The 144,179-nt window shown below is 40.8% G+C and overlaps 2 protein-coding genes across 9 annotated transcripts; both read left to right on the forward strand.

The window, feature by feature from the left end:
* The first annotated feature begins 40,487 nt into the window (after window positions 1–40,487).
* CPT1A (carnitine palmitoyltransferase 1A) lies at window positions 40,488–90,119 on the forward strand. 8 transcript variants are annotated; one of them, XM_052810744.1, is made up of 22 exons: window positions 40,488–40,627; window positions 44,532–44,718; window positions 50,236–50,415; window positions 54,069–54,160; window positions 54,286–54,440; window positions 55,546–55,685; window positions 56,089–56,260; window positions 59,550–59,651; window positions 60,357–60,494; window positions 61,346–61,423; window positions 62,093–62,200; window positions 63,228–63,315; window positions 67,468–67,678; window positions 69,579–69,767; window positions 70,812–70,917; window positions 72,755–72,871; window positions 73,743–73,907; window positions 75,189–75,323; window positions 81,186–81,338; window positions 82,443–82,547; window positions 85,343–85,435; window positions 86,969–90,119. In XM_052810744.1, exons 5-22 carry the CDS (start codon window positions 54,300–54,302, stop codon window positions 87,053–87,055), a joined length of 2,328 nt encoding a protein of 775 aa, XP_052666704.1. In that variant the 5' UTR covers window positions 40,488–40,627; window positions 44,532–44,718; window positions 50,236–50,415; window positions 54,069–54,160; window positions 54,286–54,299; the 3' UTR covers window positions 87,056–90,119. The 8 variants fall into 8 exon arrangements, with proteins under 8 accessions (XP_052666704.1, XP_052666702.1, XP_052666701.1 ...); XM_052810742.1 differs by lacking the exon at window positions 50,236–50,415 and adding an exon at window positions 53,078–53,155; XM_052810741.1 differs by lacking the exon at window positions 50,236–50,415.
* Window positions 90,120–94,431: 4,312 nt separating this feature from the next.
* Window positions 94,432–109,718, forward strand: TESMIN (testis expressed metallothionein like protein). Its single transcript, XM_052810625.1, is given in 11 exon segments — window positions 94,432–94,908; window positions 96,913–96,943; window positions 97,770–97,828; window positions 99,913–100,033; window positions 101,791–101,867; window positions 103,306–103,397; window positions 104,063–104,134; window positions 104,724–104,826; window positions 106,323–106,460; window positions 106,960–107,135; window positions 108,577–109,718. Coding segments are annotated over 11 exon segments (1,539 nt in total). The 3' UTR covers window positions 108,770–109,718.
* Window positions 109,719–144,179: the final 34,461 nt, after the last annotated feature.

The following is a 144,179-nucleotide window of genomic DNA, read 5'->3' on the forward strand; positions in this document are numbered from 1 at the left end:
CTGTTCCCGGTGGTGTGGGCAAGTCAGGGCTGCCGTTTGCCCCAGCTGCCCCCAGTTTGTGCCAGTGTGCCTGAGCCAGTGCAGGTCCTGTGCAAAGTACTGCAGCTTCTTCCTCCTGAAGCAGCCGATCTCCTAGGCAGAGGGCAGGCACCACGCTTCCCAGCCCAGCTCCAGCTCCACTCCAGCCAGCCCAGACTGTGCGATAATCCAGAGAAGGTGATACAAACTATATGTGGCATCTTGCGTGTTTATAACCCTATGTGGGCTGATATGCAGCAAGTGTTTGAGATGGTCTTTACTCCTGAGGAAAGAATAAAAATCTGGGAAACAAATCATAGATCAGCTGGGGAAGCATAGGGCAGAACCCCATGGCCAGCCAATGACCTAGGTCGGTCCCCCAAACTTACCAGCCGATAGAGGTACACTGCAGCGTGTGAGAGGGGATCGTTAGAGTCCTTAGAACTGGCAGGATGGAAGACTGTAAATTGGGCTAAGGTCCAAAGATGTCAGCAAGGAAGTGCTCAACATCCTTCTGAATATTATGCCCTATTGCTTAAAAAAGTGAGCACGGTTGGAGGGGTCAGCCCTGAAAACAAGGAAAATCAGACTCTAATGGACTGTCTTTGCAGATCAGTCAGCCCCAGCTATTAAGAAACACTTTTCTAAACATATGCCAGGATCGCAGGGCAAAGGATTGGATGAAATAGTCAGCATTGCTACATTCATCCTTAATGGAAAACATGAAAGACAGCTCAAGCAAAAAAAAAAACAAAGGAAAAGAAAGGAACAGCAAGCTAGTCTATTGGCAGTGGTGTTGAATGATAATCCTAGATTGAGGGGACGAAGAGGTGGAGATTTCCAAGGTAGGGGTAGAGAAGAAAATTTTAGAAGCAATGGATCTCAAGGAACAGGAGACTGTTGTAAACTGTTGTAATTATCGTAGACAACAAGTCCAATGGAAATGGGAGTGCCCAGTATGACAAAACAAATCAAAACAGCAAACACACCAAACACCAGCCTCCTAAAAGGATCTCTCAATCCTATGCTGCAGTCTTTCCCTGCTCTGTGCAACAGGGGCAGCTAGATTTCACCCAGGATTGAAAGTTAGCAGGGACCTATGGTGCAGTCACTATAGGAGCCTCTGAATATGAAATATTTTCCCCTTCTGATAAGAATCCAGTCTTCAACCTTTCTATTGATGAACATGATTACTCCTGTCTATTAGGTAGAGGGGTAACTTTTTCTCCCTTAAATCAGCATCTATTCATCCAGACTCTCAATACCTTTTTGCATTTACCTGGGGAAAGACACAGCTCCCATGGACAAGGCTCCCTCAGGGCTTTGCTGGGATGTCCACTATTTTTTCTATGAATTTCAGTAAAAGATTTGCAGAATGCTGTGTTTAAAAATGGATACATTTGGGTACCATCTGTTGATGATTTATTTGTAGCCAAGGCCTCTTACACAGCTGACACCTGTAACTTCCTTCTTGCCTTTGCTGGGAAGGGCCGTTGGGCTTCTCCATGTAAGTTACCATTTTGGTAATAGAGGTATAAAATACCTGGGTTACATTCTCCAACAAGGGGAGTGTTGTTTATCCAAGGACTATATTAAAGCCATTCAAAATCTTCCCTGACCAGTTACTAAAAGCAAATGCAAGCCTTGTCAGGAGCTGTAGGATTCTGCTGCCCCTGGATAGCTGCTTCTGGGGAAATGGCAACCCCCCCGAGACTGACTACTGCTCCAGATGCTGGAGAACCCCTTCACTGGATAACATACGAGGTAAAGCCATTTGAGATTTTTGAAGCAAGCATTAGTGACTGCACCTGCTCTGGGATTGCCAAACTACGGGAAGCCATTGACCTTGTTTGTACATAAAGAAATGTAACTATCCTGTCCAAAACCAGTACAGTCCGGTAGCTCAAGGATCCTTTGCTTGTGTCCCTAGGACAGCTGCTGCAGCACTCCTAGTTGAACAGAGTAAAAATATGGTGCTTGGATCCTCTCTAGTGGTACAAATACCACATGAAATTGAAATGCTGCTGTCACAGCACCTTACCCAGGCACTGTCACTGCAGCAAATACATCGCGGTGAGCTGATCTCTTACAGGTGGAAGAAGTGAGACTTGAGCGATATAATATGCTGAATCCTGCTAGTCTACTCCCTCTACCTGGGGAAGAAACTCTGCATCATGATTGCGTGGTAACAACCCACGAAGCCGAAAAGACTAGAAAATATTTAACAGATGTGCCATTTCCAGAGCCTTATCTTGAACTATGTGTAGATGGGTCCTCATATTATCTGAAGAGTAACCGCATTACAGGTTATTCAGTAAGTATTGAAAATAAAGTCTCTGGAGGTCTCTGCCAGGGCCTTCAGGTGGCCCCAGATCTCGGACATCACAGCTTTGGAGTGGGAGTGGGACAGAGCCACCAGGACATCACCAGCATCCATCTTCACATCATGCATCAAGCCCTGAAAAAGTGCTTGTGTTAAACACTCCTGGGAGAAAGGCACTCAGAGATTTTGAACTGGCCAGCCATGACCACAGGGCTTCAGCTCATCCTTTCTGTGTCAGAGCCACCAGGCAGGTGACCGTGTCCTCCCTGAGACACCCCTCGGGGCAGCTGTATTCAGAGCCAGGTGGCTGGGTATGGGCAGTGGGGCCCAGCAGGGTGCAGCACCCACAGAAATGCCCGGCTTGTTGAGCCTTGGCCCTGGGACTGCAGCGCTGGGCTGGCGCCTGGGGCTTCACTGGGAAGAAACAGGCAGGGATGAACCTGACATCCCACACACGTACCTGGCCCTGGGGTGTGATCACCTGTCCTTCTGCCCATCACTGCTGGCCCTGGCATGCTCCTGAGCCACTGCTTGACAGCTGCCAGACATGTAGCAGTCCTGGGACCCACGCCTGTTCTCAACAGGCCTAAAAAGAGGAAAAACTGCCCAGAATTAAGCTCTGCTCAAGTTATTGCCGGCACCATGTTTTTTGTGGTGCTGCTCCTGGGGAGCACTCAAGAAGCACGGCAGCTGCCTGTACCTGCAGGCAGGCGGAGTGTGCGCAGTGGGAGTGAGTGGTGGTTTGTGCAGCTCTTGAGCGGATTTCGGCTTTAAATCTGTCCAGCCCGGTACGGCTGGTTCCTTTTTACTTGCAGGTGGTATTTAGAGTTCAGATTGTTGGGTTTTTTTAAAAGTGAGTGTGAGGGTGTCTCTAGCCTGCTGGTCACCTGGGGGTGGCAGGGAGGAGCTCCAAGCTGGAGCTGGGCGAGGTGGGGGTAGCCCTGGGTGACCTGAGAGCTGGGGAGGGGAAGGCGATGGAGACAGACCCTCCCTGGGCACAGGCACCTCCCAGAGCCCTGCTGAGCCACTCCAGCATTTTTAGTTACTGCAATAATAGGAGTAGTGTTTTTCTGTTAACTGTTACAGGGCTTTCACTACACCTGCCCTGTTCAGGGACTGGGAATATTCAGCTGCCTTGGAAAATCGCCAGCTGGATTATGATTGTTCGAGCATTGTTTCCCTTTCTAGAAAACACTTCATTGTTAAATACATCGTTGCAGCCGCAAGATCCATGCAGTCGGGATCGTTTCCTCTAGGGAGCAGCCTGATGAATGCAGGCTGCTGCCATTCAGTGGTAGAGCTGAACACTTCTCCCTGCAAGTGCTCGGCCAGTGGTTTCGCAGGTACAGCCAGCCCAACCAGGAGATTTCTATCCTTGCTATGCCGCTGCTTTGGCAGCCACCTCGGGGTAGGAGGGGACAAATGTTCTGGCTTCCCAGCTGGAGTCTGGCAAGTTCACTGGGTGAGGTATGGACCATAACCACTAATGCGAACCTGGCGTCCTTCAGGAGTGAAAAATGGAGTGTAGTATTTTATGAGGATTTGTTGTTGTTGTTGTTAGATCTCTGGGATTCATGTGACCTTTAATAGCCAGTTGGTGGGATTTAAGCATACACTGATAGCATATGTCCATACATTCTGTATGGTTTGCTTAAATATTTTTTATGGTTTTAATATTTTGTACCTGCTATGAAAATTGGTTTGCTGCTAGATAACTGTAAAAGTGAGATTTGATAAATGATTATAAGAAATCATATACTAACATTATGATTGAAACAATAGACAAAAGTGTAGCCACGGGATTAGCTAGTAGAGGTAATTACAAAAGTGTAGTCAAATGATTAACTAGTAATGTGACTCATAAGTTTTGCAGTTCTTTGCTCGTATGACTAGATGTTCCTGTACACTAGATGAGAACAGTGTTGAAACTGACCACAAGTGATTGAAACTGCATTAAGCTTCAAGATCAAAGAACAAGGACAAGAACAAAGACTTCAAGGACAGCCAACAGAATTTCAGATGCGTTGGTGGTCGCAAAAGCAGCTCTTCGACTCAAATTCAGAACCATTGTGCAAGATTGGATATAGGCAGTACTATGATAATCAATTACAATAATTTTTATGTATATGTATACTGATCTGATTAATATGTAATTAGTTACTCTATATAACCTCTTTGTGCTGAAGCTGTGACATGCACGCTAGGTGGAATTATCCCCCATGCATCCAGCGCTGCAAATAAAGAATGCCTGCTTTCTAAAACCAAAACGAGTCTTAGAGAGTTTCTTTGACTGGCTTTTCAGTATCAACACTTAATATGAAGTACATGCTAACTACTACCCTAAGGTGTGGCTGGAATCCACTTGTGAGCTCCTGTTTCTACCATACTAGACAAAACAGATCTTGTTTTATTTGGTGATGAAAGCAACTCAGGGAGTTGCACTAAAGCGCAGCACCTTTTTTAACCTCAGCTCTAAAGTGGCACCAGTCCTACCACATAACCCATCCTTCCCCAGGCTTTCACAAAATGGAAAGGATACATCAAACCAACCCCACAAACATATATATATATATATATAAAAAATATATTTTTTTTCTCATTACAAATACTCAAATTATTGCAGTGTGAGAGACTGAAAGAGTTAATGTGTCAAACATTGTGGTGAGGCAAGTTCTGCTTAAAGGCAAACTCTGCATACCAACGAACCCTGCACAGCAAGGAACCACAGGTGAAAAGCCCATCAGCACAGACGTCAGCAACAAGGTGGGGAGAGCGTGCTGGAGGGTGCACAGCTCCCTGTTCTGATGTGCTGTTCTGATATAAAGATCAAACAATGGTCACATCTGCAGGGAAGGAGAAGTTACTCCCCAAATGCCCCCCAAGCCCACCGCCCGAAGGTTTCACCTAATTGGCCCAATAAGTTTGAGTGCCTGCCCAAAGGAGGGGCAAGGATGATAAAATGACACAAACTGAAGCCCCAGGTGCACAAGCCCACCGGACTGGACCCCTCAGCTGACTGAACCAACGCTGGACCCAGGACCAGTGAAATCTTCCTCTCTTCCTTTTTCTCTCTCTGTCTTGTTCTCTCTTTCCTCTTCCTTTTCCACAATCCATACACCTCATCCCTTTAAGACGTAAAACCATTGACCAAGTCTGGGACTAAGGGTGGATCCAGCCACCCCTAGGCCCTTTTCTGAGGAGAAGTCTAGAAAGCAAGGGGGTCTGCTCTGAACCTCGTGACTCAACGGGAGGGCTCGCCTCATTCCCTAAATTGATGTATATGGTTACCCTGGGTTACACGGGTCACCGAGGTAGTCTCATGCCAATTCCTGTTGTGAGAAACCCTGCCACCTACCGTTATGCCTCCCAAGTCCAGTTTGCTTCTGCTATGAATAAAATGTTGAACTGATCGTTTGGTGTCATTTCACCTTAATTTAGCCCGAGGGAATTCCAAATTCACCACAACCCCTCCCTGGTCTGTCCAGCCCAGGTCGTGACATTCAGTTAGGAGAGCCAGACACCTCTTGATAGTAATAGGTCGGAGTCATAAAGGCTAGGGGCTGTCTGGAGATAAAGGAAGTAACAGCTAGTCTGTTTTATTTTTATTTTTTGAAAAGAAAGATCGATTACTGCCTTAATCCAAAGGTCATTTTCTACCTTCTGCCTTAGTCAAAAGGGAAGTAAGCTTTTCTTATTCCAGTTTTTGTTATCATGTGTTGTGTCAATTTGATTAACCAACATCTAAATGCCACAGCTTCAAAAATTCAAAGAAGTATATACATTTTAACATCTAACTTTTCTTCTACCTTGATGCTGCCCCCCAGCCAGTTGTGGACCTTCTAGGAATATGCTCCCAAATAGACTCAGGAGTATTAAACCTTGTGGTTGTAATGAGAACCTTTGAATGCAGGGATGAGAAAAGGAAAGGAACACTTAAAAATTATTTTCTGATGTTCTTTTTGTAATGATTTTTGGATTGACTAAGTATTAATTCTTCCCAAGCTGAATTCTTCTATGCATTTCTCCATCAGCTTCATTCTTCAAAGCATAATTAGCATATGAATATTTAGTAATTTCTTTCCTTTTAGGAAGTAGTTCAAAACAATGAATTAACGCTTGTGAGCACCTTTTCCAAACCAATAAAACACAGAATGAACATATGGTGCCTGGCAACAGGTCTGTCCCTAACTTGCTGCTTTCACAGCCTGTGGAAGTTTTCTCTGTATGCTTAGTGATCCAGCATATGTGCACACAACAGTGTTTCTGTTAATGATACCCTGACAAATACAGCAGTTTTGAATGTCCTGATGCATGTGTACAAAAATAACTTCTACTGAGCCACCGAATGCTGCTATAGGAGTGCAGAGAAAGGTGAGGCAGTAAGGTTCTAATGCTGGCACAATTTGGCACCATGAGGACAATTTTTGTTCCAAGTGTTCTGTTGGGATGGCCGTCCGTTTCATTTAACATGTTATATGTAGTATCTCTATAAAACCGTTGTCACATTAGAAAAGTTTCAGTGATGCTCTTAGTGAGGTGCAACATTTTAGCAGTCCTTTTTGTACAGCAGGGTGTCTTGGTACATGCCTTGCATGTGTGTGCATGTGTTTTCTTCTGAGCAGAAGAAAAAGGTCTGACCTTGCTTACCAGGGCAGGGGACCAGTGAAGGGATCAATGACTTTGAGAGAGAGAGAAGGTGCTGGGAGGTTGGTAAGCTCGAGTGCTGGCCAAAATCAGAACACCAAGATGTATGCAGGGGTATGTGCTAGAGGTGGGTCAAGGTAAGGGAGTGGAGCACTGGGTAGGCCCCCAGGGGATCGGGATGAGAATAAGACCCCTGTGCAGTTAAGGATGAGTAATGCAGACAGACCTGGTGGGAAAGGGAGCCCAGGACCTTGCAGCGGGTGTCAGCCATGCCTCAGTACTGAATTAGTGATGTAGCTTTGGATCCGTAGATGGATTCTAACCAATGTGCTTTCAACTGTGTTAAAAACTGAAGGTTCAGGATTTTTCAGTTACAGTTTATAGTTTGGAGTTTGTTCTTGAGTGTTTCTCACTGAGGAGCTGTGGTTTATTACTTGATTTTGTGGGGCTCATTATTTACCAGTCAGGGCTTGCAGTTTCCTCATTTACTGATCTGATGGGATTTCAAATCTAACCTCATCCATAAACTTCAAATCCCCAATGACCATTTGGGTTCCAAGGTTTACAGTTTACCACTTTGGGGCTCAGGGTTGATGACTTACTGTTAAATGGAAAGGTCTAAATCCTTAGATAATAAACTCTAAGCCCTAAACAGTACACTGGGAACCCTTCTTTGGGATTTGAAACCATAGTTCACTGGACATAGTTTTCTTTGTGATCCCTGTAAGAAAGGCCCTCAGACTATGTAATGTTTGATTAGAATTCCATTTATTGAAGCTAACACCAGAAGGAAGAAGAGGATGGTATAGATAATCTTATGTCCTTCAGATGCTGGGAACCCTGAGTGGTATGTCCAGAGGGACCTCTGATCTTGCCACAGCACGTGGTGCAGTTCCCACCTGTGGAGAGGTTCCACTGACAACTTGGATCTTTTGAGCTCTTCTAGTATCAATTTTGGAAACAGGCTGTGCAGACAATGAGAACGATGAGATGTTAGGTCACTGGAATACCACAGATCCCCAGTGCTGTTTTGCCTGTGAATAGGCTGCAAAGGGAAGGTGAAGACCAGCAACAGCTTTCAGGCCTGGCACCTTCCTTGTGGTAGAACTACCTGGACGTTTTCAGTTAGGAAACAGGCTGTACAGAGAATGACAGAGAGTGACGAGATGTTTAGGTGTGAGGAAAGAAAGGAGGCCCAAACTGAAAATGTCCAGGGAGTTTGAAGTAAATACCTCTAAGTCAAGGTGAGTGAATGCAAGGTTGTAAACACGCTGTTGAATAACCAATCGCTCAAATACTGCCCCCCCATCATGTCACATGTACTTCCATGTCACTGTTCTATCATTCCAATCAAATTGGGAGGGTTGCTGTAGCTACAATGCCCCCCACAACCACTCCCAAAGAGAATAAATCACATTTCTATTTGCCTGTGCCCCTTTTAAGCATTGAGTCACCATTGGATATTGGGAAATTGCTCCAAGATGCATCAGTGGTACCCTGTCCCCTCCTTGGTCGCACCCTTGCAGTAGCCATTCTCCTAATTTTTCTCCAGGCTTAGTATGGGATCACAGAATGGTTTGTGTTGGGAGGAACCTTCAAAGATCATCTAGTCCAAACCTCCCTCCTTTCCTTCCCTGCCATGGGAAGGGACATCTTTCACTAGATCAGGTTGCTCAAAGCCCTGACCTTGAACACTTCCAATGATGGGGCATCCACAACTTCTCTAGGAAACCTGTCCCAGTGTCTCATCACCCTCATCATAAAAAGTTTTTTCCTTATGTCTAATCTAAATCTACCCTCTTTCAATTCATAACCATTGCCCCTTGTCCTGTCACAATGGGCCATGGTAAAAAGTCTTTCTCAGTTTTTCTTATAAGCCCTCTTTCTTTATATATTGAAAGGCTGCAAGAAGGTGTCCCAGAGCCTTCGCTTCTCTGGATAGAACAATGCCAGCTCTCAGCCTATCTTCATGGGAGAGGTGTTCCAGCCCTCTGATTGTTTTCATGGCCCTCCTCTGGACCCGCTCTAAAAGGTCCATGTCTTCCTTGTTATGGGGACCCCAGAGCTGGATGCAGCACTCCAGGTGGGGTCTCGTGAGAGTGGAATAGAGGGAGAGAATCACCTCCCTTGACCTGCTGGCCACACTTCTTTTTATGCAGCCCAGGACATGACTGGCTTTCTGGGCTGCAAGCGCACATTGCCAGCTCATGTCCAACTTTTCACCCACCAGTATACCCAGGTCCTTCTCTGCAGGGCTGCTCTCAATCCATTCATCCCCCAGTCTGTATTGATACTGGGCATTGCCCTGACCTAGTATTCTGATTTTGGCTGGGATAGAGTTAATTTTCTTTCTAGTAGCTGGTATAGTGTTATGTTTTGGATTTAGTATGAGAATAATGTTGATATAACACACTGATGTGTTCAGTTGTTGCTAAGTAGTGTTTATACTAAGTCAAGGACATTTCAGCTTCTCATGCCCAGCCAGCAAGAAGGCTGGAGGGGCACAAGTAGTTGGGAGGGGACACAGCCAGGACAGCTAACCCCAACTGGCCAAAGGAATATTCCATAGCATGTGATGTCATGCCCACTGTCCTGGGTTCAGCTGGGATAGAGTTAATTTTTACAGGAACCTGGGAGGTGGGGGGGGGCATAGCCGGGGCAGCCGACCTGAACTAGCCAAGGAGCTATTCCATACCATGTGACATCATGCTCAGTATATAAATGGGGAGCGGGCCGGGGGGAGGTCTCTCGATTTTCGGTGGCGGAGCGTCGGGTTCTGGGTGGTGAGCAGTTGCACTGTGCATCACTTTTTTTTTTGTATATTCTTTCATTAGTACCGTTGTTGTTGTTGTTGTAACCTTTTTTTTTGTGTTGTCCCAGTAAACTGCCCTTATCTCAACCCTCGAGGTTCCAGTTTTTTCTCTTTTCTCTCCTCCGTCTCCTCCCTATCCCACCGGAGGGGGGCGGGCGGAGTGAGCGAGCGGCTGCGTGGTCCTTTGTTACCGGCTGGGCTGAAACCACGACAGTCCTTTTTGGCGCCCAACGTGGGGCACGAAGGGTTGAGATAACGACAGATCTGGCCAGAGCGTGTTGAAACAAATTTGTCATACGCATTTCTTATATTAGATAAATAGATGTTAGTCACAATGTTGATTCATTTGTTTACATGGTGGCGTTTTGTAAGTTCTTATGTGCTCCATGTATTGCCTGTAGTTACGTTTCTCACCTCTGGGAGAGTGATTGGGATTATCATTTTGCTGTACTGGGCAATGTCGACTTGTGAAATGATTACATCACTGGTCATGAGGTTAAGCTGGTATCTGTATGAGGCAGTGATATCATTTCCATACTTCGGGCACCTTCTGTCAGATTTTATTGGTAATTACACTCAGTCCATGGGGAAGTTAGGGGGGGATGCTTCCCCCCATCCGTTTGCCTCCCTTCTCTCCTTCCGACTAATTACAACAGCCTTTGAGAATTTTGAATATCCTTGGGATGCTCAAGCCAGTGTGCTGTTAGTGCTATGCCTCCTGAATATGTTTCAGGTCTTGTTTAGGGCTACAAAAAGGCTCTTTAAGAGTACCACCCAGAGATCTGCCCCAAAGCTGGATATTCATGGGTGGCACGGCATGTGGGAGGACATGGGCAGGTATCTAGAGAACTTCTCACCTCCAGTGGCTTGGAAGTTCACACCCGAACAACTACAGAACCCTCATGAAGTAGTAGAATATTTGAAAGAAAAATGCTGTGGCTATTCCAAAGACGTACAAGTCACTGCACTGTGCTGGGCCCTGGCCAGTATCTACCAAACACTGCTTGATATTAGGCAGCACCCTCAGGGGGAAAAGGGGGAAAAGATGGAAAACAGGACAACAGGCACCGTGGCAACCCAAACCCCGACAACAGGCACCGTGGCTACCCCAACCCCGGAGACAGATACTGCAGCTAAACCAGAGAACCAACCTGTGCCAGTATCAGTTGCCCCTGTACAGAAAAAGAAACACACAAAGAAATCAGTTCGCTTAGTGAGAGATGAAGATGAACCAGGGTCATCGCGAGAACAGGAGGAAGAGGCAGAACCTGAAATAATTACCTGATCTCTATCCCTGAGTGAGTTGCGTGACATGCGAAAAGATTTTAGCCGCCACCCAGGTGAGCACATTGTTACCTGGCTGCTCCGATGCTGGGATAATGGGGCTAGTAGTGTGGAATTAGGGGGTAAGGAAGCCAAGCAGTTGGGATCTCTGTCTAGGGAAGGGGGCATCGACAAGGCAATTGGGAGAAAAACACAAGTCCTCAGCCTCTGGAGGCGACTTCTGTTAGGTGTAAAGGAAAGATACCCCTTCAAGGATGAAGTTACATGTCACCAAGGCAAGTGGACCACCATGGAGAGAGGTATCCAGTACCTGAGGGAATTAGCCGTGCTGGAGGTGATTTATAATGATCCAGAAAATGCGCAGTCACCCACAGATCCAGATGAAGTCCAGTGCACACAACCCATGTGGCGGAAGTTTCTACGAAGTGCACCACCAACCTATGCCAACTCATTGGCAGTAATGTCCTGGAAAGAAGGCAATGGACAAACGGTGGATGAATTGGCTGTCCAACTCCGGCAATACGAAGGAAGTCTCTCTTCCTCCCTACGGGCCTGTGTCTCGGCTGTAGAGGAATTGTCCCGAGAGTTCCAGCAATTCAAAGTGGATATGTCCTCCTCCCCACCTGTACAGGCCCGCATCGCAGCTATTGGGAGTAAGCACTCCTCTGCCCAAGAGAGAGGAGAGAGAAAGTACACACGACGGGCTAACCTGTGGTTTTACCTGCGTGACCATGGAGAGGACATGAGGAAGTGGGATGGAAAACCTACCTCAGTCCTGGATGCACGGGTACGGGAGTTGCGAGAAAAAGCAACCAGAAAAGAGGATTCTTCTTGGAAAGCTGCTGCTCCAGTTTCCCGTGAGCAGTCCCCCAGATGCAGTAGATGGGCTGATCCCATTTCTGATCCTCTTGAAGGGACTTCTGATTCACGTGTGCGAAAAGTGAGTAACGGATATTCTGACCAGGATTAAAGGGGCCCTGCCTCCAGCCAGGTGGAGGAGAGGGACAACCGAGTCTACTGGACAGTGTGGATTCGATGTCCTGGCACGTCAGACCCACAGGAATATAAGGCTCTAGTAGACACTGGTGCACAATGCACCCTAATGCCATCAAGTTATAAGGGGGCAGAACCCATCTGTATCTCTGGTGTGACAGGGGGATCCCAAGAGCTAACTGTATTGGAAGCTGAAATGAGTCTAACCGGGAATGAATGGCATAAACACCCCATTGCGACTGGCCCAGAGGCCCTGTGCATCCTTGGTATAGATTATCTCAGGAGGGGGTATTTCAAGGACCCAAAAGGGTACCGGTGGGCCTTTGGTATAGCTGCATTGGAGACGGAGGAGATTGAACAGCTGTCTACCCTGCCTGGTCTCTCTCAAGACCCTTTGGTTGTGGGGTTGCTGAAGGTTGAAGAACAACAGGTGCCAATTGCTACCACGACGGTGCACCGGCGGCAATATCGCACCAACCGAGACTCCCTGATCCCCATCCATAAGCTGATTTGCCAATTGGAGAGCCAAGGAGTGATCAGCAAGACTCACTCACCCTTTGATAGTCCCATATGGCCCGTGCAGAAATCTAATGGGGAATGGAGACTAACAGTAGATTATCGTGGGCTGAATGAAGTCACGCCACCACTGAGCGCTGCTGTGCCAGATATGTTAGAGCTTCAATATGAACTGGAATCAAAGGCAGCTAAGTGGTATGCCACAATTGACATTGCTAATGCATTTTTCTCCATCCCTTTGGCAGCGGAGTGCAGGCCACAGTTTGCTTTCCCTTGGAGGGGCGTCCAGTACACCTGGAATCGACTGCCCCAGGGGTGGAAACACAGCCCCACTATTTGCCATGGACTGATCCAGGCTGCACTGGAAAAAGGTGAAGCTCCAGAACACCTGCAATACATTGATGACATCATTGTATGGGGCAACACGGCAGAAGAAGTTTTTGAGAAAGGGAAGAAAATAATCCAAATCCTTTTGAAGGCTGGTTTTGCCATAAAAGAAAGTAAGGTCAAGGGACCTGCACAGGAGATCCAGTTCTTAGGAGTAAAATGGCAAGACGGGCGTCATCAGATCCCTATGGATGTGATCAACAAAATAGCAGCTATGTCCCCACCGACTAATAAAAAGGAAACACAGGCTTTCTTAGGTGTTGTGGGCTTTTGGAGAATGCATATTCCAAATTACAGTCAAATTTTAAGTCCTCTCTACCAAGTTACCCAGAAGAAGAATGATTTTAAATGGGGGCCTGAGACATGACAAGCCTTTGAACAAATTAAGCGGGAGATTGTTCATGCAGTAGCTCTTGGGCCAGTCCGGGCAGGACAAGATGTTAAAAATGTGCTCTATACTGCAGCTGGGGAGAATGGCCCTACCTGGAGCCTCTGGCAGAAAGCACCTGGGGAGACCCGAGGCCGACCCCTGGGGTTTTGGAGTCGGGGATACAGAGGATCTGAGGCCCGCTATACTCCAACTGAAAAAGAGATATTGGCAGCATACGAAGGAGTTCGAGCTGCCTCAGAAGTGGTTGGTACTGAAACACAGCTCCTCTTAGCACCCCAACTGCCAGTGCTGGGCTGGATGTTCAAAGGGAAAGTCTCCTCTACACATCATGCAACTGATGCCACATGGAGTAAGTGGGCCGCACTGATCACACAACGAGCTCGCATAGGAAACCCCAGTCGCCCAGGAATTGTGGAAGTGATCACGGACTGGCCAGAAGGCAAAGATTTTGGAATGTCACCAGAGGAGGAGGTGACATGGGCTGAAGAGGCCCCGCTGTATAATAAACTGCCAGAAAATGAGAGGCAATATGCCCTGTTCACTGATGGGTCCTGCCGCATTGTGGGAAAACATCGGAGGTGGAAGGCTGCTGTATGGAGTCCTACACTACTAGTCACAGAAACTGCTGAAGGAGAAGGTGAATCGAGTCAGTTTGCAGAAGTGAAAGCCATCCAGCTAGCGTTAGACATTGCCGAAAGAGAGAAGTGGCCAGTGCTCTATCTCTATACTGACTCATGGATGGTGGCGAATGCCCTGTGGGGGTGGCTACAGCAATGGAAGAAGAGCAACTGGCAGCGCAGAGGTAAACCCATCTGGGCGGCCGCACTGTGGCAAGATATTGCTGTTCGGATAGAAAAGCTAGTGGTAAAAGTACGCCACATAGATGCTCATGTACCCAAGAGTCGGGCCACTGAAGAACATCAAAACAACCAGCAGGCAGATCAGGCTGCCAAGATTGAAGTGGCTCAGGTGGACCTGGACTGGCAACATAAGGGTGAGCTATTTATGGCTCAGTGGGCCCATGATACCTCGGGCCATCAGGGAAGAGATGCAACATATAGATGGGCTCGTGATCGAGGGTTGGACTTGACCATGGACACTATCGCACAGGTTATCCATGAATGTGAAACATGTGCTGCAATTAAGCAAGCCAAGCGGCTAAAACCCCTGTCGCATGGAGGGCGATGGCTGAAATATAAACAGTGGGAGGCCTGGCAGATTGACTATATCACACTCCCACGAACCCGCCAAGGCAAGTGCCATGTGCTTACAATGGTGGAAGCAACCACTGGATGGCTGGAAACATATCCTGTGTCCCACGCCACTGCCCAGAACACTATCCTGGGCCTTGAAGAGAAAGTTTTATGGTGACACGGCACCCCAGAAAGAATCGAGTCAGACAACGGGACTCACTTCCGAAACAACCTCATAGACACCTGGGCCATAGAACATGGCATTGAGTGGGTATATCACATCCCTTATCACGCACCAGCCTCCAGAAAAATCGAACGATACACCGGACTGCTGAAAACTACATTGAGAGCAATGGGGGGTGGAACTTTCAAACATTGGGATACACATTTAACAAAAGCCACCTGGTTAGTTAATACTAGAGGATCCGCCAATCTGGCTGGCCCTGCCCAACCAAGACTTCCACATACTGTAGAAGGGGATAAAGTCCCTGTAGTGTGCATGAGAAGTATGTTAGGAAAGACAGTCTGGGTTAGTCCCCCCTCAAGCAGAGACAAACCCATCCAAGGGGTTGTTTTTGCTCAGGGACCTGGGTACACCTGGTGGGTGATGCAGAAGGATGGGGAAGTTCGATGTGTACCTCAGGGAGATTTGATTTTGGGAGAGAATAGCCAGTGAATTAGGCTGTATGATCTTTAACTGCTAAATAACCTGCCAATGTATGTCATTGTATCTATAGTGTCTATATGCCATATCAAGGGTATTACTGTAAGAATTACCCAAATGACTGAAGGATGGACTTTGAAACTGAGCCAAGTACAACAGTGATAGAACTTGAACTGGTGCCCAGCAATTTCCTCAAGATCAGCCTCTTCGACCTGCAGGCCAAGGGTGTGGGTTGCACCAAATGTACCGGCCACAAGTTCCAGAGGCAGCATACAACAACCTAACACCTCACACCATCTCTCTTATCCTGAAGAACTGTTACAACAGATGGAGCCCCAAAGTCATGGACTAAATAAAACTGATGAACACATTGGAGGGATAGCCAATCGACTAAGGGAATATTATTTGGGGGGGGGGATGTCCATATACATATATATATGACAAGGAAAGTGGTAGTAGTTGATTGGAAAAATGTAAGATCTGGGCATGATGTAGATGGTATAGAATAAGGGGTGGATAATGTCCTGGGTTCAGCTGGGATAGAGTTAATTTTTACAGGAACCTGGGAGGTGGGGGGGGGCATAGCCGGGGCAGCCGACCTGAACTAGCCAAGGAGCTATTCCATACCATGTGACATCATGCTCAGTATATAAATGGGGAGCGGGCCGGGGGGAGGTCTCTCGATTTTCGGTGGCGGAGCGTCGGGTTCCAGGTGGTGAGCAGTTGCACTGTGCGTCACTTTTTTTTTTGTATATTCTTTCATTAGTACCGTTGTTGTTGTTGTAACCTTTTTTTTTGTGTTGTCCCAGTAAACTGCCCTTATCTCAACCCTCGAGGTTCCAGTTTTTTCTCTTTTCTCTCCTCCGTCTCCTCCCTATCCCACCGGAGGGGGGCGGGAGGAGTGAGCGAGCGGCTGTGTGGTCCTTTGTTACCGGCTGGGCTGAAACCACGACACCCATCCAGTACATAAACTGGGAGGATTTGGCCAGGGGACCAGATCGCTGCTCAGGAACTAACCGGCATTGGTCAGCGAGTGGTGAGCCCTTGCACTGTGCATCACTTGATTTGTATATTCCAACTCGTTTATTATTATTATTGTCTTTTTATTATTATTATTATTTTATTTTCTGTCCTATTAAACTGTCTTTATCTCATCCCACGAGTTTTACTTTTTTCTGATTCACTCCCCCATCCCACTGGGGGGGGGCGGGGAGTGAGCGAGTGGCTGCGTGGTGCTTAGTTGCTGGCTGGGGTTAAACCATGACTCCTAGGTGCGGGACCTTGCACTTGGCCTTGTTGAACTTCATGAACTGTGCGTGGGGCCACTTCTCAAGCCTGCCAAAATGCCTCTGGATGGCATCCCATCCTGCTAATATATCAGCTGCACCACTCAGCTTGGTGTCATTGCAAATTTGCTGAGGCTGCACTCAATCCCACCATATATGTCACTGATGAAGATATTAAATAGTGTGGTCCCAGTACAGACTCTTGAGGGACACCCCTCTTTTTACCAGTTTCCACTTGGACATTGAGGCATTGACTGTAACTCTTTGGATGCAGCCAACCAGTCAATTCCTTATCCATCTAACAGTCCATCCATCAAACCCATCTCCCTGCAATTTAGAGGAAAGAATTTTGTCAGGGGGCTGTATCAAAGGTCTTACATAAGTCCAGGTAGATGACATCCGTAGTTCTTTCTGTGTTCACTGATACAGTCACTCCATCGTCGAAGGCCACTATGTTAGTCAGACATGATTTGCCCTTGGTGAAACCATATTGTCTCTCTCTAATCACCTCCCTGTCTTCCATATGTTTTGACATGTCTTCCAAGAGGATCTGTTCCATGAGCTTACTGGGCAGGGAGATGAGGCTGACTGTTTAGTAGTTCCCAGGGTCCTTCTTATTACTCTTTCTAAAAATGGGTGTGATGTTTCCCTTTTTCCAGTCACTGGGGCCTTCACCTGACTACCATGGCTTTTCAAATATGTTTGAGAGTGGCTTGGCAACTACATCAGCCAATTCCCTCAGAACCTTGGGATACATCTCTGTGGGTCCCACAGACTTACGCATGTTCAAGTTCCTCAGGTGGTCTCAAATCTCATCTTCTCCTATAATGGGAGGGACTTCATTTCCTCCAGTCCCTGCCTTGAGGCACAGGGCCTTGAGAGGGATGGGAAGAGAGGTTACCATTGAAAACTGAAGCAAAAAAATTGTTGAGTACCTCAGCCTTCTCCATGTTAGTTCTGACCAGTTCTCCTGTCCTCTTTGTCTTATTTATTTACTTTCTTTGATCTTCCTTCTCTGGCCAATGTACCTGTAGAAGCCTTGTTATTCTTTACACCGCTTGCCAAATGCTACTTCAGCTGTGCCTTGGCTTTCCTGATCCCATGCCTACACACCCAGGCAGCATCCCAGGATACACATCCCTGGTTCCACTGCTTGTGCATTTCCCTTTTAAATTTTAGTTGTGCACTTGTGACCAGGAGGTCCTTCCCAAGCCACGCCAGTCTCCTGCCTTCCTTGCCTGATTTCTTACATGTCAGAATTGAGAGCTCTTGTGCTCCAAGAAACATGTCCTTAAAGAGCTGCCAGCTCTGTTCAGCACTTTTATCCCTGAGGGCAGTTTCCCAGGCAGACCCATCCACTAATTCCTTAAACAACTGAAAGTTTGCTCTCCTACAATTCAGGGTCCTGACTCTACTCTTCACCTGGCCCATATCCCTGAAGATTGTGAATTCCACCATGGCATGATCACTGCAGCCCAGGCTGCCACCAGTCTTGACATCTCTAACTAGTTCATCTACGTGGGGAAGCAGCAGGTCTAGCAGCGCTTCTCCTCTGGTTGGGCTGTCTATCACCTGGATGAGGAATTATCCTCAACGCACTCCAGTAGCCTTCTGGACTGCTTACAGTTTGCTGTGCTGCTTTTCCAGCAGATGTCAGGGTGACTGAAGTCCCTCAGCAGGATCAGAGCCTGCGAGCGTGATACTTCTGGTACTTGACGTAAGAACACTTCATCAACAGGCTCCCCCTGATCAGGCAGCCTGTAGTAAATACCAGCCACGAGGTTTCCTGTGTTGGCTTGGCCCCTCATTTTTATCCATAAGCTCCCAATCTATTCATCTCTGGTTTTCAAGGACAGCTCTGTGCAGTCAATCCATTCTTTTACACAGAGGGCAACCGCCCCCCATCCCTCCTTCCTTGCCTGTATCTTCTAAACATTTTATAGCATCGATTGCAGCCCTCCAGTCATGTGATTCATCCCACCACATTTCAGTGATAGTGATAAGATCACAGCTTTCTAGCTGCACAGTGGCTTTCAGCTCCTCCTGTTTGTGATTCATACTGTGTGCATTGGTATAGAGGCACTTCAGCTGGGCTATCGACCTTGTCACCTTTTTAGAGGAACGTGTCCTAATTCCTCTGAGGCATTTCAAAGGTGTTTCCCTGTTGGTTCCTGATACATCTGCAGCTGCTGTCTCTTCTCTGTTCCTCAAAACTCCATCCCCTTTCCCCACTAAATCTATTTTAAAGCTCTCCATGTAAGTCTGGCCAGCTTGTTGGCAAAGACCCTCTTGCCCCACTTCGTTAGGTGAACCCCATCAGCTCCCAACAGACCTGTCTTCTTAAAGGTAGATCCATGATCACAGAAGCCAAAACCTTGAGCGTGGCACCAGCCATGCAGCCAAGCATTCGCCTCCTGTTCAGTTCGTCTTCTCCTTCCTAAACCCCTTCCTCTGACTGGAAGGCTAAAGGAGAACACCATCTGTGCTCCAGATCCTTTTAACATTGCTTCAAGGGACATATAGTCTCTTTTGATGGTTCTAAGTTGCCTTGTCACAGTATCATTAGACTCTATGTGGAACAGTAGGAGTGGATGATGATCTGTAGGCGTCACCACACCTGGTGGCCTCTCAGTGATGTCACAAATGCGAGCTCCTGGTAGGCAGAAAACTTCTCTGTAGAAATTGTCTGGATGGCAAATGGGTGCTTTGGTGCCTTCAGTAAGGAATCTCCAGTTACTAATATTTTACATGCTTTTCTGATGGCACTAGTTCTAATGTGGGTGGGTGGTTGGATCAGCTTTGCCTGGTAGACTTCTGCTGGATCCTGTCCATTACTCACGTGCTCTTCATTCTCTAACCCCAGAGTGTCATAACTGTTATGTAGGTGCACTTTAGGGGAAGCGGGAAAAGTCTTTCTTCTGCCCTGAGCAGAGACAAGGGTCCTGTCTCCTTCATCTCATCAGTTACTTGTGCCAGTCAGCTCGAGGCTGAATTCAGGCTTACCTTCCCCTTGCTCAGCCTTAAGGCAGGGCTGTTGCTCAGACTAGGACAGTTCCTAAGATCCCATTCCTGGATACTGTGCTGCCTGTTGAGCTCCTCTTTTGAAAAGTTCTAGCTGGGCACAGTGGCAGTTATGACCTCCACCCCTGCCTTCAGATGCTAGGGGGACTTCCAGGTGCCAGAGCTTCATGCAACCTAAGGTCTGGACAGCTATTTCAGTCCTTAGGAGGCCTGTTTGGCTGGAGACATCAGCATACATAGGCTGTAGTGCTTCTGTTTGTTTGGCTTTCAGCCTTACCTTTGCAGTTGTGGCAGGCTGACACCATTTTCTTTCAGCAGGTCAGTCTCCTTGTAGTCCTCACAAAAATGGCCCACTTACTTACTTATAAAATGGTAGTTCTTTTGAAAGATGTCATACTTCTAATTCTAATTCTAATTCCTTGGAGACCTCAAGCTTCCGGGTAGGCTTGCACAGCCACCAGCTAGCCAGAGCAACCATCAGGGTTGCAGCCTAAGCTTGCAGGTGAGCAGAGCAGGCAGCAGGTCGACAACTGGGAGAGCACAACGCCCTTCTCACACGCCCTTCCACACAAACTGCCAATGCCATGCCCTCCTCACAGTACTCCTGGCTGCTGGCACTTCCTAGGGGCCAGTTATATGCAGCTTCCCATGGTTTGAACTGGCCATGGGGACCACTGGCACTGCCCAACTCTCACCTGCCCCTCTCGCGGGACCTGTCGTCTGCTGGCTGGTCCCTCCACATACACAGCCCAATGGTGCTTAGGGCCCAGAAACCACCTCAGACACCCCCAGGGACCTCCTGAGCCTTGCACTCCTCTCAGCATGTGGCAACAACTGCTGCTGCTGCTGCTACCAGTGCCAGCTTCCTGTGGTTTGAACTGCCGATACAAGTCTGCCACATTCTACGCTGATATTATGTGCAGCAGCACACCAGGAGGTGCTTTTGCTTTGTTAACAACCAAAGGGCATGCAGGGATCACTCTACCATTTTTGTCCTCAGACCCCTTCAGTCCATTGCTTGGCAGAGGAATCCCAGCTGACTCCATCCTAATATTCACTGGGCTAAGTAAGTACATGACTCCTATGACTCCATTGCCCAGTACAGACACTATGCCTTAACTTCCTAACTGTGCATACTTGGATCTTCAGCATGTCCCCCTGTACTTGGCCTTCCAGTTTACCCCAGCTCAAGTGGTTCTTTGAACTTTCCAGTTTTGCTTGCAATTGTCTTGTTTTCTTTTGGCCATTTTCTAGGGTATCCAGTTGTGCTCACAATTCCCTTATTTTCTTTAGCTCACTTTCTAAGGTCTCCCCCTGTATCTGGGCTTCCAATTTATCCAAGTGTAATTGGGTCTTCAAATGTTCCAGTGGTGCTTATAATTCTCCCGTTTTCTTTCATCCACTTTCTACGGTCTCCCCCTGTTGCTGGAGGCAAGTTAAAAATAACCAAATACTACTTCAATCTCATTGCCCTCTACCTCATCCTACTCCTTGCTTCTCTGAACATTGCTTAATATCCTGAGGGGTGAGGCACTGGGGTAATTCCTTCTCAGATTCCCAAAACACTGCAGGGAGGTTGTCATGGTTTAACCCCAGCCAGCAACTAAACACCACGCAGCCGCTCACTCACTCCCCCCCCACCCAGTGGGATGGGGGAGAAAATCGGGAAAAGAAGCAAAACCCGTGGGTTGAGATAAGAACGGTTTAATAGAAAAGAAGAAACTAATAATGATAATGATAACACTAATAAAATGACAACAGTAATAATGAAAGGATTGGAATGTACAAATGATGCGCAGTGCAATTGCTCACGACCCGCCGACCAACACCCAGCCAGTCCCCCGAGCCGTGATTCCCTGCCCCCACTTCCCCGGTCCTATACTAGATGGGACGTCACATGGTATGGAATACCCCGTTGGCCAGTTTGGGTCAGCTGCCCTGGCTGTGTCCTGTGCCAACTTCTTGTGCCCCTCCAGCTTTCTTGCTGGCTGGGCATGAGAAGCTGAAAAATCCTTGACTTTAGTCTAAACACTACTGAGCAACAACTGAAGACATCAGTGTTATCCACATTCTTCGCATACTGAGCTCAAAACATAGCACTGTACCAGCTACTAGGAAGACAGTCAACTCTATCCCAGCTGAAACCAGGACAGAGGGGTGTGGGGCGGTGTCACCTCGTATAAACACTGTTTGACTGTCTCCCACAACTGTGCGCAGGGCCACCCTGCAACCCATTTCACCTTTTCCTGCTCTCTGCTATCCCTCGTCCAAAATGGCATTTCCTATTGGAGGCCTATGGGTTGTACAGTCAGGCAGTAGGAGGCCCTGGGATGCAGAAGTACGTAAGTACTTGGACCCCCCAGGTGTAGAACAGAAAAGCACTCAGAGGCCAGTGTTGCACCCAGAAACACACTTGGAAGTCCCTGGGCTGCACAGAAAGGCACTCCGAACAAAAAAGCTCTCAGAGGCCCCTGTTGCACACATGAAGTCACTCAGAGGCCCCCAGACAGCATGAAGGCCCTGAGAACAGACTGAAAAGGTCTACACACAAAAGCAATCAGAGCCAAGGATCTGTACAGAAAAGCACTTGGAGGCCCCTAGGCAGCACAGAAAGGCAAACAGAAGCACATTGGCTAAACAGAAAGGCATCCAGAGACTCCTTGGGTTCAACCAAAAGGCACTCAGAGGCCTCTGGGGCACACAGAAAGGCAATGGAAGGACCCCTTGGGACAAAGAAAAACACTAAAAGGTTGCATAGAAAAGCATTCAGAGGCCCCTTGGTCAAACAGAAAGGCACTGAGAGACCCCTGTCTCTAACAGAATGGAATAAAGAGGCACCTGGGAGACAGAAAATCACATGGAGGCCCCTGGATTGGACAGAAAGACACGTGGAGGTCTCTGGGCCATACAGAAAGGAACTCGGAGGACCCTGCATCTAATAGAAAAGCACACAGAGGTTGCTGGGCAGCACAGAAAAGTTCATAGAGGCCCTTGGTTCAAATAGGAAGGCACTCGGATGCCCCAGAGCCACACAAAAAGGCAATCTGAGGCCCCTGGGTTGAACAGAAAGTTCAGCCCAGTGTCCTCCCAGTCTCTTTCTCTGTTGCCCAGGGAGTTCTGAATGCCCTGTTTGAGCCTGGGGCTTCTGAGTGTCTTTGTGTTTGACCAAATGGTCTCTGGGTGCCTTTTTCTGCACTCCAGAGGCTTCTAGGTGCCTTTGTGTAAGGCCCAGGGGACTCCATGTGCTTTTGTGCTTGACCAAGGGGCCTCTTGAGTGCCTTTCTGTGCAGACCAGGTACCTCCAAGTGCCTTTCCATGCAGCCTAATGGCCCAAGAGGCCTCTGGGTGCCTTTCTGTGCCATCTCTCAGGTCTCTGAGTACCTTTCCTTTCCCACATAAGGGCCTATGAGTGCCTTTTCGTGCACCCCAGAGACCTCTGAGTGGCTTTCTTGGCTTCCCAGTGGCCTTTGAGTGCCTTTTTGTGTGGCCTGGGCCTTTGTGTTCATCTTTCACCCCTCAGTGTCCCTTTCTCTGTGGCTTTGGGCAGCCAAGTGCCATCCCGTACACCTGAGGGTTACCCAAGTGCCACCCCAGGGACCTCCATGTACACTTCTGTTCACTTTTCGCCCCTTGGTATCACTTTCTGTGCAGCCCCAGAGCCTCCAAATGCCTCTTGGTGAGATCCATGAGCATCCTTCGGCCTTTCTGTGCATGCCAGGGTCTCCATGTGCTTTTCTGGGTGGCCTTGGGGATTTCTTGTGCATTTGTGTGCAGCTGTAAGGCCTCCAATTACCTTTCTGTGTGACACAGGGCTCTCCCAGAGCATTTCTCTGTGTCCCTGGCCTTTCTAAATGCCTTTGTGTGTTGTCCTGGAGCATCTGACTGCCCTTCTGTGCAACCCTGGACCTCTAAACGCCTTTTTGTTCACACCAGGGATCTCCGAGTGCCTTTTTGTTCATGTCAGGGATCTCTGAGTGCCTTTCTGTGTGCCCCAGTGGTCTCTGAGTTCCTTTCTGTGTGTCCAAGGGGACACAGCCTGCCTTTCTCTGCAGGCCAGGTGCCTCCAAGTGCCTTTCCATGCAACCTAATAGCCACCAGGTGCCTTCTTGTGTGGCCCCGGGTTCTCTAGGTGCTTTTCAGCGTGGACCAAGGGCATCCATGTGCCTTTCTTTGCTCCCCAGTGGCAATGGTATGTTTTTCTGTGCACCTCAAAGGCCTTCAAATGCCTTTCTGTGTCTCTGGGGTGTGGAATGATTGCTGAAGGTGACTTATTGATATGACACCCCCCCTCCTCAAAGGAAGGTGAACCTCCAGGGTGGAATACAGTGGACACGTAAAGAATTGGTTCCATGGTAGTTCCCTAAGCAACATAACCTGCAACTTCAGATGTTAGCAACACCAGGGGAGCTTGGTGTGCTGACTTCTTTGAAAAGTAACACGGAGGGTGGAGTGGAGTGGAGATGCCATGGCCAGGCCCTGTGGTTGCAGGGATAGGGAACTGGAACGATAGGAACAAGAACAGTTGGTCCCTGCATTGAATCCACTGGAAGCAAGGAGGTAAAATAATGGGTGTTCTGTCGATCTAATGCTGTACTTCTGATTTATATCACACGTGTCCAGTTCTGGGGTACTGACATGTAACACCATGTCCTTTGGGTGAACTTTGCTCATTATAATATCATTATAACACCAAACCCCACCTCCATCCCAAAAGTCACACACCTCCAATGTGCAACCACCCCCCACGGAGCATGCGCTCTGAATTTTTTGTAGCATATACCTTTAAAAGCAAAGCAAGATAACTTTATACCAATCAAAGTAAAGATATGTATGACTAGAGTCACTCAAGCTCCACCTAAAAGGAAGAATAGTATAAAAAGACCCCAAAAGAGGAAGACTGTTAGGGAAGATACCATCATAGACAAGTTGGGAGGACATTGCTGACTTCTGGGATCAGTCAACGGGCTGAGCCTCTCTTCCCCCCAATAGGGATGCCTATTGGGTGAGATTTGAACACTTGGCTGTACCGAGTGCTTCGCCGGGAAACTTAGAATTCTTTAGAGCTCTTTTCTTTCATAATTTTATGAGCTTGTAGTCGACTGTATTACCATTTGCATGTGCTTTGCAGACAGTGTATTTATCACCAGCAATCCAAAAGAACCTGTACTGTTGCTTTAATAAACTGCCCTGCTAATTAACCTAGCCGTGATAGTTCGTTAACGCAAGCAAACTCCCTGAATCTGGTAATTCTTGTGCATTGAACGTGGCTAAGCCGAGAGTGCAGCGTGCTATAAGTGCGTCCGTCATTGTGCAACCGGACTTACAGCGCTGAATTGGACGTTACTCAGAAACTAAACTTAGCGGCCCCCAGCCCCTCTGACATGTGAGGATAAGCTGGAATGCAAGAGGGTTTATTTTCTGCCAAGTTTCTTTACCCTTTAACGCAACATGGGGGCATCCAGAGCTTTCTGTGTGGCCCAGAGCCCTTCAAGAGCCTTTCTGGTCACCTCTGCCCCTCAGTGGCACCTTCTGTGCAGCCCTAGGGGCCTCCTGATGTCCAGGGACCATGTTATGCTTTTCTGTTCATCCCAGGGACCTCTGAGTGTGTTTTGGTGCATCCCCGAGGCCTCCAAGTGCCTTTCTTTGCGGTCCAGGGGTCTCCAAAGACCTTTTGGTTCATGTGTCAGTCCTTGGTGTCACTTTCTTTGTGGCCTCAGGGCCTCCAAATGCCTTTCAGTTAGACCCATGAGCCTCCTTGGGCCTTTCTGTGCGCTCCAGGGGCCACTGTGTGCATCTCAGTGAGACTCTGGGCCTCTGAGTGCCTTCTGGTGCATGTCAGAAACATCCCTGTGCCATTCTTTGCATCCCAGCAGCCTCTGAGTGCCATTCTGTGCAGCCTTGGGGCCTCTCTGAGTGCCCTTTTTGAACCCCCACAGACCCCTGAATGCCTTTCTGTGCTCTTCCACATGACTGTCGGTGCACCCCAGGGCCTCTAAGTAAGTGCTTTTCTGTGCACCACAGGGTCTCTGAGTTCCTTTCTGTGTGACCCAGGATCCTCACTCAGCATTTTCTAGGACAAGGTTGTTGAATAGAAAGCACCAAGAGTTTGGGATGCTTGTGAAGATGTGCCAGGCATGCAGCAAATAAATTACAATGGCTTGAGACTGCCACAAGAGCTGGCTTTACTGGATTGCTTCACATGCCAGTCTTGCTCTCCCCTTTTTTAAAGCTTGCCAGGTTTTGTCTTTAACCTGTGGGATTTTTCTGTGTTATAGTCAACTTTGTTCACTTAAAGTGAACTAAATATTTCTGGGAACACTTAAGTACTTCCAGGAAGTAGATAACTAACCAACCCCTGTAGTCCATAAACACACCTTAGCTTAATAAGTCATCAGTTACAAGAGATTCTTGCACAATTTTGTGCCTTTGGTGCTGAGTCTGCATGTCGCACAGCAACTTGTTCTGTACCTCAGACTGTGTTACTTCTTATCCCTGTACCTTAAATATACATATTTTTGTGAAAATGATTTCTGAATATTAACTGGTGGTGGCATCTAGCAGAGAAGGGTATTTCAAATACCAGACATGCACCAAAAATACACATTCTTTGACTCTTTCTGTCTTACTTGTCACTCCCATTAGTGGGGTTGGTGGTCTTGGAAGTTGAACCCCAGGTCCCATTCTCTCTGATTGTGGAACAATCTAGACTGCAAAACCTAAAAGCAGCTTTTAGTACAAAAATCACTGCTGAAAGTAGTTGTTGGAGCACTGATAAAGTTCAGCACTGTCATTTAGATGGAAAGCCTGAAAATCTTAAAAGTGGGAAGTTCAAATACAGTATTTTGTATTAATGCTGCTCTTGGTGTTACACATTACACAGCATGTTAAGGACTTGGTGTCCTCTCCAGCAGCCATCAAAATGGAGGTTCATCTTTAAGCACATGAACACTGTCACGGAATGCACATGTAAATAAATGGTTTAAGTGCTTTGCTGGATTGGAGCCAGGTACTCAACACCTCCCTCTCTTGGGAAGAGGGAGGATCTGCAACTGACTTTGGTTCTGTTGTTGGTAGGAAGCCATCATTACAAATGGTAAGGGCCTGCCCCAAAAGTCAGACAGGACTACATTTATTTAAATGTAACCAGGATGTAGGTGCAGTAAGTACAACTAGTAATTTTACTGAAATGCTGCAGATTCTTTAGGCTGTATCTGCACTGTAAGCTATAGCCTAGAAGAGCATGGATGGGCTTGAATGAGCTACTTGGAATAGTCAAGGCAATCAGGTGTTGGAGGCAGGATCTCAGCAAGCTAAATCAGCAGTCTTGCAGTTAGGGTGTAAATCTTTCTGTAGCTTCTTCACCCAGCAAGCCAATGCCTTTCACAGAGCACATCATCTGAAAAGTTCACCCTAGGCTCCCAGGCATTGCCACGCTGTGCCTATAGCCAAGAGAAATAAGTGAACTGGGTTGGATTTCAAAGGAGGCTCCATCAAAGTGCAGATATTTATTGGGAAGCCCTGTCATTTTAATGAAGCTAAAATGAGTCACTGCAACTTTCTTGCTTCATTAAGGTAAAATATTTTGTTTTAAAGTTAATGTTTTGTATCACTTCGTTTTCAAATTAAATGTTTCATTGTTCCAGTTGCTATATAGATACAACACAGATTATAGTCAGAGGATCATATTTGTAGCTCTAGCTCCACAGTCACTTCACTCACATTGGAAGAAATGGGGCTAACTGTACAGTACTGTGGTCATCAGTGGGAGCAGGCAGGCAGGATTTGGCCATAAATAGACATCACTGGACCAACTTATTTGTGGAGGAATCCGTCTCAATTTTAGGTGTCTAAGAATTAATTATGTAAGTGTAAGATAGTGTTGCTGGCTCTTTTCTTAGCCTTGGAGAGTGATGGCAATGCCTGTGGGCTGTGCTCCAGCTGCCTGGGAGAGGATGTGTTGCAACTGCTCACAGAGGGACCTGGGATCAGACTTAGTGAACTAAGTATCAGAGAGCCACCATGAGGTAAGACAAACTCTGTCTTGATGCAGATTTAGTTGGGGCAACTGCCTGGATGATGGAAGATATTCATTAAGCTGGGTTGCTGGGCCTAAAAAACACCTTGGTTTTATGTGCCCTTCTTTTTCTTATAAGGCTTCCCACTTTAGCCTCCTGAATAAACTGTGTTTTCTACTTCCATGGCAGAAATCATAAACTCCCCGTGTACATGAAACCATCAGTGCCCTGCCTAATCAGTGCAGACTAGGGTCTGAGGCCATGCAAAAAACCTGTGCCACCCTGGAGAGCACCTGAGAGCTGGGGCACCAGCAACGATGCTTTCTCTAGTAATTTTACCAACCAAGCATGTTGCTTGGTTTTCTTTTTCTTTTGACTTGTGTGAACAACTTGAGCAGTGGTTAAACCACTTCCACCACGTCTGCTTGGTATTTGGTGGCATTCTGCTGAAAAAGATGTGATTGAGCCACACTGTTTCACCTTGTCTGTCAGCAGGCTGGACCATAAACACCAGAGTAGGTGATAGTGTCCTAGTACCAGTATTTACAGAGAGAGAAATAAATAAGTTGCTAAACCTCAAACCATATATCTTGTCCAGTTCAAGAGTCCATTTTGGACAAAGGTGCCAAGTGTTTTTGTGCCTGTGGCCTTCTTTTGAAAGGACAGGCTGTTTGAGAAAGACTCCCTCCCTCTGTTTGTCCCCATCATTTGTTTTTAAAGGCAGACTCAAAGGTCTCCACTGTCTCTTGACTGCAGCAAGAATGTCTGGGAGGCAGGGGCAGGAATGGAGAACACACCTAAATTTTCCCAGTAAGGTCAGGTCATATACCTGATATTTACCCTACACATACATTGTACCATATGCATACCACATGTGCACCTGCACATGCCATATGCATTACTTAACATGCCTGGTTCAGGTAAGGAGTGTAGACAACTGACGGCAACCTACACACAAAACTCCAGACAAGGACATCTTTGGTGAGTAATGGACCTCCATGCAATGCTGGCATCTCATTACATTTAGAGGGTGACATTTCCATTTGAAGGCTGCAGATACAACGTGGGAAGGTCAGTCATGAGCTCACACTAATGTTATCAGTGTAATCACAAGGTATTAGAGGAGGACTATGAAGGTATGCACCCCGTGAAAAAAAAGCAGAGATAGTGCAAGCTCATCTGTGTCGCGTTATTATTATAGCTGATGAAAAGTAATGATGGATACAGCCAGGAGCCCCTCTACAAAAGCTAGTGATGAAAAGGGGCGAGTCACATTAGCTAACCTCCAAACAGTCCAATCATATTTGCATCAATATTCATGCATTTTGGACATTTTCACAGGCAGGCCAGCAGAACTGCACACTTTTCTCTTTGGAAGTCATGTCCAGCTCAAATCCCATGAGAGGGGAGAGAACTGTAGGTATCTGTGAGGAGCCTGCAATGTGTGGGACTTTCTATGAAGATAAAAATGAAAAAACAAGAAAAAGCCTTAAACTTTCAAAGGGGCTTAATAGAAGTATACTCTGAAAAAGTATGAGATCAGAGTAACTCTGCAATTAGCTAATTTCTCAAATGCAGTAATCAAAAGGTATTTAAACACATTTCATGCTGGGTTTTTAAGAATAACATTGACCTCCATGCAAGTAATCCTATACTCCTGAGAAAATTTTGAAATAGCAAAAGATCAGTCACAAAAAATATAGAATGAAAAAATGAATCCATCATTTCATTCCTGTCTCCAAACAGAAGAGCTAAAATACCTCCTCAGATTTAGAAGAGCCCAGAAATAGTTGGACAATATAAGAACACTGGGTCATCTAGTCAACTGCTGGGGTATGACAAGTCACAGCTGCTTCAAAGGCAAGAAAAGAAAGTTTCACAATGAGAAAAATGTGCAATCCATGTTTTGTGAGTGTCTGTTCCTAGTAGTTATGTTGGATTAAATCCCAAAGCATAAATTTTCCAGAGCCTCTTTTTTATTTTAGCAATAGCCACACGAGGGCAGTAAACCCTATTTTCTGCTGAAGGAAGTATTTTTTTTCCCCTCAGGTTCGGAACATGTTGCACAAAGTGCTTGTTCAATAACATATGCAGCTGATATTTGCACACTAAGGACCTAATGTGAGACAGGGCAGTACCTCACCAAGTTTTTACAGTGAAGATCACTTCAAAATCCTGAATCAAATTCAGGATTCATGAAAAGAAGGACATTTATTAGGGACCTATTATTATGGCTGTTTTAAAATGGCATTATTGTAAAGCCTGTAATTTTCCCACGTGTATTCGTTCTACAAAGTCATTTTCATTTATTTGTTTCTAAAACCAAAATCTGCTTGCATCAAGTTCATGATTCAAATCATATTAGCTTCCTAGAAAAGCCATGTAAAATCATCACTGGCAGAGTCATTAACACTGCTACAAATATTAGGCCTGCATTAAGATCTCCTAAGAAACACTGTTCTACTGCTTTCATGGACTTTGGTAGAAAGCAGTCTTCCCTTGCATTCCGTGATGTTTCACAATATTGCTTTTCTCCACTATTTTTCTTTTTAAATCATTCAGAAAAGTATAGTCTTTGAAGGAGAGGTGCAATTTCAGTCCCTTCTCTGACCAATTCAATTTCTTATATATTGTCATATAGAATAACACTGAGACTTCTTGGCCCTATATGCTTTTAATAATTCTACATACTGATGGCTTTCTTATCTTAGCCATTTTTCCCTTGATCCTTCTGTTCCTTCATTAAACTGCAGGAACATATTTATGTGTGGTGGTATTCTAGACATCCAGCAGGTCATCTTTGTGATTCTTAAATTCATTAGCTTCCCAGTCACAAATGCAAACTAGACTTATTCCCATGGATGATGAGAGTGTAAAGCTCCAGCAGGCAGAACATGAGGCTTTGTAATAGTCATTCCCTGGCCAACAGTATTTTGAAAAGCAGCTTGGCAGATATGGCTTACCTAGGAAGCTGACTTGCCTACAGGTTAGTAAATAGCCCACAGAGTCATGTATATTATATTTCTTCAGGTCCTGGAAAACTTGTTTGTGAAACATGTTGATGATCTGCGCTTCCAGTCACCTTTTCTTATCTGTTCTCAGCTCTTTATGTGGTTCGACCTGTGTTTTAGATACATATGGGTAGAATTTGTGGTTGGTGTACAACCACAAAACTGAGCAGAACTACTCTGAATTGAACTATTCAGTCACAAATATGGACAAAGTCCTCTGGATGCTTATGTCACTTCAAAGAGTCAGCCAAACAGCACAGAAGTACTGCTTCGTTTACTTTCTGCTGCCCATCTTGATAGGAGCTGAAGTTAATGTTGGTAAATAGGTTAGTCAAACATTTTGCTTTCTGTAACAATTTTTATTACTCATTAGGAAGGTTTGATAAACATGAGGTCGTTAAACATGACTAAATACTTTAATTTGACCAGAAACTGAAAAATATTATGGTGCTTTTCTTAGCTGCTTACCCACAGAGCCAATCTTACAGCTGCTTACATTTAGGTGAAGAGTACCACAAACTTCACTGCCTCCTGCACCAAGTGCAAACCACTTTTTCCAGACTCACTTTGCTTTTGTATATATAGATACATCAATGTGCTCAGGAAACATTAAATTATAGCAATATAAAGGCAATACATTTTGCCAATTGAGAAAGAAAGACCAACATGACAAATTGTTTCCTCTAGAAGGGGCTTCCTCACGCATGGAGGAGAATGAATACAAACAGCAGAACAGAAGACTATAGAATAAAACAACCCCCAAACTAGCTTTTGAACCTGGCAATTTTCCAGCCTTTAAACAATTTTCCTCTCTAGCAAGACCTCAGTGGTAAAAACTAGCCATTGACTTTGTTCGTGGTGTTGTCAGTTGCTGATGGGGGAAAAAAGGAAAAAAAGTCTTTCTTGATGTCAGAGATTTCATGGCAGAGGAATGGAAGATTTGGGCTTCTAATTTAAACATTTATGAGCGTTAACCAAGATCCTAGTTTCTCAGCTACAGCTTTGAGCATCATAGTTGGGATCCATCTGTTGTAACACTGTATTTAAAGCACATTATTGGACAGTCTGCTAACTAGTTCATCACGCTACACTGCTTCACTCTTGGAGAACTAGGGCTGGTATCACAATGTTCCCACTGCTTCATAGCTGTCTTAGGCAGTTATGAAATCTCAGCATAACTGTGGGTACTGCCTATTTGGGGTACTATTTGTGAGTATCTGGCACTGCTTTGACAGCTGTGCTGCCCCTCACCCCCACAATGTTCCTAGACACCACTTGAGAATTTATGGCAATGTTTGCTTGCCTTTTAAATGCATGTTTCCTCTTTTCACAGTAAGGATGCAACAAGATTCAAAGTGTCATCAGGGCCAGCAAAGGCAACTGGGCACAACAGGAGCTGAAAGGGAGGAAAATGAATGCTAGAATCCCGCAACAGAATTCATACAGGCAGTGAGGAACTAAAATACCTTTTTATGCAAGGGTTAGCACCATGAGTCCACAAAAGAGCTGTGACATTTTCTGCCACAACAAGCATACAAGCATACCAGAGCGTGTGGTGAGGAAGATGATCAGGTGCTGAGGGCACAGAGGATGCTGAGGGCCAACAGTCATGGCAAGGACAACACACAGAGCATCATGCCATGCTGGACCTGCCCCCAACAGCAGCCTACACACTGCTGCTGCAGGTGAGGAGCTGCATAAGCAACCTGGATGTGCAGCATAACTATGCAGGGAGATTTTTAAACTGCTTTTCTTCCAGTGCAAACATTGTCCATGCCCAAGCTGCCTTGCACTTGCTTTCTCATGTCCTCCTCCAATTTCTGGAGGATTTTTCCCTCTTCTTACCCACTCAGCACTCTGCTTTGCTTGTGTTGGTGGTACTATAGAAGTTAAGGGAAACAAATTGCAAATAAATTATGCTTTATTATGGCTGCAGATATAGAAAGATAAGGAAATTCAACAGAAAAGGTACAAAGGTAGATTTTAATCGTATGTTTGCACTCAGCTTTTACTGAAGATGATACTTGCATATGCGGCACATCTACAGGACCTTAAAATCTCTTGCTTATGCATTATACATCTGAAACAAAGTCTATGGAATTGAGCTCATTTTGCAATCTGTTTATGGAAATCTACTGGTGCAATAAGAGAGCAACTACAACACAGATAGTTTTTACTTTGGCATGAACATCATAATGAAAATGAGCCCTCTTTCAGGACTTTGCATAGTTAGAATATTATTTTCTTTCCTGAAACAGTGGTTGGGGAACAGTCTTTGTACAGAGTAGCACTGTGGATCTTAGCTTGATTGCTGTGATTGTGGTGTTCAGTACTGGATACTTTATCTGGCTTAGTTTGGAAATAGCTCTGGCACTATTAGATGCCAAGAGAAACTTGATGGGGGTAGGGTTGATCTGATCCAAATTTCCTGTATTTTCTGGGGGGTATTCTGAAATGTAGAACAAGAAAACCACAAAGCACCAGGCAGAATGGAAGAATATGTCCTCACACAGCTGTACCTATCACGAAAAAAGGCATACTTGAGTGAGCATGACAATTAATAAGGAAAATGCCATAATGAAGTGTGGGTGTGATTTGGTCACCTATGGATTAACTGCTGGCATTTGAAGGGAAAAAGACTACACTGACACAGCAACACTACATAACTGACAGCAGACCTAGTGAGTGTTGTCATGCTTTGGGGGTTTATTTTATTTGTTCAAAAGCTGTCAAAAAAGTGGAAGGAGAATCTTTTAATCTAATCATCTTGAAGCATGTAATCTTATCCTGTGCATTTTTCATTCTATCTAAAATGGCAAAATCATGTTGTCGTGGTTTAACCCCAGCCAGCAACTAAACACCACGCAGCCGCTCACTCACTCCCCCCCCACCCAGTGGGATGGGGGAGAAAATCGGGAAAAGAAGCAAAATCTGTGGGTTGAGATAAGAACGGTTTAACAGAACAGAAAAGAAGAAACTAATAATGATAACACTAATAAAATGACAACAGTAATAATGAAAGGATTGGAATGTACAAATGATGCGCAGTGCAATTGCTCACCACCCGCCGACCGACACCCAGCCAGTCCCCTGAGCGGCGAATCCCTGCCCCCACTTCCCCGGTCCTATACTAGATGGGATGTCACATGGTATGGAATACCCCGTTGGCCAGTTTGGGTCAGCTGCCCTGGCTGTGTCCTGTGCCAACTTCTTGTGCCCCTCCAGCTTTCTCGCTGGCTGGGCATGAGAAGCTGAAAAATCCTTGACATTAGTCTAAACACTACTGAGCAACAACTGAAGACATCAGTGTTATCCACATTCTTCGCATACTGAACTCAAAACATAGCACTGTACCAGCTACTAGGAAGACAGTTAACTCTATCCCAGCTGAAACCAGGACACATGTGAAATAAAGGGGAGTTTCCCCTCCTTACTCCCCACCTGCACAGATCAGTTTTTGCATGGCCTTCCCATGTGCTCTGCTTATCTTGAACTATGAATACCATTGAGGAACTCAGTTGATATGTTTTGTCCCTAAAGTAGAGTAGCAAGGAATTGAACTCACTTCCTTCATTTTAGGCTTGGTCTCTAAACAGCAGTTCAATCTCCTTCAATTTATGGACACAGTCTGAAAATTACTGTAAGGCACATAATTGGTATACTAGAAATCAAACCAATAATCACAAATAGTTAATACCATTGTGCTTGCAGACCTATGTGGGTACCAAACAGTTCTGCTTCCATCCAGTAGAATGCAGTAGGAAATAGTACATACAGTATCTGTTGCCCAATGAGCAAAAAAATCTGCAGTATGAACCCCTTTAGTTATGCCTCGCATTTGAAACTGTTAAGGAAAACTATGCTATCAATTTGTGAGTGACCGTCAGTCTGAGTGACAGATGTTCTATTGACAGCGGATTATTTTCAATATTTTACAAGTGGACATAACAGTGTCTTTGCAAAAGTATCTGCCAGATCCTTCAGTCTGAACAAACCAACCTCTAAATAACCTTCCAAATAATCTCTAAATAAACCTCTACTCTTTGCTAGAAATGATGGTGTGTATTTTCAGGTCAGAGAGTTTTCTTTCTCAAAGTTTTGCAGAGTTTAGGGAGTGTTACAAACACAACTACTGTTAGGTTGCAACATTAATTGTGGCTTTTTCTAAGATACAGTGACCTTTAGTATTGTATTTTTGACTTGTTCCCTTACCTTAGAAAACTTCCAAGTACATACTTTCCTTTCAAAGCTTGGCCAGGCTCCATTTTGCTACTGTTAACATAACCTTAGGCACATGCTATGAGGCTTATAAGTAATAATGTCCTTCACACCTGGGATATCATCCGTCTTCTCACATCCGGGATGGTATCAGGAGATCCATATTCCTCACCCAATGTGACTGTGAAGGACAAAACCAGGAGTCATAAATACGCAAAGTAAGAGAAAAGAAGTGAAACATCAGAAGGGGAGAAATGAAAACCAGGAGATCTAAAAATTGGGGGGGGGGGGGGGTGTGCAGATCTGTCCCTTGCTGTGGGTGTTCCTACCAAATAGCCTCTTGATCTATTTTTCTGAGTGGAGGATTCCCTACAAGCTTGCCCAGAAGAGCTATCTCATCTGTATGCCATGACAGTACTATTCATTTTGCTCTTACTGGTCAATATGTATTAAAAATAACTTGGAGAGATAGTGAATTGCTTGGAACATGGTGGTTTAAGTATGCAGATGTCACTTATTTTCTTTTGGACTCTTCTACCAAAGATGCTCAGGCACTTTTAGAAAATCTCAATGGGATCTACCCGTGGTTACTTGATTATGAATTTAACCTTTCCTGAAAAACTTAGGTACCTGCTAAGTTTATGGACGTTTTGGTCAGCAGCATATTAGACCTATACCTATCCACTTCTCAATGGATACTGATTAGTGCTCATGTTCACCTGGTCCCCTGGTTATCTTTTCGGAGGTAATGTTACAATAGGTAAGACTATCTCAGGTATGCAAATCGTAATACCAGACACTGGGAGCATAGCCCTAGCCATGGAGAATTCTTGGATCAGATCTGGGGAAGTTAGGTGGGTTTTCATGACCTGAAAAGTTGTCATTGTGTCATTTCTAAAGCAATAACAGATTACTTACTGGTTAAATGGCATCTACAAGTGTTCACTTTCCAAGGAGACTGTAAAGTCTAGCTAGTTTGACAGAGCACTGGAAAGGTACACTTGTTTTGATTCATAAAATCTAAGCAAAACCTGTGACATGTTCTGAGTGATCATTTTGCAATTCCTTAATCAATTAATTTAAAAACAAAATGCTTGTCCCACTCAAGAAAAATTAATACACTAAAAGTGAATAATCAGTTCTAAAAATGATATTGTTTAGGAGAAGAGGGGCATATTTATTTTCCCAAAACATCTTTCTCCTGTTGCAATCACAGATGCACACCATATGTTCTCTGCTAGGTCTGACTGCCACAGGATATGCTGATAACCCTGTTGACAACTCAGTCAAGCGAGGTTAGTAGTATCCATTTTATCTGGTTAAAAAAAGCAGGGCAAAACATGGCAACTCACTCTGTTCTGTTTAAATATCTGTTGAATTGCTACCATATCTTCATGAGAAAGTATTTAAGAATGGACAAAGATCAAACCAGATCAAAGTCTGAGACATTACTGTGCTGGCAAAGCTTGGTGTTACTCAGTATAACAACAGTGGCTGAGATGGTTGACTCGTAGCAATAAGGGCTTGGGAGACGGGAGTGGTCTGGAACATGTAAGAAAAGGAGGATGTGGCAAGGCATGGGCTTATTTGCAGTATGTGAAATTACTTGGTGATTTTCACTGATCAGTAACGTACACTACACAGTTTTGCAACATTTCGTTCTTGTCAAAAAATCCTATACCCTTTTGGACACTGCATTTGGTAAGGACCTTCGCTGTTCCTGCATCTTCTCACAGAATGGTAAATGCAGCCATTACGTGAGTCTGCGCACGTGTACGTGTGTACGCTGTCAGGGCCCTGAGGATATCCTCCCTCTACCCCTCCTGGGCTTTTGGCTGCTAGCCTTCTGGGCCTGCACAGAGTGCAGGCGTCTGGCCTTGAAATGGGCTGTTGCGGGAAGCTGTGTTGCGAGGCCCCAGTGGGGCTCCCTGCTTTGCTTGGGAGTAGCTTTTACGCTGAGGCTGTCATCCTCAGTGCCCTCCTGCAGCTGCCTTGCACCTGGCCATGCTCCCTGTTGATCTGGACCCTAATCCCAACTCAGTTTTCCAGCTTGACAACCTTGGACTTGACTCATCACTGAAGACGTGTCTAATGACCTGGCCGACCCTGTTTGCTGTCACAGGACCTGTCCTGCTCACCTTGCTCAGGTGCCAAGGGAAGGTGCCCTCATCAGGGACAGCCCTGCCCTGCCTGCTTTGCTCTCACCCTCAGTTCCCTGGCATAGAAACATGCATACAATTACCTATCTACAAAAAGTTACATTTTGGAGCTGTTCTTCAGTTCACATACTACCAATTTGTTTTGCCACTCAGGCCATCAGTGGCAAGTTGCTGTGGGACACTGACTTACCTGTGCCTACATCCTAACTATGAAGTGGAAACCTTCATTTTCAGGTATCATGGAGATAACATGAAGGAAGAGAACAAATGGTCTTGTTCCTGTTTAAAATGAAACTGCAGTGGTGTTTTGACTAGCAAGCAAACTGGGAAAACACCTGCTCAGGCAACTGAGACTGCACCCAATGAATTTGTGCTCTGAAGGTCTTGAATAATTCAATTCCAACAAGCAGAATAATTCTGTTTCAAGACAACAAAGAGAATCGCTTGTCTGTATTAAAACTGTTTGAATTAAGCAACTTGAGAAACTGAATGAATTCAAATAAATATGCCAAAACAGAACAACACAAAATTACACCGGAGACAGCCAGGTTTCCAGACCAGATCCAGGTTTAAGGTATAGTGCTTTGCCATCATTAAAATCTGTTAAAAAATAGATGAAAGTAAAAATAATGAAACATAGGTGTACTCAATAAGAAAAGCTGCTACAAATGCCGTGTTGCATGTACAGAAGCCAGGAAGTCTTGAAGGGTTGGGGTAAGATAACAAAATGTATTTAATTCAAGAGCTACATATGCATTGTAGTAAGCTGAAATTATTTCAGTCTGCTGAGGCACAGATAAATGTGATGTGTCATTGATTATTTTGATTTCTTTGGATTACAAGGATCAGAATCAATTACTAGGGAGGTCTTACAGCACATGTGGTCTGTGCTGATGATACTCATAATTTTTTAGAAATTAAAAATATTTCAATTACATGGAAAACATTGACTTACCTTTGCTGAGCAGTGAAAAGTTGCTACAGAAGCACAGGCCACACTGTAGGCCTGCAGATGACTACAGTTGCAGCCATGAGAGGCAGAATCACCTTATGCCCTTAGCTGAAGAAACATGGTTAGCAGAGGGGATAGAGCACTTCAGCAGTGCATGTTACCACAATAAAAGACGCACAATGTTCTGATTAGGACCATCTTACAGAAGTATCTAACTTGCTCCTTGTGAGTTAATGGGTTAATAGAGCCTGACCTAGGAGTCAGTGTCAGGACCACTGGGAACTACTCACAGGATTATCTGTAAGGTTTACATTTGCCAGCTAAACAGAGCCAAGTCAGGTTTGGCTAAGTTGCAATCATTGCAGCCTTGTGTAATGCAATACATTTCATGTCTTTACTAAGGTTAGCTGCAGGGGGCTTAGAGTCACGTTGAAGTAAGCACTGTATCTTGGTGCTCCCTAATTCATGACAGCTTGCACAATTATTTGGAGAACAAAATAATTAACACCAACATCTGTTCCCAGCTGACTGCTCCCTCCTAATTTCATGCATAGATGAAAATGTTGCCTGGGGACTAATATGTGTACAATGAGCTAAAGCAGACTTGGTTTATTTTTTTTTTAAATATTTCAAAGGTAAAAGGCACCTGGAAGATAAAAAAAAAAAGACCTAACAAGACATTTTAGGTTGCCTTTGTGCATAATGAAAAACACACAGATGATTTTTTTCTTTTTAAGCTATTAATTACCTTCTTGTAACTGTCCAAATTACATTCCTATCTTCTGTGGCTAAAGATATGTAGATATGAATGCTGGTGAATCTGGGGATGTAGCTGGGTTTGCAGTGTTTCATTCTTTTGTTTTCTTTCTCCCCCTGGTAATATTAATAGATCTAAATCCCTCTTCTTTTTCTCCTCCTCCCCTTGATTTCTTCTAGGCTTTATGTCTCCTTCTGAAAAAATAACATCTTCTTAAAATTTCATCATTAGGCACAGAACACTAGAAGTGAAAATTCTGGCCAGAAGTGTTTTTTATTTTCATTGACATTGCATTATCTTAATGGTAAGGGAGAGGCTTAGTCTGTAGTGTCCATGCTTCTGGATTTGGTTGTATGTTTGTGTGCTCTGGAGCCTTCAGCCACAACCTGGAAATTGCAGCAGGCAGGAGTGTGTGGCTGGGTGGGTCTGCCCACCAGCGAAAAATGTATGATTCCCAACTTGTACTAGTTCAAAGCAGAGACTTCATACTGACACCACTGCAGTCTGACAGGCCATGACCTCCTTTTGGGATCGAGCAGTCTTCCTGCTGTTATCATACTGAAATCAAACAGAGCATCAGATATTCAAGCTCTGAGCTCTTGAAAGTGACCAGCCCATTACAAATTTAAAAAGAACTTATTTCAAATTGAGTGCCATTCTGCCCTGAGACTGACACATAGGCTTTTGTTTGGATTAGGTTCATGATTTTGCATTTTTTAAAGAATGCATTTTCTTTTGCTGAGATGTATTGAGTGTACTTATTTCCTTCAAATCCCAGTATTTGCTGGAGCAGAGAGGGCTGGCTGGTCCTTCCCAGGGAGGCCATCTTGGGTCCATGGCTGCACCCCAAACCTCCAGCTTAGGGCTCCCACAAGGAAGGTGCCAGGACAGAGTGCTGTTTCTGGCCCTCACCTCCCCTTTGCAGCCTATTCAGAGGCACAACAGCACTGGGGATCTGTGCTTTCCCAGAGATGTAGCATCTCATCGCTCTCATTCTCGGCAGAGCCTGTTTCCGAAATGGCAAACGTCCGGCTCCTTCTCCCACGAGGAAGATGCCAGCCCTGAAAGCTGTTGCTGGTCTTCACTTTCCCCATGCAGCCTATTCACAGGCACAACAGCACTGGGGATCTGTGCTCTCCCAGTGACCTAACATCACTCTCATTGTCTGCACAGCCTGTTTCTGAAATGGCAAACGTCCAGCTAGTTCTCCCAGAAGGAAGGTGCTGTTGCTCCCTGAAAGCTGTTGCTGCTCTTCACCGTCCCTTGGAAACCCCTTCACAGCCCCACCAATGGTGCCGTCCTGCACTTGCTCTAACAGCTAACCCTCAAGCTTGCCAGAGTCCAGGAACCTAAAGGACAGCCATCGCCTAGGGCTCCCACACAGAAGGGGCTAGGACAGAAAGCTCTTTGTAGATCTCAGTTTTCCTTGGCAGTCCCTTCACAGCACCACCAAACAGGTCGCCCACGCGCCTTGCTTCCCCAGGGTGCACCTTTTCCCCCACACTTTTACACCCCTGGGGCCTCTCCTTGCAGCACCTGGACATTCCTTCTCCGGGACGGCTGCGAGACCAGGGACAGTGTGTTTCGCTGTGCCTCCATCAGTCAGCCTGCCGCAACCCCAGGCCCCCGCCCACTTTCCCCATCATGTCCCGCAGGGCCTCCCCTTGGCCCGGCCCCGGCCCACCCGCCAATCACACAGCCCAGCCCGCCCCGCCCCGCCCCGCCCCCGCCTATCGGTACCCACCTCCCTTCCCGCCTCCGCTCCGTCCACACGGAGGAGCCGCGCCCTGCCCCCCCCCGCCCCGTCCCGGACCCGCCCCCCTGCCGCCGGCAGCCAATGGGGGAGCGGGCGGTGAGCCCGGCTCTCGCAGGGTGTGTGCGGGAGTGGTTGTCCTCTCGCTCGCGCCGCCGCTTGCTCCAGCCCAGCCCAGCCCAGCGCGGCCTGACCCGCTGGAGCGCCGGTAACCGCCATTCTCTCAGCGGGTGAGGAGAGGGGGGACGGTCGCCGGCAGCGGGTCCTGGGCAGAGGTGGGGCACAGGTCCTCGATCGCCGGCTTTCCCGGCGCGGCTCGGCTTAGCTCTGCCGCCTGCGGGCGGTGGGCTCCGGCGGTCCCAGGGGAAGGGGGTACGGGGCAGCGACGGGCCATGTTCCCCTGTGCCCGGCGGATTCACTGCGGGCTGCCGCTCCACCCCTCCCCCCCTCACCCCTCCTCCCCAGCCGGGACGCGCCCGCAGCGCGCCGCCGTCCGCGCCGGGGCTGAGGGAGGACGAGATCGGGGTCAGGCGGACGGGCTCGGTTGGTTTGTTTTTAGCCTAATTATTATTTTCATTAGGGCGAGCACGAAGTTCTGTGGTAAATGTGCGAGTGCGCCGGGTGCTGTTTCTTGAGCGGGGCTTATCCGTGCGGGAGGAAGGGGTGAAAACGCGGGGAGGGTTGTGGGAGCCGGGCTGCTCCTCGGCGGGCGCGGGAGCGCCCTGGAAAGGCAAGGTGTCCTTGGCATCCTGCTCGGGTGTTCGTGGGGCTTAGTGCGTTACTGCCGCAGATAAGGGAGCGGCGGGGGGAGCGGTGTTACGGAGTTACATGGGGAGATTCACGAAATCTACGCCGCGTGAACGCAGACGACGTTGGTGACCCGCCGCCTTCCGCGTTAGGGGAGCTGCTTTGACCCGTTAGCAGGACAAGCTTCAGCTCTGTAGAAGTGTGCACGCGGCTTGGTATCAGTGGTGGGGTTTCAAGTGTGCGTAAACTAAATACCGAAGAAGTGTGTGTGAGAGACTCGTCCATAGGCTCGTGTGATTGCAGGCTGTGAAACCTGTAAAAACCGCAGTCGCTGCAAACTGCTTTTCAGATACACACAGACAGAAAATGTTGTATTTTGTTCATGGCATGGCAGGTTTACTGGATGAGAATGCCAATTAGACTTGTTGCAAGAGGTAGATTTAAGATTTTTGCAGCATCTTGGAACTCCATTTTCTTACTTCATTTTCGCACAACTTTCATATTTTGCACTATCTTTTCTGGTTTAAACTGAAAAATCAACCTAAAATATGACTTCAGTTACAACCCAGTTCTAACAGATCTATACTAGTGTTGATGGAACTGTAACAGGAAGCACCTTTTCTTTGAAAGAGAAGAGTGCAAAGTAGGATCAAGACAAATATCTCATTCTTCCTCTTATCTGGCAATTTGTCAGCACTTAGAGGACAATCGCATTTAAACTCTGCAGTCCAGAGGAGACTACTGTACAGAAAACTACCCTTTTCCTTATCACATGTTTGTAGGAGTGTAGCACTGAGAAGATCTAATAATGCCTTCATTCTCCTTTCCTTAAATAATCGCGTTTTCCTGAGTGTCTGACCTCTTCAATTTCCAGATCTACAAGCTCTTTTATGTGTTTTCTGACCACTGTGAATGGATGTTATATAAAAAAAAGTATTGTAGTCTTCAGTGGTAATGAGCAGGTTCTTTTCCTGTTATGAGCATATCGATATACTGATATAAGCTAATAATTACCAGTTTATAATAGCAGAGGTGATGTTGTAGGTAAGTATGATGTGGAACTCCATTTGTTCAGGAAATGTGACTTTACATGATTACATAGGTATTGGGCTCTGTTGGGGCATTACAGCCTTGATTCAAGAGCTTCTTCCAAGAAGAAAACACTATTCTTGGTTAAAGAAAACTGTAACATCAAGCAACTGAAGCTTTTCAGCACTGAAGACCAGAACCGAAGCTTTGAAGTTGCACAAGGGAAGCACACCATTTTTTCTCCAGGCTTTGAGATATACTTTTCGTCCTTCTCATGGGAAGCTGTTGTCTGCCGTTGGCAGTGCCTTCATGGCCCGCCTGGAAAAGCCTGGAGCGGTTGGGGGTGCCGGTGGCCCGGGGCCGGGCTGCCCCCCCCCCCGCCTACCTCTCGTTGGCCTGCGCGGCGCTGCGGCGGCGCGACCTTTCACCCACTTCTCGGGAGTGGTCACGTGAGCAGGCGCGGGGCGGGGCGCCTGGGCGGGGCCGCGCCCCGCAGAGGCCCTCCGCCCCCCCGTCGAGTGGGAGTCGGCCCGCCAGCTCCTCGCGTCCCGGGGTGGAAATCGGGGCGAGAGGAGCCGGAGCAAATAAAACCAAACACAAGTTCTGGAGCGATCGGCGGTTGCTCGGCTTGGGGGATGTTTCTGTTCGCTGTACGCAGGGGTAGTTGGAATGTTGAATCCTGAACATGACTGGTTTTGGAAAATCTTGGGTAAAAGGTGGCTTAAGTGAATGCTTGTATTTAAAAACAAAGAAACAAACTGCAAAACAAACACCCCCCTCCCAAAACTGTGTATTTTTTTTTTAATATTCCAAAACCATTGTCTTTGTCCTGCAGCATGCTGTATCATAGTCCTGAACTCCACATGTTCAGAAAAACAAGATCTAAATGACTGAAAAGCACCCCTCTTTTTCCAAGTCTGGATTAACTTTAATTTGAATGGTCAATTTAAATATTTGTAAAATGTTTGGAGCTGGTTCTTCAGTCTTTGAGCCTTATACAGGCTGAAAGACCTAACTCGGGTCTTTCAACCTTGTACAGTAAATGATCATTGAACTACTGTGAAAGCAATCCATTCAATTTGCCTTTGGTCACCAATCATTGTTGTCCATCTTCCAGGATCTCCGAAGTCCTAAAATGTGACTTCTTACATATCTCGTAAAAGTCCCGCCATTCCAGAAATATTTGTTGTTATAGAGAAGATAATAATTCTTCTTTACTGCATGAGCATAGAAGCTTATTAGTGCAAAGGGAGAGAGAATGGATAAAACTCATATAATCTAAATGCCAAGGAGTGTCCTTTATAGCAGTATTAAAAAGAAATACCCAGATCTAGAGCCTAGGTTTTGGGGTGGTGGGGTGGGTGAGGTTTCTGCATGGTATAACTGTGCAGTGTTTTAGTTTTGTATGCATATCTCTCACTCTGCAAGTTTATTCTGAATTTCTAGAAGGTCAGGGGAGGTAGCTTGCTGGGATGTGTACAATATAACATGTATTGCGATAGAGACTAGAATAATCTAAAAGGTCTAGGAACAGTATAGTATAACCTACTCCGTATAGGGGAAAAAATGTAAATAATATGACAATTGTAAACGTTTCTGTTTTGATTACAGTTGTGGAGCATGTCAGTGTTTTGGTTTTGGGTTGGGTTTGTGGGGGTTTTTTTTGGTTTTGGTTGAACTGTACATTTTGGAACCATCTTTTACAGGAGCGTGCTATTTGGGAAGAAGAGAGAGGCCATATGATCCAGAAACTGTAGGGATTAATATTCCTTAGTGTTAGCCTAGTAATTAGCACATTGTCTGCTATAGCCAGTCTCTTCTACTTCTTTGCCTGACCATCTCCAGTTTGATCAGGTGAGAAGACAATTTACTATTTGTGGCTTTTCTCCTGTAAGTGCCAGTGAAAACTGTCTGTTCTGTGAGCATCTCTCCAAGAAGTCTTGATGGTATCTGTGTTGACTGTAATGGGAGTTTAAAGCCTGCAGGCAAATGCTTGGATGTCTTAAACTGAAAGCTGAAACTAACATTGGAGTCTAGCCCCTGAGATCACCTTGCTTATGGCATTAGCTAGTGATCACTAGTTTGAGCCCTCAGAAATGACTGACTGAGTAGCAGATGAACTTTCTTTCACTCCACAATTCCTCACCATCTCAGACCTGTTAAATGAAGATAGATCGATCAGATAATACATTCATCCAGTGTAATGGAAAACAGTGTTTCAGAACTCCTGTTTGTGACTCTTCTGTCCGTTTCCATCACTTTTTCTAAAATGGTTCCAGTCTGATTCAGTCCTTCTGAGTGGTTGAAAGCTGTGTGTGAATCAAAGCTCAAACTGTTTTTCTTGACTTCCTATTTCAGAGCTACAACTGACTGTTTGCCGTTGCTGTAGTCTAATGTCTATTAGGAGATAGCAGCATTGGAATGAATCTGCCTCTCAGTGTGTCCTAACCTATTCAAGATCTCAGCTGCAGTGAGCTTGCGGGACAGAAGATTTCTGTGTGACAAATAGATCTCAAGTCCACTTTTAAGGAAGACAGCTGTTCAGGTATGCTTACGTTTCATTCATTGGTCTGTTATTATCTCTTCTCTTCCATATATGCCCATTGCTCCAGTTTACCACTTGGGAAGGGAATAAAGAAATTGGCCCAAGATTCCAAAGGAGATGCCTGCAGAGGCTAGCTAATATTCACCCACAGGTGATCTTGGAAAACTGCTGAGGATGGGACACAACCTGATAGGTTTGTCAGTGGGACAGCAAGTTACTGCAGACTCCTTAGCTGTTCTGATTTCAAACTGTCTGCTGTGGGTAAGGTTTGCAGTAGGTCCCAGCGTTGCTGTACCTTGGCAAGTACATGTATTCAGTTCTCCATCTTAGCTTGACCCACAGCATTTGTTCATTTTTTAGATGTGAGAAATCCTTTAAGACATTTGCAATTCCAAGGGGCCACAGCTGTCAGCTGTAGGTGAGGTGGGCAGGATTGGAGCCAATCATTAGCAATAACCAAAGATGAGAACTTGAAATTTACATGTCAGATGATGGTGGTTGGAGAAGAGGCTTCTGTCTCTTTCCAAGTCACTTTAGCTACTTCAGTCATGGCATAGTAATTTTACTTTGGAGACCCTATGAGAGAGAACTGCTGCATAAACAACAGATTCAGCTTTTAGGAGGCTTGAACTGGTTTTAGCATGTATCAGTCACAACTAAAGTGGCATGAGAGAACCTGTCAGTTTAACTTTGTTTTTGTCAGATCAAATGATAATTGATTGAATGCTATGTTAATTCAAGTTTTAAAGCAGAGTGATTCTTTGATTTCTGTTTTATTTCTATGCCATAGTCATTAGGTTCACCTGAGAAGCCCTGTTGAGTGAATTTAATCCACATGACTATTGCACAGAAATTATTTGGCTTCACTCCTCAGATTTCTCTTAATGATATTGTGTCTATAGAATATGATTGATCATTGTAAGGTGGGTGAGTTATTGGTAAGACTTGAGAGCAGCAAGTATCAGTGTCTTTTTATATGCTGAAGCATGGTTAGATATTATTGAAGGCTAGTATGTAAGGAAGCTATTTAGAAATAGATATTCTCAAGTGAGTAACAGTATCTGATTAATCTTTACAGTAAGTTCAGAAGTCAGTGCCTTGTGGAATATCACACAAACTATGAATAAGCTCTCTACTCTTTCTTAGGCTTTGGCATCTTGTTACCTTTTTGCAGAAGCATAGTATACACTGCAAGAAAGTGGTGTTAGCTGATAGAATATCCAAGAAACAGATACAAGAGAGACCAGACCATCTTTTTTGTCATATGTTTAAATGTTTGATCTGTATATTTCATACTGTTTACTGAAGATTTTATAGGTCAAAACCTGAATTTCCTTTGAAAGGCATAAACCCCTAGACAACTTTTATCTTTGGATTTCTGTTAAACTGCTTTTTGTTTAGCTTTAAGTTTTAACTTTGTTCAGCTGTGCATCAAAGGAGCACCAGATGCACGTGAGTAAAAGCATTTTTGGCATCCTTCTGGCATTCTCTGGTTCGCTGCCTTACTTAATCGACCCTCTAGCATTAGGGCAGAATTTTCGTATTTATGTCAGATAGTGGCGGGGAGGCAGTCACTCACATAGGAGCAGATGGGACCTTGAGTTACTGAGTCAGTGCTGGATGCTGCTATACAGGATATACTTTAGTGTCTGAAACTACTGCATTTACAGCAAACTCCGTGAAAAAACTTTACTGAAGTCTGAAGGTTTTTATTATTGATAATACAGGCTTTCTTTACTTGATAGGAACAGTCAATGTTTCCTGTAGATAGGTATATACATGTAACATTAAATTCCAAGGGTTTATTTTTTATTAGAAGTTTGTGCTGTTTCCCACTGTATCACTGCGGTATACATGACACTTAAGGTCAGCTCCAGAAATCTGCCTGCTGCCTTAAGACTAGCAGACTCTTACTGGACAATATAGTGGTGTTTAAAATACCAACATACATTTTAAAACCTTTTATAATGACACACTGGTGCTTTTTAGTGAGGGCAAAATTACTGGAATAATGTTGAAAAATTCAGATGAATCATTGTCTTAAAAGTTCATGCAAAATCTCTGTAAAAATTCTACTGCAAAATCCAGCTTCTTTTATCCTCCAAACTAATAGTACATTTTTGTCAGTTGCAGAAAACTCACTCTTTTTGAATGTTTGACTGTTACTACCAATTTGACTTCCAAGGTTTGCTGTTCCTTTAAAGCAATTGAAGCACAGGATTTCCTGTTCAGGCCTTAGTGTTCTAAAGTAAGTTTATTTTTTGAAGCAGATCTATTATGAACTCCTACATTAAATTTCATAAAGCATGAACACTGTATAAAAAAAATTTACATTACATTTACACTGTATAAAAAAAAAAAATAGGATTGATGCTTCAAGCCCTTAATCCTCTTAGTGGCTCTTCACTGGACTCCTTCCAGTAGTTTCATTTCTCCCTTTCCCTGGGGAGCCCAGAACTGGACACGGTATTCAAGATGGGGCCTCACCAATGCTGAGTAGAAGGGAAGAGTCATTTCCCTCAACCTGGTGGCAACACTCCTCCTAATGCACCCCAGGATTCTGTTAGCTGCCTTTGTTGCAAAGGCACCTTGCTGGCTTGTGTGCAACTTGCTGCAAAGTTACTTTCCAGCCAGTCGGTCTCCAGCATGTACTAGTGTATGGAGTTACTCCTCCCTAGGTGCAGGACTTTGCACCTCTCTTTGTTGAATGTGTTAAGGTTTCAGCCTGCCCACTTCTCCAGCCTGTTGAGGTCCATCTGGATGGCAGTGAAATCCCCTGGTCTATCAGCCACTACTCCCAGTTTCAGTCCCTGTACTTGTAAATCTATCTGCAGTTTGGTTCCTTTTTTCCTTTGTGTTTTGCTGTCTTCAATCATTTAAATAGGTTTGACAGCTACTACTTTTGCATGAAACATCTGGAAGGGTGTCAAACTGATAGACTTCAGAACCTCTGCAGAATTCAGACAGGTGAAGACATACTTGAATGTTACAAAGACAACTACACTTATAAAAAATTTTTGGGAAGACTCTAACCCTTTACATTTGTCTAAGAAGAGATCCTGCTGCTTGATACAAGTATTTGATACACTTTTTGGTGTTTGCGTGAGTTTTTTCCAACAAAACCAAAAAGCTCAAGCAACCCTGATTATCTGTAGATTGCATCCATTTCTGAGATGGCTGTATAGATCAATGTTGCCATTAAACTGTAGTTGGTGGCAAAGTGTGGAAGTAAATTAACATGGTAGCAAGTTATTTTAGGATGTTGGCACTGGCTTTGTTGTGCTTCACTACATATCAGTTCATTGCAAGCACACTATCTAGGCAAAGTCAGCTGCCATAGGGCAGTCTGAATTATGTTGTGGAGGTGGTACTAAAGGCTTGGACTGACAGGAGCATCAATAACAGAAATCTGAAAAGAAATTTGGAATAATGCATGAGGAGATTTGGATGGGCATCTTGGTGTTTGGAATTGTCTTGCTTTTAGTTTAGTATCTGGTATGAAATCAACAGATTTGAGCATAAACAATTATTCATTGATTTGTGTAAAACAAAATGCATTCATAGTTTTGGCTTTCTAGGAGAGCAGAAAATGCAAATTTCTATAGTAATAGCTTAAACAGGTGAGAGAAAATACTTGATCACTGTCTCAGCACAAACACAGCGCAGGTGTTCTAGTGTTTTAATACTGGCTCTGATTTCCTCAAGTCTGTCCTCAGTGATCTATCCTAAAGTGTCAAAATACGTTAACAAATGAACATAGAAATGAAACTACTTGGATGTCTGTTTTCTTCCAAGAGCTGTAGCAAGCTCATTTCCTGAAGGGAGATCTGATGTGTGGACAATAAAATACTGGATAAAACTTCTTCTATGTTTTCAATATTTAAACAAGTTTCAGAGTTGAAGTCTTTTAAGAGAACTTGTGAGAGCTCCAGAATTTTTTTCCTGGTTTGTATGGCTGCTTGTAACATTCAAACAATAACTCTTATTGCTTTGCATGTTGATAGAAATGGAATTCCTTCCTCCTGCCTTTTCTTTTTGAAATAAACTGTTTGGGGGACAAAGACATGGAGGCACTTGCTTGGTTTCCCAAGACCTTCTGAGTTCAAGGTGTCTAGTTTTAAATGGAAATCTTAGTATAGTTCTAAGTATGTTTCCTAATTAAAATTGGGTATAGTGTATTTTCAATTAATACCTCTCTCCACTTCCCATCTTGAAAACTTCCTTAAACAATGTAATTGTAAATGATTTAGTATCACTCTTTTCTCCTCACCAGTCTCTATTATTCCTATTTGAAACTTGAGTGCTAAGCTAAATTTTGAAGCTGTAAGTTTATTTTAAGAAAGGAGTGAAAAATTCTTCAAGGTCAGGTTTCTGGGTTTGGTGTGGGTTTTTGTTTGTTTGTTTTTGTTTTTTTTTTTACTTTTAAGCTTGCTAGTAGGAACTTGGCACAAGTCAGAAGACACTACCTGTGTGATAACATGCTTCTCATTGTTTTATTGGTAGTACCTTGCATCTGTGTGAAATTATGAGGGCTTCTAGGTGCTTCTGAATTCAGAACTGCCATCATACTTCAAGACGTGGCATATTTTAGCTCTTAGCACAGGGACAATGTAAATCTGCCCACCATCTATGAACAGCCTGTGGTTTGGGTGCCAAAGATGTCTATGTGATAACAGTATGAAACCTGTGCAGGGTGGTATGTAGCAGTGTTCTCGGAGAAATTGTATGCAGCAGTCACTGCTTTTCTAAGAATACTGTCAACCTTTGATCATCAAAGTAGAATAATTGGAGATAATTGTTTTGTGAGCTTAGTTTGGTTACTACACAGGTGTATGCCCTGTAACTAAAAGCTAATCTATAAATAAATGTCAAAAATCTGTGAGGAGAGCCTCAAACTAAATTGTTGAGGTAGCTTGCAAGTGAGAGTCATAGAATTAAGTCTTTCAGCAAGGTTTTAGCTATTCTGGGTCATGTGAATAAGACTTCTCTCCAGTTTTCCTCTGCATTTGTTAACTTGCTTCCTTTGCAGGAAAAGGGGCTATAGATGTGAAAACTACATTTAAATATTATGTCTCTTTCCAGTGGATGTTTGGACTGCTGCCAAGGAGAAATGGCAGGGTTTTCTCTATTCCAAGAGGAATAGGAAATGGGGAAAAAAATGGATTGCATGAGCCAAGCAATGTCTGGGAAGCAAGTAGCTAAGATGAGCTCTGAGATAAGAGGTGATGTGGATATCCCCTTAAAGCAGAGGAGTTGCTTTTTTTGAGGTAGAGGTGGTGACTTTACTTTTTTTAGCACTGTCATTTTATCCATATAAAGCTTCTGAAATCTACAGAAGCATAGACATACTCAATTACATTTCCAAATGTAACTGCTTCAGGAATTAATACCTTGTTTTGTGCAATGTAGGGTAATACATTTAACTTTAGTATCGTGGCTTGGTGCTTTTTAAGAGGCACATGGTAATTCTTTCACTGTCTTTTAGACACTGTGTTCTGTGTTATGTGCTTCATATAGACATTACCAACCACAGGTGACTTCTTGCGTGCATGACTAAATGGAAGCATCCTGCACATGGGATCTCTTTTAGCTTCAGATTTTCCAGAGTTGAGGCCGTCCTCTCCTTCCGTGGCTGTAGGAAGGTGTAAGCTGTCATACAGAGTTGACTGCTCAGCATCTGCAACCTGAATTCATAATGTCTGTGAGTTGAACCTCTGTCTTTGTAGTGTAAATATCCTGAAAATGCAAAAAGAGCGGTCTGAGGAGGCTTTGTGCATAGTAGGCGTAGCAGCATAGTTTTTCAGACCATCAGGTCTATCAGGGCTTAGGTCTTCTGGTGTGTTTTCTTGATTTGAAAGTGACATCCAACCTAGCAGTACTTGTTTATAACAATGAAAAAAAAACCAAAACTGTGGTAAGTTTTGATTGGCTTAAGCAGAGATCTGAAAAGGGAAGAGGAGAAACATCTGCAGCTGCTGCAGCATGTTTGAATTGAAGTAAAACCAGAAAAGAGCAAGGAACAGGCAGCTTTCTCCTTTAAAAGGAAAAAAAAAAAAAACAAAAACCAAAAAAACCAGAAACCAAGCTTTAAGGGGCAAGTGTGTTTTTTAAGATACATTAATATTATAAGAACATTGAAAGGAATGAAAATAGCCATTTCAGATTACTTTTAGAAATTATTATGCTCTTTTTTTTCCCCTTTAACTAAGACCTGGCCAAACTGCTAAGAAAGTCAAAAGCTTTTGTTTATGGCTCTCTGTTGGGAATGAGTTTAATTAGTATATGCTGTACAGAAATATTTTGCTGACCAAAATGCCTGAAGTTAGAAGAAGTTACTGTTTCAGTGTTAGTTAGCCGATTGATGTGGGTGCTGCCTTACTCACATTGGCAAGTCAAGTTTATAAGTCTAACTCGTGCTCCTCTGGCCTGTGCCCTTTTACCTACTTTGCTAGCAAGCACGTGACAGCAGAGGAATGCAAAGGAGGGGAAGTGTACAGCAGCTTATGATTAAATTTGGCTTTAAGGAGGAAAATAAGTGTTCAAAGAAAGGAACTTCAGGAAGTCTTTGGTGTTCAGCTATCATAATTCAGAACAGTCTTAAAGACTTACATTTTTCTTAACTAAAGGAAAAAGATATGAAAAGAAACAAGCCATTTGATTGTTTCACATCTTAAGGTCAAGTAATACAGTCCAAGAACTAGACTTGTCTTTGTTTTCAGGGCTTGTTTACTTGATTCAGGGTTAATTCTTGCTGAAATAATATTTCTTTGTTTGGCAATAAGGAATATTTTCCTTATTGAAGCTTATTTAATTTTATGATCATGCTAAGTTTTAATTCATTAAAATATCAGGTTAACTGTTTATGATTAATGCTATTTATAATCTTCTTCTGCCTCGGACAGTAGAAATGCATATGCCTAAAAAGGGAAGGGTTCCTGAAATTCTTCCTCTTCAGAAACAGAGAGGAGGATAGTGACAAATTCCCAGGCTGAGAAGTCACAGGGGAGTTGAGGGGTAATAGAAACTAGTTGATCTGGTACTTAAGCACTGGCATTCCAGAATACAAAGTTCCATGAGTGAACTGGAGAACCTGTTGGCCCTTCTTGAGCCAAATCCAGGTGCCTGATTCTCCATATGGGGGTATGGTTGGTTTTGTTGTGGTTTTTTTTCCATCCTAGTCTTAGTAGTACTGCTAAACATATGATGAATTCTTAACTTTGAGTACTTTCCCCTTTTGCAAACCATGTTGAGTCCAGGGTATACCATGTATTACTGCTGCCTGTCTTCTTTTATTGCTGTCTTGCAGTTTTGGTCTCAATGTTGAACTGGTGATGCACAATTTAAATGAATGAATGGACAGATGACTTTGGCTTCCTGATACTTGTCTGCAGCAAGGCCCCTACGAATAAGCCGTTGTTAGTGAAATTGTCATTAAGTACTACAAATTGCAGTTGTTACTAGGGCATACAGGGCTTGTCTTAAAGGTTTTGAAACTGATATTCAAAGCTGATTTGGTTTCTTTGTTGTCTTAATCAGACACGGTACATGCATAGATCAAGTTGCATGCTATCTGTATGATATTGCGAGCTTTAGCTACCCTTCTGGAAGCCCAGAAGCCTGGTTCACCCAGGACTCAGCCTCTAGAACTTGAGCAGTGGCTGATGGATTTGGAAGATCTGTGAATTACCATCAGCCACTGTAGCAGTAGTTGTGTTGCAGAGGTTGATCATTGCAGGCTGGTCAGGGGATAGGCCCTTTAAATATTTCAAACAGCCACTACCTACTGGTCAGCAACCTTACTAAATGCTGCGCAACAGCACTTATCTTGTTCATCTCTGCCTAATGCTCCTTCTCCTCCTATATTGTGTATTTATTTCCTAAGCCTACTATTACTGCAGCATTCCCAATATTGTGTATTTATTTCCTAAGCCTACTATTACTGCAGCATTCCCAATGCTTACATTCCCTAGTTCTCTACTCATATACCTTTGCACTCCTTCTCTGTGCTCCAGATGACTTTGACATAGTAGAATATTTACAGACTAGAGGAGGAGCACTAGAGTCATAATAAAAGGCTTTTGAAGTGCCCAGCTAAACTGCAGTGGTTAGTTAACCCTCAAATGCTGTTCAAATGTCTACCAGAATTTAAGTTTAATTATAAAGTCGAAGCTTCAGGTTTGCAAAAGAAATGTAAATTTCAGCCTTTAGGGTTCAAAAGGCATGAAGTAGTTGTACTTTCTTTTGGTTTTGCTTAAATAGAAATGCCAGTGCCACCTTAAAACACTTGGTATTGATAATGTTGTGTTTTGTACCAGTAAAAATGTGAAATTAAAACTTGCCCTTGAATCCTGACCTACAGGTGGGGTTATGGATTCTTCTGCCTTTTTGCCATACTTCTAAGAGGACGTTGTTTTTAGGATTATGCACAGGAGTTTTGGTAAGCTAATAAAAGAGTGTGGACAAAAGACTTTGGAATCACGATGGTCTCCTCAGGAATATGTAGTTTGCACCATTTCAATGTTGTACCTAGAGCCTGTCTGCAAAAATGTATGTTCTTATTGTAAGTGCTTGAACAACGTTAGTCTGAATTAATGATGAGTAGGGGTAATTTCCAGGATATTTATGTAGAAATGCTGGTTACAGAAGGAAAAAAGCTATGAAGATGAGCTGATAAATAAGAGTATACAGTTCAATTTGAGTTGGCTGTATCCTCAGACAGAGTTGAGACATAAATATGTAGACAGAATCACAGTTGTATTTCTGTTTTAACTTCTAGTGGTTTTTATTTGAGCCTGTTATGCCTGCCCATTATTATGGTCTTTTGTCAATATTAGGACCGTTGTTGATATTTGTTTGGGTAGTTAAACTGAACTGCAGTTCAATTAAATTTCCTCTTAATTTCAGATTTGTTTATGTGAAGGTAATTTTTCTGACAGTTGTGATTTGGTTTCCTCAACTCTGCATAGTTTTGATTTTGCCGTTATTTGCCAGCCAGAACTCAGAGCTGCAGGGGCTATAGTGTCTTATTGCTGTGACTAATCAGCTTGAAATTAAGATATGAAAAAAATTTCAGAGGAAGATATGGCCAGAAGCAGCTTTGCTTTGCTAGCTGAGGTGAAGGCTTTAAATACCTTTTGTTTTAAAATGATGAAAAAAACATTTTCTGAATCTCCTTTATCATTATAGTGTTAGATGCTATGTACCCACGATATGCTTTTTATAAATATTATAGCTCTAATATTCTGCTCTGCTCTGAATTTTTATATATTGCATGTATTCACGATATTCACCTTGCTGCAATCCTGCCAAAAGGCCTAAGTTACATGAGAGTGTTTTGCTTCCATTTTCAGCTGTTGTGGTTAGAAGAGGTACCTTAATTAACATACTGGACGCTCAGACTGAAGTGCAAGCATAGCCTGCAAGGAAGAGGCAACTACTGTATGTAAGTTTGGCATACTTTGAAATATTTCCCAAAATTACTGTGTAGAAGATATCTTGCTAGAAATGGACTAGCTCTTAGTTCCTTTGAAAAAAAAGAAATAATTTTTTAACTTTGCTTTTTGACAGAACTCTTTCTCAAAATGGCAGAAGCTCATCAAGCAGTAGCTTTTCAATTTACAGTAACTCCAGATGGGATTGACCTGCGAATGAGCCATGAGGCACTCAAACAAATTTACCTATCTGGTGTTCATTCATGGAAGAAAAAGTTCATTAGATTCAAGGTATTTTAAATTCGTCATGTCCACCAAGCTTGAGGGTTATTTAATGTTTTATAGATTTATTGAAGTTTTGTTTAGGCAAAACTTAATTTTTTTGCCTTTGTGCAAATAAAGCTCCTTATTGTGAAAGGCTTGTGTGGATTTTAGTTAAGACAAGGGATACTGAGGAAGGTAGCACTGGGTGATGCTGTGAAGACTGGAAGGTACATCATCTTGATTTATTCTATGGAAGCAAGATGAAACAGATGTAGAAATTAACAATAGCTTTAATTTACTTCATTCTCTTCATAATACATCATGTAATTACGTAATTTTTTAGCACATCAGAAATATAACTAGTTGTAATTTTTAGTGTCATATCACTTAGAGGTACAAGACTACACTCTTGATTTTACGTATTCTTTGCCAGAATTAAGTTTTCAAATTAAGGAGAATGTTTGCTGTTTTCAAAAAGTTACCTGAATACCTATCTTGTACAAGTTATGCTAAGTAGTAATGTTTCTGATGAGGTATTTGTTATAGATTGTTGTGAATTTATTGTTTTGTTCATTGGATCATAAATGGTATCTATTTTATTGGTACCAAACTAGATAAGCTACAGGCTATCTTCAATATCTTTTTTAAAAACATATTTTTAACAGTAGTCTTAATAAAATCTTCTCATAAAGCTATGAGAAGGACAGTTTAAATGATATAAAAAAAACTTGATTCTGGTTTCCAGTGTCTTGTTCAGTGAAATATTTTTGCCATGTATTCTTTTAGAGAGGCCTAACTCAGTATAAGTGGAAATTCTTGAAGTGTCATTTGTTCCAAAGTTGTTTTCTCCTTTCAGTATTTTTGTAAGACTTGCAGCAGCATCAGTGTTGTCTACAAAAGAACTTAAAAGTTCCTTTAATTCTTGATATCATTGTGACAATGTTCTGTAGCAGTCAAACTTAAACTGAATCCATTCCCTACTCCTGAGTTAAGCATACATAAGAAAATGTTGGATAATCTTAACTACTTTTTTAAAACTAAGAGACTTAAATGTGTTGTTTTTCATTGCTTTCCATGGTATGAAGTCAACCACTTTAGTACGAAAAAATTATGTGAAGGCTTTTCTTTCCAGAATGGAATTATCACTGGCGTTTATCCTGCTAGCCCATCTAGCTGGCTTATTGTAGTTGTGGGTGTGATGTCAACAATGTATGCCAAAATTGATCCTTCTTTAGGAATAATAGCTAAAATCAACCGAACACTTGATACAACGTAAGTAGACTGAAAAGTTACTGTTCCTCTAAAGGAAATCAGTTTTATTTGTAGCTACTCTTAAAGCTAATCCTGTTAAAGTGTATCAGTTTTTGAACAGTATGTTTGTGACAGAGTGAGCCCCATAAGCAGATGTTTGAGGGCATGAAATAGGTAAGTTGCTATACCAGTATTACTACATTGTTGTCTGAGTATTTGGGAAGCACATTTGGCAACTTCTGTGGCCTTTGATCTTGCTGCATGAAAGGGTGTTTGGAAAGGAGTTTATGAAAAAGGGCTAAACAGGCATGAAGCTTGTGTAATGCTTGCCTGTAGTACCATTAGACTTAGGCTTGCAATATTAGGTTCTGTTTAGAACTTAAACTGACGTTAACTCACACGTGCTGGCTTTTGTTTTAAATAGTGGCTATATGTCAAACCAAACACAGAACATTGTGAGTGGAATACTTTTTGGCACAGGGCTTTGGGTTGCCCTTATCGTCACAATGCGCTACTCTCTAAAAATGCTGCTTTCCTATCATGGCTGGATGTTCGCTGAACACGGCAAACTTTCTGCAGGCACCAAGTTTTGGATGGTAAGGATATATTGTCTTCCTGTTTCATCTTATCTTCTACCTGATCTGTATTCAAAGCCCTAAAAGAGAAAATTTTGCAGGTTTTTCCTTGCTCGTCTTTTCTGTGTCGTGGGACAGGAGGCTGTTAAGTAGATATTTCTACTAATTACTGTCATCCTTCTGATGCTATAATTAAACTATTCAGGATGGCCTTGTAGAAGGAAGAGTAAACGCTTCAAGAATAACTTCTAAATTTGCCAGTGCCTTGGCACTGTGTAACTCAAATACCTACTTTTTCTTGATGTGCAAGTACAGCTTAAAGAACTTGGGCTGCAACACCAAAGAATCTTGTACTCCCCAGAAAGTGCTACCCTAAGTCTTTTGCTGGAATGTTAAGACTTCTAGTCATCCATTCTAAAATTAACCTTAAGCTTGAAGAAAATAATATCGAATGTCCTTTCCATTTGATTTATTGGTATGCCTCCAAAATGAGTTGGAGAAAAAGCATAAGGTAGGTAGCTTGTTATGCAGTTTTTACATAAGGGTAAGATGAGAGTGATCTGGCTCCTGTTGATCATTGTGGTGCTTTGGAAAAGGATCCTTAAAGGATGTGGTAGGTATAAAGTGAGTAAATCTACATATAGATGCTCTAAGAGATGAAGTGGGGGTTTGTTACTTGGACTGGGTTGTTTCAACTCACTTTTGCCAGTATTGTATAAATAACTTAAATGCCCTACTATGATAAAATTAGTCTCTGCAGCCTCAAAAATTAACTGATGTGTGATAGACTAACAACATGTCATGATTTATTATGAAATATGTTCAAGAACAGGTATCCAGAATGGTACACTAAAGTAGAATTTAATGTTCATCTGTTACAAATGAAATTTCTAATTGATAGTTTCTCCTGGAAGCGGTATCAGGAGCCTCATGACTTGAATTTGTACAGTACAGGCTCTGAATGGTAAGGTTTTCTGTCAATTGCTTGAAGCTGTAGCTGTCTGGGTTTTCAGCATGTCCTACCAAATAGATATTTTAAGACTGTTAATATTGCCTCATCAACCATAAACAGTATGAACTGTAATGCTACTTACCATGCTTTGTTGTGTATTGTATTTATAAAATTTTGTCTATTATATATGTTGCATATGTATTTTGTTGTGTATTATATTTTGTTGTGTATTATATGTTTTAAAATACATTCTGACTATAGAGGTGTATGCCCAACAGTCTCATCTATACTTAATATGAAGCTCTATTTTAATATCTTATTCCTTCTTTAGCTAGTCCCAACAAAAGAGAAGACTGGTTTCCCTAGTAAAACAGTACTGACTACCTTAGCTTTCTAGATTTTTTTTACTCTTTTAATATTGTGTAATTTTCTGGAGGGGTTTTCCTGTTGGGGTTGTTTTGGTGTTTTTTCTCCCCCTTAGCTGTTTTTCATGCTGATTAGCAGCATGAAAAATGCTATCGTGAATATACTATCTTCTGTTCAAATAGTCATGCCTATCAAAAACCCGAGCTCTCATTTCAGTCATGGTACAGTGATTTTCAGGCTGGTTGGCAGGTGGCACTTTTAGTGAACATACTTCATCTTCTAAAGTCAAATTTGCTGTACCAAGATTAGGGGAAAAATCCAAGTAGTAGTTGCAGGTTTAAAAAATAAGTTAAAAAATAATAATAATCTGTGAACAGATGCAACATATGCTAGAATGAAATTATTTGCTGTGTCTACATATGAAATCAGATATAATTAAGTATGTCTGTCAGACATTTAATGGTCTCAAACTGTTATAAATTCTCTACTACAAGTTTACTTAAGAGATAAATACTGTCAAATGTGTTTGCTGTTTTTGTCAGTTGAGCAGGTACTCTCTGTCTGAAGATAATTTCAACCTTTCCTGGCTAAAGAGTTCTGGAATAAAATTGTTTCCAAGTATGGAATCAGATTTTCTTATGACAAGCTGAGCTTTTTTTTCTCATTAGGCTTCAAATTTATCTTGTCCTGAAGCACAACTAGATTTCATTGGGCTGATCACTGTGGTGCATCCATGTACTTCTGACAGCTCTCTGATACAGATCCATTTGCAGGGAGGTCTTTGTTGCTGGTTCTCTGCAATTCTTAATAGTTTTGTGCTGCCTAAAACAACCTCCTCTAGATGTGCTGACCAAGGAAATTGAGAGGGTGGAAAAACTCTACATTTTAACAAATAGTTTTGTCAGTTGGGGGAGGAATAGAAGGGAGAAGTTCTGGGAATTTAGTAGGGAAATGACATCTGTTTTCTTCTGTCTTTAGTCTATTGGCCTATATGCAATATATGGTATAGTACATTGGACCAAGATTGGACTTTGACAATAAAGGTTCCACTGGATTGTCGGTGTAATACTTGACCTTACTTTCATGCTGAAATAGGGTGATAATGTCAAAATTCTTTCATGTGTAGCCTAGAAGTTGCATGGTCTAGATTTTCAGCCTAGTGCATGTCACAGCTGAGAAGTAGTCGTAGACAGAAATGCTGCTTCTGTCTTCAGTCTCCCACAGAAAATGGGAGATGCTGTGATATCTGAAGCTAAGATCGGAATTGTCATCTCTGGCTCTTTTGTTTTGTTGTTGGTTTTTTGTAACACAAGCACTGAGTATAACGCTGGCATGCTTGCACAATTTGATGTGTTCAAATCGCGCAGTAGACTAAGACAGACTCATGCTTGAAGAAACTACCTGTAACATTAATACTATTATTGATGTTGAGCTATAACTTTGGAACATATTAAACCATGATTCCAAAGCATAATTATTATTTTTAAAGGTGGCTATAGTTATCTAGGATCCTTAGCAGAGTGATGGACTTGATAGTGATTCCTGTTTTGAAGCACAATATAAATATTTTTGTAGTATCTACTATATAGTAAGAGGTCAACTGGTAGACTTGCTTTTTTAATCTTTACAGAGGTAAACTTTTGAAGAAAAGAAATGCTAAGTAACTTTGTCTTTATTTTCTGTTGAGATCAAGGAGTACCTTTCATAAACTACAATATTGCCTAATGACTGGAAGATTGTCTGGGAAGTCAGGAATGACTATGAACGTCTTTCTCTTCCACTGACATGTTGTTTAACCTTTAGGAAATTAGTTTATGTCAGTGCCTTTTCGATTTGTGGAACAGTGGTAAATATGATATTTTGCTAAATTTAGTACAGTATAATTTACCAGTAAAAAGAGCTATGAGTTACATTACACTTTATTACTCTGCCATTTTTCTTTTGTTGAACCTAATAATTTGAGGTGTGTATTTTGTTTTTGTTTTTCTTCAGGCACTTGTAAAACTCTTCTCAGGACGTAAACCCATGTTATACAGTTTCCAGACATCTTTACCACGTTTGCCAGTTCCAGCTGTTAAAGACACAGTGAATAGGGTGTGTACATTCATTAATTCATTTTCTTCAGTAACACTGAATCCATATTTAGGTGCCCTTGTGGGTTTTTTGCCATGTCCTATAAAAGTATTGCATGGTGGTATTAATATGGCGTAATGGATTAAAACCTCTGCATAGAAATTAAAATAAAGGCAATGGCAAACCACTGAAACTGGTGACAATTTGAAGCTGGCATAATTCATATTGGATGATATGATGTCTATTGATGTAAGACTATGCAACAAAGTGTGATTTCCAGGGCTTTTGAAACATACTGGGTTTTTTATCTTTCACAACTTGAACATATAAATGTGTGTTTTATGACACAAAGCCTTATAGCAAAGTGTGTAAGTAGGACAGTATGTCACAGAAACTGAAAGCTTGGTTTTTAGAGATGAAAAAATCTCTCTGCCTGATACTGAAGAAACAGTAAGTCTTCCCCTTTTGAGTGAAAAATGTGTCTTTAGAAAAGTAACCTCTTCCACTTGTGATTTGCTGACAAATGTCTGGAAAAAGATCTCATTTTTGTAGTTTGCAGGCAGGTGTTTAGAAGAGTATATACTCTTATTTTAACAACATAGTATTTGCAACCTTATGAATTGAGTTTGGATAATCTTTGTCTACTGTTCAAATGCTTTGTGTGGGAATGGCAAGAAGCTACGTATTAGTTACAATACTGATGCTGATTCTTTTCCTGTATTCTAGTATCTGGAATCAGTTCGGCCACTTATGGATGATGAAGAGTTCAGAAGAATGGAGGGTCTTGCCAAAGATTTTGCATTTAATTTGGGACCAAGGCTTCAATGGTATTTGAAACTAAAATCCTGGTGGGCCACAAACTATGTGAGTAGATAAATAGGAGGCTCAATTATTCAAATGACATAATATAATTTGTTCCCTGTTGCCTTTTTTTGGCTTAACTTTTATTCTTTCTTAAATGTAAAAGGCGGCAATTGAAACTGCCTAATATTTTTGTAAAGTGCATCGGAGACCACCTGATTTGCACGGAAATAATTTGTGTGATTTGGTAAACAGTGTGGTGAATGGAACTTGAAAGAATGAATCCTCATTTTGTGTTTGTTATTCTGGAGCAGCTGATTTAGCTTTTGCTGTTGTGATTGCTTTTGAGGTCTGTTTATCTACTTCTTAAACCTGATAACTGAACAATGGGCCTGGCTACCCAGGTAGTTTAGAAGAGTGATTTAGGGCAATTTTTTTATAGAGAGCAGCTAAAGCACATGGAAGAGAAATAAAGAATTGTAACAATAAGTTTGGGGGTTTTTATCAAAAGGAAAACCCAAACCCCAACATCATAGTGAGAACTGTAATATAATTCCTTCCTGATACATTATCTAACACCTAGCTGTACCCGGTAGCCTAAGCTGTCCTGGCAAAGGCTACAAAACGTTCAGGAGATCTGATTCATCTTAAATATTATCTGAAGATCATGACTTCTTCAGAAGCTTATCAGAGAGCTACAGTTGAATTTAATTTCATTCTCTTGCCCCTTTTTTTCTGTTTTCCCTAAAGTTTAATGCAAATTAGGTATTTTTTGTTTGTCTTTAAGTAGGGAGGCAAGCTAGCAGTTTCCTTCCTGCTTCTCTATGGAATGTTGTGTTGTGGAATCCTTAACATAGAAGACAAACTGTGGAAATTATGAGATTTTACTGCTTTTGTTTTTCTTCCTGCTACAGGTTAGTGATTGGTGGGAAGAATATATCTACCTTAGAGGACGTGGACCGATTATGGTTAATAGTAACTATTTTGCAATGGTAGGTAAATACTATAAACACATGTGTCAAAGCAGCACTGTAAAATTTCTGCCAGGTATCTTATTTCATGATATCTTTCTGTTTAGAAATCCATTGCCACTGAGTATGTGACCTTTGTTTTTCTTTCTTCTAGTATAACCTGTAGCCAATGTCTTCAAGTTCAGTGCTATCTTAATAATAAACTTAGCACATCTGCCACTTAGGCAAACTTATGTAGTAATGTTTTATACAGTTTTGTGCTTACTGCAACAAGTAATCTTTCAAAAGCTCCATGTAAAACTTCATGGGTAACGCAGTTCAACAAGGTGTGTGCTCATGTTCGCAAATGTCTGTATGCAAAGTAAAATTGTAAAAGACCCTAAAATTAAAAGCAAAAAGAGGAAATATGGTAGCCTTGGATGCAAGTTTTAAGTAGCACTGTCTTTTCTACTAGGATGATTAACAGCTAACATGTATGTTTTAGGACTGATGATGTTTAAGGACATTGTGACTTAAAGAAATTTAAGTTTCAAGTCATCAACTCACTGCACTGGTGCACTTACTATGTTTTAAAGCCTTTTCTATATTGACCAGAAGAAGCTTTAAGAATGTGGATGAGAAGTACTATCAGTATTTTTTTTTAAATGTAGTCTGGTAATCATTAACTTATGATTCTCATGTACTTTACAGGACTTCCTTTATTTATCTCCCACAACCCTGCAGGCAGCTAGAGCTGGTAATGTTATCCATGCCATCCTGCTCTATAGGAAAAAACTGGACAGACAAGAAATCAAGCCAGTATGTATATCGGTTTAAATGGCTTTTGATCTTTTTTCAGCACAGTCGGTAAGAAGTTGATCAGTTTTCAGAATGGGAGAGGAGAAGAATGTCTTATTGTCAGAACTACATGTAAGATGTAACTAAACTTTTGGTTCCAAACATCTTGGCTATCACCTGAATTGCACATGGGCAGAAATTACCAACTATGAAAAATGCAGGATTCTGTCATGCCAACTAATAGCAGTATTTGAAATTAACATATGTGTTTGTCCAAAAGACAAATAGAGGTTTGTACTTGCATATGTTAAGTATTCCATATAACAGATGTTATTCATATGTGCTAGGCATGTAATGGTACTTTTGAGCCACTGAAGTCTGAAAAGTCTGTGGTATCATGTAGTGTGAGCACAAGGGGTGGTTGGGACAAAGGACTGGACCTTGAGGTCAAGAGCGGGCCAGTGGCAGCCTAAGTACAGATGATAATAAAATCCTGTGTTGCATTAATTTCTAGGTAGCAAAGATAGGCAAGGGTGAATCCCATTCTGAATTTCTGTTCTGTCCAGCGGCTGTGTGTTGTAGCGAACAAATCTTGTGGAAACAATTAAGCAGTTTTGCTGAAGGTCATGGCAGCGATGTGATTAGTTGTATGTAACCACAAATCTGAGAAATGTGAAGTTTTGTTCCTACACAGCCAGAAGTAGCTTTAAAAGAAGAAATTAAGGGGTAATGCATGCTGCATGCATAAGTTCTGCATCCGGACCAGCCATTGAGAGCTTTTTGGACTTCAGATGCTAGCTAGCTTCAGTCATCCCTCCCGAAGGGTGAGCTTTTGGTAGGAGTGAAAAAAATACAGCTACTGGAATGTCAGTGGAGTCTTCCACATGTAGTTCAAGGAAAGACAATGAATGGGGGGGGTCACTGAGTTGATGTATTATAAATCTTAGTGTTCTACTGCCTGTCTTTAACCAGATCCTGTTTTTTCTTTCCTTTTTAATTTGCTAATTGTGTATGCAAAAATACATTTTAATGTACATTTGTGGCACAGATTCTTCTGATGGGATCTACTGTTCCACTCTGCTCAGCTCAGTGGGAACGGATGTTTAATACCTCACGTATCCCAGGAGAGGAATCAGGTAAGCAGGGCCAGCCAAGGAGAATAAACATCTAAATGGAATTCAGGTTTTGGGGTATTTTCTGCTAAACTCCTGTTTTTCCAGGTAAGGATCTGACAGACACAAGGACACATCAATACTGTGTTCCAGTATCCAGGAAGTAATGAATTGCTATAGAGTGCATAGATGTTTCTCCTTTTAAGGGTGATTTTGAAACTTCTGCAGTGTTTTTTGTCTCTTCCTTTACTTAAATTTAAAACTAACTTCAAGAAACTGTTGTCTGCCCTGTGTTTTTAATTTATAAATAACCTTTACTTTTCTGCTCTTTCAGTATCCTTTGATGTCCATGTTTTTATCTTTGTAGAAGTTGTGTTCTCTTATCTGAACCACTTTAAACTCTTTTGCTTGCTTGACTTTCCCTTTTTCCTTTCAGCTTATGATTCACAACGTCCCAATGTATTCTTCTCAATATGAACACATGTTCAACGCTAATTGTTTACCTGATTTAGAGGCAGGTACAGTCTTAGTCCTGTCAAGGTTTTCAGTGCCACTGTTACCTTGACCTTTTGTATGCACTGTAAGACATCAGCTAAGTGAAATCACCTGTAATAAGGACTGTGTCCAAAACTTTCTCTGTAACATATTAAGAAACTGTATACTCTGGGTTTTGTTAGTTCCTGCCCTGCCCAAACTCCCAGCAATGGTCTGGTTATCCTAAGCTATGAGTAACTAAGTCCTCACATTTTAATGTTGAGGAGCATACCTGTTGACTTACAGCAGGGTCATTTTCACCTGAGTGTGTTCCTGCAACTTCTGCTTATTGTGGGAGACTAAGGATATGTTTACATGGTCACAAGCAATCATGTTAGCTCACTCAAAAAAAAAAAAAAAAAAAAAAAAAAAATTGTATCCGTAAGTGACAGTTCATATACAGTTTCTCACGGTCAGTGTACATATTCATGCATCCATTAACACTGCCTATAAACATAAAAGCATGTCACATTAGTCAATGGCAAACCTTCAATAAGTTGTTTGTTGTTGTATCTCAACATAAAAATATCATATTTTTTTGATGGTCAATACATCATCCAAGATCTTGAGGCTGATTCTTCTCCATATGGTTTTATTTTTCTAAAGGTAACATATCCCTAAAGGTTCATCATGGGTTTTTCCCCAAGGTAGCCTCCAAAGATCTCCATCAGCTTATCCTAAATTTTCCAGGCTAAAGCTGGTTTTTATGATCTTAATATTAAAGTGGCTTTTTTTTTTTTTCCCCCTGAGTTTCGTCACTGTAAAAGGAGGCAGGTTGCATCTAGAAATACTGACATTATAGTCAACAGGTGGAAGAAAACATTGTTATTAATTTTCTCATTCTTTGAGAAACAAACTAATAATTTCACAGCAGATTTGAGTGGAGACTTCTGTTGTTGTTGTGCTTTCTACAAAAGCTTGAGCTATATCTACATTTCTCTGATATGGTTATATGCTGAAGAGCTTCTCAGAACTGAGTTCACATGCTTATCCAACACTGCATCGTTGTGGCAGCATCAGAAGGAAATGCAGCATTTGGCAGATTTATCCTGACAGTCATGATTAGTGCAGAGGACAATCACTAGGAGCTTGGCATGCAAGCTGTTATTGGTTAGTCACCTCTGTTGGGAATGTACGTATGGGCTGTCACTTGAAGATAGGATCTATTTTTTTAACTTTCTTTGGGATCTGTAACTCACTCTTACGTTTCAAGCTGCCTTTGAGCATGTTAGTCCCACTCAGCTACAAAATAAAAAACATAAAAGAGTTTCTAAAGAGACACAGGGATGTGCCCACTCTTTCCTGCTGGAGGTCTGACGTTTGCTGCACTGTATGAAGTTGGATAAGGGGGGAGAAGTGGCATTGGCTAGTGGATAAAGCAGTAGGTACATGTGTCAGGTAAGGATTTTACTCTGTTCTGCTGCTGGCCTTTGGTAGATTATTGAGGATTATTTCCCAGCTATGCCTCAGCTTCCTTTATGTGCAAAATGGAGAAAAACATATCCCTGATGTGATTACTCCCTGATCGTGAACTAGTAGCTTAATTAAACTAGCAAGTTTTAAAAGCTCTGTTGGACAACTAGTGTATTAGCCATTGTTATTTAGAATACTTCAAGTACTGAAAGGGCTACCCTTGCCCCTTCCCTGTCCTCAATAAAATAAAAGGTATGAACTGTTTGCATTTAGCTTTGGATTTGGTGTTCTCTTAATCTGAAATGAGTTTTGCACAGAAGTGTAAAAGTGACCCATTCTAACTGTAACACCTGTTTGAAATACGTCCTGTATATCTTAATGGTTCTCCTCAGTTTCTCCTGCTTAAAGTCTTTCAAGTTAAAGTACAGTCAGCATCATAAAATTACCTTATTTTCCTCCTAAGCACTTCACGTTTCCTCTTCTACTTTTTCAGTTTTTCATTGTTTTTATTTTCCTAAAAGAAAAACAACTTTTGTCATTCTGTATGTGGATAAGTGAGTTATAAAGACAATTTTTCCAGATTCTCATGAGTAGCTTGATTTCTTGCCCCCTGATTTCAATTATATTTTAAGTATTTTATGTATGTTACAGTTCTTAAAGGAGCAGCATATTTAAAAAAGAAAAAAATTCTGTGGCATGTCTTCATGTTAATTGGTGGTAAAATCTTAACATTGTATCCTGTCACTTGAGCAATTGTTTAATTTTCATGTGTTTTAACAAAACACACTATGGAGTGAACCCCTTCTTTTAAGCAGGGCCTTATGTCTTTCCATTCCCATTTTTTTTTTTAATAGGAAACCCATGCAGCATGTTACATGTATCTTCAGATGTACATAAATGACTACTTGGACTGGCAAGAAAAAGGAAGGGATTTTTTTTGTATTACAACAAATCTGTATTCCAGGTGCATAGATCTGTATTTAGGCCCATAAGTAAGGTGTCTGAAAGGTAATTGCCAGGGCTCAACAGCTCTTCTGAAGTCAGTTGTTGACTGTACTGGTGGCTAATGATCTCACTTTTGCTTTTTGTACTCGAGGTTGTCTTTGTATGGGCACCTCGTGTACATAAGACAGATAGTCGAGGTGTCCTGTCTCAGGCTGGGATTATAGAAAAAGTTACCTCACTAGCTGATTGCTTTGCCTCTTCTTTTCCCCCTCTGTGGCGTTTCTCCTCAATTCACAATCCTTGTATTAATGTACTTGACAGCTGGATGGATGCATCTGCCAATCCTAGCACTTTTATCACAGGCATCCTATCTTTGGCAGAAATGCAAATTGGATAGCCAAAGGCATGATTAGCATAAAACTTCTGATTGGTAGATGGAGCATACCTACCAAAACTTTATGGATAGCTGAGAGCACCCAAAGTATAGAACTCTTTCCTGGTACAATGTTTCTTAGAATCATGGCTTTTAGGCTTAGCCCTCATTTTTGACATCACCTTTCTTCACCATCTCAATAATAGGTCTTTTCAGATTCACAGAAATATAACAGTTCTTTGGGGTAGTGAAGGAATTCAAATAACAGTTTTCATCAATTGAGGGCTTTTCCCGACTGCTGTAGAAACCTTCATCTGTGATTTGATACAATGCCTTCATGACTAAGTTCAGGCTTATCCCAAGTAAGCCATATAAATAATAAAGTGAGGAAAAAATTGTGGCCTAGGTTTCTGCCTCACTGACTTCCATAACACTACACTTTCTGGCCATAGATGGAGTATTCACTCTGCATCTGCCAAGATAAATGTGAACAAAAGCTTATGGTACTAAATTTTGGCTCTCTTAAGACTCCCCACAGATTGTACTGTGAGTTGTCTAGCACTTGAATGCAGATGATTTAAAAGTACCTTTGCTCAGACTCACCTAGCATGTTCTTTTGCTGACTGCTTAATCAGACTACACTACTAGTGCTCACTTTTCAGATACACAAATACAGATTTAGTTGCTTAATATTGGCTTTCACTGTGGAAACTGGAGATGCTATATATGGGTATTTGACTGTTTCATGCAGGAATCTTTGTGCTGAAATAACATGGGGAGTGGTTTATTCCACACTATTTATTACTTTGTTAAACTAAATAAACTGTGGCTAACCGGTAGTGCATGCAGTAGGTATTTGACATTATTTAGCGCATTAGTGTTTTGAGACTTCAGCTTTGTTTTCACGTAAGTGATTGCAATTCTAGATACTCTCCAGCACGTGAAAGACAGCAAACACATTGTTGTGTATCATAAGGGACGTTACTTCAAAGTGTGGCTGTACCATGATGGTAGACTATTGAAACCCCGAGAAATTGAACAGCAGATGCAAAGAATTCTTGATGATGATTCAGAGCCTCAGGCTGGCGAAGAGAAACTAGCAGCTCTTACTGCAGGAGATAGGTATGGTGGTTATTATTTTTTAAATTCATTTTAGTATTTAGAAATTATTGCATAACATACTAATAGAATATTGGCTTTGGAATTTTAAAATAGTCTGCAGTCAGTTATTATACTTCAGTCACTGATTTTGTATATTGCTAACATGTAACAGCTCTTCAGTCATTTATAGCTACATGGAGTTAAAAGTAATTTTGCAGTGGCAACCCTGTATACAGATTAGCTATAGTTAGCTGGAGAAGTTTGGTTTAATCATAGTTATCATAAGAGTGGGAGTAGGAAGCTTTACAGATTTAATTACACATATTGAACTACTTGAGTTTTATATTTACTGTGGGGCTCACCGACATTTTAAAGAATATCTTAAAAATTAAGATTGTGAATTCAGTAACTTACTCCATATTCATGACTTGCACCTACAAAATAAAGCAGTATGTACTCAGTTGGTTCTAAATGCAAGATCACTGAATTCAATTAAATTGTGACAAACTTAGTTCAATCTGTCTAGTTGTTTCTGGACAAGGGAGAGAAAGAGCTGTGGATTTTAATATACTTTCTTACTAGGAGTCTTTCCTTTTTCTCACTTTCTGCTTTAAAACAAACTGAAATAATTTTTCATTGGGAAAACCACATAAATTTATAAATAAACACGCAAGCATACAGAAATTACACTGTTCAGGACTTTAACTTCAGATCTGTTTCAGGTACTTACCATGGAACTTTTTATTGACAATTGTCCAGACTCTTAGATTTAGGTGTTACAACAATGGATATTAGTATCTGTTGATTGTTTTCATTATTACTACTGTTTTCTTCCATATATTAGATATTTTCTTTTGTTCAGGTATAAATGTAGATGATCTATGCTATACATATTGCATGCCACAGAATTGTTGAATTTCTGAGGATTAAGCTTCACACGTGTGATGACATAGAATCATAGAATCATTTCGGTTGGAAAAGACCTTCAAGATCATCAAGTCCAACCATTAACCGTGCCCCCTAAACCATGCCCTGGAGTACCCTGTCCACTCACTTTTTGAATACCTCCAGGGATGGTGACTCAACCACTTCCCTGGGCAGCCCATTCCAATGTTTGACAACCCTCTCAGTAAAAAAATTTTTCCTAATATCTAACCTAAATCTCCCTTGCCTCAACTTGAGGCCATTTCCTCTTGTCCTATCTCCAGCCACCTGACAGAAGAGACCAACACCCACCTCACTACAACCCCCTTTCAGGTAGTTGTAGAGAGCGATAAGGTCTCCCCTCAGCCTCCTCTTTTCTAGACTGAACAACCCCAGCTCCCTCAGCCGCTCCTCATAAGACTTGTGCTCAAGGCCCCTCACCAACTTGGTTGCCCTTCTCTGGACACGCTCAAGCAGCTCAATGTCTTTCCTGTAGTGAGGGGCCCAAAACTGAACACAGTACTCGAGGTGCAGCCTCACCAGTGCCGAGTACAGGGGAACAACCACCTCCCTGTTCCTGCTGGCCACACTGTTCCTGATACAGGCTAGGATGCGATTGGCCTTCTTGGCCACCTGGGCACACTGCTGGCTCATATTCAGCCGGCTGTCAACCAGCACCCCCAGGTCTTTCTCTGCCGGGCAGCTTTCCAGCCACTCTTCCCCAAGCCTGTAGCGCTGCATGGGGTTGTTGTGACCCAAGTGCAGGACCCGGCACTTGGCTTTGTTAAACTTTATACAATTGATATGTTGAATTGGTTCCTAGGATTACATTATACGTGTATTTTCAGAATTTTTCACTGCTGATATAGTTTAAATGCAATGCAAGTAGTTGCTTCAAATTTGATAGAAGTGGGAGGAATGTCTGATAGTGATCTTAAGGGTGATAAAACATTGACAAATTCACGTAATCTGGCTATAAACCAAATTCTTTTTGCAGAGTACCATGGGCTAAAGCTCGACAGGCTTATTTTAGCCGTGGAAAGAACAAACAGTCCTTAGATGCTGTTGAAAAAGCAGCGTTTTTTGTGACACTGGATGACATCGAACAAGGGTACAGGAAAGAAGATCCAGTGAGGTCACTGGATGCATATGCAAAATCCTTAATACATGGCAGATGTTATGACAGGTACAGTATTGACTCTGTGGGAAATGCCTTCTCTTTTTTAGAATTTCACTAATTCACGTGGCTAATACATATGAATTAGTGACTTATAAGCTGATAAGTTTCATAGAATCATGGAATGGTTTGGGCTGGAAGGAACCTTCAAAGGTCATCTAGTCTACCCCCCTTGCCATGGGCAGATACATCTTTCACTAGATCAGGTTGCTCGAAGCCCTGCCCAATGTTATTTTGAACACTTCCAATGACGGGGCATCCACAACTTCTCTGGGAAACCTGTTCCAGTGTCTTACCACCCTCATCGTAAAAAAAAATTTTCTCCTTTATGATGAATCTAAATCTACCCTCTTTCAGTTTATAACCATTGCCCCTTGTCCTGTCACTATGGTCTGTGCTAAAAAGTCTTTGTCAGTTTTTCTTATAAGCCTTCTTTACATATTGAAAAGCCACAAGAAGGTGTCCCAGAGCCTTCTCTTCTCTGGATGGAACAATGCCAACTCTCAGCCTATCTTCATGGGAGAGGTGTTCCAGCCCTCTGATTGTTTTCATGGCCCTCCTCTGGACCCGCTCTAAAAGGTCCATGTCTTCCTTGTTATGGGGACCCCAGAGCTGGATGCAGCACTCCAGGTGGGGTCTCATGAGAGTGGAATAGAGGGAGAGAATCACCTCCCTTGACCTGCTGGCCACACTTTTTATGCAGCCCAGGACATGACTGGCTTTCTGGGCTGCAAGCGCACATTGCCAGCTCATGTCCAACTTTTCATCCACCAGTACCTCAAGTCCTTCTCTGCAGGGCTGCTCAATCTATTCATCCCCCAGTCTGTTGATACTGGGTATTGCCGTGATCCAGGTGCAGGACCTTGCACTTGGCCTTGTCAAACTTCATGAGGTTCAAATTTATGTCTATTTATTTAAATAAACTATTATTTAAAAAAAAAAAAAAGCCAAGAACTACTGCATTTGAATGTGAATTTTTGAGAGATGAAGTTACAGTATAAAAATGGTTTTGAAAGGTATAAAACCATAAGGAAATCTTAATTTCTTTTGTAGGTGGTTTGATAAAACATTCACTCTTATAGTATTCAAAAATGGCAGAATGGGTCTGAATGCAGAGCACTCTTGGGCAGATGCTCCTATTGTTGGACACCTGTGGGAGGTAGGTGTTTAGTACAAAAAGTTAATGCAGCAGATAATGTGATATGGTTGGTGCAACAGTCCTGAAGATCAGCAGTTACTTTTAATCCCTTGCATTCATGTTGTTGATGAGTGATTATGGGCCTGTGTCTACAGCAACTGTAGAACTTAAAAGAAAAAAACCTTGCTTAAAAGAAAAGCTTGCTGTCCTTTAACTTAAAGGTCTTTATTGCATTTTAATGAGCATAGATGTCTTCACAGAAAAGTGATACAGCTCCCCATCTAACTTGTTTATAATATTTTAAATCAATAGATTGTTGCCTTTTTGATATGGCGTATTTTGCATATATACATGCTCCTGAAGCACCTACTCTTTCTTGTGCTATAAAAATCCCAGACTTACTTTCAAAATTTAAAGAAATGGTACAGTTTAGCTTTTCCTCTAAAGCACTGTTTGATGAACTGCAGATTGATATGCTGTTTAAATTATGTCTTGTATTTATTTCCAATGAATGGAGTAAATGCCCTTTTTGTCAGGTCTGTTCATCATGAGCTTAGTTTATTACTTGAATTCCTATTTGATTTTTTTTTCTTTTTCTTTTTGAAGCTTAAACCCATAAACAGTTACATGACTCAATCAGTCAAAACTATTTCATAAACATTAGTTAATTCTGATTTTCATTATGTATGCAAATGGGTCTCAGGTCTGACTGGTGCCCCAATTAATTTCCTAATTTTATTATATGAGTGTTCCCATGTGTGTAAGAACAAAAAATCCTCATTGTATTCCCTAACCAGGGAAGAAAGAAGGCCAAACTGATTTGAGACAGACTTGACAGTGCAGTTTAGCTCAATGGAAAAGAGTTACTTTGTTTTCTTTTAATGAATGATGTTATATGCTTTAGCTCATATTTCTGTACTTAATATTAGTTGGTTCATTTTCTACTAAGAATTAAGATGACTAAAATAAACTAAGTAGGATTTAATTTCCTAAAAAGTTATTTGTTGTTAGCTCTTTTATAGATTGTCTATTTTTAGAGTAGAATGGATTAAGCTTTATTTCGTAGTTGGCATGTTCTGACCACTAAGTGAGAAAATTAAATTAAAAGAAGATATTTAAAATATATGTGTAGAACATGCAATAGATTTTTGTCAAGCTTTTTCTTTCCATGTTGACCAGATTCAAATCTATTGATAATTGTCTAGTGGTTTTTGGTTTGGTTTGGGGGGTTTTTTGTTGGTTTTTGTTTGTTTGTTTGTTTACATTGAGGATGTTGTTTGAAATCTTGTAAAACAGACCCTTTTTTGTCTGTTGTTCAGGTTGTATTGTTCATCTTGGAAACATTCTACTTCCCTACCCAAGAGCTCTAGTGCATATATAAAATAAGCTGCAATTTTGAGTGGGATGCAAATCTTAAAAATGATTAAATTCTTGTAGGGAGATGCACTTACTCTGAAAAAACCTGTTTCTTGATGAACAAGTTTTGACAGATAATAAACTTGCAGAAATTCTCTAGAATCTAAATTTAACAAAGGTTGTGAAATCCAAGACTTTAAGACTGACTTTTTTTTACTACTAGTAAGTTTGAGGTGGGTTTTTAACTGAAACATTTTGATGGATTCAATAGCATCTAGCACAATGTACCAGTGTAACTGAACAGGTGTTTATGCATATCTGGTATTCTTCCCACTCAGAACACAGGTAAAAATGCCTTAAAATAAGAGGTAAAACAGAGAGCTTCACTTGCAGCTGTTTTCAGTATTGTATATTGTATTTCACCATCTGCTGAAAATGGGTTATATTGATTTCACAATGAAATCCTAATGTTGCAATTCTGAAGAAGTATCGTTCTTTGCAGAATGTAATGGCAACTGAGTATCTTGAACTGGGCTATTCAGAAGATGGGCATTGCAAAGGAGATACCAATCAAAATATTCCTATTCCTACCAAACTACAGTGGGAAATTCCAGAACAAGTAAGTACAGAACAGCTAGTGGTTTGATGAAGAAGCTCCTCTTTTCCTGAGTAATCAAATAATTTAAGTAATTACTGATAAACCCTGTAAGTCAGCTTTAAATTCCTTTTGAGTCCTGTAAGATGTGTATTTCATGTGTGGACACTACTCAGTTTGCTTAAAAAGATATCAGAGGTTTTTAACATCTCTCTAAAAATTCTGGCCAGGAAATGCCAACTTTTTACTAGAAACTTTCTTGGTTGGCAACATGTCAAAAATAAGTGGCCACCTATTTTAAATAGTAACTGTATTAAAATGAGGTTTAAGTTGCTGAGATTTCATTACTATTGTCACAACAAATGCTTGTGTAATGGTTCCTTGAGATTAGCTATCTTTTTTCTGTCCAAAATTCTGTATACATGTCTAATAAGGTTTGATTCTTTTTTTTTTTGCCTGAGTTCAAGACAAACTGCAACCACCTGTTTGGATTTTAATTTTGAATAAAAAGGTAATGACTGGTGATATGTTTAATTAAGCACGTATGGTAGATTGGAAGCCACACAGCTATTGCCATTCTATCTCTGTGGGTCATTCTTTTATGTTCTAGTGATCTGAACAGTCTTAATGCTGATGTTTTTTAAAGTGTAATTTTTGGACTTCAGATGTGTATTGGCTTAAAACTGACTTATTAGCTGTTTGAATTTTAACTTTGCCAGAAAGATAGCTTCTCCCCTTTCTCTAAAGTTAGATTATTTAGATAATGATGTTCCTGGCATGCCTAAAAGCAGCATTTCTTACTTATCAATTAAAAATACTTACACTTTTTCAGCAGTTCTCTCAAATGCATGTATATGCATGTATGTGCATTTATTTATTTATTTATTTACTTTAGTGTCAAGAAGTGATTGAGAGGTCTCTGAGCACTGCCGTAGCTCTGGCAGATGATGTGGACTTCAATTCATTTTTCTTTGATGCTTTTGGGAAGGGACTAATAAAGAAAGCAAAAACCAGCCCCGATGCCTTCGTGCAACTTGCCCTGCAGCTTGCTCACTATCGGGTAAGAAGAACAGACTTTCTGGCTCACAGAATCTCATTAAATAGGGTATAGCATGTTTGTGATTAAAACATGTGACTGTGTAAAGTACTTTAGAGTAATCTTGCACTGCTTGTGTAAGGTTATTAAAGACATTCAGTGGACATTGGTACAAACCCTAAACAGATTACTAGCTGGAAGTTAATAGTCCAAAGGTTGGCACATTGACACTCGTGCAGATTTTTCTCTTCTGCTTAGTTGGTCTATCCCTAGGCATTTTGGACTTGAAAGAAGTGGATATGAAACTTCTAGTAGCTGTGTTTATAATCTAAACGATGTTGTTATCTAAACGATGTTAAACTTATCTTTTAGTTTGGAGTCACCCTTAATTCAGTAGTCATGAACACTCCCTAACAGAATTAACAGAAATGCCTGCCTATGTTTTCTTCTTCACCTTTTTTATGACGTGCTTTCAGAAAACACCAGTGTAGCAACATGCATGTTTTTCGTTTTGCTTTCTAGTTGTTACTGTTGAGGTACTGTTCTACTTTTTTTTTTTTTTTTTCTTTTAAAGTAATACCAAATGGTTTTGCAAAGCATCCGGATTTCCTGGCTACTATCACCACTTACAGTCTTTCTTACCTTTGGTTAGGGTAGTTACATGGCAAATAGTTTGATTACCTATCCTCTTAATCTAAAACTGAACAGTCTGTCACGATCTCTTCTGATGTACATTTTAGACAGGTATAGTTCCTAACGTGTTAGATAAACTTCTATCATTTGGCAACTTTTAATCTGTAGATTGTGCATATCTACAGGAAATATGGAAGCCACGCTTCCTGGATTTTGCAGACTGTTTTCAGTTCTCACATTCTTGAAATTCCCCACACTGGCATGCATCTCCATGCTATTAAACTTTTAACTGAAAATACTTTTAAGGATGTTACAGTTTGCTTGATTACTTACTACATCTGTGTTAATTAGGAAAGCACTGAACTTTCAAATAGTTTTTTGATAGCCTTTAAATCACCTTCTGTTATAAACTGAAGAAGACTGAATATAAAACACAGAGCGTAGTCCTTCCTAGTTTGGTTGTTCTATTAGCTTTTATCAAATCCTACTGCTAATCTTCTTTTTTCCTTTATTATCTTTAGGTAAGACTGCTAATGGTGGGCTACTAAAAAATTAATGTTGAGTTTAATTTCTGGAGTGATTCATATCCTGTGTGCTTACCTTGAACTGTTCATTAAGAAAGAGGGGCTAAGTCTGGCTAAACCTTTAAGTTCTTATTTTTCCCTTTTCAAGGACATGGGAAAGTTTTCTTTAACGTATGAAGCTTCTATGACACGCTTGTTCAGAGAAGGCAGGACCGAAACTGTTCGTTCGTGTACTGTTGAATCATGCAATTTTGTTCGAACCATGGAAGACCTAACTGAAAGTGTAAGTTCATGATGTTGTTGCCTTATACAATCCATAAAGCACATGAGTTATCACTAGATATCCATATAAGCTCCCAAATAGTTTTTAAACACTTAGAGTGATGCCTTTGTTTTTTAGGAATGAAGTGCAGCATAAGGTAATTGTCCACATTTTCTATCAATATGGCAGATATTCAAGGCTATACTGAAAGAGAATGGCAGTAACATAGCCAGATATGCCATTTCTTACAGTTCCTGAACTCCAGAAAACTGAGATGACTTGTGAAATTTTTGTGACTTGTAAATCAAACATAGGTTTGTAAAACAAGTAATCTCATAACAGTTAGGCTTTCCTTTCTGATAGGGAAGCAAGTATTATTCACAGGAAATAAGTAGTTCCTCTTACATGTTGATTTCAGTGGGCTTTTTAATCTTTCTTGTGATGTTCTGATTAACAAACAAAGCAAACATGGTCTAGGGGAAAACTTCTTGGTTTGGAAAACTTGGACAATACTGGTTAAAATGTTTGCTATCAAAATGGAAGGGTGGAGGACGGTCATCTTGAGGGCTGTCTGTTCTTTAATCCACTGCTAGTCACAGTTTTCACAGATACAGTTGATGAAATAGAATCATAGAATCATTTAAGTTGGAAAAGACCTTCAAGATCATTGAGTCCAACCATCAACCACGTCCACTAAACCATGTCCTGAAGTGCCTTGTCTAAGCGCTTTTTGAATATCTCCAGGGATGGTGACTCAATCCCTTCCCTGGGCAGCCTGTTCCAACGCCTGACAACCCTTTCAGTAAAGAAATTTTTCCTAATACCTAAACCTCCCATGCCACAACTTGAGGCCATTTCCTCTCGTCTTATCACCAGCCACCTGACAGAAGACACCAGCACCTACCTCACTACAACCTCCTTTCAGGTAGTTGCAGAGAGCGATAAGGTCTCCCCTCAGCCTCCTTTTCTCCAGACTAAACAACCCCAGTTCCCTCAGCCGCTCCTCCCAAGACTTGTGCTCCAGGCCCCTCACCAACTCGGTTGCCCTTCTCTGGACATGCTCCAGCACCTCAACATCTTTCCTGTAGTGAGTGGCCCAAAACTGAACACAGTACTCAAGGTGCAGCCTAACCAGTGCTGAGTATAGGGGAACAATCACCTCCCTGCTGCTGCTGGCGACACCATTTCTGATACAGGCCAGGATGCCGTTGGTCATCTTGGCCGCCTGGGCACACTGCTGGCTCATATTCAGCCAGCTGTCAACCAGCACCCCCAGGTCTTTTTCTGCCAGGCAGCTTTCCAGCCACTCTTCCCCAAGCCTGTAGTGTTGCATGGGGTCGTTGTGACCCAAGTGCAGGACCCGGCACTTGGCCTTGTTGAACCTCATACAATTGGCCTCGGCCCATCGATCCAACCTGTCCAGATCCCTCTGTAAAGACTTCCTACCCTCCAGCAGATCAACCCTGCCTCCCAACTTGGTGTCATCCACAAACTTACTGAGGGTGCACTCAATCCCCTCATCCAGATCACTGATAAAGATATTAAAGAGAACTGGCCCCAGTACTGAGCCCTGGGGAACACCACTTGTGACCCGCCGCCAACTGGATTTAACTCCATTCACCACACCCTTTGGGCTTGTCCATCCAGCCAGTTTTTTTGCCCAGCGAAGAGTACACTTACCTAAGCCATGAGCTGCCAGCTTCTCAAGGAGTTTGCGGTGAGAAACGGTGTCAAAGGCCTTACTGAAGTCCAGGTAGACAATAAATCATTACATTTGCACGTTTTGCTAAGCTGAAGGTGATTTCCAGTTCTTCAGTATCAATAAAAATTTGACCAGAAAAAGAGAATTTTGTTAAATAGGAATATACTCAAGGTATTGCATCCAGGCCTGAGTAACAGCTGCATGGGTAGAAGTTCTAATGAAAAAGACCTAGGACTGTAATAATCAGTAACTGAATACTAACATAACACATTCAGTGCTATGCCATTGGGAAAAATGGAGCCCTCAGTTAGTCTTGCCCTTTATTTTTAGTAGTCTTTTGTCTCTGCACTTTTTTTCTAGTACAGCATTAGCTGGGGTGGTGTGGGTGGATTGGAGACAGTCTAAAGGAAAGCAAGAAGGATGGTTAGAAACCTCTGAAGACGATCTGTGAGGAGAGTTTGAACTTATTCTTGCCTAGTCTAAAGAAGAGAGAACACTGTGGAAGAGGTGGGGAGCCAGGTTGTGCTCAAGATGATAAAAAGGCTTATGCAGAGATGATAGGAACAATCTGTTCTCTGTCCCAGGAAGTAATGGACTTAAATTTCAGAAAGAAACACATTAGGGAAACATTTTCTGCTGGTAAGGATAATGAGTAAGGAGGGAAATAGTGAGAAGCCTGAAACAGATTACTTGGGGAGGTTGTGTTTTCACTTTGAAAATCTTTAAAAGTAAGTTACATAATGGTCCTTCAGGACAGAGTTTTAGTTGATCATATCTTAGGGCAGAGAAGTCTAAGCAGATGAGCAGATTAGCTTTCTTTAGAAAGAAAGAACCCCATGATTCTATGAATAAATGTTGCTGGAAGAAAAGAGTTGCACAAAGCAAGAGAGAAACTTTCTTCTCCCTCCTCTTTCTGGAAGTTCTATGTAGATAAAATCCCCCTGGATTTATCAATATGCTGTGCTGGGAGCTGTGATCAGACCGGTGCAAGTCTGGAAATCCAGCCATGTCAACATGTCATACATAACTGTATGGCACAGCTACTGTACAACTACCCTGTGTATAGAAAGTAATTTTGACATAATCTTAATGTCAGAATTAACTGCTATTACATCTCTGCAGTTAACATCTGCATTTTTGTTAAAGGCATAAGGTAGCCCTATACATGGCAAGATCATATATATAGCAGACTTCATTCTGCTCACTTCTTTATTTTTCCAATGGTTACTAGAAACATGTTTCTTTTTCAGACTTGTTGATTCATTACTGCCCTTCACCTGGAATGATCAGCCACAGAGCGCAGGAAGCCTGCCTTCATAATGCAATTTTTAGTTTTTATGTGTCATGAAGATTATATTATATGCATTTGTATATTATTTTAAAAAGAGTTGTCTGCCTTTACTGCTTGCTTCTACTTTTCTCTGGGTTTTTCCTTAGAATTTTTCCTGAGCACTTGTATCCTCCATGGACTATCCACAAAGCTTTACTCCTGAATGCCAATGGTAGGCATGCCTAGTATGACTACAAGTGATTTATTAGTTTATCATGCTGGCGGCCAATAGGCTGCTCACTGTGTCCCAAAATAAGTGGTGTAAAATGCAGTGATGCTGGAGATAAGAAGTGACAGTTTGCCATATACTTGGTGTGTTGCATTCCACATTATAAAATCTTAATAGAATGGCTGTCTAAGTGTTTTGAACAGACACTTTCTTTCAGCCCTTGCAACATTGATGCAGTGTTCGTAGAATCATAGACTATCTCGAATTGGAAGGGACCCATAAGGATCATTGAGTCCCACTCGCTGCTCCTCCCAGGAATACCTAAAACTAAACCATATGACTAAGAGTGTTGTCCAGATGCTCCTTGAACTCAGACAGGCTTGGTGTTGTGACCACTTCCCCGGGGAGCCTGTTCCAGTGACCAACCACCCTCTCAGTGAAGAACCTTTTCCTACTGTCCAATCTGAACTTCCCCTGATGCAGCTTCATTCCATTTCCTTGTGTCCTATCACTGGTCACCAGAGAGAAGAGATCTGCACCTCCCTCTCCACTTGAGGAAGTTGTAGACTGTGGTGAGGTCACCCCTCAGCCTTCTCTTCTCCAAGCTGAACAAACCTAGTGACGTCAGCTGGTCCTCATATGTCTTGCCCTCAAGACCTTTCACCATCTTGGTTGTCCTCCTGTGGACACTCTGATAGTTTGATGTCCTTATATTGAGGTGCCTAAAACTGCACACAGTACTCGAGGTGGGGCCACACCAGTGCAGTGTAGAGTGGGACAGTCACCACCCTCAACCAGCTAGCTATGCTGTGCTTGATGCACCCCAGGACACGGTTGGCCCTTTTGGCTGCCAGGGCACACTGTTGACTCATATTCAACTTGCCATTGACCCAAAGTCCCAGATCTCTTTCTGCGGGGCTGCTCTCCAGCCTCTCATCCGCCAGTTTGTATGTATAACCAGGACTACCCTGTCCCAGGTGCAGAATCTGGAACTTACTCTTGTTAAATTTTGTATGGTTGGCGATTGCCCAGCTCTCTAGTCTATCCAGAGCTCTCCGTAAGGCCTCTCTACCCTTGAGGGAGTCCACAGCTCCTCCTAATTTAGTATCATTGGCAAACTTACTTAAAGTACATTCAAGTCCTGTGTCCAGATTCATTATAAAAGCATTGAAGAGCACTGGCCCTAAAATTGAGCCCTGGGGAGCCCCACTGGTGACTGGCCGCCAGCCTGATGTAACCCCATTTATTATAACTCTCTGAGCCTGACCCATGAGCCAATTGTTCACCCAATGTATTATGGACTTGTCTAGCTGTATGCTGGACATTTTGTCTAGAAGGATGCTGTGAGAGACAGTTATCAAAATCTTTGCTAACATCCAAACCATCCCACATCTACTGGCTTCCCTTGGCCAGCTAGTTGGGTGACCGTGTCGTAAAAGGAAATTAAGTTACTTAAACAGGACTTTCCCTTCGCAAACCTGTGTTAGCTGTGACCAATAGCTACATTGTCTCTCAATTGTTTTTCAATAACTCCCGGAATGACAGTCTCCATAATTTTACCAGGCACTGAATTGAGACTGACAGCCCGTAATTACCAGGGTCTTGCTTCTTATCCTTCTTGAAAACTGGGACAACATTTGTCAGCTTCCAGTTGACGGGGACCTCTCCATATTCCCAAGACCATTGAAAAATAATGGAGAGAGGTCCCGCGATAACATCGGCCAGCTCTTTTAGTACACTGGGATGAATCCCACTGGGCCCTGTACGCTTATGTGCCTCCAGCGGGAGCAGCAAGTTTTGAACAAGTTCAGGGTTGGCTGGGAGTTTATCATCCTCCCCAGTCACAGTCTTGCAACACAGGGCTCTGGGGGTCCCAGGGCCCATCATTGGTGTTAAAGACAGAGGTGAAGAAGGCACTAAACATCTCTGCTTTGTCTATGTCCCTATTTGTGAGGAGCCCTTTTTGTTGTCCTTCACAGTACTAGCCAGCTTGAAGTCTAATAAAGCTTTGGCCACGCGAATTTTCTCCCTGCAGTGGCAAACAGCGTCCCTGTAGTCCTCCCGTATTGCCTGTCCTTGCTTCCAATGTCCATATACTTTCCTTTTCAACCTAAGTTCTAGAAGAAGGTCCCTGCTTAGCCAAGCAGACCTTCTACCCCTCTTGCTTGACTTCTGATGCTTTGGAATTGCCTGCTCTTGAGCTCTTAAGAGAAGGCTTTTAAAAAAAGACCGGCATTCAGGGACTCCTGTACCTTCAGTGTTGTCAGTTTGCCTTCTAGAGTGGATGTTGCAGTTGCAGCTTGCCTTAAATCATGCTGAGGTTTGCTCTCCTGTAACTTTTTAAGACTAGGGTCTCCAGAAACTAAATGTACAATAATGTAGTAAACTTGACTTGTAATCATGTTTGATTCTGGTTTAGATCACACTTAAAATACAAATTTGTTTTCACTATGCATTGTTTACAGCAGGTAATGGTTGACACTTGCTAATACCTGAAATTGAATACATGAGGTTGAAAAGTCAGAGGATACTAGTATTTGGTGTTAGTTGCATGCATCGTCTTGTACTTTTACCATGAAGTGCTCTAGGCTTGAGAGCCATTGCTGTAACTTAGTTTCTGCACCTCCATCCTCAACCCAGTTCACTTAACTGATTTTTTCTTCATCTTTTTTTTGTTGTTAGAATGAAAATAAGCTTAAGTTCTTCCGGCTTGCTGCTGCCAAACATCAGCATTTATATCGTCTCGCCATGACTGGTGCTGGCATTGACCGTCATCTGTTCTGCCTTTATGTCGTGTCCAAGTACCTTGCTGTAGATTCTCCTTTCCTTAAGGAAGTAAGTGACTTTTGATAACTATTAATTACAGTAAATAATCCTTTGTTTACTTAGTGTTTCGTGGTATCTGCTTACATGCTTGTAGAACTCTGGTTTTCCTAAGAAAAAAGGTAAGAGTTTAGCTAGCATTGCTTAACATCTGCTGGTAGATTTACGAGTTAGTTTCATTTTGCTTTATGTATACACTTATTAATAGATCTGTAGTAATGCTTTCTGTGAGGTTTGTAGTGTAATACATGCTATCAAGGATTGCAAGAAAGATATAGTCAGTATTACAAAAAAAAATACTGGTTGCTTCTGGGTTTTACATATTTTCAAGGCAGCACAACAGAGGCTGTGTGTTTTCTCTCAAGAATTTTCTTTTGGAACTGTGGCAAAATCACTGTCTTTTAAGTTACTGTGAGTTAAAGGAGCTGTATATTGTGGGTTTTGGTTTTTGTTTTTTTAATGCATCAACGTTAATGTTACTGTTTATTACCATGACAAATAATTCATTATTTAAACTAGATTTTAAGGTTGGGTTTTATAAAAGTAATTAGATTACTCTTGTTCATGTTTTCTGATTAATAAAAAATGTGTTCCAGCTTGCCTGCAAATTAAACCACTCACATTTGTCTGCTTGCCCTCCTAAATGTGAGTAGTGGCTAAGTCAAGAATAGAACAACTTTCTACAGCTTCCACAGACTTTTGAGATACATGTGTATTGCTAGAGATTTTTACAAGCTTTTAACTTGATGTAGTATTTTACTAGGATTTGAATATTGCCATTAATGATCTTGTTGTTAGCAAGACCTGTTATGCAGAATTTACCAGGCTATAGACCAGATTTATCTGTTTTGAAATAGCATTTCTATTGAAAGAACTTTTTTTCTCTTTAATATATGAGATCATGATGTCAGTTTCTCAATGGTTTGCATATCAGGTCAAGTTTAGCTGTTTCTTTTAACCTTCTTAATTGTTCATTCCATTGAAATGGGAACTGGAGTTATCATTAATATTGCTTTATTGAGTGCTTTCTAACTTATCTTGACTAGTTTTTGAGAAAGTTGCATGTTCTTAAATAGTGTGTTATACTTGTTTGCATCTCTTTCATATCTAATAAAGGTTTTGTCAGAGCCTTGGAGGCTCTCAACAAGTCAGACACCACAGCAGCACATTGATCTAAAGAAGAACCCTGAGATGTTATCCTGTGGTGGAGGATTTGGACCGGTATGTTTGCTAAATACAAGTACCCCTTTAAAAATAGTTTTATTTTGAATATACCAGTCTAAAAATTTCAGATCTGTAATACCTTAATGTTGCACATCAAAGGTGCAACACATGCTTTTAAATGTATGTTTAATGCTTTCCCATGATGTGGATTGCTCTGAAAAATCTGCATCACCTTTTTCTCATCTCCCACTACAAGAATAGATTATTCTTAAGGAAATACATAGTTGTCAAATGAGGTACAGGGTTCCATGGCAGAGAGATCTGATAAAGTGGGGGATTTTATCACATTACTTACGGTAATGGTCCTGCACATGGGTCAGGGCAATCCCAAGCACAGATACAGGTTCGGCGATGAGTGGATTAAGAGCAGCCCTGCAGAGAAGGACTTGGGGGTGCTGGTTGATGAGAAGCTCAACATGACCCGGCAATGTGCATCAGCAGCCCAGAAAGCCAGCCGTATCCTGGGCTGCATCAAAAGCAGCGTGGCCAGCAGGTCGAGGGAGGTGATTCTCCCCCTCTACTCTGCTCTTGTGAGACCCCACCTGCAGTACTGTGTTCAGCTCTGGGGCCCCCAAGATGAGGGACATGGACCTGTTGGAGTGGGTCCAGAGGAGGGCCACAAAAATGACCAGAGGGCTGGAACACCTCTCCCTTGAAGACAGGCCAAGAGAGTTGGGGTTGTTCAGCCTGGAGAAGAGAAGGCTCTGGGGAGACCTTATAGCAGCCTTCAAGTACCTAAAAGGGGCCTACAAGAAAGTTGGGGAGGGACTTTTTATAAGGGCATGTAGTGATAGGACAAGGGGTAACGGCTTTGAACTGAAAGAGGGTAGATTTACATTAGATATAAGGAAGAAATTCTTCACTGTGAGGATAGTGAGGCACTGGAACAGGTTGCCCAGAGAGGTTGTGGATGCCCCATCCCTGGAAGAGTTCAAGGCCAGGTTGGATGGGGCTTTGAGCAACCTGGTCTAGTGGAAGGTGTCCCTGCCCATGGCAGGGGGGTTGGAACGAGATGATCTTTAAGGTCCCTTCCAACCCAAACCATTCTATGATTCTATGCCCAGAGCTACTGTACATCAGGCAATTATTACCATGACAAATGCTTTATTACTTAAACTAGATTTTAAAGTTGGGTTTTATAGAAGTAATTTTATTGCTCTTGTCCATGTTTTCTGATTAATAAAAAATGTGTTCCAGCTTGCCTGCAAATTAAGCTACTCACATTTGTCTGCTTGCCCTTCTAAATGTGAGTGGTGGCTAAGTCAAGAATAAAACAACTTTTCTACAGCTTCCGCAAACTTTTGAGATACATGTGTATTGTTAGAGATTTTACAAGCTTTTAACTTGATGTAGTATTTTACTGGAATTTGAACATGGCCATTGATGATGATATTGTTCTTAACAAGATCTGTTAAGCAGAGTTTATGGGGCTATAGACTAGATTAACCTGTTTTCAAAAAGCATTTCTATTAAAAGAACAATGAGAGGGATCACAGGACTGCTCTTTGCCACACAGAAATTGGGACGACAAATACAGTGTATTTTGGCTGCTTTGTTAAGCTGGAAGTTGGTTTTTGTGGGGGTTTTTTTAATTCATTTATTCATGTTTCTGATACAGCTTTCAGTAGTTCTTGAAGTTGGAATGAGTTTAAATTGCAGTATCAAGGAAACCTAGCTATTGCAATGCTGCTCATTAATGAGAAACTGGCTTGCTCCAGCAGATTATAAAGTCAGTATTTAGAATCCCCCAAAAGGTGTGGTCTGGCAATAAAATAGCTTTTTGGCTGCAGGAATTTCTAACACTTTTTTCCTTTTGTTTTTGCTAATGCTACATTAACTGCTCCCTTTTATTATTTCTTCATTCCTTTAATTTCCTTCCTTCAGTTGTCTGCCTTTCCAAATAACCCTGCTTACATTTCCCTTCAACATTTCTGGTATCCTTGCAAAAACTGCTTTGGTTTGCTGAAGGAGCCCAGAGATTCAGTACATCAGGCTTTCCGTGCATGTTGTGTGTGTTGGTTTTGGGGCTGGTTTTTTTCAGCATTCTGTAGAATATAGCCCTGTAGCACTAATGGTTGGAAGACTATCAGGCTGCTTGGCAGAAGTGGCAGCAAAGAGCTTGAAAGTTGTGATCCTTTGAGTTAAGAAAGAGAGGAAGGAGGGTGGAAGCAGGATAGTCATGGTTTACTAGGCATACTTTAAATATTACATCAGACTGAAACTTGGGAGAGTTAATGCTGCTAATGTTGAAATCGGACCAGAGTTCTGTTCATGGTATGCGTGTTCAGAAACATATCTTTGCTGTAGAGTCGGATGACTTCGCCTTTGGGCAAGTTTTCATACTACGAGGCTTGTATACTCTGTATTTATATACTGTATTTGTTTACATCTGCAGAGTGATCCCATGAAACAGGATGTTTAGGTATACAGCTGAACTATTTTATTCCTTTCTACTTAAGCACTGAAGCTGTATAGCTGCTTAGGACCAGACCTTGATAGAAGGTCTTTGAACAAGTATTCTATTTCAAAATACTAAAACTGAAATATTACAGACATGTATTCAGAAAATGTTAATTCCATGCACTTCAGATGAGACTAGAACCACTTCCTTAAGTGGAATAAATCTTCAGAAATGATGCATTAAATGTAGAAGCTTAATTTTTGCTTGAGAAGAAACTGCAACTGATTTTTAAAACTGCACAGTAAGAATTGTGTAATTATGTATAAGATAATTTAGGAATGGAAGAAAAAAAAAGTTTAGAACTTGTTTTTTCTCTTCTTTCTTCCCCTAGGTGGCTGATGATGGTTATGGTGTTTCTTATATTATCTTGGATGAAAATTCCATCCATTTTCATGTCTCCAGCAAAATATCTTGTTCTGAGACGGTAAGGGTCAGTCCTTTCCTGTGGTTTAATAAATCTGTTCTGATATCTGCTTATAAAACTGTTCTACTCATTGTCCAAAAAAATTTAGTAGGACTTGCAACATACAGTTATAATGTGTTTTTTCTTTCTCAACATATGCTGTTTTGTTGGGGTGGTTTTTTTGTCTCCAATTCTATAAATTTAATAGCTTTATGAACCAAGGAAACCATATTCTATTTCACTTATGCTTTCAAGCATAAAGAAAGCACATGGCCCACAGTCATCTTTACACATGTGTAGTTCCATGGAACTCATGTAAAATGACTCATATCTGTCCCATAAACAGGAAAATGGGTGTCTCCTGTTGTTTGTTATTATAGTTTTGCTTTGATTTGTCTCTGGCTGCAGTTGTAAAGGCAGAGCAAAATGTATGCTCCCCATGCTTTAAATCTTCTTGGTTTAAATAATACTGAAAGAAGCTGGCCCATAAGTTGTAGTCTGTGCTTGAGAAACATAATTAATCAAAAATTTATGAGAATAAGACCCATTATTAGAATGTAGTAGATGTCATCTATTCACTATCCTGCTGTTGCGGAGGCCTGCTTTGAGTGAGCTTCAATTCATCCTTCCCTTTAGATTTTTATGACCGTAATAAACATGCTGAGTTCATTCAAGATTACATACCTGACCTAGTTTTCCTGTTTTGACCTTAACTTGTCCGAGAGATCTTGGTGCCTTTGGTTAATCATTAAAGATTAGGAAATACAACTTTTTTTTTTTTTCATAGTTCAAATTGTTCTTCAGATGTCTGTTAGCTTGTACTTTAAATTTCTCTGTATTTTTTACTTACTAGTCAAGTCAAAAGTCCATACAGAAAAGGCAGCATTTCATGTGCATGGCCTTGATATTAGTAGGGTCTTTGTAGTAGGTAGTAGGTCCTGTAATGTAGCTAATAATTTATATTTGTAGTCTTAATTTTTTCCTTGTACCATTCATCTGACACTTAGAATAAACAGAACAAGTTCATAGTTTGTTTACACTTAGATAATTGTGATTTTCATTTTCAACACTTTATGTAATTTTTAACGGCAAACAATTCAGGATTCTGATAGGAACTCAAATACAAAATATTTTTCTTCTCTTTCAGTACTTCTAGGTCATTAGTCATACATTTTCTGAACATTCTTTTGTTTTCTGAAAATTAACTTTTGCAAAATCTTGTATAAAAAAACAATACCAAACCCCAGCTATTTTAAAGTAACAGAAAGCTATAGATGCATCTGATTTCAAAAGGAGATGATCTCAGTTCTGTCTGTAGGAAAGTAAATGCATAATGAAGAATTCATTAGTCAGTAATATCATAAACCTGGATTAATTTGTATAGCATTAAAATTCTTGTGGTTTAAATTCCCCATTTTATGGTAAAATACATGCCATAATTCTCTAAGCTCCAAAATTACAAAATCTTAAAAGGTTCCATTTTTTGCCTAAAACATAACTGTTGATTGACAGTACAAGTCTTTGGTTTTGTTTTTTTTTTGTTTGTTTTTAAAGGATTCTCATCGTTTTGGAAAAAACATCCAAAAAGCAATGGTTGACATCATGGGTTTATTTAACCTTAGTAAAAACTGTACCAAGTGATTGCCTTATTGGTGCCAACCAATCTCCTGTTGTTGGGATGAGAACTCTTCTGCGCGGTGAATGAGAGCAAGGTTTCTCAAACAGCTGATGAAGAAACTGAGTCAACATCTTCTCGATCACCTATGAAAACCTTAGCAGTGTATCGAACGTTTCTTTTTTTTTTTCTTTTTTTTCAGAAGTTTGGAAGAGTTTATTTCCACAAAGGATGACTTTTGAAATCTTGTACATTTCTAGGGATGAAGTATATTATCACTGCATGAAGTCATGTATATTCTTAACTCCTGCAGTTTTCTCTTAATTTGTATACACTTGCTCTATTTTTACTTAAAATTAGTCTACTTGTATTCCAGAATCAAAGGGATAAAACACACCGTCTTAAACTCAAATACTAAGTTCAATTTGCTATGTATTAATAGCAGAATGTTCTTCAGTGTATCTGTTGCTTTATGTCAATGAATGACAGAACTTGTGGCTGTTCACTTTCATTGTTTTGGGGGGCAGGGTTTAAGGTAATTTCTGTAAAACATACAAAAAAAAATCCCTGATATTACCCACTGTAACATATCAAGTTGTAGAAATTTTTTGGTTTTCGGGAAAAAAAAAACATTGGGTAGTATTACATTGTGTAGTAAAATGTGTCGCCTAATTGGCAGGTATCACATTTTTCTTATTGCTCACAAGCATATTTGCCACATCATTGATTTTATTTCCGTATAAATAATTGAACCTGTGTGCTTGTTCATGTGAGTGCCTTAGAAAAAGAAAGATCCTAAACCCAGGAAAAAAGCTTGTGCTGGGAGTTGGTTTTACACTGTCTTAGTGGTGAAGGAGGTGAAGTAGTAGTAATGCAGATCTAGTTTTCAAATTATAAGATGGGTTGATGTGGCATAAGTAGACTTGAATATGTTGCCATATGGTGCAGTTAGGCTTAAAGCTCTAATGAAATGCTCCCATCTTAAATAGCAAAGATCAGTCCCTATGAAATGCAGGAATAACGTGTTTCAGAGCTACAGTTACTCATGTGTTTATTTTGGTGAATGGTATTGGCAGTCGTTTGAGATAAGAGTTTCTGGGTCCCAGGGAATGTCAATTTAGTTAAATGCAACCTGTTGGATAGTCTGTGAAGCAATGCTGCCCATAGAGGCTGATAATTGCAGTTTGCCTGCTTTCAGCCTGGAAGGACCACTACTGCATTGGCAACCATCTGCATGAGAAGGGCAAACTATTAAAGCTGTGGAAAATAGCTCCAGAATGGGAAAATCCTGGCCTTCTCAAACCCCTCCTGGGAGATGCTCTTGGTCAAGCACAGTTTCTGAAGGATACAAGGAAGGAGGAGGGGAAAGCTATTTCACTCAAAAAGAAGCATAATGTTTCCAAGTCCAGAAATAAAATGGCTACTACATAATGGAGTAACTTTGTGTGAGATGCTTCTCTTCCCCAGGCTTTATAGGTGTGGTTACTTTTTACATCCTGCAGTGCAGTAAAGTGTACCTGTTAGCGTAACAATTTTATGTTGTTTTTTTTTTTTTTTAAATGTAAGGTACATGGAATTTAGTAGTACAGCAAATGCTGCTCCAGAGCTATGCTGATTTTAAAAGGCCTTTGGGGTTGATATAAAACTTCTCATTAGACTTTGAATGTTTTCTGGCCAGTATTTCTAACTTTCCATGCCTCTTCATGGTTTTTTTTTTTTCTCTAATGTAACTATTGAAACACCTGTGTATGTATGTTTGAGGTGGGAAGCCTCATCCCAGATGCATCCTTAAACAAATGCATGCTTACATAAATGTAGGAACCCTCACAGGAATTGGCCAACGACACTCATCATTTGATTAGGGTACAGTGTGTGGGAAAGGACACTTTGAAATAAGCCTTACTGCAGCTGGCAGGCCTGGCATTTATCAAACTACTCCAACAATCTCGTAGTGATCTATTCTTTTGGAGCTGCAGATATAACGCACAGGTTTTTTGTTGGTTTTGTTTTTTTTTTAATTGACCAGTGACCAGTCTGTGCTTAAATTAACATTAGGGCATATGAGCTTGTAGGATTTTCTTTAAAAAAAGAAAAAAAAAAAAGTTTAGATTTGACTCTCTCTCAGGTTTTAAATGTTTCAAGTCTAATTGTAGTTAGTGCAGTTATCAATGCAATTTTACATTCTTAAAGAGTAAGTATAATTGGCACAGAAAGCTGTTTTTTATTGTAAATGTTTTAAACATTTTGTTGTGTTAAATGTGTCTTTTTTTAATTTGGGATAGGTCATAATTCCTAAACAGATAAGATTTTATTTCATTTTCTTTAAAATGTCAACAGCATGTAAATAAAATATGCTTTTTGGATGTAAATCTTAGAAATCCACAGTGAATGTAGGTTATTAATAAATAACTAATTTAAATCTCGATGTTCAATACTGTGTACATACAGTAGAACTGCTTGCTTTTTTGCTCAAAAGCCATAGGAATGTAACTGATATTACCTAGATTTGAATGAACCTTGTAGTCAAGTGTACTTTATAATAAAGTAAAATGTTCATATTCCAGAAAAACTATTAATTTGTTACTAAAACCTTGAATCACTTATTCTCAATTAGTGAGATATTAGTGATTTAAGAGCTCAAGTTAGGGTTGAGTAGGTGGGTTGGATGATAATAAATTGACCTGTTTATTAAATAGCAGCATGGAATTGGTGGAATACCTCAAATGTGCATTTTCCAAATTTCTTATTTCAGCTATTTCGTGCCAGAGATTAGGAGAGCATTAAAAGTACATTTAGAGGCTACCATTGTACAGGATTAATACCATTCCAAACTAAATATTCTTTTAAGGGTGGGGGTTTTTGAGGGACTGAGGAAGTGTGTGCCTGACCTTGAAAATCATGGTTCTAATTCAGCCTTTGTACCAATTGTTTTTCTCATATAAAATATATTAATTTAAGCTAGGGGGTTTTTTTAATCTTGTTCAATTACTCTGCATCTATGGTTGGTTATTTACATCCAGCACTTTGTCCCTATTTTCTACCCTCTTCTGGAACTTAAAAAAATAAAATAAAATTTCACAATTAACACTACTTAGTACCATGTTTAATATCTTTTGTATCTTCTTCCTAGCTCCCTTGCTGCTGTTTCTGGACTTGTGAAATCATTGCTATTAAATCAAGTTAGGAATGATAGTAGCAGACTATTCAGTTTATTTTAGCAGTGATTAATATATGTCTTGCTAGTTAATAGGGAATGTGTTCATGAACAATTTTTCTTTTTCAGGTTCAGTAGTGTGCTGGTTTTGGCTGGGATAGTTAATTTTCTTCACAGTAGCTGGTATGGGACTATATTTCGGATTTGTGCTGAAAACAGCGTTGATAACACAGGGATGTTCTCATTACTGCTGAGCAGTGCTTACACAGAGTCAAGGCTTTTTCTGCTTGTTGCCCCACCCCACCAGTGAGCAGGCTGGGGGGCACAAGAAGTTGGGAGGGGACACAGCTGGCCCCAACTGACCCAAGGGATATCCCAGACCATATGTCGTCATGCTCAGCTTATAAAGCTGGTGTGAAGAAGGAGAAAGGGGGGATGTTCGGAGTGATGGTGTTTGTCTTCCCAAGTCACTGTTAGGTGTGATGGATCCCTGCTTTCCTGGAGATGGCTGAACACCTGCCTACCCACGGGAAGTGGTGAATGAATTCCTTGTTTAGCTTTGCTTGTGTGAGCAGCTCGCTTTACTTACTAAACTGTCTTTATTTCAACCCACAAGTTTTCTCACTTTTACCCTTCTGATTCTACTCCCCCATCCCACTGGGGCGGAGTGAACGAGCAGCTGCGTAGGGCTTTGTTACCAGCTGGGGTTAAACCACAAGTAGAAAGAAGAAACAACCTAGGTCTTACTTTAGATGAGCTTTTTTCATGAGATCCAAATAACTGCTGGAATGTTTCTGTGAAACAGTCTGTCTGCAAGCTAGTGGATACCAGTGGTTTGAACTTTACAGTGAATAATCCATAGAATATGAGTGGTAAGGCAGTGGAGAACTAGTTCAGGCACAGAAATTTAACATTGTTAAAATGTTATTTGCTTTATCTGAAGATTCCCAGCACCTGAAAACTCCTTTGAAATTGCATTAAAACTGGGGACTTCTTTGAGACAGTTGAAGATTTTTTTTTACCCTTTAAAGGTTCATGTTCTGTTTTTTTAATTGCTGTTTAATAAAAAAAAAAAAACCAACCACCACCAAACAACAACAAATTCCCCCCCCCCCGCCAAACCCCACCAAAGAGTTTTGTGTGATAGACCACTTTCACAGTTGTTTAACTCACTGCTTTTCTGGATGTTGCAGCCTTTGCTACATGAAAGAACAGAGTGATTTCAATTTCACTCTTCATCTCTTAGATACTGTTATTTCCTGGTTTTATTTCAAACATCTCCACCAGGGCTGGATACTGAAGTTGTAAATTGGTATGTTCAATCTGAACAGGCATTCTGTATGGGAACTCTAGGCACAGAAAATACTGATGTATTGGTTTGGGGTATTTTCCTTCTTCCCTTTACCTGTGTTTAAGGGTGGCAAGTGTAAGATGCATCTTATGCTCAGAAAATGTTGCTGTAGTTGTACATGATGCATGGGATTAATCAGCTCTGGCTGAGACTAATGAACTCCTGTTGGAAGTACTAGAATAAAAAACCTAGCTGTTAGATGAAACCTTTGAGAGGAGAGGAGAAAGTGTGAAGTTTCTTTGTTTTGTTTTGTTCTGTTTTTTCCCTAACTTTAATGGCTGCAGACCTGGGGCCAATAGGGTGGAAGTTTGTAACCACAAGCATAAGGAAAAAATGTATTTTTTTTTTTTAATTAATTGTATGGCACCTTATAAATGAAAGGTAGCTTGAAATTGTTTTGGGTGGTTTTAGTTGCTGTGTTGTTTTTTTTAACACACAAAATTCCCTGAAAATGAAGACATTAATATCCAAAATGAAAAGTTCAGGTTCAATTTCTGCTTTCAAGGAAACCATCTTTTATCTTAAATGGCCATAGATAGTGGCCTGGCAAGTTTGGAGTGTTTTCTAAACTCGGTGCCATAAAGATTCAGAGGTGACAATTCCAAGATTTACATGGTGAGCTGTAGAAAGGGCTCTTAAGAGCAGAAGCTGGAAGCCAGCTATTTCACAGAATCACAGAATGGTTGAGGTTGGAAGGGATCTCTGGAGGTCATCCTGACCAGATCTGGTCATGTCCAGATGGCTTTTTGAGCATCTCCGAGGGTGGAGACTCCACAGCCTCCCTGGGTGTCGTGGTTTAACCCCAGCCAGCAACTAAACACCACGCAGCCGCTCACTCACTCCCCCCCACCCAGTGGGATGGGGGAGAAAATCGGGAGAAGAAGCAAAACCCGTGGGTTGAGATAAGAACGGTTTAATAGAACAGAAAAGAAGAAACTAATAATGATAATGATAACACTAATAAAATGACAACAGCAATAATGAAAGGATTGGAATGTACAAATGATACGCAGTGCAATTGCTCACCACCCGCCGACCGACACCCAGCCAGTCCCCCGAGCGGCGAATCCCTGCCCCCCACCTCCCCGTTTCTGTACTGGATGGGACGTCACATGGTATGGAATACACCGTTGGCCAGTTTGGGTCAGGTGCCCTGGCTGTGTCCTGTGCCAACTTCTTGTGCCCCTCCAGCTTTCTCACTGGCTGGGCATGAGAAGCTGAAAAATCCTTGACATTAGTCTAAACACTACTGAGCAACAACTGAAAACATCAGTGTTATCAACATTCTTTGCATACTGAACTCAAAACATAGCACTGTACCAGCTACTAGGAAGACAGTTAACTCTATCCCAGCTGAAACCAGGACACTGGGCAACCTGTGCCAGGGCTCAGTCACCCTCACAGTGAGAAGGGGTTTCCTGATGTTCAGAGGGAACCTCTGGTGTTTCAGTTTGTGCCCACTGCCTCTGGTCCTGTCACTGGGCACCAACGGAAAAAAGCCTGGCTCCATCTTCTTTGCAACCTCCCTTCCATTTTATATTTCTGGGCTGAACAGTCCCAGCTCTCTCAGCCTTTCGTCATAGGAGAGATGCTCCAGTCCCTTATTCATCTTCATGGCCCGTTGCTGGACCCTCACCAGTGTGTCCATCTCTCTCTCGTACTGGGGAGCCTGGAAGTGGACTCAGCGCTCCAGCTGTGGCCTTACCAGTGCTGAGTAGCACTCTTCTACACGTGTTATCACAAGTAACCTCTCACTCAGAACCAGGGTCCTGGTTAATCTTTTACTCCCTGTAATGTGAGATAATTTCCAAGGGAAATTATACTTTAAATACAAAACAAACAAAAAAATCCCCCCCCCCCCCCCAACCACCCAAGCTAATTCGCAGGCCGTGGGTGTGCTCGTGCCTGCCTGTGAGGAGCGCGAGACTCGCCCGCGCTGGCGAGGAGCGGCTCTCTGGCGCGTGCCCTGCCGCCATTAACGGTCTGGGGACTGAGGGGCGGGCGGCTGCTGCGGGGGAAGGTGAATTGCCTGAGGGAAGGGGCAGGGACAGGCACTCAGCTGAGGGCCCGGGGTGGAGGTGGGGCCTCTCCCTTTCCTCTCTTCCCTGGAAACCAGCGTGGTGAAGTGGGATGGGTTGGGAGGGCAGCCAGAGCTCCCGGGCAGGGCTGATCTCCTAGTCCGCTCCGCCCCAGAGCTGGCAGCGGCTGATGCGTATGGGTCAGAGACACTTGAGCCTTCAGAGGGTTGGTATATCCCGGTCCCAGCAGGGGCACATGGGTAGCTTGACCCTCCCCATATTGCCGTGGTCTAAATCCAGAAATATTAGTGATGACAGTGCAGGTGGATCTTGGCCTATGTCTTCTTAGTGGTGGCCTTGTGATACTCTGGGCAGAGGTGCTTTGGCTTGCGTTGTCAGTAACTGGCAGTAGTGACATGGAGAGTGCAGACAAGGTTTGGTCTTAACATGCTACTTACTGACACAAACTTAAAACAGCGTAATTATAGCTAAGTACTACATCAAATTTGATTGATTTTTTTTGACTACTAAAGCCAAGTAGCAAAATTCTGATTCAATTCTGAATGCTGTTAATGTGTTTAAAAGTTAGAAAGAATGTGTTCTTATGGTAAAAGCAGCTTGTTTGTGTTGGCATGGTGGCCTGTATTTTCTGAAAGCTAGATTCAGAACCCCAACAACCTCTTCCAGCATTATGTTTTTAAGTTTCACAGTTACATGTTAATTGGATTAATCTTCAGTATTCTATATACATGTTGTTTGGTTAAGACTATTTCATTCACTTCTAGATAGAAAAACTATTCAGAAGAATACTGAAATAGAAAATTTAATTATCTTCAATGAAAAAAAAAATATGAAACAGTTGACAGTCTGTCCATGACTATGGAGAATCAGATATTGCTTGATATAAGATCAGTAATAGACAGTGGACTTGTAACTGAAATATTTACTCAAAATAATCCTGTTAGTTCTGAAAACTTTCATCTGGAAACTGCAGTAATTAATAATCCCATTGAAGAAGGATTGCTATCTAGCCAAGACAATCATTTATGCACTGTAAATGTGGGAGAGACCTTGTTAGATCACTTCAAGTGTCCACTTACCATTGAAAATCAAAATACAATAGTAAAAGTTGAAGTACATCCACATGGAAACAACAGCTGTGATGATGAAGATCTTGAAAAATACAAGGAATTAAATCTTCCAGAAGCAGCTGAACGTATGCATTCACCTTATCTGCCTTCAAATGGTGTCCACTTTCTTTCTTCTGTAGCAATGCAGCACAAAAATTGCAGTGTTCCAACTTCAAGCATTTTCTCTCCAGAAGGAACAGTCAATCAAAATGTCAGAATGATGCCAGTAAGATTAAGTGAAATAGGAATTTTTATATATTCATGCTTGTTTGTGACTTAAATGTGGAGAACTGCCACATGAAAACTTACATGGGATCCACATAATATTTACAGTTATGTCATAAATTTTATACTAGAACAAACTTAGTAGTAAATACAGAAAAAAATTTCTGGTTTATGTTGCCAGAAACAGCATGCAGTGTGAACATATGGTTCTGACTGCTGTTCTTTTTTGTCCATGTTATGAACCATATTTTTAAATGGCTGGGTAGTTATTTTGCTTATTAAAAAAAACTTACCATGTCACAAATATGCCCGCTTTGCTTTTATATTACCATCTGTATTAGCAACTATTAGATAATTGTACAAAGTACAAACTTTTGTTCTTTAGTTCCACAGGTGACACACTTGTCATCTTAAAATTTATAGTCCAAATGAGTTAAAAAGTAATTTATTTGCAGCAGTAAACTGTAGCCTGTATTGTTAAATCTCCATGTGGAAAGTATTTTTGTAGGAGAGAGGGGTTTCCCATTGCTTACCATGTTTGGCAGTTTTTCTGTATAGTTTGAAGTTACATTTTCTATGTTGGATCAATTACTATCTAGAAAGGTATGCAGCATAAAACTTCTTGTGATGCTCACAGGATCAAATCCATCTGCTTAATGCAGGCTATTCATATGTAGAATACTTATGTGTCCTTGCATCTTTGTTTATGGCTGTAAAATATCGTCTGAAGAAATCTCCAAATCTTAAGTTTGCACTGTGGCTGCTTCTAGAGGGGCACTGAGGTTTCCTTTGAGAAGCTATCTTGAAATAATTAAGCATACCAGTTGACATTTTTTTCCATGTAAGTATTTTGACAAACAGTGCTGTTTTCACATTCAAAAATCAAAAGCATTAAGAAAAACCCCCAAATCACAAAAATTACTTGGTTGAAAAAGAGGTCTGGTTTTCCCTTGCAGTATTCCACCGAGGTGCCAGGCTGAAGCCAGGTGGCAGCTGCGGGGCTGTCTGTGCAGGAAACCTCCTATCACAGAAATCATTGCTGACACTACCCAGCCCAGTATGTTTCCCAGTGGCGTCCTGAGATGCTTGAGCTCTACTGTGACATTTGCCTTACGTGTTTTGGTTTTCTTTCTGATTTCAGGTTACGGTTATAGTTTTAAAGTATCTCTGGCTTGGAAGGTTGTTTACACACGTGCTCAATATTATCAGTAGTTCTTTAATAACCAAGACCTTCAATCTTTTGAACCATTAATAAGATTCAAAAGACTGGTGGAAGCCTCTAGAAAATACAGATGTGATTAATGCTTAACAGTTGCTTTCTTCAAATTCAAGTTGAAGATAATGAAAATTTGTTCATCTCTGTACAAAGAGCTAAAAATGACATTTAGAAAATATCTTTCTGACCAGCTGTCTTCCTAGTATCATTACAGTTTATCACACTAAATCTGCATGTTTTCTTAATCTGCCTTGTTTCTTGAAGGTATTAGAACAAAATTCTAATCAGGTTATAAATAATTTTATTGAAATAAAGCAAGCTGATTCATTTCTACACTGCTTGCTTACCCTCCTGAACTGCTGTCTATATTAAAAGGAAGCGCAGCACACACAGATAGAGAGCAAATTGTCTACTTCAAAAAAATCTCAATTCTAATTTGAAACTAGAAAATAGTTGGTTTCTGTCTTTGTTCCATTTTCTATTCATTTGGTTTGGTTTTGAAAATACAGATGTAGGCATTAAGTATGATGCTATTATAGTTGTAAATGCATTAGATCTGAACCATAACTATATGTTGAGCAGAAAAAGCAGAGATACTATTCAAGGTATATAACGGTATCTGGTAATCCTGATAGGCCACAGCATTTATGTGCTTGATTATGACATGAAAATGTAAATAACTTCCAATTTCCAAGGCCTCTTTAAGTCAGTTTTTTTGTTTATTCATTTGGCTTTTTAAAAATTAATCATTTAATGCATGAAATATAAATAAAACATTCTTTTCTTCAGGTGTTCAGATCATTTATACCTCCAGTTGCAGGTAAGAATAAATGTATTTGTATGACCAATTTAAAGGAATGCAAAACAGTACTATACAGTTACAAAACTTGACCAATTGCTTAAGTGGTAGGTGCCCTAAGTGATTGAGGGGGATTTTTTTTTAATTTTTATTTTTCTCCTCTTATAAGTTTAGGGGAGGATTTAAATGGCTAAATAATTAATTTCTGGATTTGGCAAAGTGCAATATGACCCTTTTTGGATAATGTTAATATAACTAAGGAGAATGGACCACTGTTCATTCATGTATGTTCATGTTGCTTCAACCACGTACTTCAGTCTTACTTTTGATTTTCCCTTCCTCTCATACCACCTCCCCGTTCCTTCAGGGGACTGCGAAGAAGATATTCCTTCTTGCAACACAATTTTTTTTTTTTCTTTGAGTTGAACCATGTTTTTATTTCCCTTTCAAGTTTGCCCACCAGTTATGAAAGTTAGGTGGTTTGCACTGATGCTGCTGATGACAGTAACCTTGTGAGCAGTTGTTTGATGTGTTCTGCCCATAAGCTGTTCACAATCCTGCTCAGGGTTAAACTGACTGCTAGATTTGATCTTACAAGGTAGTTTATCCTGAAGCTAAATGAATTTGTGCCAAATGGGCACAATAAACCTTTTAAAGACATCAAAAAGACACAGAGTGAAGTCTGTTTTTCCCAGCAAGGCTGTTACAAAAGAATATTAAATATTTCTTTCACAAGAATGTCGTGCTGTAGTGACATCAAAATCTCTTTCATTGATGCTGCAAAGGAGTTCTTGGTATAAAACACTGATCTTTTTGTAAACAAAACATGCTTTATTTTATGTACTAGAATCTTCCAGTGATATCTGTGGCTTACCTCAGACTAGTTCTTCTGTCTGTGATGAAATAGTAAGTATGCATGCAAGATTTTATTATTATTGGAAGAATCTGTCCAAGTGTTGAATATCTAAAATGGGATTTATTCTAAGTGCCAGAGGGTAACATGTTCTTTCAAACATTGTGCTATCTGATCTGCTCACAAAAGAGAGGGAAAGAAAAATGTTGCTGCGTAGATTTCTACACTGCTACATTGTGGCGGAAGGGAGAACAGCATCTGGGTTTTTCTCCTGTTTCTGTTCCTGTTGGCTCAAGTCTGGTTGGCTCCTGTCTGCCACTTGCACATTCTGGTTCCTGTTCAGGCCAGTTAGGGAGCGGGCTTCTCCTAAGGCCGCCTGAACACAAACTGCCTGGTGGGGCTCTGCCAAATACCCTTGGGGAGCTGATTAGTATTTGAGCCTTTATCACATGTGCAGTGTATATAAAGGAACAGAGCTGGGGATGAAAATCTGGCTTTAACATTAGCATTCACTGCCTATGGAAAGATGTTCTTTGCAACTTAATTATTCTCTTAAAATGCTTGAATTTTTCAAATATAATTTCCTAGATCTGTGCAAGACAAATTATAGAAATGCAGATATTTCATGAAAGGGAGATTTCTGAAAATTACTGGAATTTTGTAGCCAGGTTTTTCAAGATTGTCCATTCAGTTTTTTAAAGTGTGTACTGAGAGGGGCAAGGCCTCATCTGGAAGTGTGACTTTTGTGAAGATGACACTGTAATAAGGTAATGGATCAGCAAGAAGGTGATAAATTGGTTTTCAACAAATGCAAGTGGCACCACATCTATGATGGAATGCCATGACACACAGTAGTTGATCACCGTAACAAAAGTTAATTTTGGAACAATCTAATTTATAGGTATAACTGAATTTGCAGACCAGTCACCCATGACTACTTCTTACTTAGAGTAAATCCCAATAATCCCCAGTCAAGTTATATAATTCAAGATTAATTCTTGTTTTGTATAATTTGCTGTGACTATTGCCTAACTTCTCCAGGGCAGTTTAGAAATCAGTTGATGCTTCATGATTCTGGGGACACTGAACGCCATTGTTACTGTAAAGTATGTTACTGTTCATTGTTATTCTTCAGGAATATTTTTACTTGAAATATGAGCAAAAATCATTCTGCCATTGACAAGTAAATTAACTATTCTCAGTATTACATTTGAATACAATCCTTGCTTTAAAATATATGATTTATGCAGATAAATTTTTAAATTTATTGTATTTGCTTGGAATTTAAAGTAGATTTTAAAGCATGCCTGTTAAGATTTAAAACATTGTATTTCAGGCTGAGGTAAGAGAGGCAGTTAGTACTGTTATCAAGAATCACCAAGACAGAGCAATTTTTCAGAGTTCAAATATTGACGAGTCTGGCTGCAAGTTATTAGCATTACACAGTGTAGCAGAGGAATCCAGATGTTCACACAGAAATGATTCCAACCCTGTGGTAATTATATCCTGTAATTGATAACAAAATCATATGCTAGAGAAAATTAACTTATTTGTACCATGCTAGCATCAAGAAGTCCCACTTAGTAAGTGCTGTATCAAGAATAATAAGGCAGTTCCTTCCTTGGACTCATAGTCTAAATTTTATCTAGTTACAGTGCTACTTTATATATATATAAAACACATTACTTTCTATTTAACAGCTGGAAACCAAAAAAAACAAATGAGAAGATTACTTCCTCCAAAGGAAAAGTCTTGATTTAAAATCACGGCTAAATAAATGAAATGAAACATGAACAATTACAATGGCATGTTCTGGTTAGGAAACTGAATCTGAAGACAGCGGACTAGTAAATAGCTAGAATATGCTCTCCAAAGCCCCATGGAGCAATTTGGAGAAGCAGGAATCCATATGACCTAGGTTGAGGAGCTACAGTGGTAGATCTCAATAGCTGCTTCCAAAAATAAATTAAGGGTCAAAACCCAAACATCTTAATGCATAATGATCCCATTTGAGAGATTCCAGTCTGTGATTAGGAAGCTTTATAAGACAGGTGGTACTCTTAGGAAAACTTTTATATTTATATGCTTAGAATTACAGTTTCTTAGGTGAAACCTAATCATTAGTTATCCATTCCAGGTTATCTGTCAGTTGGAAGGAGGTACTCAAATACTCTGTATAAACAGTTGTGGCACACAAGGACTAAAACCAGTTCATCTAGTTCCTGAGTATCATGACCAACATAATTATGTTCAATCAGGTACAATAAAAATGAAAATTATCTCTAGCCTGTCAGACGGTATATCACAGATAGATTGTTAATATGCAAATGCATGTGTTTATGTTCTTAAGCAGCAACAGTGGGACGTGAGCCAAAGCTAGTGTAGCTATCACCAGTTATTATTTTACTTCATTTTATAATTAAAAAATTGCTAGGCGCTTCAGTGTAATAAGAATGATGTAATGGATATGTTGAATTTATTGAAAGTTTTTAATATGCAGATTATTTTCCATATAAAGCACATTTAGCATAAACAGCTGCATACGTTTGCATTTACCCTAGCTTGCCACCAAGTGTCACTGTTTGTCTATAAATGAAGAGCAGCGTTGCGGGCTATGGGTATACTTTCGCCTTGGGATTCAGAATGTCTCACTAATATTTACATAATTATGTGAACTTGAAATGCTATCAGTTTTTAAAGAAAGTAATTTCTGAAGTCCTAAAGTTAATGCTGTTTAGATGGAATAACACATTTTCATCTGAGCAGTAACAAAGTATTTGAGTATAGTTTAGTTTTAATTTAAATAAATATTTCTTTACCTACATATAGCTTCCTCAAAAACATTATTGACGTGGTTTATTTCATTATTTATTATTATAATTTTATTTCAGTGGTGCATTTTGATGGCACTGTGAAAACAAAGCCTTTTAATATTAGACACTATACAAGCACAGATACTGTTCTCAATATCAATAGGTGCTGAGTGTGAGCATCTCTCAGCAGATGCTCCAGGTATGGAGCCTGTTTACTTATATGTCAGAAGCCATCAGAAGAGTAAACCAGGCACATTCAAGTTAAAGGTCATGTTCGTTCAAACTCTCTTTCATTTGCTGTAATGGTAGGGAAGAAAAAGCTGAGGAGTACACTGGCGTATGTTTTTTTAGTTTTTATTTGCTTGACCTTCCTTCTGTTTTACTCATCTTCATAGCAAGTAAAAGAATTGAGTACAGCAATTATATCTAAAAGTTTCTAGGGACTAATCTCTTCAACTTTTGAATTAAGCTGTCCTTTGGCTTCCATTTATTTTTCTTTCTTTAGATGGGAAGGAAGTAAGTAGAGGTATAAGATTCATCTTGTAATCTTACTATGACTGATGCTTGCTTTTTTCTGCACAGGCCAGGATGCTCACTTAATGCAGTTCTTCACCAGGACTTACACAAAGGCTTACTCTTACAGCTATGGTTTTCTCCATGGGTTTTTAGTAATTTTTTTCATAAGCTAAAGACCTATATTCCAAATGCTCTCTCAGAACTCTGGAAATTTGTAAAATATGAACTCAAGATAAATATATTTAATTGTTTCTGATATTTTTCTTATTTTATCAAAATATTTTAAGTCTATGGCATTTGAATTTAAATGTACTTGATGTCATAGAGTAAAATCCTATGCTCAAATTCCTAGCTAACAAATTGATGGTGGGTTCTTCTGTCAGGGGTATTTTTGTGTGGTCAGGTTTTTATACTTGATTTTTGCAATGAGAAAAACATTTCTGGAGAAAAAACTTCTAAGTCCTTCATAGACACTATTTATTGTAGAGTAAGTTTGGATTCGAAACTAAGTTGTAGGAAAAAGTGCTAACAGAGGACAGACAACCTCAGGTAATTTTTTTTATTAACAAAAGAAGTTGAAGATACCAATTTACCTGTATGCTTAATTCAAAAAATATTTATGCATAAATGAAACTTTATACACTGTGAGTAGTTCTGCTGTCTTCAGGTAAATGTCTTCTTTCCAGATGTGGACAACCCTGTGACAGGTGTACTGGGGCAGGTTTTGCCTGTTCCAGGTGAACTGGTTCTGAATGAACAAGAGGTAAGTAAGCTTTATCCTTTAAACTTGTTAAGTACAACATACACTATTCTCCCTTTTCTTAAAATGGGTTGAGAAGTCTATGTTGGGAAGTAACAATTGTATGCATTTTCTAAAGACAGTTTAGCTGGTTTGGACAGATTAGTTCTGCACACAGTATTCCTTCTGCATATAAAGATTTCTGATTTCAACATATTCTAGAAGTAATACCAGAATTAAAAATACAGTTTTCCATAAGAAAAATAAATTTATTCCAGTTTTGAAACCTTGAATTTGGTATTATATAGATTATGTTATTTCTGAGAACCATTTTAAGACTCTTTTGGGGTGAAGGAAAGAACATTGACTTTTGCCAGCAGAAAGGGAATATTTTCTTCCAGTAGGATTTTTTACACTCTTTTGTCTTGATTAGGATTTAACAGTCATTAAGTCTTTATAATTTTTGTTGATTATCTTTTTTGTTGATGAAAATTGAACAGAAGACTAAAAATCTTTGCAGATGTTTGGCTTCTCATGTGTTACTTCCAACAGAGGTGGCAGCAAAAATCACTGCAAATTTTTAATTGTTAACTTTTGATTTGTGAAGGGAATATGTGATGTTGATACAAACACAGCAAATGGTTTGTGGATAGCAGCCACTATCATAAAAGAGGGAAGAAAAAACCCAAGGGTCAGATCGAACATTGACCTAGGGAGTCTTTCGTCTCTAAAGGTGGTATATCTGCAAATTAGTTCCTAAACATTCTGGAGCAGTGGTGTAGACAGGCTTGTAATTCTTCTCTAACTTTATCCTAAATTAGTTGTTTCCTAGATTTTTTCCCTTCCTTTAAATACATTAATTTTCCTCTTCTTTATGGCCAGCTAGATTAATTACCTGTTAAAATAACAGTGATTTACAATTATTCACTGTCCCTCCATTACCAGTAATAACAGCATAATCCTAATTGTTCTTCCCTTGTCTCCCTCCATAACCAGGCCCTTATTAATTGTATGTCTGAAGATACAACAGTGTGTTTTCTTGGCCTGTGAGCTGATTATTTTTTTAAATTTTGCTTACTTTTCAACCAATTAGATGTCATATTGCAGCTGAACATAACATAAATCATCAAGTCACTAGCCAGTTTCAACTGATTACTGGAATTAAAAGCAACTGAACCTAGAATTACCAGTAAATTGAAAATAGTGCACCAACACTGCGGCCCTGAAAGCTGTTCTTGGTTCTTTGCATTGGGAGAAATGGGATTCTTGACATACTGAATAGTTTCCAAGAGGAGATGCATGCAGTTTTCATGACTCTCTACTTCCATGAGTTTTTATCAGTAACTTTGGCAATCAAATTATCCCAGAAACATTTTCTTTGTGTTACTTTTCTCTGTTAACTTACAAGAGTATTTTTTTTAAAGTTAACATAAACAGGATATATGCATTTTATCTTGAACAGTTTGAAAATGGAACCTTACAACCAGTAGCTAGTTCTGCCACATTCCATCTAGAAACAAATCTGCACGGGCCAGTGAAAATGAACTCAGAGGGGTAAGATGCGTGAAACGTCTTACATCCATGATGACTTTTGAATTTTAAAGTGGCAATGACACCTAGACATTTTCATGTTGCATAGCTGCTACTTTCTCGTAACAAAAATGCAAATCTGTAAGAGTGCTTTGTGTATATATCTCAGTAGTCATGCTGCCAGTTGCTGGCGGTCAAGACTATGTAGCATGGTTTCAGGTTTTCTTAGGATCAGTGCAGTTGTGCTGTCCATTTGCCTGAAAAACATTTAATTTTCTAAGTTAATGTATATGTTTCCAAATCTAATTAGCATGTGTTTAGCCTGTATTTCTAACACTAATGGAATTATTTTAATAATATTTAATTGCAGATCATTTTTAAATAAGAGGCAGGTGCAACCCCAGTGTGAAAGGTGAGAGAGCTTTGCAGTTGCACAACCGTTACCAGTTTGTAGGACTAAGGGCAGACCTGTCCCAAGTAGTGACAGCTAGTGGATAGAGGGAGATTACAGGTTGCTTATTCTCTTTTTCTCATGTATTCTGTGAGGCCACACTTGTTAAGTAGCACCAATATTGGTGTAAAAAATAAAATCAGTATTTATTGTTTCAAAACTATAGAACAATTAGTTTTCATTGTAGTTATATTTGTGTATTTTTTTCTAATTTTTTTTCCTTTTTCAACTTGTGTAGCCTATCTTTTGGTTCAGGGGTTACAAAGTCTAAGAAACCATGTAACTGCACAAAATCTCAGTGTCTTAAATTGTAAGTAACAGTTTTTCAACATTTAATAAATGCTAATAATAGTGTATAGATGAAAGGATAAACATACAAGAAATGTGTGCTTTCAAATGAACAGTACATACGTGTCAAAAATTACTCATCTGATATTGAGTTAGAAAGATCCACAGCTGACATAAACTAGTGTCACACAAGCTTGGTGCAGAGGTGTAGATGACTGCATATAATCCAAAGTATGAAAAATAAAAAGAGAAGCTAGAAGAATTGTTCAGAGCATATCTGGAAAATCCTATGTAGAATGTAAATTCTGTATACTAAAATACAATTTCTCTGTCTTGCTGCTGCTTTCTTTCATAAATAATATGCACAGAGATGTATACACAATAATTAATGTTTGATTCGTTGATGGACTGGCTGTATTTTACCAAATGCAAAACTGAAAGAGAGAGAAGCTCTTTGTCTGGGTTTGGATGTGATTAAGTTACAGAGGAAGGAACATTTTTCATGAGAAGAAACTAAACATTCTGCATAGAAGTAGACTTTAAATTTAAAAATTTGCACTTAAACCAGTTAATCTTTTCATTTCTTATGTTATTTTACATGTTAATCATAGATATTGTGATTGTTTTGCCAATGGTGATTTTTGCAACAACTGCAACTGCAATAATTGTTACAACAATCAACTTCATGAAACTGAGCGATTTAAAGCCATTAAGGTAAAAAAAAAAATACAATACACATTGGTATCAGCTTCTTGTGTGAAAAATATAGCAGTATTGTTTCTTCCACTAGTTACAGCATTTGAAATATGTTATTTTTAACATAAATGAAGTTATGTGTTGCCTCTGTATTATTCTTACATAAAGAAATTTAGGGATTTATTTCCTTCCTTTTATAGAACTTCTGATACTTTGGATTAAAACTACTGATGTGTTAACTGAATGATAATTTTTATTCTTGGAAGGAAGTATTCAAACCCAAATTTAATTTCAGAAAATTTTTTCATGTGAAGGAAAATTTATTGTATCCCAAAGTCAGACAGTAGTTAAAGGAAAACAAATTATTACTATCCGAATTATTATTCTCATTGACAGATCTTCTGCAGTTGTCTGTGTTAGTCTTACTGGTTGACCCATGCAGCAATGCAAAGTTGGCTTTCCTGGCAGCGACACTGAAACCTGCACTAGTGAGAAGCAGGTTGCTTCTACATTTGGAGATTGATTTTACTAGTGGAATAAAGAATAATATGTGGGATAATTTTTGCATGTATGTCGAACTGCACAATCTGGGCAATAATTTAAGCTAATATGTATATTATGTTTTGAAATTTTTAAAGTGATAATGAAAAGTCTTACTCTACTGCAGATGCTTTAAGGATATATTAATGGCTTTGTGCTTCTTGTATGCAACTCTCCAGAACAATCTTTGTATCATTCACATCATTTCTGGATTGTACAAGACATTGATCTAATTAGAGTTAGAGCTTTGCCACATCCAACCAGTCAAAGCCACAGCAGTTTTTGCTGTCAGTATGTAACAACTAGTTTTCAAATCAGATGCTCATCTGTAGTTCAGCTGATGGGGTTGTTGGTGTCTAAGCATTCCTCTCACTGCTGTAGATGGCATCTTCTAAAGCATAATAGATCTTGTTTGTCACTGACAAAAGCATACCTGTGCCATCCATAAATATTGTACATAAAGGGCATATAACCTCTTTAACCTGCCTTTTAGTAGTCCATGGTATTGCGAGGTCTTGGGACCTAATAAAAACCTGCTGTTCCAATCCAATGCTGATTTCAGTGAATGGTCTTTGTATTGGGCCATTAATAAAAAAAGATATGTTTAAAACTTCTGAGATGTATGTAACTATGTATGCAAGGGTACTTTCTTCACTGAGAACTTTTTATTTCTGGTGAAAGCAGTGTCAGCAGTGAAAGGAAACCAGCCCCAAGAGAAGAGTAGATGGGTCATTTACATTATTCCATAAAAACAATGTATGTTGCTTCCCGTGGTAGAGCCAACTTGGCTTAGTGTTTTGGAATCTTTGAATTCCTGCTCTCACATGCCATGGAAGACTCCTTTATCCATGGGCTTCATATCACCAATGATGTGAGTGGAAAGAAAGGACTTCTTATTTAACATTGGATCACAGTCATTCAGGTGTTTAAAAACATTTCTTTAATTTCTCATAATCTAGCCATTTTTGTTTTAGGCCTGTCTTGATAGAAACCCAGAAGCTTTCTTACCAAAGATTGGGAAAAGAAAACTAGGAGAAATTAAACCTCACCATAACAAAGGATGTAATTGCAAGCGCTCGGGATGCCTCAAGAATTACTGTGAGTGCTTTGAGGTGAGTCAGGTGAACTTTCCTCTCATCACTTACTACCTTAACATTGATTATATTCTGTAACTACTAGTTGCAAAAAAGAAGCACAGTCTCTTTCTTGTCATGTCTTTAAAGAACTGAATCTGGCTGAAGTTGGTCAGCTAAAATTTTCAGTATCAGGAGCTCTCAGCCCATGACTTGCTCCAGAAGAAGTGAGGAATGGTTTTCTGCTAATCCCGGTAGTTTCTATCTGTGGTATTTTGTTATCTTGCAAAGTTATCCACAAATTGAGGGGAGGAGTGATTTGTCCATGTACAGAACATCAGTCTCCACAGAGAATCCATGGAAAAAAACCTGTCTTGCTTCCTTACTTTATTGATACTGATGGTTTCGCTCTGGGAGTATCCCAGACCAGCAGCACATCTAGAATAAGTGCCTGGTGGTATGGCTCCAATGGTTGCTCAAATGTACGTTTTATTTAAGATTTATACAATTTTTATTCTAAATATTCTATATTTGCCAGGCTAAAATTATGTGTTCCTCTATTTGCAAATGCATTGGTTGCAAAAATTATGAAGAAAGTCCAGATGAAAAAAAACAGTTCAATGTGCTAAACTACATGGACATTGGAAATGATGAAGGAAATAGCCCAGTTTTAACATCAACATTTGAAGAGTTACCAAAATTGAAGACAGACAGGTGAATACTTGGAAATAGCACTGCATAATCCATTGGTTTGACTTTATTAATTTTTTGTGTAACCATTATCATAATTATCTAAGAAATAGTGATGAAAATGACAGATGGCTTATATACAAAGAATCACTTCACATAGTATATGCCATCTTGCTTCTATAAATAAAAAAATATCTAAAGGAGAGGCTATAACTATCCTTTAAGAATATAGTATACAGAGTTCAGGGATATATGTATTAGTTCTGCTTACAAAACAGCAGTTATTTATGTACAGAGCACATATTTCATTCTCTCAACTTTTTTCCCCCTTAGCTACTTTATGTTTTTCCTTCAGTTTCTCTGTTCTTAAATTTTTCTGTGTTCAAGCATTCATTTCTAACAAAACCTTGACCAAAGAAGTACTAAGAAAATTATGTTATTAACATGTTTGTGATGTTCAATTAATAAGCATGTTTATATCACTGCTCCTTTGCCATCTCTCCCATTCCTTTGGTCCACCTCCTGTCAATTTTATTTGTGTTGGCAATTTGGATTGTAAAATATCCTAATGTTGTTATGCTTTCTAACACAGTTGTAGCCTAAACTCTATTTTTGGTTGGTTTATAGTCATTTGGCTAATAAATAGAAACACCTGTTAATAATAATTAAAATTAATTAAACCACATCTTAATGGATTTTAGGGAGCTTTACTCCAGGCTCTAAAATTTTCAGTTTGCATATATAATTTTCTTTGCTTCTTTGCATCAAACATTACTTAGAAATTCTTATCTTAATTCCATTTTTAAAATACTTTCTGATGATATATTTTTAAAATATTTTATCAATTTCTGCTGTTGGTAGTATATTGATGGGGTAGATGGTGCCAAGTTATGCCTTTGCTTGAATCACACAGTAGGATGAGTTGTTATTAATGTAGCAGAATGAGTTATGATGTTAACGACTGGTATTTTCAAGAGTTTATTCAAAGCAAGACTGCTGAGGTGCCATTCAGGGAATCCTTAAGGGGCTTGGTGCTGTTTTCTTTAGCAGCAATAGACTGAATTTACATTTAGTACCTCCTAGACCCTGACTAAGCCTTTTTAACACATTTCCTTGTGCATAAGGCAGGATCTGATTATTGCATGCAGATGGAGGAAGAGGCTTGTTGTACAAGCTTTCCCTGTCTGCACCTGTTGGGCAGCATTTGCGTAGATTTGTTATGTAGTGTGAACACAGTCTTCCATGTGATAAATTAGAAAAACTCAGAAGCAATCTGTCAGAAGCTGAAGCTATTCAGTGTAGAACAGTGAAATTCCTACAAGGATGTATCTTACAGTAACAGTGCAGCTACTCGGATTCAGCTCTGTGCATTCCAACTCTTAACTGAGTTTTGCAGTTTGTCTTTTAAATTATTTTGTGTATTTAAAATTGAGACATTTTGTACTAGTTTCTTTTCCTCTGTCAGGGAACCAGCTGTATGTATATCTTGGGAAGAAGTGAAAGCAGTATGTGCTTGTCTCCTGATGCAAGCTGAAGAGGCAGAAAAAAGAGGTTACTCTGTTTGTCTAGCTGAGCGGATGATCATGGAGGAATTTGGGAGATGTTTATCTCAGATCCTACATGCATAATTAAAACCTAAAGGACTGAAAGTTGAATAATGTTCAATGTGTCATAAAGCAAATAAGTATTAATGTTTATATGTTGCCATAGTCTCAACAATTTTGGTACTTAATGATCTTACTTTGATCTTTCATAGGAATAATTTCATTTACTTCAGTTGAATTCTTTCTGAATTATGCTGGTGTAAGTGAAACCAGCACCCCATCCAGCATTTTTCTGAGTAACTTAATACTGTAGAAAGCTTATTAGATTTTGTACTAAAACAGATTTTCTCTGTAGTTAGGGCTTTCTGAGCCCATTCTTCAGTCTTTACCTAGATTCTTATTAAAAGCAAGTTTAACTTAAAATTACTTTATTGGATGTTTATGTGAGTGGAGATGCAGTAAAAACTGAGTAAGCATTTGCTATCTTAGTTTGGTTATTTTATGAATTGTGAAAAAATTCCTTTTCCAGTGGTAGTGGGCAAATCTACTAAGTTTAGCTTTGGTTCTTCTCTGTTTTGGCAACTTACTTCTGCTGTCTGTGGATGTACTATTTTTGGAAAACAGCGCAATGTTGTCAGTAGGTTTGGTACTTACTGTTGGAAAAAAACCCCATGCTAGACTTTGTTCAACATTAGATTTTTTAGACAGATTAGCCTCATAAAGAATAGGAGGAAGATGACCTCCTTTTTACCCCTATTATAAAGTACATAGTTTATGATGGGAAAATCTTTTATGTACATAGCATTTAGGATTGAAATTTGTGGAATCCTACATTTGCAATCCAGTTTCCCTTAAAGCTTGGAATAGCTTTTATTTAATTACTCATTTTTCTTATTCTCTGTGACATTTCTTCCTCTTCTCATTCTTACTGTTGGGATAATAGTAGATTTTATTTTCTCTCACAGGAGTAAGCTATTTGCTGCCATGTTTCTGGAAAAGAAAAAAAATTAAAAATTGTCATCTAAATGAGTTGACAGATATATAAATATTAATGCTTTTCAGTTTTAGAGATTTTATGCTAAGTTAATAACATATGCTTAGATGTTTTGGGCATTTATGCTTAAAAGAATAAAGATATTCTCCAAGTCATGTTGATTCATGAAAAATTCTTGCCAGGACAGCAGATGAGACTGCATGCTATCTTAAAATTTTGTTTAATAAGAGGAAGGGCTTTTTTATTGGTGGTAGTTGATATATGAATGGATTGCATTTTATATCTTTGCTTTTAACAACTGCTGCTGGAGGTTGATGAATGTCATAGGAGAAAATGGATTCTAAAGTGCTCCATAAGTGATATGGCATCATCTGTATGCTTCACCCCTTCCTGGGCCCTTCAATTCCTAAGATGATTTCTCTTGATTTTGGAATTAATACCTACATAAAGGCATCATCTTAAAAAGTATTTGTCCCCAGATAGAGTTACTATGAGGCCATAAATCAGAAGAGCATACAAGGGCTGTAGAGTCAATAGACACTCCATAAGGAAGCAAAGCTTGAAGAAAAAGAAGAAACCAGCCTGTATTGCTAAATCATACCTTGAAATCAAACCTCAGAAATCAACTCACTAAAATTCCCAGTGGAGGTGAGGTTCAGTAGGATTAACACTAGTAAACAAGAAACTAGGGTTAGGACTAGTGATGTAAGTATGGATTAAAAAAAGCAATTAGAAATAGAAATGCAAAATAAAATTAAAAATTATTGTGAGGAGTAGAAAAGATAAATGCATTGTAAGAGGAACTGTTAGAATCCTTGAAAAACTGAATTTAATGTAATAATACAGTCTCATCTTCAGTTGCATCTTAATTTGAATAAACACAGCAGAAGACAATGCCAGAATATAAAATGGCAAGTTATTAAGCCCAAAAGAGAGATGAGCTCAAAAGACGAGGAGAAAACAGTTAGGAAGAAAAATCGTAAGAGTTTGACTAGTCAAGAGGTTGAAAAATAATAAAGAAAGAGGAAAAAATCACAGGGAAAATTAAAAAAAAAAAAATAGAATTAAAAATGGAACTAGAGTAGGAAAGGTAAGAAAATTCTACCTCCAAAAGTAAAGGGTAGGAGTGCAGGAGAGAGATACAAATAGTATAGTAAGGGAAATGAATGAAGAAGACATGAGCTACAGCTTTGAGCAACATCTCTAGGCTCTCATCTCTGGTAAACATGATATCATATACATAATGCTGAGACTTTCACCCAGGGTGCCAGCTAAGAAGCCTTGAGGGAAGGTTTCTGAATTTTCGGCATAACTGTTCTAGGGAATATTAGAAAAGATATTTTTAGTAGAGAGAGGAAAATGTATTATTTTATAAAATGCTGCTAAATCTTCCTTTGGAATACTGTGTACAGTTCTGGTCATCTGTGCTCAAGAAAGATAAACAATTCGGAACAGATGCAGTTCTCAGAAAGGCTCCTGTGACAAATGAGAGAATGGAATATCTGTCTTTAGGTGGAGAGAACAAAGGAGTTCGATTTAGTCTAGGCAAATAAAGGCTGAGAGGAGATATGATTCCTCTTTATAAATAAATTCAGGGGATAAATAAAGAGGCATAGAAGCTGTTAAAGTATACATATCACTTACATTTGGAATAATAAGTAAGTTTTCCTAACTATTAAAAAAATAAGGTTCTGAAATGGCCTTGCAGATAGGATAGTGTCAGCCAGGAACCTAAAATATTTTAAAAAGGAACTTCAAAAATTGCATAATTAAAACAGATTTCCTGGAGACAATAAATTATGTCTGTAGTACAAGGCTTTCAGTGTCTATATGTTGGCATATTCAAGGGATTTTGAGAGGAAAGACGGTAGATTATGCCATATTTCCTTTCATTAATCTCATACTTCAGGGCTTTTGCTAGTCACCTATGGCACCTGGAAAAATTTCTTCGCCTTGATATGTCATTCTTAGAACCCTTAAGTACTGAACACTAACAGATGCTGAGGAAAAATGCAGGCAGTGTGTGTCCACCTTCCTAGAGATATTAAATTTCCCTGTTTAAATGCTCAAGCTTGAATTGATCAAACTTACTTTGGGATCATGAAAGAATTTTCAACAACATGAGACTGGGAATTTTTTTAGGATCTTCTACGAGGATCATCTATGTTTTTTAATGTTCTGCCAATTCAAAGATTTGCTTGATGTTGATGCTCTCAGTTTCTGATTCTTTCTTTAGCACAGTATTGTTTTGCATCTCTTGATTCATGTGTGAAATATACAAGAAAATGCTGGGAAGTGTTTGGGGAATGTGAGGTAGATGTTCTGTGATCCCTTCTAAACTGGACACAGATGTTGCTTATCGTCAACAAGGGACTGAGTTTGAAGAATCAACCCTGCATGCCTAAATTCCACACCAACAAAGTGCATGGTACCTGAGCAAGAAGAGCTCTGGTGATTGTAATAAGATCAGCCTGCAGTCTGCTTGTTGCCAGACAAGTCCACAGTGATGAGGTAAATACGATGTCAAACAAGGAATTCAAATCAGTGAGTGAGGATCAGCAGGGTATATAACCAGGTATAGATACATCTATGAAGTAGCTCAGGAAGGAGCAATGCCTGAGCTTAAATGCAGCTCCTGAGTGAAGGGGAAAGGTCCCCAAAAAGGCTTCTCGCAGCTCTTTCTCACACAAGTCTGATCCAAGGCTACAGCTATGCCATATCAGAGCTGGCCTCCAGCACAGGCAGCCAAACCCCTAGGAGGGGAGGAAGAGGTTGCAGAGTCTGTTGGTGCGTGGGGGTCCTGAGAGTATGGTCAGAACAACAGGTTTATTGTGCTGCTCCAGGTTCTGTGATTAGGCAGAGACCTGTAAAGCAGGTACCCCTTTTTCTCCCTCTCAAAGAAATAGCTTGTCCCCATTGTACAATGTTACCATTGTTCCCAGTTTTATTAAGGTTTGGGGTTTGGTTTTTTGTTGGGGGGGGTGGTGCATCCTTGCTTGGTAGTTTCAGCCTTTGTCAGTGACCCCAGTAAGTCAACACATGCCTTTTCACCATCTTTTCAGGCTTCACCCAAAGGGAGTTCTGGATAATCCCTTTTCAGTATTTTATATATCGAAATTTCTCCTTTTACTGTCCTATTAATTTAACCCCACGTTAAGTTTGGCCAGCTGATTTTTCCCCTTCCATTGTCTGCAGTATCTGGCAATTTCTCACACCCTGTTGGGTTAACCCTGGCTAGGTCTGGCCTTCTGTATGCATACCTTAACAATTAATGAGTATTACTGAAAGTGATGAACTTTGTACTGATATAAAATTATTATATTAATTGCATTCTATTTTACTGCACCGATAATGGTAGCAGTCATTTCTTATTGGATGATAAAACTCTAGTGTCATCATTTAATCCCTGTGTTTACGTGATTTTGGTTTATATTTTTCAGTTGCGGGAATTAAAAAAAAGAGAAAAAAAGAATGACTATACCTGTTGTAGTGACAGTTCTATGTACGTTTGGTACTTTGGGCATGTCTGTATTTCTGCTTCTGAGGTAAAGCAATGGTAAGTCAGCTCATTTTGTAGAGCTACTTGTAATCAATTAACAGAGCACACGGGCAACTGTACACAAATGGTCTTCATTCCAACTGTTGCAGCGTGGCAACCTACTGTGGCATACTTTATGTTGCTTATTCATTATAGGTCTTTTTTACAATCATAGTCAATAACTAATTAAACCATGTCAGACAGGTCTTTTGAGAGGTGCCAACAGTTAACAAATTTACTAATTAATTGCATACCACAGAGCTCTGTTTACAGAAATGATGTGGTTTATGGCTAAGGAGCTAAAGAGGGACTTTGGAGACCTGAGTTCACTTCTTACATCTGCTACATGCTTCCTGGCTGGTCTTGAGAGATTCACTGCATTTCCATGCCTTGATTCAGGAAAATATTTGAGTGAATACTGAATAATGAAGTCAAGCATATTGTCAAGGACCTTCTTGAATTAGGACTCTTGGAAGCGGGATGACAGGCCTGTCCCTCCTCCTTGTTTTCTTTTAGTTTGCCAGATATTTAGGGCTCAGTCCATAAGCCATCCAAGGTCTCTCTGTTTACTTCAGCAAGCTCTGAGTCAGGCCTTTAGAAAGAATAAGAAATATCAGACCCCGAGCAGCTACCTAACAGAATGGGGCTCTGATCCCAGCTAGGGCCTCTACTATAACATAAATTACAGAAGTACTCCTAATATGTTTGGGAAAAGAAGAGGTGTATAGCGAATTTGCAAAACCCAGTAGCTATCCTATAACCATACCCCAAGATAATGCTTTCATAAATCTTCATCATAGTGTGGATATTTGCCATTCAGTATTACCCGCCTCAGAGGCCAAATGTGACTCATTATTAAATTACTTCAATCTCTGCTGATGTAGAAGCACCCCTGACACATGTCTTTGTGAGCAATTTCTTCAGAGTAATTGCATTAGTAATAGCCGATTACACAGCAATCTTATGTTCCTACAAAATTAAGGTAATTACTGTAGCTAGAAACACATCTCTCTGTATTCTGTCCTAGCAAGGAAGCTGGTAAAAGGCAATTCTTGGTAACAAGAGAAACATTAAGGTATAATTATATTATTGATGTGGTGTAGGAGAAGTTTTCGTATCTGAAAGGAGCATGGAAACAAAATCATAGTTTGAAGCTACAAATTCCTAGTCCATGAAAGGGAAAAAAAAAATCTTTTGCATTTAGGTTCCTTAACAATTATGGAGGAAATGTATTTGAAATACATGAATGAGTTTGTGTTCTGTACTTTGAAAGTACTAGATGTCTGTCTTTGAAGTAGATTTATTATGCAAAAGGTGCATTTTTCTTTGAGCTGGATTGTCCAGAGAAGCTGGTATGGATTTATTTTTATACTGAAGTAAAAAGGTATTAATCTGTTCATATGGCAAGCCTCCTGAATACTAGGGTCAGCTTCTAATTAGTCCAAATGCTATAGAATTTAATTTGTGTTTAAATTTTCACCTTTCTTTGTGTCTTTGAGGGAAACCTGACATTTCACATTTTCTTTAATACAATATTAGATGTTTAATATAACAGCTGAGGAAGAACAGACAGGCCATTCTGTGTAAACTTAGCTAAGTAATTCAATCCTAAATAGTCTAGAAGGGATACTGAAAAGCCAGTCTCTTCACAGGTATTATGCAGTGTCAAAATCCATAGACAGAAGGTGCCACTAGGTCATTAGAGAGTGGTAGTTTGAAAGTGTGTTGCATGATATAAGTACTCCTTGCAGGTTTTACTTTCTGTTGCATTAATGTGCCATGTTAGAATTGCTGAGTGCAAGCTGATGGCCCTGGAGTAGAAAAGAAATGTTCACTTGTGGAATATTTCTTGCAATATATGATATGCAGAAATGATAAGAATAGCATGGTGCTCAAAATTGCTTTGATTACAAAGGTAAAGCCCAGGAACTGAGCATGGATTGTTCAATTAACATAGCAGAATATGAGAAAGTCAAGTGTTAGGTTAAGCCTAATTCCTTTGATGCAAGGATCTTAGCAAATGTTGTGTACAGTTGCCATTTATTAATAATATTTACGGTGAATGAAGTGTCTCCTTTAAAATGTCTACAAATGAGAAACCTTATGGGATCAGAGTACAACTTTAAAAAGATCTTTTTTTGCAAGAAGAGAAATTAGGGAAGAAAATACTGTATTTTTCTCTTACACACCAACAGGACTGGGGACAATGGAAAGCAACTTCAGTAGGAAGCTGTCTAAATTTACAATTTTGTCACATTTTCGTATAATTAATCCAGCCTCATTTCATTGCATGTCTTTTCTCTTGTGTCTTGTTAAGAAGCATGTTAAGATGTACTTACTGTCAAAAACAGTAACAGGCAGTCCTCAAGAGAGGTTCTGACTGCAGTGTGTATAGTGACAATAATAATAATCGTCAGAGATTGCTGCAGGTCTGCCATGATTTGGAAGCTGTCAATGCTAGTGCAGATATAATTATGGAAAAGGGGTAAGTGATACATTGTCAGAGTGTGGTAATCATATCTGAATTCTTAACAGAGCTTGGTTAGGCACTGCTATTTGAAAAATTAGAAGAGTAGCAATAAAAACATCAGTATTGAAGTTTATCTGTTTTGTTTGCTTGCTTGTTTGTTTTTAATCAAGTGGAATGCAGTACTGCTCCTCTGTCTCTGGGAGTAAGTTTGTGTTATTCATAATTTCTATTGTTTGTTCCAGTCACAGTAGTGTTTAAGTAATAGTGCACATCAAAATTGGGACCATTGTACTAATGCAGCAAGAGAAAAATCTTGTAAAGAGCACAATCTAGTTCACTGGTGTAAATGGAAAGTATATGGGAAGTGAGAACAAATGTTATGAGATCTATTTTTTCAGACCGGGAAGTTTTTAACTTTCAAGCAACTTTTCAATTTAGAGCAATAAGTATCAGACTATGTGTAGCTTCACAGAGTGACCCTGAGAAACCCAGTTTTGCAGTTTTCTGTATGCACTTACTAAGTACTGAGAAAATTTGAGATAAGCAGGTGAATACAGAATAGAGTTCTTCCCTGGAAGTGAATATGTGTGTATACACACATCACTTTTTTTTTTTTCTTCAGTAGAAATGAGTAGGCATTCATCTTCCTCTTGTCACTACTATGTTTTAACATTTTTGCTTCATTTGCTTTCATTTCACTTTTTTTGGAGCTTCACACTGTTTTGCTGAGAATCTGTCTTGTCTTGTAGAATCGCTTTCTTTGGTTTTACAACATACAAGTCCCTTTGCTCCAAGTTGATATGAGCACATGTAACAGCTGTGCTCTTTATTGGAACAAGAGATATGGAGCATTGAAAAAATTTCCTCCTTGGGAGCTGTCCTTGCAATTGGAGCTGCTAGTGGGATTTTTATAGCCAAATGGGCCATCTTGAATATGTTTTCTTCTGCATTATAGTACTGGGACAGACAACAAGGGAAGATTTGCCTTTCTGATGCAGGGGCAGGATTGACCAGTCAGTGAAACCAGCAGAAGTCTTTCCCTTGACTTCAGTCAGTTAAGAAAGGCAGTGGTCTGGACTTGTCTATAACCTGCTTTGTGCCTTTACATCTCACCCACCCATAGCTCTGTGTCTTTTGGTGATAAAAGCTTGTATTTGTGCAGTGTCATTCACTGTTTACTTTAGCTCTGCTAAAAGAAATAGTTAAAAATCAAGTCCAGTATTTTTTCCTGCTTTGCTAGAGCACAGAAGATAGAATAAGTGTATGGTTAAAGTGGCAACAAACTTCACTGAATGCAGAACTGAGAGCCAAGGCACTATCTGGTATTTATCAGGAAGGCTGTGCAATCCTAGATGATTATTTCAACTATAAACTATGCAGAAATGGTGAAAATTATCACAATCTATTGCAATTATAATATATTAAACTTAGACTAGGGCACCTGGATTTCACTTTTATTCATATATGTTACCATTGTGCCTAGGACCCTTGTAATGGAGTAGGACTAGGACTCTCTTCAATGTCAGAAATTGTATCAAAATCCCATCATAGTAAATTAAAAACTAAACCAAACAGAGATGATTAAAGTACATTGTAAATTAGTATCAGCACTGCAGTAGAGAAATGGTAAGATGTCACAGAGAGAGCAGAACTCAGGTCAACGTTTGAACCTTCTATCATCTTCAGACCCAAACACAGGCCACAGCTGTTTGCCAGATGATAGCAATATAAATAATTAGATCTGTTTTATGGAAGTGAATGTAGCAGCTGTCCTGTGTCAGTATGATAGGTGAGCATCTGAGGCAGCTTTTCAGTGGGTAATTAACAAAATTTAACATTTGCACAGAAAAGATCAGAAGCAGCTTTCTTGTGAGATGCTGTTATTTTTCTAGATCTTATGCAAGAATCCAGCGTATTTTTTAGGAAGGTTCATGAAATCAGCAGCAACAGCATCCATTAAATATCTGTTCAGATTTCTGACCTCTGTTATAATGAAGTTGGAGAAGAAAGCAAACACTGTAAGTATAATTGAATTAAAATATATGAAATAGTAACAGATGAGACATGTATCTGCTTATTAATGTTTCTGGCAATTACCTGAATGAGGGATAGACACACTATATTGTTTAACGTCTTTTTAAAGATAATGTGATCACTTGCACGTACTGTGTTGTAGAACGTATTTGGCACCTTCTGTGTTGTGAGAATCACAAAGACTATGTCTACATGGAGATGCCTCATTCTCTTTAGCAACCTAGCATGTGAGAGTGATAGGCCCAGGCACAGAGAGAAGATGAATATAATTTGTGGAGTTGAGTGAATGTTGTAGCATCACATAAGACAGGTTTTGGAAAGAAGATCTTTGAGGACAACAAAGAAATATTTATCTGATATTTTGAATAATACTTCTTCCCACAGAAAATTATGAAAATTGTAAGTGGAATTATAAGCTTTTCATTTACTTACATTGTCTCTTGCACATAATGTAAGGAAAAAAAAAAAGATGAGCCATATTAGTAAGCCTTTATCTTTCATAACTTGCAGATATAACTTTAATGATATAAAATTAAGATTAATCTTGGAACAAGCTGATTTAACACTTTCTGGTCTTTAAAGAGGCTTACACTGTGACATTTACAGTAGTTACATGCAGTTAACATTTTTTTATTATTGTTTTTCAGCATGAGGAGCTGTTTGCAGCAAACAGTAAGAAAGCTTTGTTTTATTTAAAGGAGCTGATGTCTGTATTTTGGGATGTAAATCTTCTTGTGATGTTCAGAAAGTTCATTGGTGTTGAACTCAGCCTAAAGTTAAAGAAAAAAGCAAAAAATGTATGTATTCTGTGGACATTCTGCAGAAAGCTGTGCTTGGTAGCTGATTAATTTTCGTAACCTATTCTAGGTGCACTGAGGACAAGATCTTTTCTCTGACATAAGCAGGTATTGGCTTTGGGTCTTACATCTGTACAGCAGCTGCTGCAGATGTATATCTATCTTACAGACCTGGAATATTGTTCTTGCTGATCCAGCCTTGAAAGCATGTACTTAGCTAGTCCCATACTAGAAGTTGAAAGCTTAACCTTTAGTGTTCTGCATAGGCGCAACTGAGCTATGGCGCTTTCTTTCCACAACAGCAACCCAAGTGTAAGGGATAGGTTGCCCATGCAAGAGAATTGTTTTCCATTGCTTTGGTCTGTTTGCTTTTAACCTTCCAGCAGCATCCCTATGGGCTAAGTCAATGAAACCAAAACTAAGTGTTCATTTTCTAGGGCTGGCTGAACTGGCCTTGAGAACATCCTTTACTTTCCAATTTAAAGCTTAGTTTCTGCCATTAATCTTCTGGTAATGATTACTTCTACAGGCACTATTCTAGGAAGATTCTGGAGCATATATTTAAAGTCTATCTCTACTATGTATGTGCTTAATCACCTTTCTTGTACAAGAATGTTTTCCCTAAACTCTTGACCTGGTCTGCGAACTGAACTTGTAATGCTACCAATTTCTGATGTTTCTCAGAAGCAACTGAAGAACTAGGGATTATGCTGAAGCCTCCCATATCTCTTTCTTAGGACTACTCCAAATTCATTTTTGCCCCCATTAAAGTAGTAGGAATGTAATCTGTGTGGCCCCACTCCAGAAAAAGTGGAATCTTCAGATTGTGCTGTTGCATTGTGAGACAGTGGTGCTGTATCTCCCAACAGCCACTTTCCAACAGTATAACTCTGCTTTGTACTCACAGAGAGGGACTGTAGTGTCATAAGCACCAAAGAAATTCTACTTGCCATAACAATGAAATGGCTCTTTCTTTCTGCCACCTGGCATCATCTCATGCTGTCTGTATGCGGTACTCGCACTACTTCACTGCATCCTTCTCTTGTCAGGGCTGCTCCTGTTTCCTGCTGTCATCCTGTTGCAGACACAGTTCTTTTGGGTATGGGAAATGCACTACAATGCTGCTGGCCTTTTCTCAACTCCAGATACACAGAAATATGACCAAACTTCTGATGTGGGGTTTTTTCCAATAAATAATTGAATTCTTAAAATACCACTGGTTTTGGAGGGAGGGAAGTGCTGTGTGCTTGGTTAGTTCTGGTCTTAGAGAATTCAAATTGTCACAGGCAGCAGAGACAGAATAATTTTGAACCACTTTGAAAAATCCTGGCGTCCATCTATTTTCCCTTAGATTTCAGTAGGTGTACCAAACAAAGGAATGGATCATCTGTAGCTTAAATAATATGTGGAGTTAGAACTACTTACAACAGCAAAAAAGGATTTTGCTTTTAATATGATGAAAAGCAACAGATATTTATCTGAAGCTAGTATAATGGTAAATGATGTATATATTTTTTTTTTAAATACTTACTAAAAATGCACTAAAGTCCTCCAGACTAAGCTTGTAATACTGTCCATTGTTGTCAGAGGCATATCTCCTGCCATCTAGTAAAAATGAGAGAGAGAAAAAAATCAGGAAAACCATTCCATCAACACAGCATCCAGTTTAAGGCAACAGGTATTAGTGTACTGTGTGTATAAGAGGGAGACTGGATCTGGGCAGAGGAATAACAGTGCAGCTTCTTGCTACAGAATGTCAAAGCTTTAAAAGGCAAGGCTCTGACCCTGGCTCCGCTAACCTCAAGGTTATTGCAGTAACCCTGAGTTGAGATTTGCACTGCCCAGGCAATTCTTAGATGAAATAGTTCAAATTCCTCATGCAGTGTTTTCAACAAAGAAATTACATGGCCTCTGGGTTCTACTTATCACTATGGGTCAAAAGATACTGTAATCTTGTACAGCTTTTTGTGCCCCTAGATTGAGATTCAGCCTGCCTGACTTTAGGCATGTCTACAGTCGGACATTTACATTAAGTTAGTTGCACAGGGTCTTTCCACCGTCAATGAAGAAGGAGAGCAATAGGAAGACAGAGAGGACTCCAAAGACAATTAAGTGATTTCTGAACATATTTCTCTCTCTCTCTCTTCATTGATGGTTTGATCTCATCTCAGGATGGGATACATCATCCTCTGGAGGTGCTTCTTTTCCTCTGCCTGGAGAGGAAAATTGGACAAGTGGCTTAGACTAGATAACTGACTTCTATTTAGCTGAACTTAGGCAAGATTCATTCCAGCCCTGCCTCAACTCTGCTATCTAAGAATTACAGTTAAATAACACCCTTTCTAGGCTTTGTGATGGAATTACTTAAGCCATGTGTGTGGACCTTTTGGAGGGTGAAAAGTGCATAGCACAGGTCAAAGGAGGATATTTCATATAAAACCTCACATGTCTCAGTTTCTCTGTATAAAATAGCCAAGTCATGATACCCTGCACTTTTCAAACATCTTCACATTCTGTACAGTGGCTATAAAATTATAGATACAGGTAAGGAAGAACCTGAGAACTCTGAAAAACCAGTTCAGGGAGCTTGAAGTCAGCTCCATGGTTTGGTGTGATTAGAACTAGCAGATGTCTGTCTTATGTTTTGGAATTTCTTGCCCTTGAGGTGCCACTCTCAGTTGTATAGGTACAGTACAGGTACATTGAATAACCCAGAATATATCTCCCCAAATCATAAAATGAGCAACAATTACAACATCCACCATGATTACTTATTCCCAGTGCCTTTTCATCTTCAACGTATGATAGTTCAGATCACTTCTTTGGTGTGTTTTGGAGAAGAGTCTTGGTTTTCAGACAGTATTTAGAATGGAGATGAGGTCAAGGTTACTATTTGTATGAGGTTATCTTATGACTAATGTAGGTTGGGAAAGGAATCACATGCTTGTGGTACTTAGCTATGAGTGGTCACATGCTTTTGCTCTGATTTTATTCCTCTGAGTTGACAAACAACACTTGTGGCCAAATGGCTTCTCTTGTATAATTACTGTCTGTAGATTAATATGTAAATATAGCCTATTTACTGGTGCTATTTGATTGTAGAAAAAAGGTACGGTTCTTCAGAAATATCCCATGATCTTAGATGGCATGAAAAGATGCAGATAAGATTGTTGGCTTGCATCTGAAATATTTAATTCTTTGCAATTTTTGAAGCACTAACACACATTTGGCTTAGAGAATTTTTAATTATTTTTTTTTTAATATTACAACAACATTCTCCCTGGTTTTTCTGGTTTTTTTAACTGCTGATCCCTATTTTCAAACTCCAAGTCTATATGGAAACTTTTCAGAGGAACATGAAAAAAAGTTACTGAAGTAATAGCAAACTCAAAGACTGTCGCTGTGGTGTGCTTGGTAAATTTAGAACCCTAACAGAAATAGGTTTTGTAGTAGTGCTAATACTGCTGGAGAAGTCCATACGGTGGTACTTCTTCAAGCGTGGTCCTTTTTATCCAAGATGTCAGTGTGACAAGGTTTTACATTAGGGTCTTCACTGTTTTGTTTCAGTGGGCCCAATGCTGGCATTCAGCTGCCAATCTAATGCAAACTAGATGGACTAGGAAAGCAAAAGTAGTTTTTAATGCATCTCCTTATTCCTTTGATTATGGACTACCTGCTGCTGGCCTGCACTAGTTTTCTGCCAGCACAGATTCAAAAGCGTGGAGAAGATATAATTTGCTGCAATTCCATAAAGCTATTCTGACACCTGGAGTAAAAGTGGAAGAATCATTTGCTGCTTTTCTTGACTTTCACTGTTCCAGTGAGAGAGGCAACTGGAATACAGCATTAATGACATCTCAATGCTAGCCGAAGATTATCCTACTCTGAAGAATAATCCTGTGCTTGGTTAAATTCAACTTGGGCCTATTGTGTATGCACCTCCAAAACAGTTTGACTTCAAGTTGAACCCCTCCAAGATCATTCTAGTAATGTCTCAACCTACAATAAAACTTTTTAGGCAAGGCTGACTTCAGAAATTAGATACCCAGGGGCATATAACATTATGACAATGACTCCTGGGTCACTCTTTTAAATTGTTCCTGAGATATTGTACATAAATCCTTAAAGTCAAGAACAGGTCAGATGTAGTCCACAATCTCTAGAGCAAATGCCACCTGAATAATATCTGAAGATACCAAGTAGGTGTACTATTCTCTGTTCTTTAAGTGCCTTCTTAATTCAAATATCTTGTTTTCAAAGATATTTGTAGAGGGGCTGCATACTCAGTGACATTCAGTTGTCAAACAGAAGGAAAATTCACATTCCACTTAATCATTACTCACAAGCGCCTGTCTTTTTGCAGTTATTTAAAATAATAAAATGATTGTATACCATGTAGATTCCTCTAAGTATCAGCAAAAAGTAAACCACCTATTTACTAACTAGCCTTAAAAATCATGAGAACTGGAGTTTAAAACCCTGCAATAAAATGCATAGTTCAGTTTTCAGGTAGAAGGGCAGGTCATTATGTTTGTTTATTTTTGAAAGCTTGAATACAAGCAGAAATATAAGATAAAAGGTATGTTTTAGCCATGTGCCATCAAAGTACCACATGAATTAAGAATCTTGTAATTCTGCAAATACTGCTGGACAGTTTCTCCGTGAAAGGCACATGTAAAATAAATATGTATCGGAATAAAGTATTATGGCATAAACATACAAAAATTTCTGCTACAGACAATTTATACATAATACAAATGTGCTTACAAGAACTTTCTTATGGTAATTTTCTAATAGAATACATTGATTTGCATAATTTAATTTAGCACAGCTGTCATATAAATAATTTGATTAACATGCTTTGATTTTCTGTCATAGTTTAAATATCTATTAATGTTTTTAACGTCTTAGTCCAAATAAGCATATATCTTCATTGTTCACAGGACAAGTTTTTGAATATAACTTACAGTGTCCTTTGAGGTATAGCATTGATTGTGGGCCCCAGCTTCTCAGTATGGCTTCACTATGCAAGTTACAGAAAGAAAGTAGGTATTATTTCACCAGAAATGAACCCTCTCATACGAAAAAGACATTTTTAACACAGTATTTACCTTTGGAGCACACCCAGTTTCAACTATCAGAAAAACCATGAAGATGGCACAGGCACAAAGCACAGCAGTTTTAGTTTTCGGAAAGAAAACAACAATAATTCAATCTTTTTTTCCCTGATGCAGTTAGCAAAAAGGAGCAGTGAGTATGATAAACAGCTGTATGCATACACTGTAATCTTACCATTCTATTACATCTGCTGTCACTCCCTTCTATCACCCAAATACTCTCAAAGATTTGCTTTGTAACTCTTTCACCTGTAATGAGCTACTGAAGATCATAAAATATACAAATCTCAGTTCAGTTGGTCATGGTCCTTTCCAGCTGTCTGTCTTAGAGGCAACAATGTTTGCATGCAGATTAGTTTGTGAGAATTAGGTATAAAGTATTTACCTTCTTTTGTGATTAAAGCTATAAAATTATGTGTCAGACTCTTTTATATCAGCATAGTTAATGATAGTTGGCCCCAGGAGATCTGGAAACAACCTGTACCTGAAAGAAAAAAACCCACAACATGGAAGTTGACTAAATGTCAAGCATTCTTAGTAGGTGGTGCATATATGTAATCTTCATCTTCAGTCCTGTCTTCTACTACACCAAACAACTGAAGATTTAAAAAAGGTCTCCTTTCTTAACTGATTCCGTTTATTATGTGTGCATTTTCCTGTCACATTCTTATTTTCAGTTTTTATAAGTTATGCAGTGTCATAGCATTCATGTGTCTTTAAAGATTTTATTTTACTTTCAAAAAAGCAATGACTGTATACATTTAAGTGACTATTATAATGGCAGGTTTCATTAGGAAAGTAGCTTGTTCCTGTTAAAAGTGGCCCCATTGATCACATAGGATCAATAATGGTAACTGTACTGTTATTGTTATGATTTCTAGATTTAATAATGATGAGATGAAAAAAAGCAAAAAGTTATTTAACATCTTATTCTTACAGAACTCTCCAAAATTAAAATGTGTTTCAACCACAAAAGAAAGGTTGCTTTTTTTATATACCCATATATGAAAATGAAGCTAAGGGTTATAGCAAAATGTTTTGCCCAGAGTAAAATAAAAAATAAAAGTAAAAAGTGTTATTTTCAAATCTGTATCTGTTCAAAGACTAAATGTATCAATACATGTGTTCATTCTTTCTCAAAGTGGTAATATTTTAACAAATTGTAGCTGATGTTATTTTTGTGTGCAAGTAATTAAAGTGCTTTTAGGCTTTAACTAAATTATTTTCTTTATTATGTGTGTTCAGTTACAGTGTCAGAGAGTTATTATCTACTGTGTGATAAATAACTTACTGAAACTGTTCCAAGACAAATTTGTACAGTTTTACAACTATTTACCACTTCAAACCAATGATTTAATTTGAAAAGATCTAATTGCTTTATGGCTTCACCACTTGCCTTAATATTTTAAAGATATGTAGATTAAGGTGTTTTTCTTTCCAATTATGAGCACTACTTTAAACATATGCAAATTGCTGAACTTAAATCTAAGCTTCTCTTATATTTCATGCAAAAATTTGACTCTTGTGTTTTCAGGGCAGCAAGTCTGAGTCATCTTGCACACTATCCCGTATTTTACAATGGCTAGTTGCGGATATTTTAGGAAACTGTGCAAGGAAAAAACATTTATGGAAGGAGACTTCCCTCTATCCTCTAAGCCTCAGGAGATCACCAGAGTTAAAGAATGCATCTAGATAAGCACGTTTACTAATCCCTGATGGAGTCTGTCTAATTATATTGTAATCTGCTTATACATTTTTTGCAGTCTCTTGTGGTAATGAGTTCTGCAATGTGCTGTGTGATAACTTTTTCTCCATTAGCTTGATTCTAACTTGCCCTTCCTAGCTTTTACATTATGAGAAATGTGTGTTATTTCCTATTCAACTTTTCTGCCCCCGTGTGTGATTTTGTAGACCTGTGTCCAATTCTAATAATCTACCTTTCTTCTAAACAGAAGACATATATTCAATTTCATTTCTCCTTTTAATGTAATCTATTCCATACTTGGCCTTCTCAGTACCTGTTCTACCTCCACTGTTTCCTTCTCATTAGATGAGGTGACAAGACCTGCATAGTGTTAAGCAGTGATAAGCACATCAGAGATGACCACAGTGCCACAGAGGGTTTTTTTGTCTCCTCCCTCTCCATTCTTTCCAAATAATAATTCACAAAGGTTTTAAGAACAAAACAGCTTAAATCTGCATATTAATATGTTCTTAGAGCATCAATTGCCAGTGAAAGGTAAAGCTTACATTTCAAGGAACACTATTGATTTGAGTAGGTAAATACAGATTAAAGGATCTTGGTTTCAGAGGACAAATGCTCATCAAGTTGAGAAATGCATTCCTTAGGGCTTCACAAACTTCTTTTTGAAAGTTAAGTCTACAGGTGAGTGTTTGTTATGTGTACATTAGCAAAGCAAGGGATTCTCAACTTTTAAAAAAGCAGACAAGGGAATTTTAAAAAAGCAGACAAGGGAATTGGTTCATTTTGCTTTATTTTCAGCTTTCAGATAGAGAAAAATATTGAAATCTGGAGATCATCACTGCAGAAAACTTGAGGCCTGATTTTTCACATTTAACAATGTAAAAGCCTTTGTTTTGTCCACTGCTTGTAACTAGAAATAAGTAAATAAGTAAGCCCTTTGAAAATCAAGCTTTTTTTTTTTTTTCCCTCCATCAGTCAGTCTGCTCAGGCTGTGAGATCTTTTCTGTTCCTTGTCTGGACTGTGTGCATTAGCTATGTTTTCTTCAGTTATAACAGACTTTGAGAGGCACTCCTTTTAATAATTTGTCTGTCTCACTCCATTGATTTATGTGACATATGTTGTTAGACAAAAATACCATACAGTGGTTTTAATGTTCATTAGTTCTTTGCACAAATTTGTATTGTTTACTGAGGATCAGATCATGGACATTACATTTAATCTTTTATTCAGAAGGTTACTCTTTGTTTGAGGGGAGAAGTCAAAAGTTTCATTTTAGGGCATAGCTGAGATAACTCATTGCGAGAGATATGGGGTCACACATGTAAGCATGCTACTCATAGGCTCCTAAATATTGCACTTGTTATGTAGATTAGAGAGGTACCTTTGCCTGAAGCAGTTAGCTTGAGCTATCCATTTGCTTTATTTACAGAAACCTGTGCTGCACTAATGTGAATCATATTGACAATACAGTGTAATTACCTGTTCTCCCATGTTTTCAGGGATTATGTACTCTGATGTACAAAGTGTCACTGACTGCAGTGATACAAAAACTGCACACAAAATACAAAAAAGATACAAAAAGATACAAAAAGAGTGAAAACTGGATCACTTTCTGTGTCTTAACTGCTACATGTGAAATTCAGTGTAGCTCACATTTTTATTTCTCTGCTAGCAGACAAGCTAACAGAGAAAAGGCAACAAAGATAACATGAGGGGAATACAGGAATATCTTCTTCCCAAATTTGCCACAAAACTGTTGTCTAGCTGAAGTTCTGAAAAAGAACTTATTTTTCCAAAGCTTCTCTTCCCATGCTTAGTGGCAACATGAATTCAGAAAATTTGTAAGAGAAAAATCATATCCCTGAGGGAAACTTTGGTTCATTTTAACTAACTAGAATGATTTACAAAGTTCCAGGAGTTGGGGTAGAGACAATAAACATAAACAGACTGCCTGAGTTCTATTGAGTAGAAGATAATTGTGGCTGCTGAGCAGTTCGTTCTTTATTGAACAAACCTGGGATGATATTTCATGAACCAGTCCTTGAAGAGATAAAGTCTGGCCTCTGACAAGTCTTTCCTGTATTATGGGTGGTAAAATGAAGATTTGCAGGTGGCTTGTCAAGCACTCAGCTGTTTCTTAAGGGAGAAATAATGTCACTTTGGAAGCAGCTGTTACTTATGTTACACAGTGATGTGACAGCCAGAAACACAGGAGGATATTCTGCATAAATCTACTGTGAGTTGAATCATTAAAACTACAGTCAATTTACAGCTATGGAGGTTTTTAACTCTCTATTAACCCAAATAGCTTTCTCAAATCAATTAAATACTTCAACTGTCCATGTTCTGCTTTGTTCTGCTTTGCTAAAAGTTGAACCAAAGCTAGGAAAACCAGCTTTGCTCTTCATCCTGGCCAGACTCAGTCCCCACTGGATTCAGTAAGTTTTTCACGGGCCTCAGTTTTGATCTGAGCTGCAAACAGTATTGGTCTTGCCAGCTGTTACAGATGCACAACTAACCAAATCCCACAGGTGTTAAAACTCAGATTTATTCTTCAGCAAAAGTTAGTTAGAAGTCCGGTAACATCTAATAAAACCACAGGCTCAATGATGTAAAGAGAATTAATACTACACGGCCGACTTAAGAATTCCCAAGATTTAAAGCGATGGCTCAAAACGCACGTATCACTCACCTAAAAGCTGAGGGCTCTCTCCCTCGAGGAGTTACCTCGGGCGGTGCCCCGGCCCGAGGGGGAGTCCCCGACTGCAGACCCGCTGCTCCGAGGAGGACTGCCAACGTGTCCTCCGGCGGGACCCCGTTTATACCCCTGTCGAATCTGACCTGTGGTCATTTAATTCTATTGGCTAGGAGGGCCACCTTGGTGTACCTGGCGCATCTCGATTGGCCAGTTCAAATTTCAACCTGCAGCCTCCAGGGTTTCCTTCCCCTTCTCCCTTCCTGGAGAAGTTTCGTTTCCTGCTGGCAGGATGGGGGGGGGGTGGGATGTACTGCCACACCAGCTTTCATAATTTTTCTTGAAGTCATGTCTACTGGAAGCATCTGATTGGGGAAAATCTTTTGATATATATTTTTAAAGTAAGCTTTTAACTTTCATGGTTGTGGAGAATATGATAAAAAATGTAACTCGGTGTGTTCTCTCAACAATAACCTTTGATTAGGATAGACAATAAATCACGTTTTTTTGATTTCTAGGCTGGCAAATCCTGGGAGGTAGGATATAGCCCGTGGTTCACTCTGCGTTAGCTGTCTCTTCTTTTCCATTTAGCCACGCACTATACTTTTGTCATTCTCTGTAAACACAGAAGTACCTTCTCTTTTTGTCTCTCCTGGTTTTTGCTAGTTGTGAACTCTTTTTCACTGCTGTAATAATTGTCTCTACATGCTGGTGTTATTTATCTGTACTTCAATTATGTGGCCTTTTCCTTGCTTCTTGAACAATTCATTTTAAGTAGCAAGAATAGTCTTTTGCTGTGTGAATAACTTTCCCTTGTCTTGGGCTAATTTGCCCTTGAGTATTAAATGCAGTGTCTATTACTGCTTGCTTGCTACCTTAATGCCCTTTTTGCCTTAGATAATATTCGCAAGTAACTCCACTTGCCAGATCCCAAGGATTGCTGAAGTCCAGTATCATTACTCTGCTTGGTCTTCAACTTTCTTTCATTAGAAGAGTGAACTATGTGATTGTTTTTACCCTTATTATATTCTAACAGTTCCTCTCCAGCTGTACAAATATAAGCCACCTGCTCCCCAAATAATTTTTCCCCCCTTTTGAAATTAAAGATGTCCTCAGTGCACTCTAGCCATTTGATGGGTTGTTATGCTGTTTTCCCATGTATGGATGGTGTGACAGTCTGACAAATTATAGTTAATGTCTCAAACATTCATTAAAGAAGTTGTTTGGTGGAGAAGATGGCCTCTGTAAAAGTGCTGGAGATGTGTGAACAGGAAAATGTGGCTGGAGGAGAGGGAAAATGTACTCGCACTTGAACATTATCAAACAGGCTGGATTACGGTGTGGTTTGGGAATTCCTACTATGTGCCCCAGGCAAATCTTTGAATATACCACACCACCTTTTCAAAGGAAAAAACCCGAAAACTTGATGACCCAAGTACCTGGGGACAAAAGGTATCGTTAGAGTTAGAAGCATTCTTTGTGCCATCTGGGTATGTTATTTGGCACCAATGGGTGCTAGAAAACCTAACCTGGCAAGTACATTTATTAAGTAATTGGACTGGGTATGCTTTTGGAGAATTAAACTTACAAGTTCAATAAGTGTCCAAGATGACCCTACAAAATAGGTTGGCTTTAGATATGTTATTGTTAAAAGAACAAGGTGTGTGTGGTATGTTAAACTTGACTGAATCCGAATGTTGTATTACCATTCATAATGCCACGACCTCCACTGAAGAAGCACGAGCCAAGATGCCATGCAATGCAACCAGCTGACTGGTTTGATGGCTGGAGTCCAAACTCATGGCTACATTCCATTTTGGGATCCTTGGGACAGATGGGATGGGGAAAATGGCTGTTAAATATTGAGCTTATGATATTAATTGGATTTATATGTTTAATAGCAGGCCTTGCCATAGTAAGATGTATGATTAGCCGCTTACTACCCTCACCTCTCTCTCTTTCTCTCTCTCTCTCTTCTCCTACTGTCTTCTATATTAAAATCACCACAGACAAAGATGAATCAAAGTCCAGTGACTGTTTGAGCCACGGGGTGGTGTGACAGTCTGACAAATTACAGTCAATGTCTCAAACATTTGTTAAAGAACTTTGATGGAGAAGACAGCCTCTGTAAAAGTGCTGGAGATGTATGAACAGGAAAATGTGGCTGGAGGAGAGGACCCCACAGAGGGTGGGACCGCGCTTCTCCAAAGCCGCATTTCCTTATCTTAAGCGACCATGAGAAGAAGCACAGTGTATGTGCCTGGAGGAGGGATCCCCATGGAGGATGGGACTGCACTTCTATCTATCTTAAGTGGTCATGCCAGCAGGGAGAGAGAGGCAACCCCCCAGTGACACCCCCAAGTCCACCAACCAATTCCAGAGAACCCCGGGAACGTGAACTGCGCATGTCGAGACCACCAACTATAAAAGAAGGAAGAACAAATTCTCAGTGTGTGCCCTCCAGAACTGGATCTCTAGGCTGGCTGGACCAACACTGGACCCAGGACTGGTGAAACTCCTTTCTTCTCTCTTTCTTCCCCTCCCTCCCTCTCTCTTTTTCTCTCTCTCTTTTCCACAGTCCCTACGCCTCATCCTTTTAAACATAAACCGTTGACCAAGTCTGGGACTAGGAGTGGATCTAGCTAGCCCTGGGATCCTCTTTGAGAAGGAGTCCAGAAAGCAAGAGGGTCTGCTCTGAAACTTGTGACTCAACGGGAGGGCTCTCCTTCGCCACAATTTCATGTTCCTTTTTCCACTTCTTTTTCTACACCTCCCGTCTCTTTTCAAACAGCGACTTAACGGTATGATGCAAAGTTCATATTAATAAGTTCACTTATACTTGGGCAAGGTTAGCTTGTTTGAATAAATATTGATTGTTGTTTGAACTCCCCTGGTGTCATTTAACCTTAATTCTGACAAAGGAAATCCATGAACCTGAGTCGCTCCAACCTTGGGATGCGACAGATGGGTACAGGCCTCACTGCTATAGTGTTCAATTCTTTAAATGCTTCAGTGTGTGTATTGGGTCTCCATGGCAAGTTTTTTGGTGGGCAGGGGAGGCAGCAGAGGTGGCTTCTGTGAAAAGACACCAGAGGATGCCTCCATGTCAGACAGAGCCAGTTCCATCTGGATCCAAGTCAGACCTGTTGCTGGCCAAAGCTGAGCCAATCAGCAACAACGGTAGCACTTCTAGAATCACAGAATATCTCGAATTGGAAGGGATCCATAAGGATCATTGAGTCCCACTCCCTGCTCCTCCTGGGACTGCCTAAATTTAAACCATATGACTATGTCATCCAGATGCTCCTTGAACTCAGACAGGCTTGGTGTTGTGACCACTTCCCCGGGGAGCCTGTTCCAGTGACCAACCACCCTCTCAGTGAAGAACCTTTTCCTACTGTCCAATCTGAACTTCCCCTGATGCAGCTTCATTCCATTTCCTTGTGTCCTATCACTGGTCACCAGAGAGAAGAGATCTGCACCTCCCTCTCCACTTGAGGAAGTTGTAGACTGCGGTGAGGTCACCCCTCAGCCTTCTCTTCTCCAAACTGAACAAACCTAGTGACGTCAGCTGGTCCTCATATGTCTTGCCCTCTGCAGGGCTGCTCTCCAGCCTCTCATCCCCCAGGTTGTACGTATAACCAGGACTACCCCATCCCAGGTGCAGAATCCGGAACTTACTCTTGTTAAATTTCATATGGTTAGTGATAGTGCAGCTCTCTAGTCTATCCATATCTCTCTGTAAGGCCTCTCTATCCTTGAGGGAGTCCACAGCTCCTCCTAATTTAGTATCATTGGCAAACTTACTTAATGTACTGTGATAACATGTTTAAGAAAGGGTAAAAAATGCTGCACAACAGCCGCTTGGAGAGAGGAGTGAGAAAATGTAAGAGAAACAACCCTGCAGACAGCAAAGTCAGTGCAGAAGGAGGAGGTGCTCCAGGTTCTGGAGCAGAGATTCCCCCTTTACCACCCCATGTGGTGAAGACTATGGTGATGCAGGTTGTCCCCTGCAGTGCATGGAGGTCCATGGTGGAGCAGATGTCTACCTTGCAGCCCATGGAGGAACCCATGCCAGAGAGGGTAGCTGTGCCCTGAAGAAAGCTGCAGCATGTGGAGAACCTTCGCTGGAGCAGGCTTCTGGCAGGAACAGTGAACCCGGGGGAGACCCATGATGGAGCAGTCCATTCCTGAAGGGTTACAAACAGTCCAAAAACTCTTCCTTCTTCTCTTTTCCATCTTTTCCTAAGCAAACTGTAGCAACCTGCAACAATTTGCCCAAGCAAGGGCCTGTAATGTCACTTCAGTCATAACTTTCATAATTTATTAAAAATTTAATCCCATTCACATCCACCCCATGCACTAATACTAACCTAATTGTTAAATGGAATTGTCAAGATATTCCCTAGTACCCACTCATAAATTCTTTTCTGCCTTGTTCAGTTTAGTCCTCTTTTGATACTCTTAATGCTGGATTGAAAGGATTTTGATTATCTTTCTATGATGAATACAAAAAGAACATCAGATGAATTATGACAAAGGAAGATGTAACTTTTTAGATAGCTATTTCAGAACATCTGTATTGTGATGACCACTCAGGACAATAAGAACTCTAATACTATAATGTAACACAATACCAAATGTATTCACTGTGCAGAAGAAAGATGTAGCATTTGCCTATGCAGCATATGCTTTTATAAGGAAAGAGCTGAGGGCACCCACATCCCCTTTAATCTCTGTCAGAAATGTCATGTCTTGAAATTGCTCTGCAGAGCTGTTGTTTGATTTAACCTTTTCCAGATAGTCTATCTTGGGTATGTATAGCTATAGTGAGGAATAATATGTAGGCAGCTCTGTCCCTTTATGTTCTGCATTCATCTATGTACAGCACTGATTCCTGGGGGCATAGCTAATTCTACTTATTGCTCCTTAGCATGTGAAATCCGTGGGCTGAGAAGCAGGGCCAATTTACCTGTGAGGAACGGATGGCTCTGTACAGCACTTCATTGTATAGTGCAGACAAACCTGTAGCACAACAGGAGGTCAAGACCTTCAAAGTGTCAGGGCTCAGAGTGCATACCCCCCACCCCTCCTGTGGTTTTGGCTGTTTGGGCTGAAGGCAGCTTAAACATGGTGCAAGTACTCTTTGCTCAGGAGTAGCTTTTCAGCTGACGCTCTCATACAAGGCCCTTGCCTAAACTGTGTTTGAGCTGTTACTGTGCCTGGCTGATGCAGACCCTGATTTTTTGACACATGATCTTGACTTCCTGGCTTGATCCCAGACCCGCTTTATTGCTCTGAGCTTGTCTGGCAATGATGTCGACTGTTGGCTGAACCTGGTTACCAGCACTGCACCTGCTCTGCCCTTCTTGCTCAGGTACTGTGGGACTGTACCCTTTTCAGTGTGGACACTGCCTCTGTCTGCCTTCTTGTCACCTTCAGGTCCCAATTGGTTTCCCCTGAGGCTTAGCCTGCCCTTGCTGCTCCCTGTCACAGAGCTATTGGAAAGTGAATAATTGTGCAACACGACAAGACTGAAGATTTTACCTACACTGACAGTGTTATCAATTAATACGTATAATACGATTGAAATAACCAGGGAACTGCTAAAATACTGTATACAGCCCCTATCAGTTAATATTTAACATAGGAAAACTAGACATAATTTAGTGTTTAGGAACTAACTATTAGACAATGGGGCTTTATGTTTATGTCAGAAAAGGTAATGGATTGTGGTCTGATCAACAAACCTTGAAGAACTGCTTGGAACTACCAAGACAGAGTAAGAAGTAGGTAAAAGGTAATTCCTACAGGGGTAGATCGTAACCACCAACTCATTGACCCCTTACTCAAAAGAAGACAATGAAGGAAGAAGACAGTGTCTGCGCACTAATTTACATGAGAGGTGAAGGAGAAAGAACTAATCGTTAAGGGAAATAATAATGAATATGTATTACTTAAATATATAAATGTGGGAATTTTTGAGACAAAGGTGTGCTGTCTTGAGACAGGCAGCCATTCATGTGCGTCAATGAAATGAATTTGAAACTACCTCGACTCTGTGTGTTATTGGCTTGCATACTGGGTAAATGAACCCTGTTTGAGGGTTTGTCTCCATGTGCCAGGAAAAAATCCATCTTATTAACAAGCATCTGGTACTTTGCAATGTAGGAAAGGATTTATATAAAGTGGTTGCCAACAATAGCAAAGGACTGAACTTGGTGGGCCAACAGGTTTGTGTTTTCTACCATCCCTGAAAGTAAATCCTTTCACCTTGCTGTGAAATTCTGTATGCTTATTGCCCAGTACTAATGTCTGACTCACTCTGCCTTGGCCTATCTAAAAGCTGTTTATTCTTGCTGCGACTGGATCTGGTGAGAACTAGAGGCTGTTGTTGTCAGAATCAGTCATGGACTTCAAATCCAAGTCTTAGGCACCCCATATGTAATCTCATTTCTCCCTGTTCACCTGCTTAAAGGCCACTGCATTTTTACCTCTTTTACAGGAAGGGGTATTGTAAGCCTTAGAGTGGTTAAAACCAAGATCTCTAAATGGGTCAATGAGGTCAGGAGAAGGAAAACAACAAAGCTATAGAATGATAATTAAATCTCAAGAGAGAAAAATATGATTGAAGGGAAAGAGCATATGTAAGTTTTTTTGAAGGAGAAGAGAAAAAAAAAAGAAAGCCTTGTGAAAAAGTAAACTAGCTGCTCTCCTGTTATATGCTTAGGTGAGAATCTCTTTGTATCAAGGCAATAGGAAATTGCTGTGGGGCAAAAAGTAGTGTGATTTTTTTTTTTTCCACTGACCTGCTACCTTCTGAAGAGATGACAAGCATCAAAAATCACATCATTACATAGTCTGTTTCTTCGGACTGAAGGGAACTCCCACATGAATAGGGAGTGATTTATGAGTTGAGTCCTTATGGTGAAGAGTGCATGAAGAGCACCCATTAACCATGAATTATATAGCTAGAAGATGGGTGAACTTCTACTCACATGATTCAATCATCTAATTGTCACAGACAATTGGTGCAATCATTCTACTTCATTTGGTCAAGGATAAAAGGCCTGATTCTGATACTTTTAGTGGAGGTAGCCTCTAATTGTGCAAATAGTGCCTTGACTTTACAGGGACTGATTTCCAAGTCTGGACTCAGAAGTGATGAATGATCCACTCTGGTAAAATTTAAATTCATAATTTTCTCTTTGTTTCACACAGAACAGCCTATGTAGAACACTGTATGCTGTAAAGTCTCCCATGGCAAGCAGTGGTTGAGTGAAATGGGAGAATTACAGATCCAAATTCCCACATGGTTGCTTCCATTGATCTGAAATAAATTTTAAATTGTAATACTGTTTTTCAAGTATCAGCGTATAGTCAGTAAAACCTAGTTTTAGAAGTGTTTCCCCACATAATAATAGCTAAGCTGCATGATTAGAAATGAAATGTCACTTTGCATGTGTCATAGACTTTATTCTGCATGAATGTAACAGACCTCCATCTTCTGGAAATTCCTTTTTTCCATGCAGCTTTAACATCAATGTGTTCTTTGGAGTCCACAGACATACACAATGTTTTAGAAACACGTTTCTGCTGATTTATCTGAATGATCAGACAATTGACTTATTCCTGGGAATGATACAGTCTCCAAACCCAAGTATCCAAATTTATGACTCTCTAAATTAATACATTTTCTTTAAAATAAAAAATATACATATTGGAATTCTTTCTAGTGCTTTTGAGCACTGAATGTATGCTCTTTTTTTTCCTTGTGACCACTAAGATAACATGAGTTTAGTATTTTGTATTATTAAAGGATGAAATTCTCACATTGTCATATGACTTCAGGACCCAGAACTTTAAACAGATCTCTAGAGACAACAAAACTAATGGTAGCATCCCAAAGATTTGGAAAAACTGGTGTCCACTCAAGATATGGCAATACAATTCCAAAGAGTGACTATTTTTTTGGAATGAAATGACTGTTCAGGCTTTGCTTTCCTTTGCCCTTTCATTTGGCAGGTGACATAAGCAGCCTTGATCAAAGGCTGCTACTTAATATTACCTTGCTAGGATAGGTAATGTAGTAAAGCTAGGTTCAGCTGGGACAGAACTTCAGTGCAGGAGTCTGCAGGGACATCACATCTATCCTATCTCCCTATTTCATTATACATCAGTCCTGCTCCTAAACTCCTAAGTCTTCAGAGCAATACAAGTCAAGCCTGTCCATACTGGGATATCCTCTTGCAGACAGCCCTGTTTCTTATACCTTCAAAAACCACATTCTCATTTTATTTTATTTAGCTCAGCATGCTTTGAACATTGCTATACTAATTCCCTTTTGAAATCTATCCCCACCCCCAAATCTTCTTGCAGATCAGTGGTTACCAGAGAGTGGTATGTGCAAACTGAGTCCCTGGAACTGAAGCCTTTTATTGCAAACACAGCTCTGAACTTTTGTCAGTGTCTGTGGTGTTTGTCCACAAAAGTAAATCTGGGAATCCTTAGTGTGGAGAAGAGTAAGTCACAGAATCCAGAGAACAAGTGCCAAAGGTATGACTGTTGTAAAAAGTTATGCCAAAATCCAGCAGTTCTCTGTCTCATCCAAATCACCAACCCCACATTCTGCTGCTGATAGACTGTGCTGTTCAGATGCAGCTTGGGATTGTTGGCTGTGCTCACAGTGTTTTCAGAAAGAGAGGGACCTTAGAGCTCTTCAGATGAGTAGGCACAGTAGTGTATAGGGTGCTGTTTGCCTCTAAATAAGGTTTGGTTGCGTGTAGCTGACCAAGTCATGAGAAACACAGAAGCAGACAGCAGCTGCATGTTTTCACTTTCCCTCCCAGGCAATGTTCACTGATCACTTTGGAGGGTTGTGACTGCTCTCTGCCATGTACTACACTTTTTTTTTTCATGAAATACAAATACATTTTCAGTGTTGGAATTTCTCTGTTGAAATATTGCTTCAGCACAGTCCTGGGAGTTGCATATCCCTGAGCAGGTATTTCTTCCCTCGTAGCATCTGTGACTGATGCCCAAACCTCCACATATAAGATTTTACACTGGCCTTTCAAAGAAGCCCAACTCTGAATGGGCAATTGCCTCCAAAGTGATATTGGCATTTATAGCTCCAGGCTGTTGCAACCATCTCAACATTAATAATGATCACAGTTACTTAGGGTGACACTTTTCAAATCCAGAAGAGGAATAATTTTTATTTTCTCTATGTAATTTCTTTTTCTGTATTTAAGCTGATGCTCTGACTAGCAAGATATTATAGCTCCCTCAAATAACTAAAATAAAGGAAATATTCTCATGCAGTCACTTGATGACAGATTTACAAGAAAGCTTATTTGCAATGTGAGATTTGCACTGACAAAAATATATACTTCAGAAGCTGCCTTATTATTTCTTGACAAGATTGTTTTCCAAAGAGGGGACTATACTGTAATCTCCCCTGTTCATAGTGTAAAACTTATGTGAGTTTTTCCCCATTATTTCTCACTAAAACATTGGTAAAGCATCAAGACAACCACTGCACAAGACTCTTGTGGGTTTTATTACCTGACTTTACTCCAGTGATGTTCTTAATTTTTGTCATGCTAATACAAGGACATTTTTAAAATAACAGTTTACAGTAGGTATGTATTACTTAGCCACTGCATTTCTCTCTGTTAGGCAGCACACAGTGTTTTCTTAGTTGTTTTCAATTCCTCATTTCTGAAGGCACTACTGTTCTTTGTAATTACAGTTCTAGGTAAATCAGACATTTGTACTGATTTAAACCAGTTCTGTTAAACACACTAGAGCTTTTTCATGTAGAGCACTATTACCACCTTGTGGCCATTTAGCCCATCTATATTATGCTCAGAACTGCAGTATTATGCATATACTGCAGTCTTCTAAATTGCTAGCCTTCTCTGCTTTATAGTTGTCCTTTTCTTTCATCTGGTTGCACAAAAATTAAAGACATAAAGCATTAAGAACAAAAAAACCTAATATGTTCTGCGTGTTATTTTAAAATCAAACCCATTTCTTTAAAAGAAAAAAAAAGCTATAAACCTTGATCCTGCAAATACTTGAACCTTTTCTTCTGGAAACCCTTACTGTGTTTCCCTCAAAGTTTAGCAAGTTGTGGTTGATTACCTTTAGGAAAAGAATCCAAAAGCATTGTGAGAGAGGGCATAGTAACTGCCTTGAAACATACTGCTTTAGTAACAGCAAAGGGAAAAATTATTCCCATGTCCATGGTCAATAAAATAAATACTTGGTAGAAAAGACCGAAAGAAAATTTCAGTTCTATATCAGGAAATGCTTTCTAATAGTAGAGGACACTGAAGCACTCACTGACTGGTTTGTTGGAGGGATTGTGGAGACTTTAACACTGGAGGTCTTAAAAAAAAGCACTCTTCAGATACGGTTTATAAGCCCCAGATCTTGCTGTAACCTACAGAATTATTTCAATGCCCTCTTGCATTTCTTTCCTGTCCAACAACTTTATAAGCTTAAGAATTACTGGGCTTGCAAGTGGGAAAAGAAGTCTTTACGAGGAATTCCTGGCATTTCCTTGGTAGACTGGTTGGTTTGATTGTTTATTTGTTTATGTTAAGAAAGAATACAATGACAGAATAATTTCTTGTCATGTAAGAACTGGCTTCTGAATAAAAAAGTTTTGTCTAGAATTTCTCCATAGGTTTCTTCTGTCTTTTTTCTTGTATAAATTAATAAAGCTGCAGTTACCGAAGCTACAAGAAAGAGTTACCAGCGGCCGTCTTCCTGCTTGTGTTAGAGCCTCTTGACACAACTTTAGTAGCTGCACTATGATGTGTCTCATACAGTCCACTGACTATTATCCGCTGCTTTTGTTTCATGTGGGCACCAGTGATGCAGCCGGAAGCGGTCTGAGGAGTATCAAGAAGGATTACAGAGCCCTGGGAGCGGCGGTAAGGGACTCTGGAGCACAAGTAGTTTTTTTCATCAATCCTCCCAGTCAAAGGGAAAGGGTTTGAAAGGGCCAGTCAAATCTGGTGAGCCAACAAATGGTTACAGGAGTGGTGCCACAGCCAGGGGTTCGGCTACTTAGACCATGGGACTCACTTTGAGAAACCTGGTCTACTGGGGGCTGATGGGGTCCATCTGTCAGAGAAGGGGAAGAGCATCTTTCTTTGGTCATAGGCTTGTGACGCTGGTGAAGAGGGCTTTAAACTACAGTTGCCAGGGGAGGGGAACCTCAATCCATCCCACTCCCACCAGTTTGATGCCAGTGCCAGCAACAGATGCCCAGAGCCTGGAGAGGGATCACAAGTCAGCAGGAGAGCACCTGAAGAGCAGCACAAAGAAATTCCAGCCAGTAAGTCAGCTTCATCGGGGCCCAACGTAACTGCCTCTATGCAAATGCATGTAGCATGGGGAATAAACAAGAAGAATTAGAGGCACACGCACGCCTGCAGGGCTATGATGTTATTGGCATCACGGAGACGTGGTGGGATGGCTCCTATGACTGGAGTGTTGGAATGGAAGGATACAGACTCTTTAGGAAGGACAGGCAGGGGAGATGAGGAGGGGGTGTCACCCTCTATGTCAATGACCAGCAGGAGTGCATGGAGCTCTGCCTGGGGATGGATGAGGAGCTGACGGAGAGCTTATGGGTCAGGATTAAAGGGAGGCCAGGGACAGGTGACATAGTAGGGGTCTGCTACAGGCCACCCCACAAGGAAGACTGAGCAGATAAGGCCCGCTGTAGGCAGATAGGAGCAGCCTCATATTCACAAGTCCTGGTCCTCAAGGGGGACTTCAACCACTCTGATATCTGTTGGAGGGACAACACAGCAGGGCACAAGCAATCCAGGAGGTTCCTGGAATGTGTTGATGACAACTTCCTTCTCCAAGTGATGGAGGAGCCAACGAGGAGATGTGCTATGCTGGACCTTGTTCTCACCAACAAGGAGGGGCTGGTCGGGAGTGTGAAGCTGTCGTGGCTTCAGCCCAGCTGGTAACAAAGGACCACGCAGCCGCTCACACACTCCTCTCGTCCCCCTCCAGTGGGATGGGGAGGAGAATCAGAAAGGAGAAAAGAAAAAACCCAGAACCTTGAGGGTTGAGATAAGGACAATTTACCAGGACAACACAAGAAGAGAAGTTACAACAACAACAACGGTACTAATGAAAGAATATACAAAATGAGTGATGCACAGTGCAACTGCTCACCACCCAGAACCTGATGCTCTGCCACGTCCCCCACTGAAAGCCGAGAGAGCCCCCCCCAGCCCTCTCCCCATTTATATACTGAGCATGATGTCACATGGTATGGAATAGCTCCTTGGCTAGTTCAGGTCAGCTGTCCCGGCTGTGCCCCCCTCCCAGGTTCCTGTAAAAATTAACTCTATCCCAGATGAACCCAGGACAGAAGCTCAAGGGCAGCCTTGGCTGCAGCAACCATGACATGGTGGAGTTCAAGATCCTTAGGGCAGTGAGAAGGGCACACAGCAAGCTTGCTACCCCGGACTTCAGGAGAGCAGACTTTGGCCTCTTCAGGGATCTGCTTGGTAGAGTATCATGCGATACAGCCCTGGAGGGAAGAGGTGTTGCAAAATGGAGTGGTTTGGACCACTAAAAGAATCACTTCCAACAGTACTAGCAAAAACTGATTTAATAGGAATTTATATAAATGCACGACTTCACAGAATTTGATGGCAAGTTTCACTCTAATACTTATGTATTGGGTTCATGTGGCAAGGTTTTGGCAGTGGGGGGGGGCTACAGGGGTGGCTTCTGTGAGAAGCTGCTAGAAGCTTCCCCTGTGTCCCATGGAGCCAATGCCAGCTGGCTCCAAGACGGACCTGCCGCTGGCCGAGGCCAAGCCCATCAGTGATGGTGGTAGTGGCTCTGGGAGAATGTATTTAAGAAGGGAAAAAAAAAGTTGCTGCCCAACAGAAACTGCAGCCAGAGAGAGGAGTGAGAACATGTGAGAGAAACAACTCTGCAGACCCCAAGGTCAGTGAAGAAGGAGGAGGAGGTGCTCCAGGCGCCAGAGCAGAGATTCCCCTGCAGCCCATGGGGAAGACCATGGTGAGGCAGGCTGTCCTCCTGCAGCCCATGGAGGTCCACGGTGGAGCAGATATCTGCCTGCAGCCCACGGAGGACCCCACAACGGAGCAGGTGGGTGCCCAAAGGAGGCTGTGACCCCCTGAGAAGCCTGTGGTGGAGCAGGCTCCTGGCAGGACCTGTGGACCCTTGAAGAGAGGAGCCCACGCTGGAGCAGGTTTTCTGGCAGGACTTGTGACCCTGCGGGGGACCCACGCTGGACCAGTCTGTGCCTGAAGGACTGTCTCCCGTGGGAGGGGCCCCACGCTGGAGCAGGGGAAGAGTGAGGAGTCCTGCCCCTGAGGAGGAAGGAACGGCAGAGACAACGTGTGATGAACTGACTGCAACCCCCATTCCCCACCCCCCTGTGCTGCTGGCAGGGAGGAGGGGGAGAAAATTGGGAGTAAAGTTAAGCCCAGGAAGAAGGGAGGGGTGGGGGGAAAACATTTCAAGATTTGGTTTTATTTCTCATTATCCTACTCTGATCTGATTGGCAATAAATTAAATTAACCCTCCAAGTCGAGTCTGTTTTGCCCGTGACAGTAATTGCTTGAGTGATTTCTCCCTGTCCTTATCTCGACCCACAAGCCCTTTGTTATATTTTCTGTCCCCTGTCCAGCTGAGGGGGGGAGGTGATAGAGCGGCTTTGCTGGGCACCTGGCCTCCAGCCAGGGTCAACCCACCACAATTTAATATATGGATGAAATGTACACAGGAAAATTAAGTTAGAATCAAACTAAAACTATGAAACCCACAATGCAAAAGGTTGAGAGAAACATACAAAGGAAAATTGGTCTGGAATTGGTTTATCATGATTGGTACAAAGATCAGGAATGTAAAAAGGTAGGAGAGACCCTCCTGCTGAGTCACGAGGTTCAGAGAAGACCCCCTTGCTTTCTAAACTCCTGATGGAGTCTAGGTGCAGCTGGATCAACTCCTAGTCCTAGACTTGGGCAACAGTTTTTATCTAAAGGGATTATGAGTATAATAGCCGCCTGAGATTCATTCACAGTTGAATGAAGTTCACAACAGTAACTTATGTATAGATTTGAAAAGCAATATCTGTAATATACTTGCTCTAAAATATTCAGGTTAGTACACACACAGGCATAAAGACAGTAAGAGATATACATATAAGCGAGTCAAAGAGGTATACCTGTTAAAAATTCCCCTCAAGTTCAGTGAAAATATTCATGTCAAATGCTTTGGCATCTTTCTCAACAAGCGAAGGGTTGAGCCTTAAGGAGCAGAGAGTATCAGCCCAAGTCTTGTCGGCTTTCAGTGACAGACCTCCGATCTTTGCAAACTGAAGAGTTTGTGAGCTCTGAGAGGCATCCCACTCCGGGGGAGATGCTGGTTGCAACCCACTGTCATCCAGAAGACCTCAAAGGGTTTCACTTAGTACTGCTGTTTATAGGTTTGGGAAATGATTGGCTTTAGTCATCAGCAAATTACTAGGATTCCAGTAGCACTGGTACCGTTTCACATGAGTAATGATTCAGATAAGGAAGGCTCCAAGGCTGTCAGACTATGACTTAAGATTCAGATACGGGATGTTCCAAGGCTGTCAGGAGAGGACTGAGATATGTCCCAAGATTGTCAGGAAATGACTAATTATCCCTACTCCTGTCCCCAGCCTCCACCAGGCAAGAGTCCTTGGTACAGTCAGTGCAGCTCCCCGTCTTAGCCATGCAGGAGTTTTGACTAGTACAGTCAAGGGATGCTTAACCACCCAAATCATTACACTTATGCTAAGGCCTAGCGAGACTTCCCGGGTTCGTAGATTGGCCCAGAGAGAGGGGGAAATGCACTACCACAATAGGGGCCCAAGAAAGCTGGATAATATTCAAGGATCACCTCCTCCAAGCTGAGGAACACTGCATCCCAACAAAGAGGAACTCAGGCAAAAACGCCAGGAGACCTGCATGGGTGAACAAGAAGCTCCTGGACAAACTCAAAAACAAAAAGGAAGCCTACAGAGGGTGGAAGCAAGGACAGGTAGCCTGGGAGGAATGCAGAGAAATTGTCTGAGCAGCCAGGGATCAGTTTAGCAAAGCAAAAGCCCTGATAGAATTAAATATGGCTGGGGACATCAAGGGCAACAGGAAAAGCTTCTATAGGTACCTCAGTGATAAAAGGAAGACTAGGGAAAATGTGGACCCTCTCTGGAAGGAAACAGGAGACCTGGTTACCTGGGACATGGAGAAGGCTGAGGTACTCAACAACATTTTTGTCTCAGTCTTCACTGGCAAGTGCTCCAGCCACAGCACCCAAGTCACAGAAGGCAAAGGCAGGGACTGGGAGAATGAAGAACCACCTACTGTGGAAGAAGATGAGGTTCAAGACCATCTAAGGAACCTGAAGGTGCACAAGTCCATGGACCTGATGAGATGCACCCACAGATCCTGACAGAGCTGGCGGATGAACTGGCTAAGCCACTATCCATCATATTTGAGAAGTTGTGGCAGTCTGGGGAAGTTCCCACTGACTGGGAAAGGGCAACATAACACCCATCATTAAAAATGGAAAAAAGGAAGACCCAGGGAACTGCGGGCCAGTCAGTCTCACCTCGGTGCCTGGCAAGATCATGAAGCGGATCCTTCTGGAAACTATGCTCGGGCACATGGAAAATAAGGAGGTGATTAGTGACAGCCAACATGGCTTCACTAAGGGCAAATTGTACCTGACAAATTTGGTGGCCTTCTACAATGGGGTTACAGTGTTGGTGGATAAGGGAAGAGCAACTGATGTCATCTACCTGGACTTGTGCAAAGCATTTGGCACTATCTGACACGACATCCTTGTCTCTAAATTGGAGAGACATGGATTTGACAGATGGACCATTCTGTGGATAAGAAATTAGCTGGACGGTCACACTCTAAAGAGTTGTGTTCAACAGCTCGATGTCCGAGAGACTAGCGACAAGTGTTGTTCCTCAAGGGTCAGTATTGGGACTGGCACTGTTTAATGTCTTTGTCGGCGACATGGAAAATGGGATTGCGTACACCCTCAGTGAGTTTGCCAATGAGACCAAGCTGTGTGGTGCAGTTGACACACTGGAGGGAAGGGATGCCATCCAGAAGGACC

This window comes from Harpia harpyja, chromosome 16 (genome assembly GCF_026419915.1).
Source record: "Harpia harpyja isolate bHarHar1 chromosome 16, bHarHar1 primary haplotype, whole genome shotgun sequence".
In the NCBI taxonomy this organism is placed as follows: domain Eukaryota; kingdom Metazoa; phylum Chordata; class Aves; order Accipitriformes; family Accipitridae; genus Harpia; species Harpia harpyja.

Bases quoted from the DNA above. Each gene is read 5' to 3' on its own strand.
- CPT1A (XM_052810744.1), top strand. From the start codon at position 54,300: ATGGCAGAAGCTCATCAAGCAGTAGCTTTTCAATTTACAGTAACTCCA. The intron at 73,908-75,188 runs GTAAGAAGAACA...TCCCTTTTCAAG, and splicing joins TGCAGCTTGCTCACTATCGG to GACATGGGAAAGTTTTCTTT. The intron at 85,436-86,968 runs GTAAGGGTCAGT...TTGTTTTTAAAG, and splicing joins AAATATCTTGTTCTGAGACG to GATTCTCATCGTTTTGGAAA.